A 144179-nucleotide genomic window follows, 5' to 3' on the forward strand; every position below is an offset into this window, starting at 1 on the left:
TGTTTTTTTCCACCCTCTGGATGAACCAGCCGATGCTGGTTCCTATTATTTCCTGATGCACATTTTCAAGTTCATCACCTTACTTAGATGCCTCCTGATTGATTCCTTATGGCTCGTGGAGAACTCGCTCTGTATTTTCTAGCTGAAACAGACCAACTTGGGGAGTTCAGAGAATCTTTATTCTGTGGGTTGTACTGCTGTTCTTTGCAGACATGACTTGAGGCTACTTGTTTGAGCGTCAGGTTATGTGGCGGTGGTTTTTTAATGGGTAGGCTTTATGAAAGAACTCAGAATGCTGTAAAACTGTCTGCCGTGAGCACGATCCCCTTAAGCAAAAAAAAAAAAAAGGGCTGCAATGAAAGGAAGCTAATTATACCATAGTGCAGGCGTTTTGCTCTTCATTAGAGATGAGGTGACATTCCCCTCCACACTTCAGATATCAACAGTGCTTGGCATTTTCTTTTTAAAAAGGATGACTTATCAAGCCTGAAAAAGCCTCAGCCCAACCTTCTCCCAGATGAACTTCTCCACTCAGAGCCAAACTACACGATACGCCCAACACGTGTTCCTCATGTGTTGGGTCCCAAAAGGTTCCCTGGGTAGTGTAGTCTTACAAAGAACAGCTGCTCCATGTGATTCTCTGCCGGGGGAAGAGAGATGGGGGGATTCTCTCTCTGTCTCTTACAAAAAGCCTCCGCTTAAGTTTTCCTCCGGGAGCTTGGGGGTGAACATAACAGGAGGCAGGAAATCCAGGATGGCATTTTGAGAGAAAGAGAGACAGACAGACAGACAGACTTCCCCTCCACAGCTCTTCTCCTTGGTAGAGAATTGCATCGCGGATTCTCTTCCTGTCTTGCAAAAAGTTGCCCTGGATTTCCTGCCTCCTGTTACATTCACCACCACCTCAAGCTCCCAGAGGAAAACCCAAGTGGAGGCTTTTTGCAAGAGACAGAGAATCCCCACCACACGCTGCTCTTCCCCTGGCGGACAATCGTATGGAATGGCTGTTCTTTGTAAGACTACTTTACCCAGGGAACCTTACAGGACCTGACATGTGCCCAGGCATCTCGTGTAGTTTCTCAGTGAACATCCAGCAAAGGCACCTCACAAGTGGTGGTGCCACTTCTTTGGAACTCCCAGGAAAACTCAACGAGCTGGCGGGCTCGTTGCCACCTACCAGGAGATCCAGAGGGATCCTATCAGGCTCTTCGGAATTGGCTGTTCTGAATATTTGCAGTTGTCTTTACAGTCGTTTTGAATCTGCCATCCTTTCGTCTTTGCTACACATACGGACCGTGTGGGCAGGATGAATACTAACTCCAGGAATTACTGTTCCTCCAGTGATCTATACAGGAAAGGATTTGGCTATACAAAGGAATTGCCATTGGCTGTTTGCAGCTATTTTGGGACATGTGTATATTTATATATATGTAATTGTATGAATTTGGTATTATTGAATGAATTTTGCATACTTTTTGTATTCACGCGGTGAGAATGATATCAATAACTAAATACTGTTTGATATAATTATTGAAGATTTATTGGGTTCCTGGGTGGTTCACCCCCAGTGCTTTTGTGTAAAGTGCTGCCAAGTTGCAGGTGACTTATGGCAATGCTGTAGAGTTTTCAAGGCAAGAGATGACCCATCAGTGAATCAGTCTCCTGCCCAAAGTTTCAGTCACTCGTTAGCATTGTCTGAGGAGAACCTTGGTCTCACCTTCTCCAAAGTATGGCATTGGTAGCTCCTAATATTATGGTCCAAACAAATTTAGCCAAGTTTTTTACCATTCTGCATGTTTTGAAGCTGACAAGCAGTTGGTGATTCTTCCTCAGCAACCCTTTTGAATATGTCAATTTTTTTTGAGAAATTGTGTTTGAAATTATTTTTGATTTTGGGCAGCATTCCACTTTTAACATACATATTGAATTTAATAGCATTAAGGTGTTGATTGATTTGACAACACTTGCATCTCATACCAATATCAGAGCATGAATCAGTATTGGGGGCGGGGTCACCTGTAGAAATATCTTTATCTGACAGCCAGTCTTTCATCATATCTAAAAATGTCAGAAAGAAGTTCAGAATCTGAATGTACATTTACCTGGCCAATGTAAGATTCAAGCCACCAATTATTACTATTCTTTGGTTTCTGCTGTGGTGTAGCTTCTAGAGGCATGCACCAAGAAAATTTTGGGTTCACTTTCAGTTCTGGGGGCTCCAGAGTAATTCCGTTCCATTACTAGTTTGTTTGGGGTGGGCCAGTGGCGGTTTGGAACTGATCCATTTGGATTTTTTTTCATTTTCATGCGTTTCAGTGCTTTGTGCTCCCATTGGCTACATGTGCGTAAACGCACACTGTTCTTTTCAAGGGGAGGGGAGGAAAAGATACTCTGGGGCAGCTGATTTTGTTCTTAACCAAAAAACACATCAACCATTTGTCCCCCTCCTAGTCTAAACCACTGATCCACTGAGTTTTTCCTCAAGCACAATCACACACATACACAATAATGGATCCATAGAAGGTGAGTGTCTTCGGGTGGGGCAGCAGCAGGGAGCTTCCAAGTAGGAGAGCACTTCAACCAGTGTAGCAAAGCAGCATTAAAAACAATTTCGCTTCATGTTCACTTTTTTCTTGTGCTGCAACACCAATAACTTATTACTTTTGCATTCTGCTGTTACCTGTTACTGCTATGTTTCCTTGTGCTTTGTAGTTTTGTTCCCACAATGAGCGGCAAACCCAAATTCTTTCTTTTAGTGCTCAGATTTCTTCTGCCAATCGTCTCCATCAACCAAGTGCAGGCAGGCAGGCAGAATGATTGGCTGAATTCCTTCCCCGCCCCCCTGCCCAAATGTTTTCCCCATAATTTTTCCTTTCGCTATGAGGGTAGCCAGGATTGTTTTTGAAAGGGCAAAGTGGGTACACATTTGCCATCTGACTAGAAAAAGAGTGAACCCTGAAAGACTATGGAAGCAATCGTAAACAGGTCTACCCAGTTGTAAGTCCCATGTGTATTTACTCCCAAGGAAGGGTCTTTCAAATTGCAACCTATGATGGAAGTCTCCCTTCCAACGGTTTCCAAAACTGATAGGAGGGGAGGGGGTTGCCCATTGTGAGGGCCTGATTGGTGGGGAGGAAGACAATGCCATTTCCTGGGTAGCACCAGGGTGGGGTGGGGGGAATGCACGTCGGTCTCATTTCCCTTCCCACCAACAGAGTTAAGTAATAACAAAAAGCCTCTCATTCCTTGGAATCTGATTGGTGAATGATGTTCAGGAAAACAAACTGCTGCTCTGCAAGGTGAGCCAGTGCCTGCCTGCTGCTGGAAGGTACAAAACAAACACACACAAACTTTTTGGTTGGAGGGACTCATTACAATATACTTCCAGGATTTGGTTCAACATTCCAGAAACTGCTTTAATGAGTTGAACCAATTATTTCTGTGTGTATTTTTGGCTCGTTTTTTTCCATTATGCATACCCCTAGAAACTTCTTCTCTTCTGGGGGGAATTTGAGTAAAACAGAAATTCTATAGGGAGAATTATTATTAACTTCTTATTAACTTCTAGGGGAGAGGTTGCTCCAGCTAAAAATGCGAAGACGTCTGAAACCAAGTGCAGGGTTTGCACCCACCTTCACACTGTTGCCTTCTCTTACATTCTCCTATGAAAACCAATGGAATTCATTCTATGGGAGAAAGTCAACAGAGTTCATCTTACTGGGGGAACACGCTGCTAGAGTCATCATTTCTTGACTTTATGAAGATCATTTCTTCCTTGCATTGAGCATTTATACCTTTTAGATGGTCAGCTCCTTGAGATAGAAACCTGTCTTTTTTTCTTATGTTACTGGGGAGTGTCACACATATAAAGCTTCCTTATACCAAGTCAGACCATTGGTCCATCTATGTCAATATTGTCTGTTCTGTCTGGCAGGGTTTCATGCAGAGAAGGGTCTTTCCCATATCCCAACTTCTTCACATAGAGACACCAGGGATCGAACCCAGGCTGTTATGCATGCCAAGCCATGCTCTGCCCCTCAAGTAATATTGATGATGCTACATAAGCAGCAACCATTCATCAACCCATCCAAATGACATTATGTGGGTGTGTGGCAGGTCTTAGAACTGAGCTATTGAAAAACACATCCTTGAATGTTGGGGAATCCTGATCAGCAGACAGAAACTATAGCTTTTCCCCGTTGTAGAATGTTCCACACTCCGCCCCCCCTTTCCCTGGGGAAAGTTTTCCTCTTCAAAAGAAACATTATTTTTTCTACAAGCTGCAATAAGAATTGTTTAATGACATAATCAAAGTAATATGGAGTGGCCCATATTTTCCAGAATATGGAGACCCTTCCCCCCTCAAAAGAAAATACCTTTTGCCAAAAAGCACCTTTTTTATTCCAGATGTTGGCTTTTTTCAAACACAAAAGTTGCCAATGCTAGCAAATCTATATTTTTTTACCCATGGATTAAGTATAGCTTCTTTAATTTCTGGCATATTTTAGCATGACGTACAGGTCCTTTACAATCTGCTATAACATTTGCTCTACACAGAGAGGGGACCAAATTCAATATTGGTAGAAATCCCATAGCAACAGGGGCAGGAGGAGGAGTAACAAACCAACTAATGGTGCAGTCCTAAGCAGAGTTACTCCAGTCTAAGCCTATTGACTTTGATGGGTCTCTGGAGTTTCTTCATACCTTCCATGCATCTGACGAAGAGAGTTGTGGTTCTCGAAAGCTTATGCTACAATAAAGTTGGTTAGTCTTAAAGGTGCCAATGGACTCTTTACTATTTTGCGACTACAGACTTACACAGCTGACTCCTCTGAGTCTTCTTAGGATTGCACTACAAGAAAAGGTCCAATGATGAAAATGTAAATTTCACACAAGTCTTAATGGCCTTTTCCAAGTAAAATTGCTTTTCTAACCTTCATCTCTTGAAGAGGGCTCTAGTTATAAAGAAATGTGTGTATCGATAAACATTAAACAGCACATTTAAAGACCCCATGGATAATGGGGGTAGCACCTGTATCCTCCAAACAGAACTGCCTGTTGGTCAAAGAATTTGCGATTTAATAACTGATTCATTAAAAAAATTACCACAAATAACTGCAGTGGCATAATAGGCGCCTTTTAAAGAAAACCTGGATAGCCCAGGTGAGCCTGATCTGGTCAGATCTTAGAAGCTAAGCAGGGTTGCCCTTGGTTAGTAATTGGATGGGAGACCTCCAAGGAAGACCAGGGTTGCAGAGGCAGGCAATGGCAAACCACCTCTGTTGGTCTCTTGCCAGGAAAACCCCACCAGGGGTTGCCATAAGTCAGCTATGACTTGAGAGCACTCTCCACCACCACCAAGGAATACATGTTAACGTACAAATTGAAATTCCTGCTCTGCTACAAGAGAAAGCCTTTATTTCCTGCCACACTAGCACACCAGAACCCTCAAAAAGTAAATAAGTGTGTCTTTCCCATTAAAACTGACTTCCACTGTTTAACCTATTTAAGTGTCAGTTAATATACAATTGAAAGATTGCAACCTTACATACACATTTTCAAAAACAGGAATCACAGGCATATGCTAATGAGTTATGCTAATGAGTTCCTCCAGCTCTTTTTCTACAAAATGACCCCTGCCTAGCATAACCACCTTTCGAATATACCAGTCTTCTATGTGAAGGATTTCCTCCCCAGAATAGAGTCTTTCAACTATTGATTCAACCTGTAGTATGAAATAGTATGGCCATTTCACATGCACGCATAACCTCACGGCATGAAGCGTCTTCCTAGTGCGATTTCCTGGCACAATGCCCTTTAATGGCGCAATGACGTCAGAAACCGTGCCATTAAATGGATCGTGTCAGGAAATTGTGCTAGGAAGATGCTTCATGCCGTGAGTTTTGCACGATTTTCCAGAGGGTTAGGGCGTGTGAAAACGGCCTATGTCCGTAAACAGGTTTACCCTACTTCATCCTAATTTATAGGCTTCTATAAATTAATTCTGTGTAGAAATGAATATGGAGAGGAGGGGACCACAATGGCTGGCTGTGCCCCAGCTTCTATGCATTCAAGGGGTCATTCACATGGTATACAGCCCTAAGCAATTATCCCCATCCTACACAAAAGTAGTTTATGGATCATTCTTGTGCAACCTCCTCCTTCACTGGCTCCAATTTAGTCTTCACTTATCATATCAAGCAGGGCTTTTTTTCAGTGGGAACGCAGTGGAACAGAGTTCCGGCACCTCTTAAAAATGGTCACATGGCCGATGGCCCTGCCCCCTGATCTCCAGACAGAGGGGAGTTTAGACTGCCCTCCGTGGGCAATCTAAACTCCCCTCTGTCTGGAGATCAGGGGGGCGGGGCCACCAGCCATGTGACCATTTTCGCTGAAAGTGATTTAAACTTTAAAAAACTCCCCCCTTGTTCCAGCTGACCCAACGTGATGTCATTGTGCAGTCTTGAGTTCCACCACCTCTTTCCCCGGAAAAAAAGCCCTGATATCGAGTAACATTAATCTCCAGATTTGTGAATGTAAGGACTACCACATTTTCCTGCTGCTCCCTGCTTTAAAAGGCACCTCTTTATTCCAAAAAGAGCCAGGGGGGGGATCTGATGAACTGCTGACTGTTGTTTTTGCAGACTCCATTTTTGCTTCATCCAAGGAGTAGGGATGTGCTCTCAGATATTTCTGGTCCGAATATACTATATCTGGAAAATACCTTATTGGTATTTTTTTGGGATATATTCAGTTATCTGGGTAGAATTTAGGATTTTTCAGAAAACTCGGTCCCAAAAAATTCCTGAAATATTCAGAATATCTGAGAATATTCGGGGCCAGCATTTTAAGGCTCCCAGGCCTTCATATTTTCAGTATGTTTGATGTACCATCACATAGCGCAATTAAGCCTGCAGCACCTTTGACTCTCCTTTTTAAGGAAGTTACAAACTGCTGCCTTTGGGTTCTGTTAATCTGCCCTAAAACTTCTTTTTAAGAGAGCCAGTTTGGTGTACTGGTTAAGAGTGGCGGGACTCTAATCTGGAGAACCAGGTTTGATTCCCCATTCCTCTGCCTGAAGCAAGCTGGGTGCCCTTGGGTCAGTCACTTAAGAGTGGTGGGACTCTAATCTGGAGAACCGGGATTGATTCCCTACTCCTTCATTTGAAGCCAGCTGGGTGCCCTTGGGTCAGTCACTTAAGAGTGGCAGGACTCTAATCTGGAGAACCAGGTTTGATTCCCCACTCCTCTGCCTGAAGACAGCTGGGTGCCATTGGGTCAGTCACAGTTCTCTCCGAGTTCTCTCAGCCCCACCCACCTCACAAGGTGATTGTTGTGGAAATAATGACAACATACTTTGTAAACCACTCTGAGAGGGTGTTAAATCATCCTGAACGATGGTATATAAATTGAATGTTGTTGCTGTTTAACTTCTGCCCCTTTTTTTGTGCTTATCATTCAGTCTGCTAAAGGATTTTAGGGAACTCAAATGCTTATGTGCATTCCTGTGTAGCACTGATCCAACACACACATTCAATAAATTACTGACATTTCCCACCTCGATTGTAGGACTATATGATCTCCCCCCTCAATTTCTCTCTGATTCCCCACATTTCTATACAAGAATTAATACTTGCACAAGATCAATGTCTGCAACAAGTGTTTAGCTTCTGCAATGTGATAAAAGAACTCACCAATCTTTATTTTTTAAAGCTCTCTTTCTCTGCTTGTCAACAATGGGAAGTCATGCAAGCAACACCCCCAGCTAATTATGCTAAGTTAGTGAAAGCCACCCAGAGACAGTTCATAGTAAGTATTTTTTTATGTTCTGATATGTAAAATAAAATTCCATACTATGGTAACAATGCTTTTTTAAAGGGGGGGGGAACAAATGGGAAAAAACCACGCCACACTGTCTTTCATCTAATGTGGATTCTAATAGAGATTTATCCATAGCATATACGTTTTATCTAATCAAATCTTAGTTTTTACATCATAAAAGGGAGTAAAAAAAACTTAAATAGCTGTCTTCTTTTTTTAAAAAAAAAGTCCTTGTAACTTTCATTTTTAATTATGTATTTCATTGTAAAAAAAAGCAAAGCTGAATGGAACGTGGGCCTGCATTTGTGAGATAGATATACTTTATATATAGACATAGATATATATATATATATAAATAACTATTCAGCATGCAACAGTTGTAATGTACCCCAGTTCTGATTATAAAATCCACACCAGCCATGCATACAGCCTAACTGAACCAAATGCACGAGTCACTCTAGAATAAAATAATCTTCTCTTTAGTGGCCTCTGCGTTACGGGAAAATGAAACCCTCTTTGTCTGTCTTGCTTATTAGCATGGAACCACTTCGTAATGAAAATTCTGGTCCGTTAGCATTGTAATAGCAGGCCAAACTGTCAAAAGGTGTGCAAATTCTGAGACAGCCCCCAGAAATAAAGGCATTGCTTTGGTTTGTTTGTGCTTTCCTTCTTGGTGTGCGTTCGTTTAGTTTTGTGGCAGAAGAAATAAGACTACCTTGGCAGTGGCCACCTGTGGTATTCATAACATTGGTATGTAAGTTCAATGGGACTTCGACAAGAGTGGACATTTCTGTCTTCCTCTCTCAGGCCTGCTCTACAGAAAACTGAGGGTATGAGATGCCATTTTTAAAATTCTCCTGCACCAAAAATTTTCGTATGTGCTAGTTCTTTACTTACAAAGTACAAAGTACTTTGTTCCGGAAGACAGAATTTGGAAATTTGACCCTCCCCATCTGTGGCCTGGAACCACAACATTCTTATCACCTTGTTTGGCTGCATTATCTGGCAATTGGGATTGCCAGACTCCAAGGGGGAGGCAAACCAACTAACACAAGGAGGCAGTACAATTAACTGAGGGCCAAACTACAAGTGAGGAATGACACTTGAACGGCAAGTGTATTCTTCCCTGTTCACTTGCCCTCCACTTGCTCTCCACTCAATCCACTTGCCGTTTAAGTGTCATTCGTCACTTGTAGCTTGGCCCTCAATTAAATATTTTAAAATATTTTTAAGTATCTTTTTGAGGTTTTAGAAATATTAAAGTGCAAAGTGCAACATGTGAGTCATACAAAATGCGTACAAAAGTCATGCATGCATTTTGTATGACTCACATATTGCACTTTGCACTTTAATATTTCTAAAACCTCAAAAAGATACTTAAAAATATTTTAAAATATTTAATTGAGGGCCAAGCTACAAGTGATGAATGACACTTAAACGGCAAGTGGATTGAGCGGAGAGCAAGTGGAGGGCAAGTGAACAGACTACTGTGGTCAGTTCCCCTGGAGGAAATGACGGCTTCACAAGGCAGACTCTGCAGCACCATATACCCGCTGAACTCTCTTCCCTTCCCAGGCACCACCATCAAATTTCTAGGAATTTCCTGAGCTGCCAATCCTGCTCACTGCAGTGAGAAGAACACAACATATATAAAAACTTGGCCGTTTCCACACGCTCTTTAAGGGACGGCCCACTCACCGAACACTAGTTAGTGGCTTTTCCTCAGGAATCCACATGGCTCTGTTTGCAAAATGGCTGCAGGCTGTTTGGCTACCATATTTTTGGTGCTTTTTCTGGGAATGCGCTTTCCCTGCTCCCAAACAAAACATGGAAGCCAAACGGCCCTCAGCTGTTTCGCAAATAGAGCTGTGTGGATTCCTGGAGGAAAGCCACCAGCATTCGGTGAGTGGGCTGTCCCTTTAAGAGCGTGCGGCAACAGCCCTTGTTACAAAGCACAAGAATCACAGGGCTGCCGCTGAAAACAGCAGCTCTGTATTAACTCTCCTCTCCCTCCTTAAAAGTTTAGTTCAGATTGTTTCATGTCTTAGTGCCATTTGTGGATTTTCTTGTCTCAGCCTACTCAACTGACTGCCGCTATTGGAGCTGGGGAAATAACAGGTAATAACCTCAGGACATAAGTAATTTGAAATACCTATTATGGTAGGTAAGCGAGAACTTGGCACGGCTTGCCATTTTCACCGGCAGCCCTGGATAACGTGTTCCACAGTGAATTCACTCTTCTGGTAGAATATCTTCCAATGTGAATTCTGAAACACACTGTGTCCATATTTAAAATTAGACAGGATGAAGCTACAGCGTGGTCCACTCGAAGGAATGAGCTGGTTGGAGGTAGCAGATAAGGCTCCATCAGAATTCCTGCTGAAATTATGCAACTCACAGAGAACTGTGTTCCTTCTTAACTCTGAAATTAATTCCTTCTTAACTCTGAAATTAAGTCAGCCCAATGATCCTATCAATTAATGATAGCAAAGAGTTAAAGGCTTAGATTTTTTAAAAATTATTCCATGAGTGCATCATGTAGGTATGATCTACAAGGCCCTTGAGTGTTGTGTACTGCTCGTTCCATTGGGGGATAAACTCACTTTATAGGTATTAATCTGCTGAAGTAGTATTTAGGGAATCGTGCGTTCCCTGCTTTTCTACAAACTGCCAGGAAATTTAAGGGGATATTTGACACATGTTCAACTTGGGGAATTCTGACATATGATTTTAAAAGGTGACATGCCAGGATTTCTATCAGAAAGGTGCTTCTTTGGGCAGCAAATTTTCACTGGCTAGTAAGACTGGCGGGTCCAAGCCATGGATCTGAGGTTCCCTTCCCCCACTGAGTTGCTTTTTTGGATAAAAGAAACAAGTTCTTTAGATGCACAAACACCAATGGAAATGCAGGTGCCTGTAGGTGTCACAAAAGTGCAAGTTACCCCACAGGTATTAACACTGAACGAACGTTGTCCAGGAGCAGTGAACCTGGCCATAACAATGTTCATTGCTCAGGTGAGGAGTCATCCATCTGTCCAGTTTTCCACAGTCCCCATGCCCGAGTGATACTGTAAAGAAGACTCCCTCGACAGCGAAAAGGTCTGCGAGTACAGAAATTCATTCGCCGTGCTTAAGTGGGGAGAGGGGGGCTTCCTCTCGCACACTGAGGGGTGCGCCCTTTCCCTTGGGAAGGATGCAGCGGGAACTCTCTCCCTCCCTTGAGACTGTGAGAGCTGATTGTAGACGGTGAAGGGGCTGTTGCCCGGCGGCTGGGAGCTTTGATTTGCGATGGCGGGGAGGCGTGGCATCATCGTGGTGGCGGTGAAGTGGGTAGGGAAAGGCTGGTAAGGCACCGTTTCCACGGTCTGAACACTGTAGCTGGTGTAAGGTGCAACTGATGTCCACATATTGCAGCTCAAAGGGGGAGGGGGCGGAGGCAGATCTTCTACCGAGGAGACGCCTGCGATTTCAGCCCCGGAACTAGAGTACATGCACGCCTCCCGTGGCGTCACCTCACTGCAATAGGAAGGGCTCAACATTTGCTGGTCATAGGGAGGTGGGGACCGGAAGTAGTGATCTTCCCCAACTGAAGAAGACGCCTCCAGGTAAGATCGTTTGCAGGGTAAATCCAAATGCCGGGCACCGTCTGTGTAACAAATAAACCAAGAAATGTTTAGAAAGAAGTGGGTAGCTTCTTTCTCTGATTGCTTGAACAACGGTCTCAATTCATTTGAGTTAAGTGGTTCAGCCGCAAATCAACACTCTGCTGGTTCGAATCCCACTCCTGCCATGAGCTCAGTAGGTGGCCTTGGGTAAGCCACTCCTCTCAACCCCAGCTCCCCAGCTGTACTGGGGGGGCAGTAATAACACTAACTTTTTCACTGCTCTGGGTTGGGCACTAATCTGTCTAGAAGAACGGTATATAAGTGCAGTTGTTATTATTTTTGAAATCATCACTACATCTGAGTAAAATGGCTGGCCCATTCTCATGATTACGAGGGGCATAGCTATGTAAGTCTGCTGTAGCAAAATAAAATAAAATCCCAGTAGCCCCTTAAAGACTAGCAATGATTATTTCTATATGAGCTTTCATGAAGCCAGTGGCAACTCATGAAAGCTCATATAGAAATAAATGTTGTTAGTCTCTGAGGTTCCACTGGACCTCTGTTTTATTTGGTCCCTCTCTCCACTCACAATAATGGCAAAACCAAGCCCTGACAGACAAGATAGTAAAAATATCTACATAGAGATCCCCCTCCCAGGTATGCAGGAAAAAGAAGGGGGGAAGATCAGGGCTGTTTCCACACGACTTACCTGAAGCCGGGCCATGGCACAACGTTGCGGATCATGCTGGGGAAAACGCAAAATATCGTTTTCTCGCACGAGTTTTGTGCGACATCGCACAAAACTCATGTGAGAAAACGCGATATTTCGCGTTTTCCCCAGCATGGTCCGCAACATTGCGCCATGGCCCGGCTTCAGGTAAGCCGTGTGGAAACGGCCCTGAAGGGGTCTGGATGTGCTCCAACAGGTAAGAGAGAGTCAGTTAAAGGGGAAAGAGGGAGGGTGAACGTACACTGCTTAGCCCCCAAGAGAGAAACTTGGATGGGGGGAGCTTAGCGGTGGGAGGCAGGGGCCCTCCAGATTGTCCCCTGCTTCTGCAGTTTCTCATGAGCCCTCCAGGTTGTTTGAGATATTTTACTTAAGAGATCCCCAACGTGGTGCCCATCAGCACAATTGTGCCTGCCAAGTGTTTTTAGAAAGTGGGTGGGGCTTTTTCCCAGTAGGGCTTCTGATTGGCCATTGGAGATTTGATTGGCTGTGCAGATTTTTAAAAACATTGCTTTGGCTGAAGCTGCTTCCACAGCACAAAGGATCTTCACTGTGTGGATGAAGATATGCTGTGGAGGGGTGGGGGGGCAGGCTCTTTGTGGGAGAGGATCTGGCTTGGAGGCTGGTTGCCTGCTTTGCTAGGTTCAAGCTCCAGCGTCTCCTGTCGAGCTGTAGCAGCCATTTTATGGCTGGCTCTGTCTCCTGAAGCAGCCATTTTGTGGCAGCCATTTTGTTGCTGCGCCCCCCACGCTGTGTCAGAATTCCAAATGTGCCCACAGGCGCAAACAGGTTGGGGACCCGTTTTTCTTATTCCCATCTGCCTAAAATGGACATCGCACTTTCCTCCAGCCTCCTTTCCTACAATTTGCTTTCCTTCTATAAGACTGACAAAGTTTGTGGTAGGGTATGAGCTTTCGTGAGCCACAGCTCACTTCTTCAGATACTGAACTGTGGCTCACGAAAGCTCATATCCTACCACAAATTTTGTCAGTCTTATAGGTGCTACTGGGCTCTTGCTCTTTTCTACTGCTATAGACAGACTTAACGTGGCTACCCATCTTGATCTACCTTCTTCCTATATTAGGGCTGCCAGTCTCAGAAAACCAGAAAGGTAAGTGCCAGTTCTCCACCCCTCCTGCCGGGAGGGTAAGGAGCCCTGGCAACTCTATATCTTGCAGCCTAGTTCCCAGAAGAGTTAAGCATGTATAAGCCTATTGATTTCAATAGATTTGTTAATGCCTAACTCTGCATAGTTGATCCATTCTGTGGCAAAGGCTTTGAGAATCTTCAGCACTGTCTCTACTAATTCTTTTTACACCACTTCTTTTTTTTAAGATACATTCTTTATTACAAAAGGCAGTACATTGCCAATGTCTGGCTAATCCAATCAATCTTAATTCTGGAGCTTTGTTTATCAGTTGAAAGTTAAAGGATCTGGGCTACTTAACTTTCTCACATCCAGCAACTGTTTTTCATTCATCTCAATAACAGACAGGCCACACTGCTTTTGCGGTGTTGCTCTTGACAAGTTCAAGAAGTCTCAAAATGCCTTATCATGGGCTCTTGCGTTCTCTCTCTCTCTCAAAAACATTGCTCTACATTTGCCAGGAATTTATGTGAAGGCTACAGGAATCTTTCAAGATAAAGGTTTGGGACTTGCTCTGGCAACTAGTAAAAGTTTTTTGTGACGTGCTCTGTGGTGTTCATTTTGCGTTGAAGCCACTTCCTGTTGAGAGTCAGCTTATACCAGGGCTTTTTTCTGGGAAAAGAGGTGGTGGAATTCAGTGGTGGAACTCAGGACCGCACAATGACGTCACTCTGGGTCAGCTGGAACAAGGGGGGAGTTTTTTAAAGTTTAAATTGCCCTCGGCGGAAACGGTCACATGGCTGGTGGCCCCACCCCCTGATCTCCAGACAGAGGGGAGTTTAGATTGCCCTCCGTGCTGCCGAGTGGCATGGAGGGCAATCTAAAGTCCCCTCTGTCTGGAGATCAGGGGGCGGGGCCACCGGCCATGTGACCATTTTTAAGAGGTGCCGGAACTCCGTTCCACCGCGTTCCCGCGGAAAAAAAGCCCTGGCTTGTACCATGGTTTAATTAACAGCTTGCTTTATTCTTCTGCTTATTAGCTGCACCTTAAGTAGGACTGAGAAGAAGGAGGGGGTGAGGGGAGAAACATTTTGCAGAAACCTGCAGTCAACTGCTTTGTTGAATGCCTCCAACAGTTGCCACACTCCAGCAACTGCAACTAGGGTTGCCATCTCCAAGTTGGGAAATTCCTGGAGATCTGGGGGGGTGAAAGCTGGAGAAACCTGGAGAAAGTGGGGTTTGGGGAGGGAAAGGACCTTGGCATGGCATAATTCCATAGAGTCCACCTCCCCCCCCCCCAAAGTAGCCATTTTCTCCAGGTGAACTGGTCTCGGTGGCCTGGAGACCAGTTGTAATTCTGGGAGATCTCCAGCCATTACCTGGAGGCTGGCAACCCCAACTGCAACTGTAATCCACATGCCCCCCCCTTGCAACCCTAATTGGCTGCTTCATTGGCAACGTGTTGATTACTCAATTCTTCTTTCTCCTCCTGCCAGCTACAGCAAGGTCAGCACCAACCTACTGTCTGCATAAGATTCATTTGCCCGCAACATCCACCATGCAGCTAAATTTCATTGGCTTTGAAACCATTCCATAGCTTCCGAAAAGAAGATGCAGATTTGAGAAAAAGACAGACTGATGCCAATAAGTGCTCTGAGTACAACCAAAAAAAGCACAAAAGGGAAAGGTAGTAAGTGGATATTTAGGGGACATTTCTTCATCCCCCAAAGCCTTCTTCATAACAGTAATACTTGCCCTTGAAAATTAAGTCCAGGCCAATTGCTAACTGGCATTGTTTATATTTTAGATAAAATGGTTGCAATCTCTTAGTGAAATTTTAGGGTTTTTTATTAATGGTACAAAAATGTTGCAAGAGATCCCTATAACAATGTAGATTAGAACACGAGTCCCCACCCATGGTCTTTGAATGCTAACTACACAACCCAGATAAGGAGGGATGCCATCCTCCAGGTGGGGCCTGAGATCTCCCAGAATTACAACTGATCTCCAGACTCCAGAGATCAGTTTCCCTGGAGAAAATGCTAGCTTTCGAGGGTAAACTCCACAGAATTACATCTTTGCTGAGTTCCTTCCCCTTCCCAACCTCCTCCCTCCCCATGCTCCCACTGCTGGCTCCATAGTTTCTGGAACCCGTGGCGATCCCCACCCCCCCGACTGTGTGCAGCAAAGCCGGGGCCATTGGCCGGCGGGTGGCTGGGGCAGTGCGCGGAGGCTGCCCGCACTCCGCACGCCACCCCAGCTGCCTGCCGTGCCTGGCCCACAGCTGCTGCACCCGGCCGGGGGTGTGTGGTGGCTGCGGCAGCAGCAGCACAGGGCTGGCTGGCTGTAGAAGCCACGGGCCAGGCACGCTCCGTGGTGCACACCTCCGCCCCCACCCAGGGCCGGCGCCTCCTCCAGCGCCCCAGCACCCACGGCGCCCACCTCACCACCTCAATGGTGGCGCCGGCCCTGAATGCTCCATCTCCAACATCTCCAGGAATTTCCCAGTCTGGAGCTGGCAACCCTACAAGTAAGCTATGCAGCCATTACTGCTGAAATTAGGGACACAATCAAAAACAGGTCCCTAAAAAGGAAAGGGAGCATAAAATTAATTTGAAATCAGGAAAGCTATTAGCAACAGATGCTGAGTCAGAAAACAACCAAAAGCATGAAAATCAATTCAAAACCCCCAGAATTGCATTGTTTAAGACCAGTTCTCCTTCAGTGAGCTAAAAGGAAACCCCCAGTTTCTTTGTTAAGCAAGACCCCCTGGCCTAAACTTCTGTTGCCTGCAAAGCTCGGTTACCTCGTCGTTTCAGGCAGTGATAGAAGAGCCCCGATTCTCTTTGTGCTGTGAAGCTATTGAGGGGTAGGTCTTGAGCGTCCGATGTTGTAAACTGCATGTGAGCTCCATTCTCATACTGGTAATGCTGGAGACCTTGGTGGCTCCCGTGGAGCGAGCTGACATCAGATTTAGCCGAAAGTTGACCGTGAGAGGACACCAGCCTTTGCCTCATGATGCTTTTGGAGATCACCGGATATTCTTTGCTGAAGAAATAGGAGAAGGAGGGAAGCGCTTATATAACCATTAAACTGCAGCCAACGCCTCTGCTATTATTGAGTGGTTCTATTAGACTGTGTTCTGAGGAATCCATGAGCAGATCGTGACAGACAAGTCCCCCTAAAAGACAGCGTGACTCGTGTCTGCCATTATCAGTCTTCTGCAACTTGAAGCCACACACAAAATGTGTGTTGGGAATGGTCTAGGACAGGGGTGGCCAAACTGCAGCTCAGGAGCCACATGTGGCTCTTCTAGACATATTGTGCGGCTCCCAGAGGCCTCTGAGTATTTTCGTGGCCATACATTTTATTTTAATTTAGTTTATTTCCCTCCTTTCTATGTCTTTCCCTCCCTTTTCCTTTTTTCTTTCCTTCCTTCTTTCTTTCCATGACTTTCATATTTTCAATACAAATGTTGGGGTTGCCAGGTCTGACTCAGAAAATACCTGGGGACTTTGGGGGTGAAGCCTAGCAAGGATGTGACATCATTTTTGTGATGTCACTTCCAGCATACTGCACCAAAACCCCACCCCTTCCTGTGATGTCATTTTCAGGACACTCGCCCAAACCCACCTCTTCATCTGAAGTGACTTCAATGCATCATGTCTTGCGGCTCTCAAACATCTGACGTTTATTCTATGTGGCTCTTACATTAAGCAAGTTTGGCCACCCCTGGTCTAGGAGGTGCACTCAGCTGTTCACAGAGGGCAATGCTGACTGGTCTAGAACATGCACTAGAATCCTCTACAGAGAAAGCGGTGTGGAAAGAGCAAGATTAGGGTCCAGCAGTACCTTGGAGACCAACTAGGTTTGCAGGATGTAAGCTTTCAAGAGCTTTCAAGAGTTCCATACTGGTAGAAAACCTGAAAGCCACCATACTAAAATATTAAGCTGGAAGATCTGGTTCAAAATGAGATCACCTTCAGCAAATTGACCTAATTATCTGTTTCCCCATTTATCGATACATCGTTTCTGCCAAGAACAGTTGGACATTTGCCATTAGTGACGACCAAGGGCAGCCATCTCTGGCAAAAAAACTCTTTGAAAACTACCTGGTATCATGAGAGCTAAAACAAGACACCGGCCGTTTCCACACTGCTTACCTTCCCTCAGAACGACCCGGAACATCGCGCAAAAACCATAGAAGATTGTGTTTTGTCACACAAATCTCACGCGAGAAAACGCAACCTTCTGTGGTTTTTGCGCGATGTTCCAGGTTGTTCCAAGGGAAGGTAAGCAGTGTGGAAACGGCCACCATTTTCCTTGATGAATCTGACTGCTGATGGCTAAGTCAATCAGATTCCATCATTTTTACTAAATCTGCTCTTGTCCTATAATTGTCCACTGACAATTACAGGTGCACGCCCAGAGTTATCTTTGCGTTCCACAGATTTTATAGTTGGAGAACCCATTTCATGGGGATCTAAGTATCTGAAAATCTCCCCAGTCCTCTGCTATTATAGTGGTTCTCAGTTGGCTCTCTATGTTTGATATCTTTATATAGCGAATCAACCAGCGGCTTTGATTCAGTTGACTTTGTCCTTCACTGAGCTACTGCAGAAGACTGAGCATTGGCATAGCAGTACGCAGCAGAGATAAGACTGATCTTGGTTGTTGTGGGTTTTCCGGGCTGTATTGCCGTGGTCTTGGCATTGTAGTTCCTGACGTTTCGCCAGCAGCTGTGGCTGGCATCTTCAGAGGTGTAGCACCAAAAGACATCTTCAGAGGTGTAGCACCAAAAGACAGAGATCTCTGTCTTTTGGTGCTACAGAGATCTCTGTCTTTTGGTGCTACACCTCTGAAGATGCCAGCCACAGCTGCTGGCAAAACGTCAGGAACTACAATGCCAAGACCACGGCAATACAGCCCGGAAAACCCACAACAACCATCGTTCTCCAGCCGTGAAAGCCTTTGACAAGACTGATCTTGTTCACTCCCACTGCCAAAAGCTTACTGTTCAGTATTGTTTACCTTTGATGGCCTTTTTGTTCTGTTTGGGAGAGAGCCAAATAAGAAGAAAAGCAATAATTATCCTGATCTGTAAAAAGGGAGACCACAAACGTTCTGCTAGCCATTGCCTAAGAAGTGTGCAGAAGTACTATTTAAAAATCTTAACAGTAGCAGAATATAGAAGAGCTTTTACATTAGCACACTGTAATCTTTTATCATTTATTACGAGCAATTTTTTAAAAGAGAATCTTCGTCCTTCTGGGATAGGAATGTTACCCCTTGTGGTGTTTTGTAAATACTATAAAAGAGTATGAAAAATAATAATTGCTACACTTTGGGCTGCCGTACCAGCATGTTCAGCACACAGAAGATCTAATTACCATTTTTCTTGCTGGGGAGAATCTATACATTACTGAAAGAGCAGCTAGTTCTTTTAATATAGCCATTGAGACTAGATCTTGGAAGGTGACTGAATTTTGTTAACCAAATATGTTCAAATAATTATATTTGTTTGAATGACTGAATTAATGAAAGAAGTCAGCTGACCAGTTAAAAAAGAGAGTGTGCAGTGAAGCTAAAACAAGCACATACCATTTCAGGCTGCGGATGGGGGCAGCATGTTTGAATGTGCAGAACATGTGCAGAACATGCAGAACTAGCAAGTCTGGGAGAAGGCTCCAGCCTCATGTTTTCTCTGTTTTGTATGTTGAGGACATGACATGGGGGAATGTGCAGATATTTGATGCCGCATCTGCAATCTAACAGATCTATCAACGGGGACATCTATTTTTTTTATTTCAGCTCATTCCATTTGGCCGGCTACATTTTGCTTGCTCATGCCTTCTGTGGGCAGCGGCTTCCTAGTCTGGACTAGAGATGAGCACGAACCACATTATGAACTTCAAAAACCCACGAAACCGGCGATCGCGTGATCGTGATCTGGCGGTTCGTGATTGTCCTCGTCCAACGAACCTGCGTTCGGAAGAAGCCTGGTTTGGTGCATTCGGCCGCGATTCGGGAAGCCAGACAGTCAGGCACCAGCAATCTATTCCCCTGGAAACGGAGCCAGGGGAATGCCTGGACTCTGTCTGCGCTCCTTCTGTCGCTCTAGAAACCTGAATGGAAGCCCAGCTACCTTGATCGGCAGGTCTTCCTTCCAACCACGGAGCTGCAAAGCGGTTACAAGTTGGGAGAAGACACCCAGGGGAGGGAGGGGGAAGGGGGTGTTCTGTAGCCATGGGCACTCCAATCTCATCCCTGCAAACCCTGATAGGCAGCTCTGACGGCCAAACACAGACCTCCTGTGTTGCTCAATGGGACCTGTGCTTATAAATAGCTGTGGGCTCCCAGGCTGGGTTTCACTTTCAGCGAGCAGTGGAGTGGGACAGAGCTCTTGCTTGCCACTTGCTAGCCTTTGGGGAGAGAGACTGAGAGTATAATTGAGTTTGGATTTTTGTGGGAGTTTCCTGGGGGCCTTGGATTGGAGAGGGTATAACTCCAAGATCCCTTCTGCAATCTTGCCCAAACTTGGGTGATGGTTGTAGGAGAGCTTGCAAAACACTCCCCGGGAATATGGGCTCTCTAAGTGCCACGGGGGCCATTCCGCACCCCATGAACCACAAACCACGAACCGGTTCAGCAACGGGAAATGTTCATTGTGGTTCATGACCTTGGGATCAGCGGCGGCACCGAACCATGAACCGCGGATTCATTAAATTTTTTTGGTTCGTGCCTATGTCTAGTCTGGACTAAGAGATGTACTCATGCCACACTGCACATGTAACAGTACACACTCTTTTAAAAACAAAACAAAAACTTGGCAATAGAAAAACAGCATGCATGAAGAGGCTTCAAATGAGGCTCTTGGATAGGTCAGTTATTCTAGCCACTTGCCAAATGGCTCATTCATTTTCCCCACCTTTGCAACCTGGCCACCCGAAGGTCGCTGTCGTCGCTTCCCCGGAAGCCCTTGGCAAATGGGTTGTTTTCTATCTTCAGCTGAGTTATCTTTGGAAAGAAAGAAAAAACGCCAGATAAGTGGGAATGCAGTGCAGATTTAAACTGGTTTCCAACAAAGAATTCCCAGGAGGCCTTAGATTTGAAGGTGGGTGATTTCCATGAAAGTCACAAGATGCTTGGAGTAGCATTTAGGTAAAGAACGTGTTAAGAACATGTAAAGAACATGTGTGGTGTTCCCAGGAGTTAAATGCCCTCTGTAACCCACCCCATATTGAATGCCCTGCTTGTCAGGTTTGCAGTTGCCAATCCCTCTTGAGGAGCAGGGCAAGCACCCTTCTCACAGCTAATGAAAATGAGTGGGGAGGGCTTTTTTCATCCTCTCTTGAGTGCAAGCTCTGTGGGCTTGAATCCCTCTTCCAGGGGAGTTCCCCTTTGCACACCAAACAACGTGTAACCCCCTCTCCAAAGAAAGACAACAGAAGACTCAATTGCCATGTTTGTAATCTGACAGCTTCCTCCTTTCTCTGGACTCAAAAGGAATTTGCCACTGCAACTGTAGGAGTGGCTCACAAGCATTCAGGTGACCAAAATCTCTCCTCCTGCTTGGCCAAATGATAAGCTGTAGAAGCAGTACAGCTAGGAGAGAACGGGTCCCCTTCCTTACCCCATACAAGGTAGAGACAGCTGTATTTATTATATATTTATTTAAATATTTATATGCCACCTTCCCACCCAATTCAGGGTCCCCAAGGCAGCAAACATTAAAGCATTTGAAACTTTAAAAAGCAGTTTCAAAATATAAATGAATATAAAATATTTAAAACAATTAAATAAAACATAATATTGATGCATAAAAATATAAGCACAAAAATGGGTTCAATATCTGTTTGTTTTGTTGTTTGCTTGCTTGCTTGCTTGTTTGTTTGTAAATGTACTGCTTCTGTAGCTGCTGCTGCTATAGCACAAAGGTTAAGTGGTTCAGTTGAGAACCAGCACTCTCCTGGTTCGAATCCCACTACTGCCACAAGCTCAGTAGGTGGCCTTGGGTAAGCCACTCCTCTCAGCCCCAGCTCCCCAGCTGTATTGTGGGGATAATAATAACACTAACTTACTTGTTCATCGCTCTGGGTGGGGCAGTAATCTGTCTAGAAGAGCAGTATATAAGTGCAGTTATTATTTATTATTATGTACCCTGACTGCTCAAGATTGCTCACTATGCAAAATCAAAACAGTAAAATTATGAAACTAACATCATGAAAACAAGCCATAAAAACAGAAGAAAATCGCACTCAGCAGCCAAAATATTCTCCACAACCATTCTCCACCTACTAGACATAATTGGCTATCCAAGAAGTCATCCAAAATATTTTCCATTTCCTTCACTTTTCCAACGAATAACAAAGGGAACTGTGCCATAAGCTGTTTCCTCAGAAAAAACATTCTTCATGGAAACCAAGTTGTATTCAATTGTGGCCAAAATTGGCCGGTAGAACTTCTTATTCTTCATTGAGCACACAGAGGCCTACCTGTATATTCCCATTCATCACAGCAACTCATTAGATTTTCTTACAACAGTGACTAATTTGACACAATGTTCTTCCGCAGCCAGACCTTCAGAGTCCTGGAAGATTCTCTGCTATGCCAGTACAATGGGGATACATCTCCCTTACCTAGAGGTCATTCTGGGACGCCACTCTTAGGCCACCATAGAATACTCTTAAAGTGTTGGATTCTTTGAGAAGTTTTTCACCAGTGGTGTGTGGCAAGAGGAATTTGGACTCCTTAATGGCAAATCTCATTCTTTCTTCCCTCACTCTTAATATGTATCGGACTTGCCGGGGAAACACTGTTCTTTCTTTGTATCTATCCCTTATACCCATTCTTCTGCTGTTTCCCCTTGAAGTATATGGAGTTCCTTCAGGATGGTCTAGACAAATACCAGAGCTGCAACACTCTCAAGAATCAAACGGCAGCCTTGGTCTCAGGGCCAAGCTACAAGTGATGAATGACACAGATTGTGCACTTGTCAGCTTCCCTCAAGTTTTGATGGGAAATGTAGGCATCCTGGTCTTGCAGCTTGGCTCTCCGACTGCTGTCCAATGGACTTTTCAACTGCCACTTGTCCAACATTCCGTCAAGCTGCCTACATTTCCCATCAAACCTTGAGGGAAGCTGACAAGTGTCCAACCTGGGTCATTTGTCACTTGTAGTTTGGCCCTCAGTAGCACCTTGGCCATTTTCACATGGCCAAGGCACCCGGAAGATTGCGCGAAACTCATGCCATAAAAGCGTCTTCCTAGCACAATTTCTCAGCATTATCCTGTTTAATGGCCCTTTTTCTGACATCATCGGGCCATTAAAGGGGATCCTGCCAGGAGATGGTGCTAGGAAGATGCTTCATGCTGTGAGTTTGTGCGATCTCCCGGGGTGCATGTGAAAAAGACCCTTAATATATTTTCAGTTGGAGCTGCCACCACAGCACTGGTTGTATTGTCTCTCACTCCTCTTTCCCAGTATATTTTAAAATCACCCCTCTTCTTCTCTACACTTGGGCTTCCTGTGTGTGTGTGTGTGTGTGTGGCTCCACTTCCTGCAGCAGCCATTTTGTAATAGTGCCCATCACCTTGTGTCAGAATTCCAAAGGTGCCCACAGGCTCAAGAAGGTTGGGGACTGTGATATGGGCCACTTTGTGTCCCCACTGGGAAGAAAGGCAGGGTATCAATGTAATAAATAAATAATATGAACAGCAATTGACAGGAACGGCTCACATGGTGACATGCTAGGGATCCCATCCCCCTGATGAGAGCAGGGATCCCTCGCTTTCACCCCCCGCCCCCTGCCTCCACTTACCTGGCCAGTGGAGGAGGAAGGCCTGGGAATCGACCTCGCAGGCGCGCTCCCAGGGTGGCGCAATGATGTCACTGACATCATCACACTGCCCCGGGAGCACTCCTGCGCTTCTCTTAGGGCTGATTTGGGCCCCAAATGGTATTGAACTGGGCCCATTTGAGGCCCAAACTGATGTCACCAGAAGTGATGTCACCGCGCAGCCGTTGGGCCTTGTGCAACAAATAAAGAACGCGAGATGGAGGTAATAGCCAGGTCTCCCCCCGCCCTCCTGCCGGGAACGTAAGGGGACCTGGCAACCCTATGGCATACTATGTTTGGGCGTCCTGGCAATCAAAGAATCACCTCCTGCCAATTCCTTGCCTGACACTTTAACTGCTACACCATACCGGCCAGAGGAAAGCCCTTTAAAGCTCTAAAATCTTTTGCTGTCCTTATTGAATACTATCTTGGTTTTCCTCTGATATCTTGCCTGTGGGCAAAACTACATATCCACTTTGTTTTTCATAAGCATAAGCACAACTTCAACAGGAAAGAAGAGACTTTAAGAATGAATAGAGCATGGTTTCCAGTCCTGAAAAACACCAGGCTAACAAAATACTCTACATCTTACAGTAGCCCTGCAGATAAGATTAGCATATCTAGCACCAATCCATATGCAAAAGAACCTCCTCAGGATACAGTGAAGCATTAGCATTCCACACCCTGAGAAACTCTTACAGGATGACTCAGACCAAACCCACCTTCCTGAGTAGATATAAATTACCTGCCAACATCTTCTCCACACTGTGACACTGAGAGATCTCTGTCTTTTGGTGCTACACCTCTGAAGATGCCAGTCACAGCTGCTGGCGAAACGTCAGGAACTACAATGCCAAGACCACGGCAATACAGCCCGGAAAATCCACAACAACCACTTTGTTTTTATTTATTTTATTCTTATTGACTTCATTTAAACTTTGTCTTTCTTCTCAGGGCAAGCCACCCAAAGTGGCTTGCATCACTCTCCTCTCCTTTATTTTAGCCTCACAACAACGACCCTGCGAGGGAAGTTAGTCTGTGACTGTGACTGTTAGACTGGGCCAAGGTCACCTAGCATGCTTCCTCAGCTCTGCGGGGATTCAAAGCAGAGTCTTCTGGATCTTCTCTGAGACTGTAACCACTACATATGCTGGCCCTAATACTGATTTTTTTTTTAAAAACAAAACCAGCCAAAAGCCTTTCAGCAGCATTAGGGAAGGGAACTGGCAGCACAAGCGGGTTCTCCCAGGGGTCATTGCGTCGAAAAAGAGCAGGAGGGACTCATTAGCATAACTCATTCGCATATGTCACACCTCTTGCCATCACCAGAAGTGTGTCATTAGTATAACTGATTTGCATATGCCTCACCCCCTGACATCACCTATTCTGGCTGTTTGGGACCCAATCCTAGCCATTCAGGGCCGAAATTGGGCCCAAATGGCAAAAGGGGGTTGAAAATGGCTGAAAAGTGGCCCAAAATGGTCAGGATCGGGCCGCTGCTGAGCACGAGAGAGATCCACCACCTACCAGAGGCCCGATCCGGGCCGTTTCAGACCCAATCCAGGCTGAAACGGACCCAAAACGGCCGAGAATCAGGTGAGCGGGGCCACCTGACATGTGACCTCTTTGGGGAACTGCCAGAACTGCATTCCTGTGTGTTCCCCCTCGAAATGAGCCCTGGATTCTCCACTTGCCACTGCAATGAACACACAACAGGAAATTGTGTCTGTATGGAAGCAGCCTATATGTGTCTCTGAGCCCCTCTGAGCCAGGATTCTGCTTTGGATGGATTCTGCAAATACCCAGGAATGTATACATAATGCCCTCTCCCATCCAGGCACACACAATTGTGGCCAACAGTTTTTCTTTCTTCATACCCCTTCCCAAAGTAGAATTCCCGTGAGTGTGTTGGAGAATCCATGACAGCTAGACATGGTGCCAAATGGATAGATGTTTGTCTTGTATTCCCCCTCCCGCCCTATGTTTTGGTTCAGATAAGCTTTTAGCTGGAGGAGCATTTTTTGTCAGGGGAAGAAAGGCAAGACTCCTAAAACGCTAGTTTGCAGCCAGTCAACATGAGCAAGAGCTTTTTCGTTCCCCTTGCAGCAGCGGGAGAAATAAGGCATGCAGGGCAGTGGGCAACGGGCATGTATCCTCCAGTCCCCACAAACCACACCCTGTTAGGCAGTGACATTTCAAAATGAGAACCGTTCAGGCTGGCTCTAGTTTCCTTGGCCTGCTCACATTGGCCCATTCTGTTAAAAAAAAATCGATTTCCAGGAATGTGGCTTTAAGTTGGCTTTTGTATTTTTAGCCTCTTTTTTTAAAAAAACACCACGTGTCCTACATCCCCAGCCTTCGTTGCTGGTTCTTGTTCCAAGGCAGATATGTTCCACTCCGGCGGGTGATGTCAGGATTCACTCCAGGCAGGCTGTAAACAAAGCCTGGAGGCAACTTCATTGGCTCTGTTATAGACGGAGTGCGTCTTTCTCCCCTAACACCCACCTGCCCACCACCTCTGGCTGGCTTTTCCCAGTGGATTTCTTAAGCTGTGGTGGGTTCTGTGGAAGCGCAGTAATCTCCCCCAAACCCACAGAACACTTGGACCCCGTCCTGGATGCCGCCCACAGAATGACATGCAAACCAAGCACTTCTTAATTCAGCTTCTTTTAGTGGCTCGGGGGAAGAGGGCATCTGGGCTGACATTAACTGCTGGCAGGGTACAGAATTTTCTGTTGACCGTATTCTATTCTCTTTCCCGCCTCTTTTGTTAAATAAAAGAACTCTCCAACAACCTCCCACGTTCCCAAATCTTTAACAATGGCTGTACCACTAGCTCTGGAGCTAGGCAGAGTTGCTTGTCCACATGCCCAAACCAAAACAAAGCGAGGGAGAACTCAGTCCTGTTGTTCTTAAGTGGTTAATACAGAAGTGCCAGGGTTCAAATAAGCTAAAAACTCTGTTTCCTAATTTCATGTGCAGATTTTTGCACATGCTCAAAGGCACAGTTTTTATTTATTTATTTGCTTCATATATACCTCACCTCTCTGCCCCCCTCAAAGCAGCTTACATTATTCTCATCTTTTCCATTTTATCCTCACAACAACCCTGTAAGGTAGGTTAGGTTGTGTATGACTGGCCCATGGGCCACTCAGCAAGCTTCTACAGGGATTTGAACCTTCCAGATCCTAGTCTGGCGCTCTAACCACTATGCTACACTGGCATGCTTATTTATTTAAAAACATTTATATGCTGCCTTTCTACCCAAATAGGGTCCTCAAGGCAGCAAATATTAAAACTTAAAAAAAATATTATTATTATTATCTCTGTTGTTAACCTCTCATGGTCCAGATCTGAGTCCTGGGACAGAAAATATCTGCAAGGGCTCCCATTCAGCCTTGGAGAACATGGCCTCCCTGTCAGGTCTGCCAAGAAATATCTGCCCCACAGCCATGACTCTTTTGTCCTTCATGCTACCAGCTGAGCAACCCTTATCTTCATTCTCCCTTTATTATGGTTTATCTTCTCTTCTCTGCTCTCTTAATTAATAGAAGTAAAATACAGCCTATTGCATTATGTATGACCCCCACCCCACCCCAGTCCCACCATCCTATTCGAAACAAGATTATTGTGTGATGGGGGTGTTGTTCCACCCTGAACCCCAAAACGGATTCTTTGCAACAATGAAAATGTTTTCATGTCCCTTTGGCAGGCAAGTATAATTGACGTGGTCAAATATTACAAGTAGCTGTTAAAAAAGGCTCTTGACAGATTGTTCGGTTAACCATGGTGGGGCTCTAAGGTTACATTTGCAACTATAACTTTGCTACCAAGATTCACACTGAACATTTCTGGCTGGAGCTCAGGGGAGCCTGTTTTCATTTCAACACATGGCTCGGTAACAAGCCGCTTGTTTGCGGCTCAGTAATGGCAGCTTTTTTAGATGTTGAAGCAGTGCATTCTCCTAGTCAGATGTCCCTTTTTTTGAGAAGACACACAAATAATTAAAACCCACAATGGACCCGTTAGCTCAAGAAGGACTATGGATTGTTTTGAAATAGGAATAAGCAACCATGAGGAGGGGAGGGGGCTAAGTACTTAAAGAAAGAGGGAATCGGGCCCCTGTGCATTGATTTATAAGAGATGTGGGGCTCGAGGCTGCATCAGACTGCAGAATGCTGCCTTCTAACTCCGCATGCAAGGGGAGAGCATCTATGTGGTTGTTGAGAAGTGAGGGCACTCGGTGCATGTTTAGAGGCATTATATCCTCTCCAGTCAACACGCACATATAACGACCTTCATCTGTAAGATTAAGGGGCTTAAATTTATTTATTTATTTAGACGACTTCTATTCTGACTCTCTATAGAGGCTGCTCGAGGGAGTTTACAAATTAAAACATCAGAACGTTAACGCGTTAAAAGTTGTAACAATTACTCAACTACTAAAAACCCAACAGTAGCTTAAAAACACAACTCTCATAAAACACTTCTCCGGGTAGAAGCAGGCTGTAAAAAGAGGTTAAAAATATCAAGCCCTTGCTTGATTTTGCCATGAAAGATAGTAGTAGGTGTAGGTGCCAGATGTGGGTCTCCTGGGAAAGGCATTCCACACGCAAGGTGCCGCTACTAAAAACCCTGTCTCTAGCCCTCAGGTGCCTCACCTCTCAAGACACAGAGAACAACTGGGCTTGTGAGGCTGTGTGGAGGCAGTCCTTCTACTGCATTTCTCAGGCCAGCCCTGGCATATTCACTGCACCACCACAAATGCCCTGCAGTGAAAAGCCAGCCAGTTCCTGCAGCTGAACTTATACATGTTTGGGGGACAACAGCCTGGTGCCATTTCTAGTCTATCAGTTCATCCCGTTGCACCTTAGAGACCAACTAGATTTCCAGGGTATGAGCATTCAAGAGTCAAAGCTCCCTTTGTCAGATGCAAGGAGTAAAACGAAAGGTAGGAGTCTTAACCAAGGCAGAAGGTGGGAGGGGTACTGCAAATTAGAGTGTCAGGAAGCTAGCTATAATACAAGTTGTGATTAGAGGAGTGCGAACAGCAGAAAATAAGCATATTATTATTACTACTATTTATTTATCTGTAGTCTGCCTTTCTCACTGAGATCCAAGGCGGATTGCACATTGCAAGTGAGATACCATATAAGCAATACCTAGGACATTCGCTAAGCATCTGCAGTGTGAGAAAAATCCTATGTCCTAATTCAACCCTGTGGGGGGAGGGGAGGTGTTCATTGTTCCAAACTTGAAAATCAACTCAATTTCAGCAGTCTGACATGGGTCAAATCCACATTCACCCATTACCAGCATGTTTATCGGATATCTTCCGTTTGCCTCCAATCCGTGATTTTTTCCTCTTTGTTCACATTCCTGCTTCCAATCCGTCTTTCTCGCGCATCCCTCCAGTCACACGGCCGCTCGAAAACCGCTTTTTTGGGCGGGACCTTTTTTTCCCCGCCCATTTTTTAAAAAAAAATTTTGAGCACACTTTTCCGTTATTTCGATCTTGCCTTATAAAGAAACATCATTGAAAATAATGATGCCTCTCTTTCCCCCACTGACAGCACTGATGGCTCTCTCCCGTTTCTTTTTGGAAATCTGGAAGCATGTGGGAAGCTTTCGTGGGCATTTCCTATGCAGGACAGTTCAGTGCCTGAATTTTACTGAAGTTTCACTTCCTTGGAGTGTCATTATTTCAATATTTCATAATTTCGATATTACAGTAATATAAAATTTAAAAAAAAACAGTTAAAAAGGAAGTTTCGCGAGTGCTACGGAGCACTTGCAAGTTGAATCAGCCAATAGGAACTCTCGGAATGGCCGGAGAGACAGGAAGGGGGGTGGTTTTTATAAAAACCACATAAATTGTGCATTGGCCCGTTCACGGCCACCGTGAAACTCCCGTTGAAAACCTGTGACCACATATTCGGGAGAAATGTGAATGAAATGCGTCTGTTTAATGAGGTAATGTGACCGGCACTCGGGATTGCGTGGGGAATGCGGGGAACATGCAACTTAGAATGAGTAATGTGGATTTGACCATGGTCATTTCTCTTCCATGTTTTTCTGTTTGAGAAGTGCCGATTTTCAGTCAGCAGTGGCATGTTCTGGAAGAATTAAAATGTTCACCTGCCGGTTTATGAATGTTGTAATTTTTGATATCAGATCTATGTTGGTTTATTCTTTTGCATAATGACTGACCTATTTGTCCAATGTAGAGAGTGGAAGGGCATTGCTGACACGTGATGGCATAGATAACATTGGAAGGTGAACAAACCTGCGATGGTATATTGTTAGGTCCAGTAACGGTGGTATATTGTTAGGTCCAGTAACAGTATTGTTAAGAGTAAATATGAGGAGAGAAAGAAGCTTTGACTCTCGAAATCTCATACCCTGGAAATCTAGTTGGTCTCTATGGTGCAACTGGACTCAAATCTTGTTCTTCTACTGCAGACCAACACGGCTACCCACCTGAAACTGTCTTCATCCTGTTCATGTCTCTTGTCCAGCAGGTGTTGCAACTGTTCACAGAAACCTGCAAAGCTTATCTGACCAGTCCCGAAAGAAAGAAGAATGTGAGCAAAAAGAGCTCTATGATAACACCTATAATTCTGACCAAAAATTCCTGCCCACTATCTTCAGTCCTGCTGATCCTTCAAGTCAGTTCTCATAGCCAACACAGTGTAGTTGTTAGAATATTCCATTAGGATTTGGGAGACCCAGATCTGAATCTCACTGAGAGCCAAGCTACAAGTGACGCCTTACACAGGTTGGACACTTGTCAGCTTCCCTCAAGTTTTGATGGGAAATGTAGGCGTCCTGGTTTTACAGCTTGGCTCTCCGTTACAGCTGCAAGACCGGGATGCCTACATTTCCCATCAAAACTTGAGGGAAGCTGACAAGTGTCCAACCTGTGTCAGGCGTCACTTGTAGCTTGGCTTTTGACCAATCACTCACTCTCTTAACCTAACCTACCTCACAGTGTTCTGAAAATAAAGTGGAGAAGGGGACAAGGCTGTTTTGGGTCCCCATTGAGAAGAAAAGCAGCGTATAAATAAACAACACACACACAAGGTAAACAAACATTGGAAATCGGGAGTCTGGCCCTGTTCCCTAAATAGTTGCCAGGATCTATCCAGTACTCTGTGTAATGCCTTGTTCTCCTTCTGCTTTACACAGTCAAAACACATGAGATGAAATACCTAGGTTCAACTCGTGTTCTCTTCCCTAAAGGTTTGTCGGGAAGTGTAGGCGTCCTTGCAGCTTAAAGTTTAGCATTTACAGAGCAGCAGAGAGGGATGTGCGGGGGTCCTTGCAGCTTAAATTCTCCCGGTGCAGCCAGGCGTCGCTCTGCAGGGCCAGGCTGGGAGAGGGGAAGGGAAAATGCCGTGATGCACCTTGAGAGTGGGAGGAAAGGCGCCCCACGCCTGCACTTCCCTCCTCGCTGCTCTGCAAATGCTAAACTTTAAGCTGCAAGGACGCCTGCACTGTAACTGCTAAACTTTAAGCTGCAAGGACGCCTGCACTGTAAATGCTAAACTTTAAGCTGCAAGGACACCTACACTTCCCGGCAAAACTTTAGGTAAGAGAGCACGAGTTGAATCTAGGTGTTTTGTCTCGTGTGTTCTGACTCACAGTGTCCGTCAGAGCAGCAACAGCACAGCCACCTCCATTCTGCTCATCTTATCTCCTATCATCTGCAATGGAATGTGTTGGTGTACAAAATATCAAAGCCAGAGTTTCTCAGAAAATGGTTTTAATTATGTTTTTGCGTGCTGGTTTTGATGGTTTTTAGGATGAGGTTTCTATCTGTATATTTTAATTTGGTAGCTACCTCAGTGGTCCTAAGAGGGCAGAAAGGCAGAGAAAATCTTGTAAATAAATAAACAATTAATAAAAAATTAAACTAGGTCTTCCTCAGCCATCCCAAAGCAAGAAACGCCACCATATTCACAGACGGGGAAGAAACTTTGAGCTGTGAGCTGAGAAGCAGCACATATCTGGGTCATTTGTGCAGAAATATGACTCCTGCTATAATTCTGACATTTTAAGTGAGTCCTTACGTTGATCTCTCTCCATAAAGCCACTCAGGGAAAAAAAGCCGCTTCTGGACAGCTTCACTTTTCAACTGACAACGTTGCCTTGGACTACGCAAATTAAGGACTGTGCGAGGATCAGCATTCCTCAATTCATTCCTTATCAAGCATTGCTGTCCCCACTCTTTTTAAAGCTATTTTTTTTCTGGCTTTCCCTTTTCTTCCCTTCCCCCCCCCCCCACCCCCAGTACCTGGCACAACTTTCATGCAATTTACTCAGTGCGGTAATTTTGGGTTTAATTCCACAAAGTGTAGTCCACGAGAAATCGCCATGCGCTTTTGTACATTTTCTGCCAGAAGTGAAATGTCTGCGTCCGAGCAGCTGCAGCTCTGTTGAAACCTCCTGCCCCAATACAAACTGGGTATCCATAGGCCAGTGCAAGCTGCAGTTCTGGGCGCTGTGGGTTGCAAATGGGCTCCTCTACATGCATGCCTACATGTCCACACACACGTGTGCGCGCAATTACCCACCGTGTAGTTGGGTGTAGAAATCCTTGATGTAGATCTTGTTTCAAAACTTGCATCCAATCACACCAAACCCCGCTCCCCCACAAAAACGGATGTAAATCCACTACAAGGACGAGAAGTGAACACTTTTTGTGTTTAGTTTTCTACAGTTCTCTCTTGCACGCCCACTGAACCAGAAAAAAGAAGAAAAAGAAACCCTTCTTTTCCTTCATGTTCTGACCACAAGGCATGCTCTTAACTCAGCTTTTATAGTAACATTCCTTGTATGTCTCCCTAAATACATATACCGTAATTACTTTTCACTGTAGATTTATGACTGGGCTTTACTAGTCATTATTAGGTTTGCTTGCTGTTTTGAATGACATCCGAGAGTTTATGGTCTCTGATTCATTAGTTACTGGGCTCACAGTTGACTGCCAAGATGCCTTTTAGAAAAAAATACTTTAAAGAAAAGGAGTACACTTTTCTTCTTCTCTTGAGCTCCATCCTCCGGGTTTTGGCAAAACTCTCTTGAGCTGGTATGCGCATGTGTGCTGCAATACATTGGCTACCCTATGATCTTTCCGAACATTTACACCGCAGTCCTAAAAAAAGAGTTATTCCAGTCTAAACCCACTGATTGCAATGGGCTTAGACTGGAAAAACTCTTTTTAGGATTGCGCTGTTAGACTACCTTTCAGATCAAAAGAACTGTTTTTCTGGATCAGACCAAAGTCCATTGAGGACAGCGTCCAGCGTCCTGTTTCCTCTGCCTGTAAGACAGATGCCTCTGGAAGCTCACCAACAGGCGTGAAGAAAAACTGATGCTGCCCCTCTCCCAGCATCTGGTAATCCGAAGCCGAAAGGCCTGTATTCTGGGAGGTTCTGCCGAGCCATCACAGCTAATAGCTGTTGAAAGACTTATTCTCCTCCCTAAACTTATCTATGCCTCTTCTGCAAGCCATGGAAGCTCGTGGTCATCACCGCGTTCCGCGGCAGAAAACATAGCCCATTAATCACGTTTTGGGCAAAGAAGTACAGCTTTTCATCTCCCCTCGTCCTACTGTCAATCACCTTCAGTGAGATGGATCCACATTCTAGGATCTTGAGGGAGTATGTGAAATGTTCAATCCAATGAAGTGGATTTGCAACCTTTAACTAGAAGCTGCTCGGTTTCTGAGCACCTTTACATTTTAAAAAAAATCTTTAAGAGAAGCCCCAATTTGCAAGGCTGCTACAGTACATCTTCCATTTTTTTATTGGGGGGGGGCAGGGGGGCGGCTCCATTTGTTTCCTGTGCCAGCCCCTTTGAGTCTATGCCATCTGCAGTTCTTACTGATCCTGTGTCCCCACAGTCTTCCCAGGGCTGCCACACATCATAGCATTAGTTTTTAATGAATAGTGAACTGCAATAGCTTTTTGGTTATATTGCTGCCTTTTTCTGGCTGAACAGCCTATTGGCTTTAAGACTTAGATGGAATGGAATAAGGTACACCATAGCGTCATTATCAACCTTGCGAACGGGGCTCAAAATTTCAATTTCTGAAAGATTGATTTTGCCTCTTCCACCCACATAATTATGATCTTTTGAGACCTAAAATTCAGATTTCATGAACATAAAAAACTCACAAGAGGGAAATATATAAATGCACCAGAATACATAAATACTCCAAAAGAACTGGTGCTGGAGATGGAGGGAGTTCATACTTAATTGTTTACTAATGGACTGTAATCCAGTCAAAGAGAACTACTTCCCATAAGAAAGAACTTGAGTGTCTGCTTGACTTTTCCATCTGACTCCAAAGGGGTCTAAAATTGCCAGCAATTTTTTCCCCAGAGTAAATTTTAAGCCAGTATGTGTAGTGGGTAGAGCGTCAGACTAAGATCTGGTTCAAATCCCTGCTCTGCCATGGAAGCTTGCTGGGTGGCACAATGGCAACTATCCTACCTCACAGGGTTGCTGTGAGGATAAAATGAAGGAGAGAAGAACACTGTAAGCCAGTGTGGGTCCCTGTTGAGGAGAAAGGTGGAATTTAAATGAAATAAATAAGAATAAAATAAATGCAAATAAAGAGGATATGTAGTTTTGCCATGCAGCAAGATATCAAAGGAAAGCCAAGAAATTATCAGTAAGGACAGCAAATTGTCTTAAAGCTGTAAAATGGACTTCCGCTGGTGCTACAATGCTCATATGGTGTAGCAGTTAGAGTCTGTTGGAAGAGGAAGATTCAGCCGTGTCCCTTTCCTCAGGTTTCAGAGGGGGACAAACCAAAGAGTTAGATTGAGAGGTCAGGGCATCCTGTTTACTGCTCTGACTGTCCCTTTGATATGTAGATTGCTATTCTCAAGATTTCCTCCTCCTGACTTCCTCCCTCTCACCTTCTTCTCTTCCTGGCTTTGTTCCAGGCAACACCTCTCACCTTCTCCTCTCTCCATCTTGGAAGCATGGATGCAGGACTTGTCCTAGCATCCATCCCCATTCTTAGACTAGATAGTTAGCCAGGATCTGTCTCTCCTCCTTTCCTATTAGATCATGGAGCTGCTACAATAAAGAACTCTTATTTCCTTTCTAAATCCTAGCAAGTGTATGCTTTGTTATTTTCTCTCCTGCACACACACCAGCCAGCAGAATAGCTCACACCCAGGGCTCATTTCGAGGGGGAACGCGCAGGAATGCAGTTCCGGCAGTTCCCCAAAGAGGTCACATGTCAGGTGGCCCCGCCCACCTGACTCTCGGCCATTTGGGTCCGTTTCGGCCTGGATTGGGGCTGAAATGGCCCAGATCAGGCCTCTGACGGGTGGTGGATCACTCTCCCACTCAGCAGCGGCCCGGTCCTGACCATTTTGGGCTCAATTTCGGCCCTGAATGGCCAGGATTGGGTCCGAAACAGCCAGGATAGGTGATGTCAGGGGGTGTGGCATATGCAAATCAGTTATACTAATGACACACTTCTGGTGATGTCTAGGTGCGTGGCATATGCTAATGAGCTATGCTAATGAGTTCCTCCAGCTCTTGTTCTATGAAATGACCCCTGCTCACACCTATAATCATGCTTCTTCTGCTAAACGACAGACTCAGCTAACGGCCCAAACATGGTATTCTTTAATTAGGTTTCTGGGGCCAACATATGATTTATTTATCAGAGTCAAGACTACAGTCTGGGACACCCAAGTTCGAATCCCCACTCTGCCATTGAAGCTTACTGGATGCCCTTGCGCCAATAATGTACTCTTAGTCTAATCTACCTCATAGGGTTGTTGTGAGAATAAAATAGAGAAGGGTAGAATGTTCTCCCCATTGAGGAGAAAAGTGGGGTATAAATAAAGCAAAATGCAATAAATAAAATTTAAAATATATTTGAACTCCTAAACTGCCTGGTTTTGTGCAGCGAGCTAGACAGGATGGTGGGAAAGCCATGAATAAAGCCGTGAAACCTGTAAGGTTTTTTCCCCTATGTGATAAACTGAGGGGGGGGGGGGGAAATCAGGAAAATGGTATGGCAGGGGTTGGGGGAGAAACCACCTTTCCCCCGCCTAGGGTGCCCAGATGCCCACCAGTGGTTGGCAATCTCCCAGGGATTCTTGCCTCCGTCTGCCAATTGCTGGCGATTGGCAGGAGGAGGCAGGCCACCCAGTGATTGCCATTGGCAGGCAGGCCAGGAAAATGGGCACAAATGGGCACAAACATGCCAGCACCCCTGGCTGATGATGTCACTTGTAGCACAACCCGAAAGCAAGAGCATTGTGCCAAGGCCTGTTCTTTAAGAATCAGCCAAAAATATAGCGATGCCATTGCTTCTGGGTCTTGCTGGAAGGGACGTCATCGATGGGTGCCACAGGAGTGTGCGCTGATGCACATGCGAAAACAGAAGAGAGGTGAGTGCCTGCTGCTCCCCCTACAATGCCTGCTAATCAGTAGGGGGCAACTGGCAATCCTACCCCTGCACCTCAACCTCCATTTAAATCCAGTCCACCCCCTATAGTTGCACAGAAAATCTAGTTTAATGGACTTTTGCTCCATGTAGCTCAATAGTGTCTGCTCTGCTCGCAATTCTCCAGCCTTCTCTTTTCAAACTAGATAAGCCAAGACTTTCTGCATGACTCTTTGACAGTTGGTGTTTCTCATGGAGTCTCATAATAGAAGTTACTGCCACCTCTCTACGTTTTTTAAAAAAATAAATAAGATTTACTTTTGAACTTCTGGGCAGCTTACCTTATGGTTCTGATAGGAGGTCACAGAGATAAAGGACGTTTCTGGAAACACGTGTGTGCAGAAGGCGGTATTCTTGGAGCCAAAGGCATTGTTTTCATCCGCTTTCACAATGTGCAGCCTTGGCTGGTATTTGTGCATCGAATTGAGAATGATCTAAAGAAGAGAGGAGAGGGGGAAAGATCATTAAGAATCTAACAAAGCCTGACCCACTGGTCTGAGCCACAGGAGACAGAAACGCCATTTAAGAATCGTTAAGTTCATCGGAGTTGTTGGCAAGGATTTGGTGGTTGTGTATGCAAGTAAATATTAGCGAGAAGTACTAGAAGCCCGCAGACGGATTTCGGGGCTTCTTTTGAACAATCAACAAATGGACTTCTTCAGTCTTCCCCTTTGCTGCCCCTTCCCATGAACATCTCTGTTCATTTTCTCACCCAGTTTTATGGACTCCATGGGGCCTGGAGATCTCCCAGAATTGCAATTGATCTCCAGACTACAGAGATCAGTTCCCCTGAAGAAAATGATTGCTTTGGAAGGTGGATTCTGTGGCATTATACCTGCTGAGGTCCCTGCCTTTCCCAAACCCCACTCCCTCCAGGAATTTACCAGCCTGGAGCTGGCAACCCTACCACACACACACCATAGCCACCATCCAAATCAGGGCACTCTGCCCCCCACTCCTATTTTCTTTTAGAAGATGCCTGCAAGTGCTGTTCAAAGATAGCTCCAGGGCTTTTTTTCAGCAGGAATGTGGTGGAACAGAGTTCCGAAACCTCTTGAAAATGGTCACATGGCTGGTGGCCCCGCCCCCTGATCTCCAGGCAGAGGGGAGTTGAGATTGTTCTCCGCGCTGCTCAACGGTGTGGAGGGCAATCTAAACTCCCCTCTGTCTGGAGATCAGGGGGCGGGGCCACCAGCCATGTGACCATTTTCTTCAAGGGCAACCCACTGAGTTCCACCACCTCTTTTCCCAGAAAAAAAGCCCTGGATAGCTCATTGGCTACCAAAGGCCTAACTTAGCTGTGAGCCTCTAGAAACAGTTTCAGAGTCTGGGGTAGCACCATGTGTGGAACTACAGGCCAATTCACACATGCGCATGTACACCACTTGATTGCTGAATAACAATCTAAACAGATCCCATTTAGAAAAGCATTTCGGATGACTAGGGTCGCCAGCTCTGGCTTGGGAGATTCCTGGAGCTTTGGAGGGTGGAGTCTGGAGAGGGTGGGGGTTGGGAAAAGGAGGGGCCTCATCTGGGTATAATGCCATAGAGTCCACCCTCTAAAGCAGCCATTTTCTCCAGGAGCACTGATCTCTGTCGACTGGAAATCAGCTGTAATTCCAGGAATCTCCAGCCATCACCTGGAGGTTGGCAACCCTATGGATGACATACAGAAGTTCTGTCCTTGGCAGCTGCTCTGCAGTACCTCAGATTGCACATGTCAGCCTTGACTTAAATGCTGTTTTGCAGGTGAAGCCTGCTTCTATATAGTTTTGTGGAAATTAAAGAGCAAATCCTTGAAAGTCAGGGCACCTCTGAAAAGGAGGGATTGTCTGGTGGTCCATTCTTCTCCCCTTCCACTCCTCTGCTTTAGCTATGCTTATATCTGATGCTGATGGATGGCAGTGGCTGGAGGGGCGGGGGGGGGGAGGAATAGAGAAAAAACCAAAAACAGAAGCCTCTTCTCTTCTAGATGGATAAGCCTGAACCATAACGGTGCACTTTAAAGCGCCTTCTCATCTGATTGCATATAACTCCACCCACGGTAGCGGGCTGCATCCCATACCATTTAAATGTAGTTTTTATTGATGACATTTTCCAGATCACACACACGCACACCCCCTCCCTCCCGAAGAAGGAACGAGAAACTTGGCGGCATTTTCTCAGCCTTCCTTGGGGTTCTCTTTAACTCTTTGGCTTCTGTGGGATTTCAAGGCTTTGACCACAAAAGGGGAAAGGCCTAGGTTTTAAGGTTAGCTTTTTTCTTTTCTGGGTAGTTGATGGAAATAAAGTGCTGGAAACTGTTCCAAAGTTAGGTAGAGCCATGGATTTGGCCACTGAAAGCATCGGTCGATGCATTTAATTTGGTCTTTGCTTAATTATGGGTTTTTTAAAAGCCAGATTTTTCAAGGTGAAACTCATTAAAGCATGCCATCCAAATAAGTGATGCTTTGCAGAATAATTTATATAGAGAGAGACAGGTCCCCACCTGCCCCCAAGGAATTGGCACAAGGGTGATTTTAAGAGCAGAGGAGATAAAAGGAAGAGGAAGGGGGAAGAAAGAGAAGCGCTATAAGGAATAAATGCAAGGGGTTTAAGAGTCCAACTCTTCTCTCAGATCAACAATGCCGTCCTAAACAGAACAGAGTCCAGTGGCAACTTTAAGACTAACCAACTTATTTGTAGCATAAGCTTTCGAGAACCACAGCTCTCTTTGTCAGATGCACTCTTTACTGTTTTGCAACTACAGACTAACACAGCTAACTCCTCTGGTCGTAAACAGAGTTACACCCTTCTAATCCCATCGGCTCCAGTAGACTTAGAAGGGTGTTTAGGATTGCTCCATCATTCTATGGAATGGGCTTAAGAGGACAATGTAACTCTGTTTAGTATTCAACTCTTTGAGAGCTGGTGTAGCACATGCGAAAGAGAACGAGCTGTGATCCAGGCTACTGCCAGGTCAACCCTCATTTCAGCCACAAACTCAACAGAATGCTTTAGAGATGTCATTCTCTCTTCAGCCTCACCTCTTACTTACACTCACATGCAGCAGGTGAGTATGTGTGTACTTTGCACATGTATTCAGGGGTGCTCCCCAATTCCCAGTGCCTTCCCCCCTACTGGTCAGATAAGCAGTGGTACGGGGCAGCACCTGGGGGGGGGGGATGACCTGCCATAGCAGGGGACCTCAGAATAATAACTGAACGCTCTAACATCCAACTGGTGGGAAAATTACTGCTACAAAAGTTATAACTTTTCCAATACAGAGACGAAGAACAATAATTCATCCATTCATTCATTCAAAGTGCACATCCAGTATTCAAGTCAGTTTCTATAATGTAAGAAGATAATTCAATACAAAAACAGTTCATTAGTCTGTAGTGCACAATGGAAGTCAATTCATATACAAAAGTCCATCATTCATTGCTAAATGCTAATTAGCTGCCTGTAGATGTTTATGAAGCCATGAAGCTTCCAAGTGCCACGCCTATGGGTTTTGCCAGCATATGTTGTCCAGTCCCGTTTTGTATATTCACTTCTTCATAGTCATTTCTTCAATTTACTGCAACTGCTTCAATCAAAAACACACCACCATACTGGCATTCCCAGGACGGTCTGACGCCATCTGTGTAGGGCTGCCTTTGAAAATAGTTCAGAAACTTCAATTGGACCAAAACACAAGAGCCAGTCTGCTGTCTACTATCGCCATAAGTCGGAAGCAACTTGACAGCACATAACACATGCACGCAGTCTACTGTCAAGGTTGGTTACAGGGACCGTATCACCTCTGTGCTGAAAGATCTGTACTGGTTACCCATCTGTTTCCAGGCATAATTCAAAGTGCTGACTCTTATCTTAAAGACTCTAAATGGCTTGGGGCCAGGGTGTCTCCCCCATAGTGTCCAGCCTGCCAGTTAAGATCAGCCTATCAAGCCCTGCTGTCTGTGCCCCTGCCTTCAGAGTTAAGGTAGGCAGCGACTAGAGACAGGGCATTTTCTGTGGTAGCACCTCGCCTTTGGAAGCTCTTCCCCTTGAGGCTTGCCTGGCATCTACGTTACTTTGTTTAAGGCGCCAGTCTAAAACACATCTTTTTACCCAGGTTTTGAATTACGGATTTTATCAGCTTGTTAATGGTCAGCTTCTATTTCATGGATAGTTTTTATGCAGCTTGGGTTTTAATATTGTGGTTTTTAATTTGTAAGCCATCTCAAGCAGAACTCTGAAGAGGCAGCATAGAAATATTCTAAATAAGAAAATATGATTGTGGCACTTCAAATGCTAAAAGCACTAGATGCATCTTATATATTAATAGCGACGTGGTCCCGATCTGTGGATACTTAAATCTGAAGACTGGAGCCATGAATGAACAAGACAGATCTTCCTACACACCTGAAAAATGTCCTAGGTTTGCTGAAAAAAATACTTTGTGGGTTAAGAAAAACCCCAAAATAATAAAAGGAGTGCATGTAACCTTAACCATATGCCCTCAGTGGCTGTTGCTAGGCAACTATATGCCCTCAGTGGCTGTTGCTAGGCAACTATAATAGTAGAGCCAGCATTCCAGGCTTGATTTCTATCAGGAAAAGGCAGGGGGAGGGGGAGGGCCCTTTCCAGGGCTGTTTCGGGCTGGCTGATTGGAGCCAGGCTCAGACACAACTACCACATGACTTAATATCACATGATTTGCATGACTCATCCAGGCCTTGCTGCTTGGTATTGTTCAACAGCATCCTCCCCAAGCCAGTGTAGTCTGGTGTTTAGAGTTTCAGGGTAGGATGTAGGAGACCCAGGTTCGAATTACCACTCTGCTGTGGAAACTCACTGGAGGTGACTTTGATCCAGTCATACACTACCAGCCTAATCTACTCCTCAGGGTTGTTTTTAAGATTATATGGAGGCAATATGTATGATGCAAGCCAGGGGTGTCAAACATATAAATTGTAGGGGTGTGTGCTTCGGGGTTCCGATTCAGGAAAAATGCCCAAATCGGACCTAATCCATAAAGATTCGACTTTCTCAAATTCAATTTGGAAACCCTAAATCAAAGCTTCCCAAAGTGATTTGGGTCGCTTTGGAAAGCTTCAAGGCCTTTTTAAAGGGCTCCCTCCCACAACTCCACTTACCTGGGCATTTCCGGTGGTGGCGGAGGTGATAGTGTGGGTGGCAGAGGCAGCAGCTGTGGCCTTCACCACCGCCCAGTTGGCCGCTGCAGCAGCGGCACAGGCAGCAGACACATGGGCTCTGGCCTTCCCCGCCACCCAGCTGGCTGCTGCAGTGGCGGAGGTGGCAGCTGTGGCCTTCCACGGACAGGTAAGTGGGATTGGAAGATGGGGGTGGGAGACGGGGGGGGGGGCTAAATGGAGTGGGGTGGGTGGGGGCTGGGAGACAGCTTCCCCCTTCATTTTGGTATGCTCTAAAACTTTACAGAGCATACCAAAGTGATTTAAATACCCAAATCCGAAGCGGCTTGCTGCTTCAGCTTTCGGGTTATTAGAATTCATTTTCTCACTTCGGGTAAACCCGAAGTGGGAAACCCAAATTTTGGGGGGTTGCATACCCCTAACGTCCTGTGGGTTGGATCCAGACCTTCTGTGGCTCTTATTATATAGCATCAGCCCATTTGGGGCCCAAATCGACCTGGCGTGAAGAGCAGGAGCACTCCCACAGCCTGCGCGATGATGTCACTCCTGGAAGAGACATTATTGCGCTGCACCAGGAGAGCATCCCACAAGACCCATTCCCCCCCTTTTCCTCCCACCAGCCAGGTGAGGGGTGTCAGAGGGCGGGAGGGGGGGACCTAGCAATATAGTTAGGATTAGGAAAACTGTGTTGGGGAAACAGCCTGATGTTAGGTCCTTTTTAAACCGGCAGTTTAATATTATTAGTCGTAATGTTGCTGTTGCACATGTTTTCTCTTCTACCCCTGGTATTGCAAATAGTATTCTCACCTAAAGCCTGTTTGATTCAGTGCAATCCCGAGAACACTTTCCAGCAACTGAACAGACTTCAGTAACATTCTGAATAGAATTTGTTTAGGATTGTTCTCCTGACTCCTATAATAACCATCATTACTCGGGAATAAGGTACTAGTAAAGTTAACAAGTCTTCCTTCATAAGAAAGCTGCAATTTGGAGTGTGCTCACTGGGGAGTAAATCTCATTGGTGAAGTGGGAGTGATAACCGGTCCTGTGCATGTTTAGTTTGAAATAAGCTTGTTTAGGATTGTGAATTTTCACGGTTCCTGAATCTTGTGGGGCACGATGCAAGTTGCTTACGATGACAACTGCTGCTAGTTTAGGGTTCCCAAGTGCCTGTCTGTGGCAGGCAAACTCCTGGAGATTTGCCCCATTGCCCGCCGATCCACCAGCAATTGGGGGCAGCTGGCAAGCCCCCCTGAACTCACCCTCCACCGGCAGACACTCCACAAACACGCATGGCATGCATGCTCCTAGGGAGCGCAACGACATCACTTCCTGAAGTGACATTGTTGCACCAGCCACGGGCATGCTCCCACACTTTGCTTGGGATGATTTTGACCCCATGCAAAGCGTGGGAGCAAGCCCACGACCAGTGTGATGACATCACTTCCTGGAACAGCTTACAACAATAACAGCTGGAAGAGGGTTACGGGAACAGCTTATGATAAGTGCTGGGAGGTTGAGGGGATCCGGGAACCCTATCCTAGTTGTCTCTGATCTGGGTTTCAAGAAGGCTGCTGAAGCAATGGGGGCACAGGTGACCACAGTTCAGTAACGTATTTGTGAGAATTTAAATGAATTGGCATATTTGTAAATGTTGTAGGAAGGGTGGCATTTATAGGTGAAACTTAAACCTTAACTTCCTGTAATGGAAATATATAATAGCTTTAACTCCAGATGTCGATGCAATAGTTCACAGCAAGGGGCATCAGTTATCAAAGTGTGTATTCATGTTTTAAGCATGTTTGTATTTCGAGTTAAAAATATCATTAATTGATGGTTGTTGCGGATTTTCCGGGCTGTATAGCTGTGGTCTTGGCATTGTAGTTCCTGACATTTCGCCAGCAGCTGTGACACTGAGAGATCTCTGTCTTTTGGTGCTACACCTCTAAAGATGCCAGCCACAGCTACTGGCGAAACGTCAGGAACTACAATGCCAAGACCACGGCTATACAGCCCGGAAAATCTGCAACAACCATCGTTCTCCGGCCGTGAAAGCCTTCGACAATATATCATTAATTGAGTTTGCCTGTGTCCTTTATCAATTTTGTATCTCTGATACCTGGCATTACGTGTTATGGTACACCTGGCCTGGCCCAATAAAGTGATGTTTATGTTAGATCTGGCCCTCATAACAAATGCATTTGACACCCCATTGTGGAGAAAGGCAGTATATAAATGAAGTAAATTAGGAAATATGGATGAAGATGAGGGACAGAGAAAAGGTAACTTATTTAATAGGTTTAAAGGAGAGAAAGATGTAGGGAAAGGTGAGCTTATGGAGGATGTCAGGAAGAGAGAAATAGGAAATAATGTGGAGAAGGGGATACAGGAAGAAGTTAAGTACCCTCCACAAGTTCTTGCAAGTTCCCCACCATGCAACTGGGCCATAGGGAAGAGGCTGCCTGGGGTGGAAGGGAGAAAGGTGAAAACAGGGGACAGACAAAGGCAGTTGAGAAGGAGAAAAGGAAGCAGGAAAACAGGGAGAGGGAAGGGAAAGAGGACATGGTGCGGGAGGGGAACAGAGATGACCCCTGCAAGTCCTTGCGGGCCCCCCACTTGTTATTAACTAATTCTCTGAGAGTGGGTGAGCCTAGGACTAGAAATGCCCAACAGAAAATTTTCAGACCTTCAACAAACCAGTTACCTGAAGTTGAGCCCAGCCAAGCTGTGATTGTTAAACTGATATAAAACCATATAAAAGACGGTAGAGTAGATCTGTCCCTGGGTTTGGGTGTAGGGATGATGGAATTGTTGTACATCGCTGGAGGTGCAGCCATCAACACAACCCTGCAAATAATTTAGTGCTCCAGGATCTAGCACGTGTATGCTGAAGTATTAGTGCAAGCAGAGAATTCACTAGGGTTGGTTCCACACATTGTTCTTGCTCTGCCTTGCCTCCCCAAGTGTTCTTCTGGGGGTTCTTCTGGGGGTTTCTAGATGACACTATCATCTGGTCTTTAAGAAAGATCATACCAAAGCTGGGCTGTTTTCACGCCGGCCACGGAAATCTCACAAAACTCCCGGAATGACAGCGTCTTCCCGGCACGATTTCCCGTCATGACTCCGGTTTGTGGCCATTGTTCTGGGAGTTTTGCACGACCAGTAAGATGTGTGAAAATAGCTCAGGTTTGGGGAAACCTGCAGCACAGCCAGTGAAGAACTGGAAAAGAGAAAGACCATTACATCCATCCCAGGCTGGTTTGTGGAAAGTGGAGACCAAGATGCAGACTCCTGTATCTCCCTGCCAATAGCCAGGATAATTTTTCTCCTTCCATTTCCCTTCACTGGTGAGCATGCTGCCAGCTTTTTTAGAATTATTGGTAGTAAATATACCAACTACAATAAAATATACTAATTACAATTGGTAGATATACAAACTACATTTTTAAAAATCCAGCAAAGTGCCTGTTGGAGATGGAGAGGGGAGTAGCTGGTGGGAAAGGAAAGAATGGAGAATTGCCCCATCCAGGGGCTACGTTCTGCTGCAATTGTCTTTGCATTCACAGTAGCAATGTGATGAAGGCTGTTTCCACATGGCTTACCTTGTTCCGGAAAACAACAAAATCTCACACGAAATCTCGCAAGAAGACGCTGTTATTGCGCGAAATCGCGTGAGAAGATGCTGTTATTGCGCGAGAATACGCAATAACAGCATCTTCTAGCGAGATTTTGCGCGAGATTTCGCTATTTTCCAGAACAAGGTAAGCCGTGTGGAAATGGCCGAAGTTGGGAAAGAAACAGCCCCTTGTGTGGACTTGACCTGGGTGGTCCTGGGAAAAATCACCTCGTGTTCTACATCACCAGAACACAAAAGAGGTTGCTTCTGGAAGCTGCCAAGTATGTTTATCCCTAGCAGTCTTAAAACGCGGAGGTTCTAACTTCTCAGGCTGAATTCAGATTCCTCATCTTAAAAGCAGGAATTCTTTTCTTTTTTTTTAATTGTGAAAAGGTTGCAAAACATTTTCCTCACTAAAAACTCTATAAAACTTGCATTACACATTTGCACCTCTGCTTCTTGCTTGTTCTCCTGCCTGCCCTTGCTTCTTGTAACACGTGAACGGTTTGAAGCAGGGAGTTCCAAAGCAGTCCTGGGAGAGTTAGGCGCCCAAATCCCATTTGGGTTTTATGCCTTAGCCACTTTGAAGATCGCCGAACTGAAGTATCCAGCTCCATCCACGGCTTGTGCTACTTTTAGCACAGAAAGTAACCCTGAGAAAGCGAGTAAAATTAAAACAAAACAAAAAACAGCCATCCAGGTTGCCCGCCGACAGTCAGTATAACTGAAAAAAGGGAGGTGTTCCAGCCCCAAAGGATATTTTACAGAGACTCCAAAAGGTACAACTGTGACCCATAAAGAAGTCTAAGGTTTTGGGTTAGAGCCACTTGGCGAGAGATGCAGAGGGGGAAGGGAAATAGAGGCGAACCCTATTTAAGCTGGCCCAGTGTGCCTATGGAGTCCTCTACTGTAGCTGCCAATTACAAATTTCACAGCTACCGAGGGGTGGGAGCCTCCGTACTAGGGGGCTAATGCCAAACAACCTTGTGGGGAAAAAATGGTGTATTTTTGCAGCTCAGCAACCATGAAAGGAAAGTGGTCTGGGAGTTTCTGGAGTAAAATACGATTAGTGTAGTTTTAAATGACAGAGCCGGCGGAGATTGCTCCAGAGGGGACGGGTTCTCTCACAGCTCTCCGCCCCCTCTTGTGTGCTGGACTGTCTCCCCTTCTGGAGACTTTGCCCTGCTGAGGCTAATTCAAAGTTTTAAGCAGCAAGGGTGGCAAGGCAAAAGCTCTGGAAGGGAAGGCAGTCTGGCGCGCTAGAGGCGGCGGAGGGCTGTGAGAGAATCCATCCCCTCCAGAGCGATCTCCGCTGGCTCTGTCATTTAAAACTATGCTTCCCTGCTAACTTTGCGTCTCCCAGCACTAAACGAACATGTGCCCATGTAGAGAGACTCTGAGAGCCAAGCTATAAGTGACGCCTGACACAGGTTGGACACTTGTCAGCTTCCCTCAAGTTTTGATGGGAAATGTAGGCATCCTGGTCTTGCAGCTTGGCTCTCCATTTAATTGAAGTTTACAGAGCAGCAGTCTATGGGAGGGAGAACATGCGGTCGGGAGGGGAGTGCAGGCGTCAGGCTCTCGCCGGGTGCCCCCCTTCCCCTCCGCTGAGTGCGTGTGAGGGGGTTTCTGTAAACTTCAATTAAATGGAGAGCCAAGCTCTAAAACCAGGACGCCTACATTTCCCATCAAAACTTGAGGGAAGCTGACAAGTGTCCAACCTGTGTCAGGCGTCACTTGTAGCTTGGCTCTCAGGGGCAAGAGGAGGGCATGACCAGATCCCTCTACGCTTGCCAACTTCCGGTTGGGGTGTGGAGAGCTCCTGGAATCTCCAAACTAGGGTTGCCAGATGGCCTCCCACCAAAAAATGGATGGGGGCCCTGGCACTCACCTATCTTGTCTCCTCCGTGTGTGCGCAAGAGCCCAGCTCCAGCACAATGACATCACTTCCCAAGTGATGTCATTGCTGGTGCACAGGCAGCCGGGCTAGTGGGCCATCTGGCTGCTTCCCTGGCATGCAGAGAGCCAGGCAGGCTGGAAGCAGGGAGGAGGAGGCGAAGGTGGTGCAGGAGGCTGGATGGGCCGGCCAGCCACTCCCCCAGGAGTGCTTCAAGCAGCGGGGAGGCAGAGGCAGCAGCACAGGAAAACCTTTGGCGCTGCCGCCAGCTCCGGCATGCCAGTGGCCAGCCACTTCTCTCCCATGCACAAAAATACCAGACATTTATATGTCCGGTCAGGGCTTTTTTTCTGGGAAAAGAGGTGGTGGAACTCAGTGGGTTGCCAGCACAGGACCACACTTTGGGTCATCTGGAACGAAGGGGGAGTTTTTTAAAGTTTAAATCGCCCTTGGTGAAAATGGTCACATGGCTGGTGGCCCCGCCCCCTGATCTCCAGGCAGAGGGGAGTTTAGATTGCCCTCTGCGCCGCTGGAGAGGTGTGGAGGGCAATTTAAACTCCCCTCTGTCTGGAGATCAGGGGGCGGGGCCACGGGCCATGTGACCATTTTCAAGAGGTGCCAGAACTCCGTTCCACTGCGTTCCAGCTGAAAAAAAGCCCTGTGTCCGGTATTTTAACTGTTTCCCCTGGACAGTCCAATTAAAAAAAACAGACTGTCCAGGGGAAAACTGGATACCTGGCAACCCTACTCCAGACTACAGGGAACAGTTCCTCCACAGGAAATGGCTGCTTTGGAAGGTGGACTCTGTGACATCAGCACCATAGGTGATATTCTGAAATTTCACAGTACTGAGGGTGGTTTCTTTATTGATCCAGCTCTGAAAATGTATCAGAGTGAGGCTGTCCTAGGATTTTTGTGTGGAGCAGAGGTTTGGGGCTGGAATGAACACTTGTCATGAAACTGGAATCTATTCAAAATCTCTTTTTAAAGAGAATTGAGAGTCTTGCCTTCAGTCGGGGCATGTGTAGATGTAACCATGCTCAGCTACTGGGAAAAAGACCCTTAGGAATGACACCTGCCAATCTACTTTGCAGACAATGTCTTATGACGATGCAGAAAGATGCTTGCCTGGGTAATTTGTTATAACGATATTTTCTACTGCAATTCCATCTCAGATGATTCCTACGATCTCCCTATGGCCAGCACCAATACTCGTGACTGTGCGTTCAAACACAATGCTGCCTCAGATAGACAACTGATCTCTAACTCCAAATTTTCACCCTGGTATGAATTATTTAAAGGGGACCATGCCAGACCCTCCTATCTGACCAGCATTACCCTTCATAAATTCAGAGTACCATAGCAGAATAACATTGATATCTTCTCAGTTTCAGACCATTTCAACAGCTTTGATTGATGGTCGCTATTCCTGTAAACTGTGGCCATTTCCACACGGCTTACCTTGTTCCGGAAAACAGCGAAATCTCGCACGAAATCATACGAGAAGATGCTGTTATCATGCAAAATCGCACGAGAAGACGCTGTTATTGCACGAGAAGACGCTGTTATCGTGCGAGAAGGCGCGATAACAGCGTCTTTGCACGAGATTTCACTGTTTTCCGGAACAAAGTAAGCTGTGTGGAAACGGCCTGTGTAATAATAAATATTAATAACAACAGCATATGATTTATATACCGTCCTTCAGGACAACTTAACCCCCACTCAGAGTGGTTTACAAAGTGTGTTATTATTATCCTCATGACAGTCCCCCTGTGTGGTGAGTGGACTGAGAGAACTCTGAGAGAGCTGTGACTGACCCAAGGTCCCCCAGCGGAGGAGTGAGGAATCAAACCCGGTTCCAACCATGCGTAACATACACCAAACTGGCTTTGTATATAAGGTTCTGTAGAATCTACCCCATTACATTCTGTCCTGTCCTCTCGGCTCTAGTAGCATCCTCTATAAGTGGACCTCTGGAGGAGAGGTGCAATTGCTATCAGGAAATCAATATAGAAGGGCAAATTAAGTCTCCTTTCCAGAACGAAGTGGCCCACAATCCAAATCCTCCTCCATAATAGCTCATAATTTTTCTAAAACATGCAGAAGATCTGACCATAAATCTCCTACCCTCTTGTCTAGTTGCATCCTTAGATTTCAGTTTTGCACATGTACTTTTGTGGAATCAGAAAAGAAAGAACTGAAGATAGTTTGAAAGAGATTATTGCTATTCCTGGTGTCCTTCTCATTTTTACCCTGCCATTTCTCCAACGAGCTCAGAGGAGAATGCATGACTCCCATCCTCTGCAGTGGGAACACTGTCTATAGTTCCATCTTGGAGAAATATGTTTAACCAACCCCAAAATGTAAAGAATAGCCCAGTTGTTAAAGGAATTAGAAGAGCCTGCATAGTGCAAACAGGTTACAAGAAGGGATTGTGTGTGTGTGTGTACCCAAACTTTATACACAGAGAGAGAGAGGATTTTTTTAAATAGCCACAAGAACAAGACTAGTTTCAATACAAAAAAGGCCAGGAAAACAGCAAAGCCTACCTCAAGGAAAACAGCTATAGCCACAACAACAAAATGGAACCTCCCTATGCAGATGCAATCTATCTGTAAACAACTAGTGCTGGGTACAACAGGAGAGGACATCATGTGCTGCCTGTGGGCTTCTTGCCCATACCCAGCTGACCACCATGGGAAATTGAAGGGCCTTTGAATGGATTCGCCAAAGAATCCTTATGTTTTTTCCTTATAAATGAGTAGACTCAGGGCCAAGCTACAAGTGATGAATGACAGGTTGGACACTTGTCAGCTTCCCTCAAGTTTTGATGGGAAATGTAGGCATCTTGGTCTTGCAGCTTGGCTCTCCGACTGCTGTCCAATGGACTTTTCAACTGTCACTTGTCCAACATTCTGCCAAGCTGCCTACATTTCCCATCAAAACTTGAGGGAAGCTGACAAGTGTCCAACCTGTGTCATTCGTCACTTGTAGTTTGGCCCTCAATGGACTTTGCTCAGAGAAAACAAAACACCATCTTTCTCTCTATAAATGCTTCCTAGTTTTTATTCCAAAATAGAGAAACACAAAAGTTTCCACTGGACCTTTTCCTGCAAAGGGCTGTTAAGTCGCCTGTGAATAGGATTGTTACCATAAATCACATTCGGTAATTTTTAATAACCAAATGTTACAGCTTGATTCCAAGTTAGTATTATACAGAACAACCAGCATGTGGAAGGTGAAGTTTGTCAGTGCAAGCCGAGGTAATTAAAGAAGCCAGTGATTGTCTTAACCACAACAACATCATGGGAAAATAGCAAACGGTTCTGGAAGCTTGGCTTGCCAGCACTTTCCAGTAAGAGAGAAGATGCCAGAGTCGAGTGGCTTCCTTGTCATTAGCAAGTGAAGGTGGCTGTATGGAGGGATTGGGAATTATGCCACTTGATTTTGCAAGAAATCTCAGTCCAATCTCACTCTCTAGGAGAAGCAGGTCTTACTATTATGGGCTCAGAGTATGAGCAATCTCAGAACAGATAAAAACAATGGTTAGAGAACATGCCACTGTGTTGTGCCAAGCTGAGGCAACCTAGTTCTGGTACTTCTACTTTGTGGGTTGTGTTTTAGCAGAAAGGTGGAGTAAACATGGCTTTACATTGGGTGTGGCTAGTAAGAAGAGCCTCCAACGGAGTGGCTTTGTGGAGCACCAGTGCAGTTAGGGCAAAGCCCCTGCTTGTTTCCCACTTGCTCAACCTGTGTATATACCTATTTTGTAAAGAAGTTGCAATGCCCAAACCACCACAAACTTCCAGTATTTTGCCTTCTTATGAGCAAAGTAACCCTATAAAGCTACCCTGGAGTGTCCTACCATTTGTGGAAATTTGGAGAACAAAACAAGATTCCCTCATTAAGCCAGTTTTTTTCTGTACGCAGTCTTTTGAGTTACACAGAACTTTTCATCCAGCAAAACAAAAAGGTGGCCACAATGCATGTTACAGGCATGTTCACCTCTCCCTCCCTCTCATATTTCCTCATAAATAGATTTCTAATTTCTAATAATCTAATAGATTGGTGGTGGTGGTGACTACCCTCAAGTCATAGCTGACTTATGGCACCCCCTGCTGGGGTTTTCATGGCAAGAGACTAACACAGTTGGTTTGTGATTGCCTGCCTCTGCAACCCTGGTCTTCCTTGGAAGTCTCCCATCCAATTACTAACCAAGGCCAACCCTGCTTAGCTTCTGAGATCTGATGAGATCAGGCTCACCTGGGCTATCCAGGTCAGGGTACTGATAGATTACAAAGTCAAATTTTCTGGCCACACCCTTTGAAGCATTCAGTATCCTCAAAGGAGCCCAGTCTTGACCGGGGGCCACTTTGTTCCCCATAACACAAACTATCCCTGAAGCTGCCATAAAACGTATTGACTTGCGAGTAAAAATTTGGGAGCTGCTTTAAGAGAACTCCTGGGTTCTCCAATGGAATCAGGTGTCACGCGATGCAAAGGTTGCCATGGCAATTCCCCTTTTTATACAAACAAACAGATAGCAGCATGGAATTTGCGAACGCCAAAAGTTTATAGCTTCTCCCAGGGAATCATATAACTGAACTATAATCCCCTTTTTCAACATGACTCTCTTTTCTTAAACATTGGCGCTAACAAGTAAGCCAAGTCCTTTTACCTTTCACTGTGGGCGCTTGAATGGAAATATGATCAGCCCATTCATTTTGCATATCCAATAAATGAACTCAGAGAATAACTGACTCTTCACGCAGCAATAAATAATGGCCGTAAGACCTAACTGGCTTGGTGTTGACCATCCTTGAAAGGGATGGACTAGAAGAATCATTCCTTCCCGGAGAGTAAGATGTTCTTAGCCTATTCTGGGAGAAAATACAGCCCAAGCCAAACAGCCAAGTCATTCTTATCTCTTATGCAATGGCAAAGCTAGATCAAAACGCCAGCAACTGGCATCCAGATACCAGCAAGTCCCAAAACGGGGAATCTTCCAGGAGCAGCACAGAACCCTCATTAGCAAATCGCCACACCTTCCCCCAAACCAGTAGACCGTGTAGGCAACTCCACCACCACTCTTTCTTGTTCCACTTCTTCCTTTAATGATCTTTACCTGCTCTTATATAAATTTCTTCTTCCTGCCAACAGGTCCGGCAATGGAAAACCTCCTCTAAGAAGCGCACAGACTTGGAGACCACACTTATTCCTGCAAGACTTCTTTGTGGTCCCCAGGCAGGGCTTGCCCAAGGGTTTGGGGTGCCCCAGGCAAACTATGTTAGTGTCCCTCCTGTACATTCATCACAGCAAAATACAATATTAGATATTTTTGTTGTATGAAAATTTTTAATAGAGAAAAAGAAATTCACTTCTGTCTCATTTGGCATCCCTTATATTCTGACACCTTAACTTGCCTATATGGGCCATTTCCACACTACTTACCTTCATCTGGAATGCTGCGGAATGTCGTGAAAAAAATGTGGAAGATAGCATCTTCTCACGTGAGTTTTGCGCAATGTCGCACAAAACTCACGCAAGAAGACGCTATCTTCCGTGTTTTTTTTACGATGTTCCGTGGCGTTCCGGATGAAGGTAAGTAGTGTGGAAACGGCCATTGTCAGGCCGGTCCTGTACCCAACTCCAACAGACCTGCTACCTTCTGTTCCTTGCCATACTTTCTGCTCAGACTTCTTTCCAGATATCTGACTTGGTTTGCTTCTCAACTAGGGATGTATCTCACTTTCTCAAATTAAATGCCTCTAGGTTGCATGACTGCAAAGAAGACCTGCCTGATTCAGAGGTCCTTCCAAGGCATGGCACCATATGATTTTGAAGTTCCCTCTTCCACAGGAAAATCAGGAACTGGCTTGACCAGGTACAGGATGTTAGATGACATGCAGCTGAATAGAACATCCGAGGCACAAAGGGATGTTCTTCATTGTAGATTATGGGTTGGTATCTTGCTTGAGTTATTCAAAATAGTATGGCTTGGAACTGCCTTTCTGCATTGCAGTTGGCACATTATGGCGAGGATTGCACAGGTTGGTGAATTAATTGCTGGTGGGTACTCAGTCCAACCTTTTAATTGGGCCAGATGGGCTCTAGATCCCTCCTGCCCTCTCAAATTCCAGATGCATCCTTTGATTCTTTCTGACATGGGAATTCTTTTCACAAACAGCTTATCATCGCAAACCTAACCACACTTCTGACAATTCCGTATTGCCATTCCTTAACCCGCAACAAGCACCAACTTATTATGCAAGCTATTAAGATTTTATATTTATAGGTGACTTTTGTTACATATGTCTTTGTGGAAACAGATTAATCTAATGTTTTTGTTGAGTGGCATTTTGAAGAACTGGGTCATTTTTCAGTGGTAGTTCAATTTCGAGCATTAAATAAATCTGGCAGTATTAATAGATGCATTTACATCATGTCAGCATTTTTGACTTGTGCGTATTTCACAAGAGTTTTCCCTTTTTCCTCATCCAGGCAGCAGGGGATGGGGGGGGGGGGGGAGATACAGCTTCCAATGATTTGAAGCCCAAAAATCTGTCAAAATAGTTAAGCTTGTTTTATCCCCCACCACCCTCAGGACATTCTCATAAATCAGGGGGGGTTGTCATACTGATTATCTTTGTGCATGTAAAGATTTTGAAATACATAAATTAACGTCTTGCCCTAAGAGGGGAGATTTTGCTTTTAAGCAGAGACGGCTTTAAACGGATGTTTGAAATTTAAGGGGTGATAAAATTCTCTTCAGCCATCTGCAGTTGAAGAGCGGCTGGCTTCTCCAACCAAGCTGGACACAAAAGAACTAAAACGTTAAACTTTTTGGATTCCAAATTGCTCCAGGAGGCAAATACAGCTGAACATGAATGACAATCATGCGATCCGGACCTGCAAGTAAAAGCCATGTCCTTCTTACCAAATGGAGAGGATGCGATGGTAGAGATGACAGTTTTCCCTTGAACAAAAAAGAACGCACATCATCTTGTTAGGTGGAAGTAGAGATCAGCCTCTTAGTGAGGTCATTTGAGATGAACTCCAAACAGCTTCCTACTCCCACAGATGAACAGAATGTCCCGAGTGCTGATTTAATGGGGAGGTGGGGGGGTTTGCCCCCCCAAAAAAAGTCATTTCATTTCTGTTTTCATACACTGTGGAATTGCATGCTCGATGCTCTTATCCAAAGAGCAAATATGTAATTTTTGCAATGTGGATCTGGACTGCTACAAGCATTTCACCAACTACTTCCCAGTTTGGTGTAGTGGTTAAGAGTGGCAGGACTCTAATCTGGAGAGCCAGGTTTTATTCCCCACTCCTCCTCTTGAAGCTAGCTGGGTGATCTTGGGTCAATCATAGCTCTCTCAGAGTCCTCTCAGCCCCACCCACATCACAAGGTGATTGTTGTCAGGATAATAATAACATACTTGGTAAACCGCTCTGAGTGGATGTTAAGTTGTCCTGAAGGGCAGTATATAAATTGAATGTTATTATTCTGCACATAGCATTCTCCATGCAATATAATGCTCTAAATTGACTTAATTGTGTGTTTTTGTGTGCATCCGCTCACATATTTTTCCTGCAACTCACACAATGACATTCCCAATCCTGTGGCCTATAGGCAGTGAAAACCCCTTTGTTTAGGATTTCACTGTTAGGATATTTACACACAGCAGCTAATATACAGAGGTTTTGCACAGCAGCATCCCAGCCTATAATGCAATTTGCCCTGTGTCTACAAGAACTGCATAAAATTATTCACATGTGCATGGTGCAGGATCAAAGTCTAGGTTTAAGAATGGTGGGAACGTCACTTTGTGTTGGGGGCCAATCTGTACATTTATCATTAGATGTTCTTAGCCTTTGTTTCCCTGCAATAGCTACAGGCAAGACCAGCCCAGGAAAAAAACAATTCAAACCACATGCTGATCACAGTTTTGGGGAGTGAATAGTGAAAGATCAGCTCTCAAAATGTAATTCTAATACAACTTTAAATGCAAATCCTGGGGAGAGGGGAACCTCTGCTCTGTACATTGTGTTAAAACTACAGTCACACGGGTCCCTTTATAGTATTCACACCACACATGAATTAAGAGATTCCAAATAAAAATACTATCTATATTTTATAGGGCTTCATAAAGCAATTGCAGGGGTCATATAATTTGCTTATGCAACCAGGGCTGCATCCACACATTGCTGAATGTTGCATCCTCATGGCACTTTAGCAATAATTTGCAACTGAATTTTCTTGTGTGGGTAAGACAATCTTGTTGCAAATTATCACTGTAACAGAAAGAGGGCGCAATATTCAACATGTGTGGATACAGCCCTGACTTTGAACATACTGGAAGATGCAGTACTTCAGAGACTCCAACTGGCAGGAAACGGGGCAAAAACACTTGCAAATACTGTTGCACAGACTGAATAAAAGCCTCTGAGAAATATGCACGTATAAACGGACAACACAATGTGGGCAACAAATGAAAAATGCTGAAAGAGCATTGATGTTCTCCTCTGAGCAAGCTTGGATCCAGCACTAGAACAAAGATTCACATGGCTTCCAGGGAAGTCTAAACAAATTTTGGGTACCATGTGCAGAGAGTTGCCAAAAAAAAAAAAAGTTAGAACTACGCAGGAGAGGAAATATGGTGGCAGATCCTGCATGAACGCCACTGAATGCAGACATTGTATACAAACCAGAAACAAGGTGAAACTCAAGACCGGCTCCTTTGCTAGACAGCTGGCCCGCCTGACCCAAACTCTGATTTTATCAGGTCTCTCCTGCCAGTATCGCTTCCATAATGAAAGCAGCATCTTAGACAGGACAAAAGCAACAAGGATAAACTTCCAGTCAGTTTTGCTTACATGTCCAAATGGATCCAGATGGTTGTTGGTGAGCTTCAGCTTCTGGAAGGACACCAGCTGACGCATCCAGTGGGTTCCAGTGGCGGGCGAGTCAGGGTGAACGTACAAGCGTCCGGGCATCGCAGGCTCTGCCTTTCCAGCCACCATCCTGTCCCCAAAGCAAAAGAAAGATATTCCATGAGGAGTTTGCCTTCTCAGTTTATTATCTAAGACAAACACATTTTATCAGTCTTTTGCATTTTTATTCTGCCCTTTCTCCAAGGAGATGGGAGATCCATGGCTCTTCCACCTCCCCTTTATCTTTACAACAACCCTGTGAGGTAGCACAGGCTGAAATAATGAAAGAAAGCCAGCTTCATGGCTGAGCAGGTATTTGAATCTAGGTCTCCCTCTCTGAGCACTCTAAATGCTACACAACACTGGCTCACATTCAGCCTCTCCCACACCCTTCACAGCAGTTTACAAGACCATGAACACAAACCAGTTTTTAAAACCAATAAATAACATAGCAGAGGCACATATTTTAAAAGAACAGCGGGAAAAAAGCCAAGCATTTTCAGTATTTCTTTTTTAAATACCAAATGTCCACCCAAAAGGCTTGTATTTAAAGGCAGGTGGGGGGGGTGGACTAGCACAGGGCATTGGTAAACTTCATTAAGAGGTTTGAGACTACAGTTGAAAAGTCCCTGCCCCTTCTGGTAACATTCTTATCATCATTTGGAAAGCCCTTCTATTCTATCAAAGTTCCTATCCTGTTTACAGCCCCAAGGCAACGTACAAATAAATGTTTAAACCATTGTTTTTTAAAACACTTTGACAAACTATTTTATTAAAAAATCATCATCGGAACATTTTCATGGTAAAATGCAAGGGAGGCCGCTATATCACAGATTTTAGAGCTCAGACTGAAAATTGTATTATAGGACTGACTCCTAGCTTAAGATCCTGTTACAACATTATGGGAGAGCCAGTGCGGTTTTGAGTCTAGATTGCTGGAGGGCAATCTAAGCTCCCCTCTGTCTGGAGATCAGGGGGCGGGGCCACCAGCCATGTGACCATTTTCACTGAGGGCAATTTAAACTTTTAAAAACTCCCCCTCTGTTCCAGCTCACCCAAAGTGACGTCATTGTGCAGTCCTGAGTTCCACCACTGAGTTCCACCACCTCTTTTCCCAGAAAAAAAGCTCTAATAATAATATTGCGTCCAAAATAAGCCCCTGGAAGCTGTTGGTGCTTGGCTTGCCCCCAGTGTGTCTAGCCTTGCTCCCACCCTTTTTTTGTTTGCCAGCACACCAGCATCTTGAAAAGTAGGCATTGTGTTTTTCTAATACTAGCCCTGCCCAAGGCTGGATGGCCCAGGGTAGCCTGCTCTCATCAGATCTCAGAAGCTAAGCAAGGATCAGCCCTGGTAGTACTTGAATAGGAGACCACCAAGGAAGTCCAGGGCCACTACATAGAGACAGGCAATGGTAAAACAACCCTCTTGGTTTGCCTTGAAAACCCCAGAAGAGGACACTGTATGTTGGCTGTGGAGTGACAGCATTTTACATTCCCAGCCCTAGTTCCTGTCCAGTCTTCCTCAGACTTTCTCAAGCATCATAACCCACATCCACATTCATTACCATCGGGCTCTAATTTAGGAAATCAGGAGTACCATTTTAATGCTTCCAGTACCCATACCATACTTGTAAACAGGGGTCATTTCGCAGAAAATAGTTGGAGGAACTCATTAGCATAATTCATTAGCATAATTCATTAGCATATACCACGCCTCTTGCCATCACTGGAAGTGTGTTATTAGTATAACTAATTTGCATATGCCACACCCCCTGACATCACCTATTCTGGCTGTTTTGGACCCAATCCTGGCCATTCAGGGCCAAAATTGGGCCCAAAATGGCAAAAAAGGGCTGAAAATGGCTGAAAAGGGGCACAAAATGGTCAGGATCGGGCTGCTGCTGCGTGGGAGAGTGATCCACCACCTGTCAGAGGCTCGATCCAGGCTGTTTCAGCCCCAATCCAGGCCAAAACGGGCCCAAAATGGCCCGTGACCTCTTTGGGGAACTGCTGGAACTGCGTTCCTGTGCATTCCCCCTCGAAATGAGCCCTGCATGTAAAGCTGACTCCAGATTTTGAAGGCAAGATGGACTCCTCCAGCCAGCCTGCTAAGCATGGTGTTCCCTTCTTCATGTGTACACACACAGTGTCCTGGAGGTAGGAGCCGAGGGTGACTCTTCCATGTTGTTTAAGTCACATCAGTACCAAGAAGTCTACAAACAGCTTGGACGACTCATTTCGTTGTCCCTTTGGGTGCCTCTCCTACCACAGAAGCGGAGTCTGTCCCCAAGGCTCCTGAAGCAAGCAGGGTCTCTGGGTAGGGTTGCCAAATGCCAACCTCAACTTGGAAAATTCCTGGAGATTTAGAGGTGGAGCCTGGGGAAGGCAGAGTTTGGGGAGGGAGCTCAGCATCAATACAATGCCACAGAGAGTCTGTCTACACAAGACCTCTTACACAAGAATGCTCACGTGAAGGGAGATGCAATGTTAGCCGGGAAGTGTAGTTTAAAAAGACAGAGGCAAAGTCTCAGTCAACTTTCCCCTCTCTATAGAGCCCACAAAGATGGCTGCTCAGAGGGTTTGTTAATTTCCTCTTCGCCTCCCCAAAGGCTCTGTCAGTTTCACCTCCCCTTGGGGAGGTGAAGAGGAAATTAACAAACCCTCTGAGCAGCCATCTTTGCGGGCTGAGTAGAAAGGGGAAATTGACAGTGCCTTTGTCTCTGTCTTTTTAAATCGAGAGGAGTTAGCTGTGTTAGTCTGTAGTAGCAAAATAGAAAAGAGTCCAGTAGCACCTTTAAGACTAACCAACTTTACTGTAGCATAAGCTTTCGAGAACCACAGTTCTCTTCGTCAGATGGTTAGTAAAGTTGGTTAGTCTTAAAGGTGCTACTGGACTCTTTTCTATTTTGTCTTTTTAAACTACACTTCCCAGCTAAAATTGCATCTCCCTTCACTTGAGCGTCCTCGTGTAAGCGGTCTCGTGTGGGCAGAGTCTGAAGCTGTCATTTCCTCTAGGAGAGATCTCTGTAGTTTGGAGATCAGTTGTAATTCCAGGAGAAATCCAGTCCCTGCCCAGAGGTTGGAAACGCTACTTTCTGGGCTGCTCTGCCGTCTCTGGTGGCAGCAGAGAGACCGAGGATCCCTGGTCAGTGGCGGGCACTCAGCCAGGCCGAGGGTCTCAGCAAATGCCCCACCGTGAGTGTCCTTGATGGTAGCGGTGCATGGCACAGGCAGTTTGCTTCAAGCCCATCAGACCTTCCTTCATGGCTGCATCGCCTATGCCTGGCTTTGCGATCTACAACGTTCCCAAATGAGTATGGAGTTTGGGGGAAGATGCATTTCCCACTCTTCCAGGAACCTAACTGGGATTGCTCTAAATAGATGTGGCGCCAGTCAGTGAAGAAAAATGTAACTTTGTCACTCATTCTTACCAGCAGCAAACATTCTCTTACCATTTGTTGTCACAAAATTTGTACCGATGGTCATCCGCAGGGACAATATCGATCAACAAAATGTATTTGGTCTTTGGGTTCATTCCTGTGACTTTAACTTTGTAACTTGGAAACATCCTCCTTATGGAAAAGAGGGGGAAAGAGATTAAGGCGTTAGTTGAAAGTCAAAGGTAGTGCTTTCAAGCCTCAAGGCACATATTCTTAATCAAACATGACGAGGAAACACCTTTTTGTCTGGATATACTTAATTCACACGCTATTTATTTATTTGCTTCATTTATACCCTGCCTTTCTCCTTAATGAGGACCCACTGCAGCTAACAGCATTCTCCTCGCCTCCATTTTATCCTCACAACAACCCTTTGAGGTAGGTTAGGCTGAGCGAGTGTGACTGGCCCAAGGTCATCTCGCAAGATTCCATGGCAGAGAACCTGAAAAAGCCAAGCAAGCATGAGGTTTAGGACTGGCAAAAGGAAGTGCTTCTTCACACAATGGAAGTCGTCACAAGGGGCATTGCTGGCTTACATGGGTTTTTTTTAAGGTTTAGAAACTTCATGGAGAAGAGGTCCCTCATTGGCTGTCATATATGCCTCCTGCATATCTGCCATGAATGTATGTTATATCTGACTCTGGTCTCTGAGAGTATGGGAAGTTCTTTATTGCTGTAATGCCAGTAGGTTATCTTTCAAGTGTTTACTTTTTCTTTCTCGCTCCACTGAGCCAGTGTCCTTGAATGCCAGTTGAAACTGGCTCGGGATGTAGCCTTCTTGAGAACTGAAGATAAGTTCATCTTTCTCACTGTCTAGTCTAAAACAATGTCTCACACTGTCTCACCCCCCCAACCCCCCCAATCCCGGCTAACGGTCCTTTTCCCCAAAGGTGGGAATATCCCTATAACTAACACTGCTGGCCCTATCTACGCCACTTCTGCCAATTTCACTGTCTGAGCACCTTGTTCTGAGTGGATCTCTAATAAAGTTACTTCAACTGGAACACCTGTGTGCTAACTGTGGAGAACTGGGGGATCTAACTGCCAGGGACTGACAATGGCTACCAGTTATGACAGCTAAACAAAATGGCACTTTGTATCTAAAGGCAACAGACGACCAAACTGCAGATGCTGGGGAAATCCAACCAGTGAAACGAATTCCAATATGGGAATGAATGATGGGAAAGCTCAGCCTCTCACCCCCCCCCCCCACACACACACATCGTGCAGCTTTCAAAGGCACACAAGTCCTGCCAGACCAAAAGATGCCAACCCTATCAATAGATAACGCAGTTTATGAGTGAGAGGGAAGAAGGAGATCTCTGCAGGAGACTGGATCAATGGAAGGACTGATCTCTCCAGACTTGAAGCCTCAAGTTGAGAGATGCCATGGAGCAAGCTCCCAGCCAAGGTAGGATTTGAATTGGCATCTTTTTGTGTCGCAGCTGACTCTTTCCATTGTCAAGTGGCCTTATCTTCTTTCTCTTCTTTCTTGCTTCCATTTGCCTCTAGCAAATTCCCAGTTCCTTCTGGTCATAATAAAAATAATTTCAAATGGGTAGCCAAGTTGGTCTGCAGCAGAACATCAGGATTTGAGTCCAGTGGCACCTTAGAGACCAACGAGATTTTCAAGATATAAGTTTTGGAGAGTCAAGCTTATAACCTGAAAATCTCAGTAGTCTCTAAGGTGCCACTGGATTTAAATCCTGCTGCTCTGAGCATAGATTTGATATCTATGTCTTAAGGTTTTAACCGCATTACTGAGTTGTTTTAACCATTATTCTGAGTTATAATTTGAAGTCTCTTTCGGCATCTTTAAAAAAATAGGATTATCAATTCCCCGGTGGAAGTGAGGGATCCCCTGCTACCATCCCGTGCCCTCTGTCACCACTAACCTGGCCGGTGGGTGGAGTGGATGGGAACGGGTCTCCCAGGCTCACTCCTAGGGTGGTGCAACGATGTCACTTCCCAGGAGTGATGTCATTGCACTGTCCCAAGAGCACTCCCGCAGGCCAAAATCGGCCTGTTTGAGGCCTAAATCGCCCCACTGCAAAGCTCCTGTTATCGCCTGGAAGTGACGTCAGTGGAGGAACACAGAGAAGGTGAGTACCGGGTACCTGTCCTCCTGTCAGGAGGGTAAGGGGACCTGGCAACCCTTTAAAAAAGTTGAAAGGCAGCATCAGAATCCACTAAAAATAAATTCTTCTCAGTCATATTGTGTCAGCCATTTTGGATACCTTTGAATGTGTTCCTTCAAAAGTTACATAGGCCGTTTCCACACTACTCACCTTCAATCGGAACGCGACATCACGCAAAACTCGCGTGAGAAAATGCTATCTTCCGGGTTTTGTTCGCAACATTCCACGGCATTCTGATTGAAGGTGAGTAGTGTGGAAACAGCCATGGTTACCACAGAAACCATATTAACTTCTCTCCCTGCAGTTCACTCTTCCCAGTTCTCTTCCTTGAAAACACGCAAACACCACACCCAACAGTTCTTCACAAATTTCTCTCAAAAAACAATGCTAAGGTTGTCCATAATAACCAATTTGGGCCTAACGTTCTCACTTTCAACACAAAAAAATATCAATATTTGTAGACTAATAAGAGAACAGGACCCAGAGACAGAAGAAGAACTTCTGACTGAGGGGGCCAAACGATGATTGTTGTCTAAGCCGCCATTTTGTAACCACTCGGGCAGAAGTCTACAAAATGGGTTCCTTTTAGAAGCTCTTTGAATCAAGCCTTTCTACCACCCTGTATAAATTCCAGGTGTTTACCATGTAATTAGTTTGGGCTTGAAAAGGGGGCTGGTTTACAAACATCCATCTTTGATTTCCATTCATAAGCCTTGCACTCCGCTTAACCCTGGACACAGGTAAGCACCTGTATAAATACAGTAGGATATTTCAGTTTGCAAATACACAGACTAATTCACACTTTCAGACTGGGGGAAGGGCGACGCTACAGAAGGAATTCAATTTTAATGCCAAATGTTTCTTTTATTTTTGTTTTGTTATTTTAAGTTAGACTTTAAAAAAAAATCTTGCCCCATAGTGAAAGCTAAAAAAAGTACAACTGAAGTTTGTTAGGCATAATTTTTAACACAGCTGGAAGATTCTGCAAGGATATTTATGATCCCAACTTCTGAACAGTTTCTTTCGTCTTTCCCCTTGAACACTCCCCCCTCACACACACACACACATGCTCACACACACACCACAACTGCTTTCCAAACCATAGCCTATCCAGGCTGCTAAGGGAGCCGGGATCTGATATACTGCAAATGTTAAGTGCTTTTTAATGGCATTTAAAATTAAGCTTTAGCATATGGGATTCATATTGAGTAGACAAGTCTGAGTTTATAATGTTTTTTAGAATAGCCCTCTAAAATAAATAGAGGGAGATGAAGCACTTCCATAATATATACAGCTGAAATTCTTCAAGGATAACAAATTAGGCCTTGCATCTGATCTTAGGTGTTGCTTTGCCTGCGAGTGGCTCCCTAACTGTCTTTGGTAGCATTCATTGTAACAAAATCTGCAAGGTCAAGAACCCCTGGATCCTGCCAATTTTCTGCACCCTTTCCCAAGAAAAACGCTGGGCAGGAGGTTAAAGAATTCTGGCTGCGCATCGGCATTTCATCATTATTATTAGCTGCTGTGTTTTTGGCATCCACAAGCGATGTGCCAGGGACCGGTCCGTTTAATTTCCTTAATGAAAACATATTTCCCAACCTCTTGGCAAAAGCTGGCTTCTCAATAAAATGTTTGGGGCAACAAGATGAGAGCAGGGGAAGGGGGAGGGAGGATGGGGTCATGAATTTCTCCCAAAAAAGCAGGGCTGTGTCCAAAGTGAATGTTGTCATAAGAGGTGGATTGAAGTGGAATTTGTGGGATTTGGTATAGCCGGTTTGAGACAGAGCAAAGAAAACACGCCCAGCTGGAACGCAATACCTGGGGAACCAGAAAGTTCTAGCAGGCAACAGCAGAGACCCTGTGAGTGCCCAGCCAAATCTTTGTCCCCTCTTTAGAAGGGCAGATTGTAATAAGGGGTCTTTCTCCAGTTGTGGTTTCCGTGCTTATTGAAAAGAACGGGCTTCAGGGAGAGTGCACAAAGCATGCCTGGGCTACTTGAGAGCCATAGGGCGCACCTGTTTTTTTTCTGGGAATGCAAACATGGGTTTGTGGAGCTCCTGGCAAGCCACAGAGGTGGCTGGCATGAAGTGCACACAGGCCTTGGAATTCACTCTTTCTCAGTATCTCTGCTTAAACTAGTCTAAAAACAGTTTAAGTATTATGGGCCATGCCCCACAGGAATTGTTACTCTGCGAGACTAGTAAGAATTCTTTGTGGTCTCCTGGCTCCACTACCCACAAGCTACAAATTCCAAAGCTTTCCTTTGGAAAAGCCATGACAGTTAAACAGATTTTTTTAAAAAACTAGATTTGATTTGTGCTATAGATATGCCAATGAAAATGTTTGGCAGTAAGTTCAAAACAAAAAACGAGAACTTTTTCAACTTCTGGAAGTCATAGCCATAAGATGTGGTTATAGCTTTTTTTAAAAAAATGGAGGATAAGTCTATTGATGGCCCTGATAGCAAAGTGCAGAACCTCCATGCTTAGAGGCTGCCTGCCAGATGTCAGGGAACCTTGTACATGGAAATCTCACGCTAGACTGCTGAACTGTGGCCCTTGCTTTTTACTATTTGCTTTAACAGTCAGAAATCCACAGTGAGGTTTCCCTCACGAGTGTAAGGATTCACCTGTCAGCTGGAGCCACTAAGACGTCAATACCAGTTCCCAGGAGACTTTTATGAAGTCAAGGTCTAGCATTCCTTGAAGGATCCTCTGATCAGCTCCAAAACATGCAATGCCTAACATTGTAGCTAATTAATGGAAGTAACGAGATCCCCTCCCACCCACACCCGGAAAAGCTGCATGATCCACAACCATCCCACCAACCCCCCCCCCCCCACACACACACACTCAACTTTCTTGCATCCCACCTATAAGCAGGGCTTTTTTTCAGCAGGAACGCGGTGGAATGGAGTTCTGGCACCTCTTGAAAATGGTCACGTGGCCCCGCCCCTGATCTCTAGACAGAAGGGAGTATAGATTGCCCTCCGCGCCACAGCGCGGAGGGCAATCTAAACTCCCCTCTGTCTAGAGATCAGGGGACGGGGCCACCGGCCATATAACCATTTTCTCCAAGGTTGATATAAACTTTTAAAAACTCCCCCCTTGTTCCAGCTGACCCAAAGTGATGTCGTTGTGCGGTCCTGGGAGCATGCACACTCTTTGCATGAACGCATGTGGTACCAGGGGCACCACCTCTCGCCAAGAGTTGCCCCCTGTGCTGGGAACCCACTGAGTTCCACCACCTCTTTTCCTAGAAAAAAAGCCCTGCCTATAAGGCTTTAATGCCACAAAACCTGCACCTTCTGGAACTCCAAATCTTTCTTTATCAGTGTGGGAGGAAGATTGCCGTTTCGCGCCACCCCCTGGAATTGTCAGTAAGAGAGCTGTCAGATCCAAAACTTTCCAGCTGGCCGTGGGGGAGCTGGGACTAGGCCTCTGAACTCTCTATTGTTCTCTTCCACTGGTAGGAGATTCGTAATTGAAGAACGGAACAAGATGCTGAATGGTGTATTGCAGTAGTTTTCCAACTTCATACCCTCTGGGGAAACCTTTTCCACATTGATTTATCTGCTAAAGAACCCTGCTGTGAACATCAGGGTAATAACATAACATCAACCAATCCAGGGACCTGTTTCCTAGAGTCACTAGCCAGAATGCAGCTGAGAAACCCACCATCCTCCATGAATTTCTCTCATTCCTCTTTTAAAAGCCCACAAGGCTAACAGCCATCGCTACATACTGAGGCAGTGAGTTCCAGAGGTTAAGTATGTGTTTTATGACAAGGCACTGTTTTTGACCAGTCTGATATCTATCGCCCATCAGTTCTAGTATATAAGAAGAGGGACGGGGAAATTTTCTCTTTGCACCTCCTGCATAATTTTATAAATTTCTACCTCCCCCCAACCCCAGCTGCCTTTCTTCTAAATTGAAAAGCTCCAAACATTCTTAGGAAAGCTGCTCCAAACCACTTGATCATTGGGGTTGACCTTTTCTGCCCTTTTACAGCTCTGCAGAACCCCTTTCATTTAAAATCTCTTTATCCCACTTACTACCCCAGACAATTCTCAAGGCAGTTGAAATGGTTGAATGGAACCATACACTATATTCCAAGAGCAGGATTTTGGTCCAGTAGCCCCTTAAAGACCAGCTAGATTTCCAGCGTGTAAGTTTTTGGGAGCGTTGACTCTCCAAAGCTCATGTCCTGTAAATCTAGTTGGTCTTTAAGCTGCTCCTGGTGGGCTCGAGTCTTGCTCTTTTGCTACAGACCAACACGGCTACCCACCTGAAACAATATTCCAAGAGTGGCTGTACGAGAGTTTATCTAAACATAATACAATGTTAATATTCAGCTCCTTTCCTAATAATTCCTAACATGGACTTGGTCTTTTTCATTACTGCTGTACACCGAATCAACATTTTAATGAGCTCAGCTCAGCAACCCAAGCTCCCATCCTAGTCAGTCAATGGTAGCTCAGATCCTCTTCGCCAGCTTTGGAGAGATACTTCTGGGTGGTGTCCTAGTGCTCTGGTGGAATGACTTCAGTCTTGCATGTTCTACTCTTTTTTTAAACAACAGCAGCACTAGAATCTCTAAGGAATCTACCAAAAAAGCTGTGATAAACTAACTAGAAAGAAATTTGTAATGCAATTAAGGTTTACTAAATACTATTCAGCAATACTTAGTGGTAAGAAAGTGAATACATACATATGAATTGGTTACATATACATAAGGCAAAGCATATTCCAGGAGCAGCAATAATATCACAAATTTCCTATATAAGTATAAAGTGCTTGTGCCTGTAATTGACAACAAATTGTCTAAGGAGTAACCAAAGATAAATCCAAAATCATATTCTTGACGGTGCAGGTAAATATGGTCTTCTGCATATCAATCTAACATCACAATATTAGACAACAACGATGGTATTTCAATAACAACTGCGATTGGAAGCCAGCAAATCCACACGTTTCATCTCTTCATCCTGGCAGTTATTATATTGAGATTTTCAACCTCGTTGAGCGGAGCCATGAGGACGGTCTCTCTTTATCCTCTTCTCTGCTCCTATTTCAGAGTGCACTAAGTATTGTTGAATAGTATTTAGTAAACCTTAATTGTATTACAAATTTCTTTCTTGTTAGTTTATCAGGGCTTTTTTGGCAGATTCCTTGGTATTTAACGTGATACTCTCCTGTCTTTGGGATTTGGCACTAGAATCTCTTGCAGTGGACGTGTTATAATACAATTGATAGTCCATTTAACATTTTACAGGGACATATTCCTGACCAGTCAACTTCTTTGATTTATCCATGGAAAAGCCGTATGGGTATCAACAGGCGAGTGAATTATTTGCATGTGAACCATGATCCTGGGGTTCGATATCATAACAGACTCTGATCTTTGTCTATGTTAAAATTATGAGATATTAAATTATCTTTCTGACCAATGTTGCTTTGCAAAGCTATTTTGGCGGACCCAAAATGCAAGCTGTTTCCTGAACCTGGTACAGAGCCTGCCCAACATTTTGTGGGCTGCCAGGAGCTATATAATCTCATAACGCTGCCTTATACTCAGTCAGACCACCTTGCTATGGATAATCTAGCCCTGAGTGGCTCTCTAGAATCTCAGGCAGTACATTGACCCTATAAGTGGAAATGCCAGGAATTGAACTCAGGACCTTCAGCATGCAAAACAAATGCTGTTCCACTGAGTCACACCCTAATCCCCTAAAGGGACAGCACAATAATAATAACAACATTCAATTTATATATTGCCCTTCAGGACAATTTAATACCCACTCAGAGCGGTTTACAAAGTATGTTATTATTATCCTCACAAAAGAACGGGGGGAGGTGGCGTTGAGCCTTTGATGGACTGCATCCAGTTTGCTAGCCCACAAGTTGTGTAGGTTTGGTGTAAGAGAGGAATGTCTCATTTAAGCCTTTGTCCTTCTTCAAGTAATCAGCCTGACCTCCTCTAAGATTCATCTTTCTTCCCTAGGGCTGCTAGCCAGTGGCTGGCAACCAATGGGAATCTGGAAAGTGGGGGTTTGGGAGTGTGGCATTTACCATAGAGCTTACAGCGGTTCCTAGAGCAGTATGATGTCATTTCCATGTTTTCCCTGGAAGTGATGTAATGCTGTCACACCAACAGTGATTTTTTAAATCTGTTCTTCTCCTGCTGGCTGCCAGAGTAGCAGCAGGCAACAGGAGCTGGGGGTGGGAGATTTCCCACCCCGAGGGGGAAACTGGCATCCCTACTCCTTCCCTATTCAACCTATTGAATTATTATTATTGATTTATTCCCCAATGCAATGTCACACACCCATTCATAAATAACATGAACCGCTTGCATGAGACACATAAAACCACTATTAAAGACTCCCCCTCCCCCAAACATCAAAATATATTTTTAAAATACAAGCTAAAAAAGTAACACTTCAGAGCCAACAAATAATGTCACAAGTCAATTAACACCAAAGGGCCCTGCAGTGCTTGATTAGAGCCACGCTGTATGAAACTGATTGCAACAGATGTTTAGCAGGACTCCTTTCTAAACCCATTGACTTCAGTGGGCTTAGAAGGATGTAATTCTGGACTAGATTGCCTGGTTCTCCTTTCAGTTCCAAAGACACTGCTGATGGCTGAAACAGTTCCCATTCTATAATCCCATAAATCTTGTACATGAAACACAGGCTAGATAGACAGAATCATCCTGGTAACTTAGACAAATTCTCCGCTCAGGAGGGATTTAGATACAATGAATAAGGTTGTACTTAGTATAGTTAATGTCAGTAGAATTTAAGGTAGTCTTTAGAGATGGGCACGAACCAGGGAAAAACCAAACCATGTGGTTCGTGGTTTGTCAAATTTCACGAACCACAAACTTCCACGAACCTGCCCCTGGTTCGTGAACCGGTTCGTTTGGTTCATGAAAATCCGGGTCAGAAAATCATCAATTCCGGGTCAGCAGAAGGCCACTTCTGGGCCAGAAGAAGGTCTGCAGGAAGCCCATCCTCTGTTGCCTAGGAAACGGATTGATTGGCACCAGGCTGTCTGCAGTCACGAACCAAAAAACGAACCAGATGAACCAGCCTAAAGTTCATGGCGGTTCGTCAGAAATGGGATCTGACGAACCGTGGTTCGCGAACCACAAACCAGCCTGGTTCATGCTTGATTTTGGTTCATATTTCGGTTCGTGCCCATCTCTAGTAGTCTTCATTCTGCTGTTTTTCATTTACCCTTTCCTTCTAATTTTGTAATCTAGTCTTATTGCTCTGTTCGTTCTATGCAATATGATGCTTCACTGCACTGTTCTTCAGTCTCGTGTGCTGTTCTCTAACTTTGTTAGTATGGATTATCCTGTTCTTACTGCATTGTTTTTAGTTATATTCCACTTGGAGTCTCCATGAGAAAGATGGACTATAAATGAAGCAAACAAACAAATAAAACCGCTCCTCAATGGAGCTGGCTCATACATTCAGCAGCAGTAAGCAAGGAACAAGACCCCAAAATAAACAAATAGGCACATGGGAATCTCTTGCATACAGTACCTAGCACATGGCCATCACTAAAGAAATGGCAAGCAAAATAGCAGTTTAAGTCATGACATCTGTACAGCGCAGTAGGTATTCCCATCAATTGTTGCACTAGCCCTGTAAGGCAGGACAGAGTAGGCCAGTAGTACTGAAGATGGAGCAAGAGGAGTGGAGGCACAGAGAAACATCGCTTACATAAGGCTACCTGACTGAGTGCATATGAACCAGCAACTTGTTCCTGGTTCACAATTCAAGTCTGGCACTAGCTGATGTCACATTGGTCCAAGAGAATGAAGGATGCAAAATTAACCATATTGTTCAAAATGGCTGTTTCTGTACTTATTGAGACAAATTAATTTCAGGCTCCTGGAAAAGGAAAGTTATGGCAGTCGGCGCAGTTATCCATGCTTTGAAAGCTGGGTTGCCAACTCCATCTTGGGAAATCTGGGAGGTGGTGCCTAGGAAGGATGGGGTTTGGGGAGAGGTGGGAGCCCAGCAGGTATGTGATCCTTTAGAGACTACTCTCTAAAGCAGTTCCTCCAGAGGAACTGATCTTTGAAATCTGGAGATCAGTTGTAATCCCAGGAGAACTCCAGTCTCTCCTTGGAGGATGCCACCCTGTTTGGAAGAGTCCAGAAGTCCAGTGGCTCCTTAAAAACGAATGCTTATTCTAGCCTGACCTTTTGTGAGTCAGGCCTCCCTTCCATAGATGCTCTGATGAAAGCTCGAGGTGGAATAGGTGCAATGGGTCTTTAAAATGCCACTGGACTTCTGCTTTATCTTGCTAGAACAGACGGACTGAGAGCCAAGCTACAAGTGACGCCTGACACAGATTGAAAAGAGTCCAGTAGCACCTTTAAGACTAACCAATTTTATTTTAGCATAAGCTTTCGAGAATCAAGTTCTCTTCTTCAGATGCATCTGAAGAAGAGAACTTGATTCTCGAAAGCTTATGCTAAAATAAAATTGGTTAGTCTTAAAGGTGCTACTGGACTCTTTTTGATTTTGCTACCACAGACTAACACGGCTAACTTCTCTGCATCTATGACACAGATTGGACACTGGTCAGCTTCCCTCAAGTTTTGATGGGAAATGTAGGCATCCTGGTCTTGCAGCTGTAATGGAGAGCCAAGCTGTAAAACCAGGATGCCTACATTTCCCATCAAAACTTGAGGGAAGCTGACAAGTGTCCAACCTGTGTAAAGTGTCACTTGTAGTTTGGCTCACAGCTGCTCCTCGGGAATTATCTTGGGAATGCCCAGCCAAGACGACGGTCACAAGGCCTCCAGACGGCACAACTCCAGCATGCTGTAGGAGGGGCTGCTCATGACGACCATCTGTAAAGAGCGACTGATACAAAACAGCATGGCCAGATTTATATCAGAGAGACCCAGAAAGGTATAGTGATTAAAAGGCGGAATGAAGACCCAAGTTCAAATTTCTACTCATCAATGAAGTGCACTGGGGCTAGGGTTGCCAACCTCCTGATGGGGCCTGGAGAACTCACAGAATTACACCTGATCTATAGACTACAGAGATCAGTTCCCCTGGAGAAAATGGCTGCTTTGAAGCAAAATTATGGTAAAGTATAATACTCTAAGGTATTATACTTTCCTGAGGTCCCTAAACTCCCCTCAACTTTGCCCTCCCCAGGCTCCACCCTCAAACCTCCAGGAGTTCCCCAACCCAGAGTTGGCAACCCTACTAGGAAACCTTGGGGCAATCATTGTCTCGGTCTAATCTATTTTACAAGGCTATCGAGAGGATGCAGTACAGGAGGCAGAGCCCAGTATGTTCTCCAGAACTCCTTGGAAGGAAGGAAGGATAAAAATGAGAGAGATCACGTATCAATCAGCAACAGCACATTGTGCCCCGGCTCCTGTAGTTTCTGGGCCAAAGGCAAGGTTGCTGGGCTTAAAAGGGCCCCTGTGCCTCCAGTATCACACCAAGAGAGTGCGCTGTGATTGCACATCATTTATGGAACATCCTCTGGAGGGATGTTTGCCTGGGCCCATCCTGGCCATCTTTTCAATATTTTTGATGTAAGGAAAGGAAAAGCCTTCTGTTCCAGTTTCTGGAAGCCAATTCCCAACCATGCCCCTCCTGCTGCCTTGTCCCTTCTTTGGTTATCTAGTTTTCTGTTTGTGGCAAACTGTCTTAAAAGCTGCAGCCACTGCCAGTAAGTTCATGATGCTATTGGTTTACTGTTTTTTACTCTTCATTAGCAAAAAGCAATGAAAAGTACTTTTATTCAAAATAGCCAAACCTGTTTAACCCAAGAAGCATCATGCTCACCAAGCTTTAAGTCCCATGTGGTCATTTTGGAGAGACATATGCGGGGGGGGGGGCGGGTTCATTATTGTGAAACCAGTTTCAACGGGCAGTGCCTATAGAGGATGGGGCCAAATTGATGCCTCACAGTTCCCAAGCTTCAGGCTGCTTCTCTCAGTCTTGGACACGATGCCGCTGTTTGTGGACCGACCTTCCCCTGCCATAATCAGACCTAATCTGGCAGCCCTGCCCCGAAAATCTCCACTGGTGGCCAAGTACAAAGAAAATACGAGGGAGGGAACAGAGGGCTGGGGTTAAAATAGCTAAGCGATGATGTGTGACTGACTTATTTGCTCCACTAATGAAGTGATCCCTCCCTGGTTCAGTTTGTCCCAGGCACATTTGGATTTTCACAAATGGCTTTTAAATGAACTGTTAGAGGAGAAACCACTTAGGGGGATTTCTCCTTTATTTATCAGTTTTTATTTCTTGCAGAAGTCCCCATTCTTGGCTGTGCTTGGATGTTACTGAGGCAAAGCCAGGAACTGTCCAGTGTCCACCCAGAGATAGAGTGAATTTTAATTACCGTGCTCTGCTGGGAAGGAGCACTTTTTAAAAAAAAATAGCCCGTTGTAGTTTACTAGCAACTAAAGCAGCGGTGGTGATAAGCAGCAGAATCCAACTTTACCAAGAAACATGCTTGGATTGGCAGAAAGAGTTTGATGGAATATACAGCAGACATGCTGGGATGGGAACTGGGTGAAGGCAGCATTTTAGAGGTGTTAGGGGCTCCCAAAACAAATATGGCACAGAGGAGGAGACAAAGATTGATCTCAACGCCTGACCTACTGCAAGTCAGAGAAGCTCCATTTATTTATTTCCTTCATTTATATCCACTTTTCTCCCTGTGCAGCTTATGTTGTCCTCTCCTCCATTTTATCCCCAAATCAGCCCTGTGAGGTATGTTAGACTGACAGCATGTGGCTGGTCCAAGGTCACTCAACAAGCTTCCATGGCAGAGTGGGGACTTGAAGCTGGAGTATTCCTGACCCCAGTACAACACTCTAAACACTATACAACACATTTGGGCAGTCATGTGCATTGAGAAGATACATCTAAGCTTGAGAAAGAGTCTGAAAAATCTGAAGATGACTGTTTGATTCCTAGGGCCATTCCAGAGAAGGAGCCACTCCCCCCGAAGGATGAAATAGCACTATACTAGTCCAGAACTAGCAGCACTGGTTCTCACCCCGAAATATCTTGGAGGCTGTTGCATGACAGAAGGGATAGCTTTGCCTTTTTTTAAAAAAAAGCGTGGCTGCAATTTGCTCTCACTCTGGGGGAGGAAGCACAGCCTTCCGCCCCCCTTTTTTTAAAGCATGAAATTGCAGCACATTGTTTTGGGAGAATGGAAAGCCTGACTTGTACCGCTTCTCTTTACTCCGAAGAAAGCCCACTCCTGAAGAAGTGCAGGAGTAAAAAGGCCTCATCAGTAAACTCTACACATCAGCAGAGAGGAATCAGCTTTTACTCAAAAGTATTTTTGAAATGTCTTACCTCTCTAACAGCACACTCAAGAAGATTTAAGTATTTTTTTAAAAAAAGAACTTTTCACAGGCATTAATCTTTTCTTTCACAAAAGTGGCAGAGATATAGTAGGAGCTGGAGCGGGGTTGTATTGCTTATCACCAGTGATGTCGTGGACATTGTCCAATGGGTGTCTATGGCACTTGCGTAATACACCTTGCTGCACTCTGATGGCCACTGCATCAGAGGATAGGCTGATGGCCACAAAAAGCAGGGCCTTCTTAGTGGTAGTGCCCTCCTTATGGGACACCTGGGAAGGCTCAGTGGACACATTTTGGCCATTTTCACACTGCTTACCGGCCACGGAACATCGCGCCAAGCTCCCGGAACAACAGCGTCTTCCTGGCACAATTTCATGCGAGAACTGCGTGAAATTGCACCAGGAAGATGCTGTTGTGCCAGGAGCTTGGCGCAATGATCTGTGGCCAGTAAGCAGTGTGAAAACAGCCTTTGTCTCTTGACATTTCAAAAACTTTTAAAGGCTGTTTATTTTGAAGGCTATTCAAGGAGGTTAGCTCCAACACATTGGCCGAATCCACATTACCTTCGCGCGTCCCGGTGTTGCGCTAAATGTCCGCGAAACACCCGGAAGTATAGAGTCTTTCAAGCGCGATTTCAGAAATCGCGCTTGAAAGACGCTATACTTCCGGGTGTTTCGCGGACATTTAGCGCCGCGCGGAGGTAATGTGGATTCGGCCATTGTTGCGGCTATTTTTTTAGTCGTTTAATCCTGACTTATTTCTGTTAATGTTAGAAAAGAGCAAGAGTCCAGTAGCACCTATAAGACTAACAAAATTTGTGGTAGGGTATGAGCTTTTGTGAGTCACAGCTCACTTCTTCAGATACATGCATTCTAGCTATATCTGAAGAAGTGAGTTGTGACTCATGAAAGCTCATACCCTACCACAAATTTTGTTAGTCTTATTGCTCTTTTCTACTGCTACAGACAGACTAACACAGCTACCCATCTTGATCTACTGTTAATGCTGACTGACTGAATAAGATACAGAAAGACAGAAAGAAACCACCACCATTTTTTAAGAATGTAGGTGGCCTTGAAGGCCCTTTGTGGGGCATAAATGCAAGATATAAAATGTAAACCAGCAGTTATTGGATTCAGAACTTTAATCCAGCCCGCTCCCCATGTAGGATTGTACTTCATTATATTTCTTGAATGCACAGCTTGGCTCCAACAGACCTCCCTTGTGAAAAAATCACCTTCCCCTGAACTTTGTGCCACATTTGAGTTTTCCCCATGGATGGAGGGAGAGCAGAAGCATTTCACACCAAAATGGCATACTAAATTCTCTGCACAAGAAGTTTAGAACAGCAATACCCACTCTGCATCCAGGGATAGATAGATTATACAAATATAATCTGTTTCACAATGTGTTACAAAGATGGAAAAAAATCCATACTGGGTGCAGAACTCAACATCCTAAGGACGATACTTAGGGGGTTTTTTTTAATGTTAAAAAGGGGGAAAATCCAAGTTTCTAGCCTTCAAGACTGAAAAAAGTAGGTCTGAAGTGGTCTGGACAATAGAAATCACAGAAGCCAAAAGGAAATTGTGCAGGATAGTTAACAGGTTCATGATCTTTTATCGATTCTTCCTGGCCACCTCGTTCATATGCCTATGTTTCTTCTAATCATTTTGTAAATATCTATATGTGTTTTGAACTTGTTTTAAAGTTTTTATTGTTCACCATGATGGGGACCCTGAGCAGGTGGAAAGGGGGCCTAGAAATGCTTAAAACAGAAATATAGTAAAATTATGGCCCTCAGAAGCAACACAGAGAGCACAGTATTATAAGATGTGCACAAACAGGCGCAATTCAGCACAGAATCCACCTTTATGACAGACAATTTAAATTGCCTTGGTGCAAAAAAAACCCCACCACCCTTCTTTTAAAAGCGTAGATTCTACATGGCCTTCTACAAAGCAGCGAATCAAGAGATACCAACTTAGCCCTTTTAAAATAACTAAAAAATAAGAAAAGGGTCCGGACTTCAGAAAAATGAGAGAGATCAAAGCGTTTCCCATCACCAGCCGGTTTTCCCAGGGCATCCAAATGCTCCTGTCCCAATTTCTCTTATCACCACCACCACTCGGCCATGACGTTCTATATACAAAGCCAGGGTCCTCTGCTTTGAAGTGGTGGATTAGTCCAGGCCGGATCCTCACTCCAGAAAAACAAACAAGGCAGGTTCAGCAGGAGTTCTCTCTACTCGTTCATTTTTCAGACCCCCAAATTCACTTTCACTAAACTCAAGCAGCCTTGAACTCATGGCCTTGTGGACAGATCAAGAGATTTGTCTGGTGGCAGCTTTGTGGACTTTTTCGTGACGAGGTGAGGGGGCCAGAGGACTTTTTATATCGGGGTGGGTAGATTATATACATATTTATCTGGCTCGCTCATCTAAGTTTTATTTAAAATGTTCTGACAGACACGAGCAAGACCGTTAACCCTAGTTCTGCACAGAAGATTTAAACAAAGATTTCCCAAAGAAAGTCACACGGGCTTTTCATTCCCAATTCTCTCCCGTGCACCGACAAAATTCCTTTTTCCAAGGAGCCCAAGCCATAACAGAGCTAAAATTAGATCACATTTATTCAAAATGTAAATATCGAGAAGGGCCCTGTAAATAATCGCAGAAGTGGAATCACAGTTTAACGACACCGCTCCGTTTCATAATGCATTTAATTGCTCCTATAAAGACAGGACCAGCGTTATCCTTGATGCAGCGGGATTGCCTCTTTTAAAGGCAAAGGGGCTGTCTTATGAGAGAATCCTCCAGCCATATGGGGCAAGTATCCTGGCTGATTTCAGCCCACCAACATTGCAGGACACCAGACGATGGTTTCCTAGTGCGATTTTTACATGCCCCTTCTGTGTTGCACAGAGTGTATTCCTGCAGCCTCACCACTCTAAATTGAACAAGCAAAGAGATTTACAGTGCTGTCCTCCTGACCTGAGTTACATCCTTCAAAGTCCACTGAAATCAGGGGGCTTAGAAGGGTGTAACTCGGCTTAGGACGGCATCGTAAGTGACTAAGCCAGAAAATTCTGACCTCACCTATGCTGCTGGCTCTTTGGGGGAACCTGATATTCTGTCATCAGCCCCTTGCCTGCAATATAGAAATAGTAAAACTGGCCTTCTGCACAGGGTTGTTGTAAAGGAACATCAAAATAATAGAAAATGCTTTGGAAGCCCCCACTGCCTTGATGCTCACCAACTGGACCCAGACACATTCTCTTAGAGCCAAGCTACAAGTGATGAATGACAGTTGAATGGCAAGTGAACAGACTCGCGTGTATTCCTCCCTGTTCACTTACGCTCCACTTGCCCTCGTAGCGGATCAAGTGGAGCACAAGTGGAGCGCACGTGAACAGGGAGGAATACACATGAGTCTGTTCACTTGCCGTTCAAGTGCCATTTGTCACTTGTAAGCTTGACCCTTAGCCTGACCTACTTCATAGGGTATAAAGTTAAAAGGAGGAAGAGGAAAGCAATTTGAAGTTCTGTTGTTTCACATAGAAGATCTTTAAGCCAATGCTTAAGACTTCCATGAAATCAAGAGGATTTTAAAGTGATGATCTTGGGCTGGATCATATCCTTTGTACTTATCCATCACTTCCCTCAAGTGCTTCAGTTACCACTTTGAAGTCATGCTCCTCTTCACTTATGTCTGTTGCAAGCTGCCTGGAGCACCCCAAGACAGAAAGGAAGCTAACAAATGTTTTAAGCAAGCAAGCAAACAAACCCCTCTCCCCTTGAAATCAACATGACTTAAAAGGGCATAACTTAAAAGTGCTAACTGCCACTCATGCTTTTTCAAGCACTTTCCCTGGAAAAGTGTTTTTAAAGTACTCGTACTGAAAATGTATTTTTTCATTATTTAAAGACCAATTTTAAAAATGGAAAAAGATTAATTTAACCAATTAATAGACACCAAGTATTGTAGCCCTATCCGGAAGCCATGATATAAAATGGCCGTTTGGAACCTTCAGTCTGTTCTGCACTTAAAGGGTTTGAGTCAGCATAGCTAGTCTAATATGGAGAACAACCTCCGCCCAGCGACTACCTGCCAGAGCAATAATGTGAAGAGGAAGGATGTGGGGCCACGGGAAAGGGCCGTGGCTCACTGGTAGAGCCCCTGCTTGGCATGCAGAAGGTCCCAGGTTCAATCCCCAGCATTACCAGTTTAAAAAATATGATATGAAAATAGGTGATATGAAAGACTTCTACTTGAGACCCTGGAGAGCTGCCGCCAGTCCAAGCAGACAATACTGACCTTGATGGACCGATGGTCTGATTCAGTATAAGGCAGCTTCATGTGAGCTCCTCTGGCAAAAAGTGGCTAGCAGTACAAAAACTCTTAGCACCAAGCACCAGAGTGATTGGCATGGCACAGTTAGATGGATAAGAAACTGAGCACCCCTGCTGGATCAAACCAAGGCTCCATGTAAACCTGCATCTTCTTTCATACACTGGCCAACCAGATGTCCCTAGAAGGCCTATCCACAAGCCTTCCCTCTGCTGCTGCCTCCCACCTCTGACATTTAGAGTGTCATTGCCTCCATATAGTCCACCATCTCAGCTAATAGCCTGTTCTCTCTGAATCTTCTGAACAATCATTGCAACCTGGAGCAGTGAGTTCCTCAGGTTCATTACTCATTGTCTGAAGAACTTCCTTTTGCCTTCTGAGCCTATTGCCTGTCACCTCTGTTAAGTGGCCCTGAGTTCTAGTACTGGGGAGGAGAGAGAGAAACAGTTCTCTCTATCCACTTCCTCCAGATGTTTAAAAACATCTGGCAGACTTCTGGGTCACCATTAGGAGGCTGTTTCCAGCCAACTCAGCTGTATAATCAGGGCTTTTTTTCTGGGAAAAGAGGTGGTGGAACTCAGTGGGTTGTCAGCACCGGGGGCAACTCCTGGTGGGAGGTGATGCCCCTGGTACCACATGCGCGCGTGCAAAGTGCACGCATGCTCCCAGGACCACACAATGATGTCACTTTGGGTCAGCTAGAACAAGGGGGGAGTTTTTTTAAGTTTATATCACCTTTGGCGAAAATGGTCACATGGCTGGTGGCCCCACCCCTGATCTCCAGACAGAGGGGAGTTTAGATTGCCTGCCACATCGCGGCACAGAGGGCAATCTAAACTCTCTGTCTGGAGATCTGGGGGCGGGGCCACCGGCCATGTGACCATTTCTAAGAGGTGCCGGAACTCCATTCCACCGTGTTCCAGCTGAAAAAAAGCTCTGAACCAAATAGTGTCAACATAATGAAGATATGGGACACAATCAGTAAGAAGGCGGATCATCAGACCAAAAGGTCCATTGAATCCAACATAATCTTTCCAACAGTGGTCAAGACCAACAATTATAAGAAGACCACAGGCAAGGAATGAAGGCCTTCAATGTCCCTGGCATCTGATATTCAGAAGTAGACTGCCACTGAATATGGAAACTCTATATCATTAGTAAGAACACATTAGAGGAGCCCTCCTGGATCAGATTGAAAGTCTGTCACTCTAGTCCAGCGTCTTATGCCCAACAATGGCCCAACAGCTGTCTCTAAAAAGGAAGGGGAATCCACTGGAAAATATTCTATTAAAATACACATTACACTTCGATGGGATTTGCACAAGAACAATAGCTGCAGATCCCACTTGTTAATGTACGTTTTGCAAACAATTAGAAGATATTCTGAATGCCAAGATCAAGTCATTAAAAAAACCTGGAACCAGAAAAATACACAGATTTATGCACTGCAACGTTAGAAGTCTTGTATACTTCCACATGCCATATTTCATCCATGAAGGAGTCAAACCATTTTATGCAAAGTTCAGGGGACTTGGTTAACATAAACTTTTAAAAAATCTTTTGATGATTCTCTTAATATGAAATAATCTCTCCATTTTTTCCCTTCTCATAACCAAAACAGTTAAACATGAGAAAGATAGCAAGCACATTTTAAAGAAGTTTCCACTTTATAAATCATGCGCTCTTGGCAACAACAGCATTCTTGTTTCAGCACTGAGTCCGTGCGGCTTTTTTCAACATCTCCAACAGATCGAGTCTATGAGGGAGTCAGGAGCCTCGTAAGTAAATGCTCACAATAAATTCTAGGAAATTTATAGAGCTGGACTTCAGCTGTGTCTTATAGACCTAGAAAGGGAAGAATAACATGGGGGTTTTTAGCCATTACTATTTGGCCAATGGCTACTGGGGAAAGTAATTCAAGCCATCACAAACCCTCTCTTCTATCACAAGGTTTAGAATCAAACAAGAAATTGCCCATGACGTTATTTTGCCAAGCTCAAAACAAGAAGAGCCACTGTAAAACATACACCTACAGAGACACATTTAGAGAGAACTTTGGACTTCCTCCCCAAGTGAATTTCAGAAGAAGCCAAAAAAAAAAATTCTGGGTAAGGCTTGCAAAAAAATTTTTAACTAGGGGGTGTGTGGGGGGAGGAAAGAGAGAAAGAGACAGAGAGACAGAGAGCAACTGTTCAAAGAAATACAGCTGGACAGCTATCTCCATCTTCTGTCACCTACAGACATTTCAAAGGATGAACAGGTATGAACAAGGTAGGATACCAAATTTCACAAGCTTGCTGGTTCCAAACAAGAAAAAAGAGCCCATTAATATTCTTTATGTTCGCCCCAGCTTGTTTCTTAAAACTGAATCGCCCCTAAAAATCAGTGCATTTCTCAATATTATACATAAGCAAAAATGTCATGAAAGAATCAAGAGACAGAAAATGTGGTTGGCCAAATTGTAAGACAATGATTACCCATGGAATCAAAACCAAACGTTCTCTGCCTTTACAGGTTGCACTCGTTGCCCATCGTTCCCCAATTTAAAAGCGAAGAGGTCTTTCATTATTAATATCTAGTAGAAAAATACAATTGTCTCACAGTATAGCCCTCTGCAGACCTTATATTCACACAAACTGGGAGCCTGCCAGCTGCTCATATGAAGACAGCAGAGTGTCCGCAATTCACTCAAAATGTGTGATTGCTGTGTTGTGAGAACGGGACAATTCATGGATGTTCCATGCATGTTCTGCCTCTTTTTCTATGTACAGAGGCGATATGGTCACAGAAAACCCACACATTCACATAATACAGAGATCATGCGTATTGGCACTCCCTATATATGCAGTAGAAAAGAGCAAGAGTCCTATAAGAGCAGCACCTATAAGACTAACGAAATTTGTGGTAGGGTATGAGCTTTTGTGAATCACAGCTCACTTCTACAGATACCAATCAACCAATCAATCAATCAATCAATACCTTTATTGGCATAAAAACAGTGATAATCTACAATCAAAGATAAACACAAAAAAACCTAATAATGAATAAAAACAAGAGCATAAAACAGTCAAATAAAATAATGGCCAATGATAAAAATGAATGACTGACCAACAGTTAAGACACAATAGTGTGCTTGGACTTAATTTTGTAAGTTTCTGCTAAAACTTTTGCAACATGTGTAGTAATTTGGGGATTAACATCTTCCAGAAGATAAATTAAGGGTTTCCCTTTGGTAAGAGCACTGTGCTGAAGAAATTCAATCAAGAATTGTTTCTGTTGTGAGCAGGGCTTTTCTTCTGGGAAAAGAGGTGGTGGAACTCAGTGGGTTGCCAGCACAGGGGGCAACTCTTGGCGAGAGGTGGTGCCCCTGGTACCACATGTGCGCGCGCAAAGTGCTCACATGCTCCCAAGGTCAATGATGTCACTTTGGGTCAGCTGGAACAAGGGGGGAGTTTTTAAAAGTTTAAATCGCCCTCGGCAAAAATGGTCACATGGCCGGTGGCCCCGCCCTCTGATCTCCAGACAGAGGGGAGTTTAGATTGCCCTCTGTCTGGAGATCAGGGGGCGGGGACACCAGCCATGTGACCATTTTCAAGAGGTTCTGGAACTCCGTTCCACTGCGTTCCAGCTGAAAAAAAACCCTGGTTGTGAAGCAAGGAGAGGACACTCTAGAATAATATGAGACAACGAATCAAGAACTCCTAATTCACATGAGTCTTCAGATACCAAGAAGTGAGCTCTGTGACTCATGAATGCTCATACCCTACCACAAATTTCGTTAGTCTTCTAGGTGCTGCTGGACTCTTGCTCTTTTCTACTGCTACAGACAAACTAACACATCTTGATCTTCCTATAAGTGCAGTTTGTGAGCTTCCAGTTCACGTGAACATAACTTCTGTAGAGGGCCTTATGTTATTAACAGCACAAAATATACCTCAACAGCTGTGGGCCATGCACTGCAGGGGGCCTTACAGCCAGTGTGAGTTAATTCTATTGACAAGGAAAAACTCTGCATCAGAATCTCGCTCCCTTAAAAAGCTAACTCTCAGAAGGAAGAGGAACCCATAGAATGACCACTACAGCAATCCACTCTAAGCAATTGAAAAACACACACACATAGGGCTTTTTTTCAGCTGGAACGCGGTGGAACGGAGTTCCAGAACCTCTTGAAAATGGACACATGGCTGGTGGCCCCGCCCCCTGATCTCCAGACAGAGGGGAGTTTAGATTGCCCTCCATGCCACTCGGCAGCACGGAGGGCAATCTAAACTCCCCTCTGTCTGGAGATCAGGGGGTGGGGCCACCAGCCATGTGACCATTTTCGCCAAGGGCGATTTAAACTTTTAAAAACTCCCCCCATGTTCCAGCTGTCCCAAAGTGATGTCATTGGCCCTGGGAGCATGCGTGCACTTTGCGCGCGCACATGTGGTACCAGGGGCACCACCTCCCGTCAAGAGTTGCCCCCTGTGCTGGCAACCCACTGAGTTCCACCACCTCTTTTCCCAGAAAAAAGCCCCGCACACACATATATGCCCAACAAAGACAAAAATACGGAGAACGGGTTTATTAGAGACAAATACCAGAACGCAGGATCTAGCAACATGTATCTGCTCAAGGCCCACTTGTCTTTTTTTGTTAGTTCTCACTCAGACAATACACAAAACATACTGAATCATTCAAAAGGGCTTTTTACTCAGATAGGAGGGATGTATTGTAGGGAGGGGGTCTCAAAGAGATGCTTCACTAATGAGTCAGGGACCATAGACTTCACCACTATGTTGCCTTATATTGCTTTAAGCATGTGCTCCTTTGTACTACCTGTTGCTTTAAGTATGACCCTACTGGATAGTTCTGCGTTGGTTAATGTCAGTCCTACAATTGCTTGTCCTCTGTGTCAACATTTCTTCAACTCTGCATTAGGTTTTTGCTAATGTGATATCTTTGTAAAGTTGCATTTATTTTCCCTATGGCATTGTTTATGGAATATCCTTGATATAACTAATAAAATAATAAAAATAATAAAAAACAACCAGCCACTGTTTCTTCCAGTGGAGAAAGGACCTGGTGGGGCCTTGAATTATCACAGAATTACAACTGATCTGCAGACTAAAGAGATTCGTTCCCATTGAGATAAATGGTTGTTCTAGAGGATGGACTCTATGGCATCCTAGGGTTACCAGCTCTGGGTTGGGAAATTCCTGGAGATTTGGAGGTGGAGCTTGGAGAGGGTGGAGCTTTGGAAAGGGAGGGGCCTTATCTGGGAGTCCACCCTCCAAAGCAGCCATTTTCTCCAGGAGAACTGATCTCTATCAACTGGAGATCAGTTGTAATTCCGGGAGATCTCCAGCCACCACCTGGAGGCTGGCAACCCTAGGCATCACATACCTGCTGAGCTTTCACCATCTGCCAAACTCTGCCTTCCCCAGCCTCCACCTGTCAGTCCTTGGCAGACAGATCCCCAAGTCCCTCACAGCAAGCACTCAGGTGCATTGGTTGAAGTAACTTTTATTAGAGATCTATGCAGTCCAAGTGATCTATACGAATACATTGGTAGAAGTGACTATGCAAACAGGGATAGTGTTAGTCATAGGTAAACTTCCCGCCCTTTGGGTCTGTTAACATTCTGGTGCGAAAACCCCAAAGAGTTACATGGGAACTGATTAGTTTAGGCTAGACAGAGTACAGAATGAAATCATCTCAGTCTCTGAGAAAAGATACATTCCTCGCTGCCCGCAGCTTGCATCCAAGGACACTTGCTACAGAAGTGAGATAACAGATAACAGACAACCTTCAACAGATAACAGACAACCCCCGCTGGCCCAGTACATTTCATGTTAGCAGTTTACACACCCTCAGATGACCAACACCGTGTACAGAATACAACCTCAGCAAACATTTATGATCAGCACAAAATGCAAAACACGTTAATGGCAGGTATGCAGGCAGGCATACATGACGCTACCTCCAAATCTCCAGGAATTTCTCAACCCAAAGTTAGCAATCCTACCAGCAACCATTTTGTACCTTATTGCTAGCAGTCCAAAACGGACACTTTGTGGCTCTTCTGCCCCCTCTTATTTGGAAAACTACCTGACCGGGGCAGCGTATGGACCTCTCCCCTCCTCCATTTCACCTTCCCAAGTACAACCTTATGAGGTCGTTTCAGCCAGGAGAGACCACAGTGCGAAGGATGGAAGCGAAGGAATTTGAACACAAGTCTTCCCAACTGCAGTATCTAACAGCTGCATCCCACTAATTGTGTGGGCACAGAAGTGGCAGTCTTTACTTTAGCTAACTAGAGATTTACAAAGTGAAGTCCATTACCCAGGCAGGAGGGGGCAACTCTAGAATAGCATGTTTTAACCAGAAGTTAGTAGCCTGACTTGGGACCCAGCTAAAAATACAGAAGAGTCAGTCACTACTAGAGCAGGTAAAAATTTACACATCCTACAATGACAACGGCATAAAACTGGAACCAAAGTGTTCTAGGAACTGTTGTACAGGGGAAGCACATCTAAGGGACACTACGTAAGAAAAAAAAATCCATATTTATGATGCAGGAATTACACCGAGGTAAAAGATTTTTGTTTCATCCTCTAATCTCTGTAGATACCATTTCACAAAAGCCTGAAGGAGCAGGTGTTAACAGAAACCCTGGAGAAAGGATGGGGAACAAACGGATTTTAAACTCACCTTCCAGCTTTCGTGATGATCATCTCTGTACCAGCTTCGTGAAATTTCTTCCATAGTTCTTTCTCGTGCAGGTACACTTTGATATTCTCAATAGTCTTTGAGAAAAGAATTTTTTAAAATAAATAAAATTAGAAAGCCACGTAAGCATGGTTTGAAAAAACTCATGGTAACAGGCTAGAGTGAACTTTCCACTCTGCATTGCCAACAGTAAAGAGAAGTAGCCAGGTTGGTTTTAAATGAAGACCAAAAGCCTGAATTATTGGCCAGTTAATTTCCATTAATATGAGATGTCCTTGCCTTCCTTTTCTGCTCTCTCTCTAGCTCTCCCCTTGACTCACTGCCTCTTCTTCTGTAGCATGGGAGCAGCTCACCCAGTAGCAGACAAAAACTATCTGCCCTCCCTCCCTTTCTGTGACATCAGGGCAGTTCAGCCAATCATCGCCAGAGGCTTTGCCAGTACAAAAAACCGCACTACTTTACAACCTAACTTCCAAAAGTGTGTCACATGTACAGTTTTAGCAGGAAGGATTTTGCTGAGAGTATTTCAGATTTGTGTTGATCCAGCTTGCCTGTGCAATAAAGTTGGAATGTGTGCATGCTTTTTACATTATATCGTACTGAATGGCAACATTCTTTTCCCCCAAGAGAGCCGGGAGTGGCCTCAGCACCTGGTAATCCTAGTGCGTGCACACCTACAAGGCAGTAGGTGTTTTACTGCCGTTCTGTTCCTCCTACTTGGTATTTTTAAGGGTAGGACACTGTACGTGCACTGCATATCTTACAATGCCAGGAATTCATCACACTGTATGTAGCACACCAACCATAGTCAGTCTGTATCTGGGCTAGCTCACCAGGAACACTAGGAGGGAATAATCAGGGCCAGCGCGCCCATTGAGGCCAGGTAGGCAGTGGCCTCAGACGCGGGGTGCCGGAGGGAGTGCCGGAGGAGGCGCAGGGGGCAGGAGCGTGCGTCACAGAGCAGCAGCCTCCTATCCCTCCTGCGCCGCCGCCACTGCCAGCACACGTCCCCGGCCGGGCACAGCCGCCGCGGGCAGGCATCTGCGGTGGCCCAGGCAACCGCGCACCGTCACAGCTGCCCGCCGCAGTGATCGGGCTGGCAGCGGGGCGTGCGCTCCCGTGATGACATCACGCATGACGTCATCATGCAGGCCAGTGCGTGCGCGCTTGTGCGCACGTGCAGGGGGTGCCCAGCCGGCCGGCCACAAGCACCGAAGACCATTGTGCCGCACCTGGGAATAATCAAGTGCTACCTTAAGCCAAATGAGATCCGTGGTCTATCTAGCACACCTGAGGGTTAACGGCTCTCCACCAGAGATCTTTCCTAACCCTGCTATCTAAGGTCCCAGAGCTTTGGATTTCCTACATGCAAGGCATTGTGGAGAAGGGAGAGGTTTTGTGGACATTCCTTCTGTGATGAAAAACTAGACTGGTTGCTTTCTTCTCTCTCTTTCTCTCCTCCAGCCACATTTCTAAAACCTATTTTTTTGAAAAAGTCCTCAGTGCAACCTGACTGTTTAAGACATCAAAATATCTTACAACCATTTTTCTTTAAATGGAGACAAAGAATCTTATGCTATCTGGCTTTAATGTGGGTAATCTGATCCAATTAGTACAGGAGTGGGCAGAGTGAAACAACCAAGGCACAGAACTGTACTGGCTGCACTGATGAATACAAATCCCGTGGGCCGGATGGTGTGCACCAAAGAGTGCTCAAAGAACTTTCTAGAGAACTTGCAGAGCCTCTGTCCATCATCTTCAAGGCCTCCTGGAGGTCTGGGGATGTGCCACAAGATTGGAGAAGAGCGAATGTTATCCCAATCTTTAAAAAAGGGAAGAAGGATGACCCGGGAAATTACAGGCCAGCAGTCTGACTTCTGTTGCTGGGAAGATATTAGAGCAGATTTTAAAGGGATTAATCTGTAAGCATCTAAAAGACCACTTAGTGATCCGGGGAAGTCAACATGGTTTTGTCCCCAACAGATCTTGTCAGACCAACCTGGTTTCCTTCTTTGATCGAGTGACGAGCTTACTAGATCGTGGGAACTCTATCGACGAGAGTTGTAAGATAGAGTTAAAATTCAACAAGACCTGAATACTCTGGAGAAGTGGGTGGCTGTGAACAGGATGCCATTCAACATAGATAAGTGCACAGTATTACATCTGGGCCACAAAAATGTGAAGCACAAATACAGGATGGGGGAAACACTTCTGGGTAGTAGTGTATGCAAAAGAGATCTTGGGGTAAGAGTGGACTGTAAACTAAATATGAGCAGTCATTGTGATGCGGCGGCAAGAAAGGCAAACTCAGTCTTGGGTTGTATCAAAAGGGCCATTGTATCAAAATCACAGAAGGTCATAGTCCCTCCCTATACTGCCTTGGTCTGGCCGCACCTGGAGTACTGTGTGCAGTTCTGGAGGCCTCACTTCAAAAAGGATGTGGACAAAATTGAGAGGGTGCAGAAGAGAGCGATGAGAATGATCAGGGGTCTGGAGACAGAGCCCTACGAGGAAAGGCTGAGGGCTTTGGGAATGTTCAGTTTGGAGAAGAGGAAATTGAAGGGGGACGTGATTGCGCTCTTTAAATATTTGAAAGGCTGTCATTTGGAGGAGGGCAGGGAGCTGTTCTAGTTGGCAGCAGAGGATAGGACCCAAAGCAACGGGCTAAAACTACATGCACAAAGGTACCTGCTGGATATTAGGAAAAACTTTTTCCCGGTCAGAGTAGTTCAAAGGTGGAATCAGCTGCCTAGGGAGGTGGTGAGCTCCCCTTCACTGGCAGTTTTCAAGAAGAGGCTAGACAAATATTTGTCATGGATGCTTTAGGCTCATCCTGCATTGGGCAGGGAGTTGGACTAGAAGGTCTGTATGGCCCCTTCCAACTCTGTGATTCTTTGATTCTGTAAATCCTGTTATAAACCAGCATTTACATGGCATTCACACATACATCTAGCTAAGCTTGAGCACATGCATTTGGTAGCTAGGAGCTCCTCATGACTTGCATAGGGTGATCCTCACACAGAGTCAGTTCATGCAACAAAATACATTTCTAGCACGTGGACTATTGTTTTAAGAACAGAATGCAGTGTTTGAATGTTACAGTGCTCTGATGTTTTTTAAATTACATTTGCATATTTAGAAGAACCACTTCAGTGGGGAGGAAAAAGCACATTTAAATGAAGTATCGCAAGAAATAAACATGCATTCAACGTTGTTAACAAGGACACTTAGCATGTGTAAAACAAATGTCCACACGTTATCTCCGCATTCTTGACAACTGCCGAATGAGCTAGACTGGTGTGGTTACAGTGGGGTCTCCAACTCACTGCTAACCAGCTGGTTCAAGCAGATTTAAGTTAGCTGATTAAATTGGTTGAAGGAAAGACAAATTCCTCCTTAGTTAGCTGCCTCTTTAAAAAAAAAAACCTGTGTTCCTGTTTAATGGCCAATGTATTTAATTTTGAGATCAATTTGCTTAGACTTGCCTGATATCCACCCCGCCCCCCCTTCCTACTAGCAATCTATCTTTGCTTTCCCCCTTCCCTGCTCTGCTATTGTTGCAAACAGAAGTCAATTGAGCTTCAAGCCCTGGGGCATAATTGCTAGTCCTTAATGCATGTTGAGTTTATATAAGTTTTTTTTAAAAATGGTTTTAACTGCGAGCACACTCAACTTCACATCTCAGCTTCCTTATTATACAACAAGTTATAATTCTGATATGGTAAAAGTTGTCAGCACTTTTTTTTTAAAAAAAGCACACTAAATAAAGTTAGTCACTCAGGAAACATAGCAGAATGGCAAAGTAAATTACATTCTTCTCTTTTTTTGGCCTAAGTGTGTCTAATTGTGTTTAATTATTGTATAAAAATCACAGTGTGTGTGTCTTTTTAAAACAAATCACATTGCAATTAAATAAGACGGCATATAAAACTACAATAATTAGGTTCCTCTAGCAGTGAGTGAACAAACCACATGATTATTTTTTTTAAAAAAAAGGAAAGGAGGTACAGGATTTAAGTCAATAATTGCCAGATTTGTAACAGCCAGTCTTCCAAATTAAAATTAAAGACCAAAAGTTTTGTTAAAAGACAATACAAGAGCCCACACCTGTGTTTGCGTGCTAGTCACTAGTCTGGATGTATTTGCTGATTGGACTCATGCAGAGATACACTATGAAGTGTCCTCATTTAAAAAGCTGCAGGCTCCCAGAATGCCAGAATTGGTATTTCAGTATCTCTTCACTGAATTGCCCAATCAAACCCAGTCCTAAGAGACGGCGGAATTACCTGTCCCCAGTGAAAGATGATTGGAATGTGGCAGTAGAGAGTGCCATCAAGTCATAGCTGACTCGTGGCAACCCCTTGCAGGGTTTTCATGGCAACAGACTAACAGAGGTTGTTTGTCATTGCCTGCCTGTGCAGTAGTGACTGAGGCAGAGACACAGAGGACAGCCTCACCTGAAAATTATGAGGCACACCTTCCGTGAGAATGATTGAGTAATTGAAAAACACTCCTGAGCAGAAATGGGACAAAGTTAGCCATCCCTCCTTGAAGGCCGTTGTAAGGGGGGCACTGCCAAAGTAACAAATCATGCAGAGAAATATTGGTCAGCCTCTTCTGAGGAAGTGTACTTTGGGCTCATATGAACATTCAGTTTATTTCCTTAGGCAAACAAGTTTTAGGAATTGCTGTTTTCAGGAGGAAAAACTAAAGATGTTTGCAATCAAAGATGAGGAGTTTTTTTAATTAAGTCTCCAGGGATTTCTTTGTTGAAAAGAGTTACTTGTTATTTATTTAGCAAAGCAGTCTGATCAGAAGAACAAACTTTAAAACAGAGGACTGTAAAACAAGAAATCTTTTCTAATCCAAACTGGGCGTGGGGGTAACAAAAGAGGCTGGGGGGGGCGGGGAATCCCCAGAACTCTCAGTGTGAAGATTGCAAGCAGTAACAGGGGGGGTAGGGGCTCAAACTAAGTAGATCCTCAATCTAAACCTTGCCATTTGAAGAAAGGATGGTAACTTCTTTATTTCTTTTTTCAGACAGTGGTTTATGGATTGCTCGGACTTCCTAGTTAGGTACAAGAAAATTTCACTTTAAAAGATCCATAGGAATTTGCAATAGACCAAAAGTTCACCAGACTCTGACTGATGCCTCAAGGAAGTTTTATAAGCAGGGTCCCACCATTTGGCACTTGGGGTATACTGCCTTCGTACATGGAGGTTCCATTTACTTATCATTGGTGATAGCCATTGGTAATCAAATCCTTTTTTTAAAGGCCATCTGAGCTAAGATACTCCAGTGCCCACTTGCAAAACCTCCCCCCTCGTTAAAAATGATTAACTCAACATGGTTTTCATTTCTTGAAGTTTCTAATGACCTTTTATCTTGATAGAAAGCCTTCCTTTTTGTGGCCAGGCTTAAGTCTTCTTTGAGTACAAGACAGCTGACTATTGAAGCATTGTGTAAAGGTAAAGGTAGTCCCCTGTGCAAGCACCGAGTCATTACTGACCCATGAGGGGACATCACATCACAACGTTTTCTTGGCAGATTTTTGTTACGGGGTGGTTTGCCATTGCCTTCCCCAGTCATCTGCACTTTACCCCCAGGAAACTGGGTACTCATTTTACCAACCTCAGAACCCGGCTTCCGCCAGGATCGAACTCAGGTGATGAGCAGAGCTTGGGCTGCAGTACTGCAGCTTACCACTCTGCGCCATGGGGCTATTGAAGCATTGTGTAGCATAGGGAAAATTAAAATCACAAACCATTTTAAATCAGCTGGAAAAAGGGTGGGGGGAAGCAATGCTTTTCACACTGATCTTAAGCATGCTTACTGAGAAAAATGCCCTTACTACCTAATATCTGTGCTTAAGACCCAATTTAACTTTTTATTCAGCATACCTGGTGTGGATGCTGCTGGATTTGGGGAGTTTTGTGGTGATGTAGTGATTCTTTTCAGGTATATAGTTACTAAATTCTGGCACGTCAGTAAGTCTTGCATATGAATTCTTAATATCTAAAAAGTACCTTGCTGGGAATTCTTTTAAGAAGTGAAATTCGAAAAGATTCGGAACTTAAAAGAAGCCTGATTTTGGAAACGGAAATTGAATTGTAGCCAGACTCCAGACTTTGGGATTTGTGCAGAAATGGGCTCTGCTTAGAAGCAAGATGAGTCATGGAATAAGAGAACAACATTAAGCAAGAGAAGGCCAAAATCCTGGCATTTCAAGGAGCCTGAGGGAGATACTGCCCTTAGGAAATGGATTTTAAGGTGCTGCCATTCTGTAATCCTGTGAGCCTTGCTCTGAGCACCAAATCAAACATGAGTACAAAAGATCCATGAACAGATCTCCTGCTCTCTGTTTCAATTGCTACGTAACAACTGCTCCCTCCCTAATCTGGATCAAGAGACTACGGCATGGAAGAAGGGTTCACCCTTTCCCACATTCTATTTTCCCAGCTTCCAATGGCCCTTCAGAGTTTCTGCATGCAAGCTGTAGAAAGCCTGCTGTTGGGCTGCACCTGCCTGTTCACACACTGTGGAGTTCTCAGGTTCATCTGGGGTCCCCTCCCTGTGTAACAGTCAAGCATGAGTTGTGGTTTCTCCTCTATTCCTATGTTTGGATCAGTACCAAATTACAGGTGGAAACAGGGCTTCAGCCTTCTGCCCCATGCCATATTCTCAATCTCAACTTGTTTGGCCTGTTGGGGAAAAATATTCCTATACCTGAGGAAGTCAGGAGAGCCCCCACTCTCCTGGCTTTCCACAAACGATGCAAAACCAAATTATTCAAAAAGGTTTTTTACTCAGATAGGTGGGCTGTATTGTAGGGTTTGTCAATTCGCTAATGAGTTAGGGACCATACACTTCACTGCTATGTAGCCTTACATACTAACCATTTACTTAAAATATGTGCCCCTGTGTACTATCTGCACTTCGTGTTGTCTAACGTCAGTCCCAGAATTGCTTATGTTCTGTTTCAGCATTTCTTCAACTCTGCATTGGATTCTTGCTAATGCTGTGTATTTGTAAACTTGTGTTTATGGCATTGTTTATGGAAATGTCCTTGATACTGGCTGTACTAATCTCACACTATGTAATCCACCTTGAGTCTCAGCGAGAAAGATGGGCTCTAAATTACATAAAATAAATAATACATAGAGGGGTAGTGAATCGGGGGGGGGGCGGGAAACTAAACTACAACCAATCACCCTGGCACCCTTGCTTTCTTGTACTGAGGGACAGTCATTTATGTAATCCCCCCCCTCCATTTGAAACTGTACAATCTGGAACAAAGTTTACCACCCTAAGGAAAACTAGGTCTCTGTGAAACCCAAGGGCAAAATTTCTTCCCAGCTGCACAGTTCAGCATCCAGAGAACCTCAGCTCTCATTTTTAAAAACCTGCTCAAATCCAAATTTCTGTCAGGAATGACAGACTTTCAGCTGTGTATATCATGGGCTGTGAAATCTCACAAATCAGACTGGGAGGGAGGGTCTCCAAGTAGCTTAGTCAGGGATTGGGGAAGGCTGCCCTGAATTTGGAAACTGACCCCTCCCCATAACGGGCACATGCAGACTGAGAGCCAAGCTACAAGTGACGCCTGACACAGGTTGAACACTTGTCAGCTTACCTCAAGTTTTGATGGGAAATGTAGGCGTCCTGCTCTTGCAGCTTGGCTCTCCATTTAATTGAAGTTTACAGAAACCCCACACACACACACCCAGCGGAGGGGAAGGGGGGCGCCTGGCAAGAGCCCGATGCCTGCACTCCCCTCCTGACTGCATGTTCTCCCTCCCATAGACTGCTGCTCTGTAAACTTCAATTAAATGGAGAGCCAAGCTGCAAAACCAGGACGCCTACATTTCCCATCAAAACTTGAGGGAAGCTGACAAGTGTCCAACCTGTGTCAAGCGTCACTTGTAGCTTGGCTCTAAATTATGACAGTGCTATGACAATCGAACCAATTTGCACCACACATTTGCAATTGAAGGTGCCCTCCCTTAAGACTGTTCATATGGCTCCAGTGAGATCATTTTCCAGGGTGGACCCAGTTGTTTGCTATGGCCGACCAGAATGGCACTTTACCTTGCTACATTTAGGAAAGCATGTGAGACAGTTTTATTTCAGAAAGTGTTCGGTGGACTATAATTTATTCCAGCAGATTTGGCTGTGTTTGTTCTAATTCTGTGTATTTTTTTTAAACATCTGTGTACTTTTTTTACATTTTGAGTGCTTTTGGGTTTATAATTTGTACATTGCATTTATAATATGTGCATTTATAGTTTGTGCATTGTACATAATTTGTACTTTTGCATTTACAATTGTACATTTGTGCCTTTTATAATTTGTACATATAATTTGTACAACATGCTTGTTCCATCATTAGTCACTTTGAACCTGAGGAAATAAGGCAGGATAAAAATGTTTTAAATAAATTAATAAATAAATAAATATTATTTAACGTGTACATACCTGCTCTGGATCTGGACCCTGCGGACTGTTCAGAGGTGTGTTGCTGACTCCTGCTACGCCAAGAACTGGGGAACCTGCTGCCGTTTCCACATGGCCAGGGGCCTGAGGTGCCACAAACCCGTCCTCTGCTTCGGACAAGCTTTTCTCCTGGAGCATTTCCTGAAACGGAGGGGCAGAGAGCTTTAACCGAATCATTCCTTCCCAAACCGAATCATTCCTTCCCAAACTGTGTAAGCAGATCAAAACCTATGCAACCCCACAACCTGACCAAAGGAAAGGGGCCTCCGGAACCAGTTTGGATCTTTGCTGTCGCCCAGAACTTTTAAAATGAACATTCTGATTCTACTGTGGAACGGCAAGATTCGAGTCCAGTCGCACCTTAAAAACCAACAAGATTTTCAGGTATAAGCTTTTGAGTCTCAAAGCTCCCTTCAACACATACCCTGGTACTGCTGGACTCTACTCTTGCTCTTCAACTGCAGACCAACATGGCTACCCACTTGAGACTGCTGTGGAACAGGAGCTCTGTTCTTGTGCTGTAGCAAAGGCAAGCCAAGAGTGCTGTGGAACCCTGAAGGCTATTCGCTTTATTGCAGCAAGAACTTCTGTGGACCAGATCCCACTGAACCTTTATGCATCTGATGAAGAGTGCTCTCTAACCCATGAAAACTTAGGCCACAAGACATTCGTTAGTCTTGAAGGGGCCACAAGTCACTTCATGGCTGATTTCTGAGACACTCTTATTGGTTCCACAGAAGCCAATATAGTCTGTGACTAACAGTGCAATCTTAAGCAGAGTTACTCCAGTTTAAGCCCATTGATTTCAAAGGGCTTAGAATGGAGTAACTCTGCTTAGGATTACACTGTAAGACCTGTAAGCAGGGCGCTGCCAATTTAAGCATCACCTCTGCCACAGACTGACCAGAAATCCTTAGGCAAACCACCGCCTCTCAGATCACCATCTGTAATGGGCATGAGCCAAGGAAGGAGAATTCTTGAGAGCATCTTGTACATCATTATCAGATCTAAGCTGAGCTTTTGTTTCCCTTTCCATTTGCAGGTAATAATACTTGGGTGTGGCCAGAGGCCTGAGCATTTTGACGAGAGCTGACAGTCAAGAGGCAAAGGGCTCTCGGCTCATGGTCTGTGGCCGTGGCTGTGTGAATCCAGAATCCACCCAAGATATAGTCCGCTATAATTTATTATAGTCTTTAGTACTTCTTATTGCAATTTATTTTATTTTGCTATTTCTGCTTGTTTTATATAAATTGTATTTTGCAATCCACTTTGGGTGGCCATTGGGAAGCAAAACTAGGTTTGAGAGGCCTGAATAAGTCAACAACACTTTTCTACCTTACAGAACTGTTGCAAGGATTAAACTGAGAAAATACGGGAAGTGCTTTCAGCAACGAAAACCCTGTACAAATAATGGGTGATATTATTATTATTATTCATTTATTATTATTATTATTCATTTATGCAGTATCACTAATTAAGACAATCCTTATTTTCAAATAACCACACACATGTGGGCAGAGTAAAGGACACAGGAATAAGAGCCCCTCCCCCGTCAGAACTCTACCTAGATATATAAGCCACATTTGAATATCTGCTAAAAATTGTATGCAAAAACATCCCAGGTCAGTGTCCCTGGAGCACTACACTATAAACCAATTTCAAATCTGTTTGTAGGGCCAGCATCAGTGGTTGGCATTGTTGGGTAGCTGGTGAGGCCCAAGGGACCGTCTCTCATCCTGTGTTCCTATCTGCTGAATGGATGCTCTGTTCACCCTATCTGCTGAATGGATGCTCCATTCTGCAGATAAACATCTTCTGGTGGTCCCCAGCCTCAAAGAGGCTTGCCTTGCCTCAACCAGGGCCTTCTTGGTCCTGGCCCCCACCTGGTGGAACTCTCCATCTATGGAGACCCTGGCCCAACAGGAATTGTTTTCCTTCTGCCGGGCCTGTAAGACAGACAAGTTCCACCAGGCATATGGTAGTTGAGGCTGATGAGCCGTGGAACTGGCCTCCTGACATGGGGGGGGGGCAGGTTACCACCACCCCCTGTTTTGCTAACATCTAGCAGTTAGCCACCTGGCCCCATGGACTGTTGTTATTGCTGGATTGTGCAATACGTGTGCTGCTGCTCCTATCTCTTAGAAATTGCTGTTTTTATTGATGTTTTTAGTTGGTTTTAAACTAAATTGTTATGCTGTTTTATATTTGTTGGACTCTGCTCTTAGTCCGCTTGTGGGGAAAGCAGACCAGAAATAATAATAATAATAATAATAATAATAATAATAATAATAATAATAATAATAATAATAATAATGGTACTGAAAAGTTCAAGAAGAAGAAAGACAAATTTGAATATGGCATGGATTGACTACAAAAATGCATTTGATTCACTGCCACACAGTGGGATTAATACCTGCCTGGAAATTTTTGGATTTAGTGAAAACATCAAGCTGTTCCTTAAGGAAAATACACAAAAATGGAAAACCATGTTAATGGCCTATGGTGAAGAAACTGGAGAAGTTTGTATCAAAAGAGGTATATTTCAAGGGGACTCCTTGTCACCTTTATAATTAAACATCTCATTAATCCCCTTGACAATGGTCCAAGAGAAAACAAAAATGGGTTATTATATTTCTGATCAGGCTGGGAAAATAAACCATCTCCTGTACATGGATGATTTGAAATTGTATGCAAAGAGTCCCACTAACTTGAATCATTGCTTAATACAGTGAAAATACATAGTGATGGTATTCTAATGAAATTTGGCTTAGACAAATGTTCCGTATTCTCCATGCAGCGGGGAAAAGTAAAAAAATATTGACGGAATAGAACTTGAAAATGGCGACATTATGAAATCATGATCAAATAATGAAAAATATAAATATCTTGGAATATTAGAATTAGATAGCATCCTGCATGTGAAAGCAAAAGAACTGACTCAGAAAGAATATATCAAGAGAGTACGAAAAATTCTGAAGTCAATTGGTGGAAATACAATCAAGGCCATAAACATGTGGGCAATTCCTGTGATCAGATATCCAGCTGGAATAATAGATTGTATACAAAGCAATTTAGAAAAATTAGATCGAAAATGCGAAAACTAATGAACATGCATCACTCTTTACACCCAAAAAGTGATGTTGACAGGCTATATCTACCACGAAAAATTGGTGGAAGAGGACTGTTACAAGTACATCAGGTAGTGGAAGAAGAAAAGAGACTCCTGAATGATTACATCAGTAGAAGTACAGAAAAATTACTTAAGGCTGTGAAAACAGAGAGCATATTAAAAACAACCGAAACAAAGGCTGAATACAAGAAGTAACAGTTTGAGAATAGATTAAATGGCTGGAAGAACAAACCCTTACATGGGCAATATCTAAAAAATAGTGAAGGAAAAAGTGACAACAGCCTAACTTGGGCATGGTTGAAGATGGGTACAATCAAGAAAGAAACTGAAGGTCTGATCTTCGCAGCACAAGAACAAGCATTGCAAACAAATGTTATGAAAGCCAACATTCAGAAAATCAGTGAAAATCCCAAATGTCGACTTTGCCAGGAAAAAGATGAAACTGTGTCCCACCTTACCTCTGAATGCAGCAGAATAGCAGAGACGGACTACAAAGCTAAACATGACAGGGTCGCAAAGCTGATTCATTGGTCATTGTGTAAAAAGTATAACTTGCCAGTATCAAAGAATTCATGGGAACATCAGGTGGAAAAGGTGCTAGAAAATGAACAAGTCAAAATCTTGTGGGATTTCAGAATTCAAACTGATCGGTACCTTAAACATAATACATAATACACCAGACATAACAGTTGTGGAAAATCGAAAAGTCTGGATAATCGACATTGCAATTCCTGGGGATGCCAGAGTCGAAGAAAAAGAACAACAACAAAAAAGGTTAAATATAGAGATCTGGCAATAGAAACCACCCAACTATGGAAGAAGAATGCAACAGTAGTACCCGTTGTCATCGGGGCACTTGGAACCATCTCGAAAATCTTTGCAATTCATATGGAAAAACTGCAGCTTTCTGACATAACACCTACAGAACTGCAAAAGATGGCGCTATTTGGAACAGCGTGCATATTACGCCGGTATCTGGTTGCTACTTAGGTCTCTGGCGGAAATCTGTATTAGCTTAGCAAGGCCAAGCAATAATAATGTGTGACCTCTGCTTATTGTTGATTGTGTTTTGGATAATTTGAATAAACAAACAAACAAACAACAATATCATCCCTGGGATGATATTATTAGGCCATTGTGCCTCTTCCAAGCCCATTGCGAGGGTATCATTTGCATCGTCCTCCTCTCTGAACAATATCGGCAGTCTGCCACTCCAATGCAAGTGAACAACGATGGCTCTACACAGCCTGCTTGCTGCCTGGGCCCCCAGGGCTAGAGGAAGAGGTGGCAGCATCGACAGTAGCAATTCGTTTATTGTTGTGTGCCACTGCAAGGCATCTTGTCCAGCTCTTCCAACCTGGATCTAGACTTTAATCCTCCACCCAAAAGCAGTGCGTAGTTCTTTGAAGGAATGGTGGTTCTCCAAAAGAGAAATCTCAACATCCCTGCAGACTAATTCCCAGGATTCTTAGGTCCATCATGACGGTTGGATCCCACCTCCCATTTTTAGCCCACTGTTCATCCAGGGACCACATAGTGGCATACAGGGGCAGGGCGATCTAATTTTTTTCTCACATAATGAGTAGGCAATGCGAACTAGTCCAAGGTCACCTAGTTAGCTTCGGGATTTAGAAGCAGAATTAGTTAATATGAGGGGCTTCCCGGATTCCTTAAAGGTCTTTCACCTTCTGAATGACTCCCTACCTAAAACCACTGAGAATGTAGCAATATTTCTCTATATGGCTATAAAATTCCATCAGGAAGGGTTCCAGAAGTAACTTTGTTTTTCTATGTTTCTTGTATCGTGACTATTGTGCCACCACCTGATGCCAATAAAGGTTAACTGAACTGAACTGAACTAGTTAGCTTCTTGGCCCAAGGAAGGATTTAAAACCACTGTTCAAACCTTCAAACCCATGGCCGTCGTCACACGGGCATCTCTTCCGTTAAATTTACAGCATATAGCGTCCTACCTGTTTTCGGCACAGTAACGTTTCTTTGGGTCACCTAACGGCTCTTCGCGCCACCAGCTGTCCACACCGAAGCACTCTGTTCTGTTCTCTCTAACCGCGCAGAAGCAGCTCCTCCCCCCCTTTTTTTATTATTCTGGCGTTTAATTCCGCTATAACGGAATAACAGCATATAAACATTCCATTAGAGCAAAACATTACGACCCTTTTGTTTTTCCAACTTTGAAATTATATAAATAGCTCTTTGCCCACAGAAAACTCCCTGTCTGACGTGATCCCCATCGCTGAAGACTCTGCCATGGCGATTGAATCATTTTTACTTCAGCGGAAAGTTTGCATTGTGTTATGTCGTTATGGCATTATAAGGACATAATAAAATTAAAAAAGGGGGAGTCGCAGGAAGAAATGGATTCTGGGATTGAAGGGAGGGCATAGGACGTTGCGAGGCGAAATACATCGATGTGAGGCATTCACACTGAGGCACAAAATAGCGCGACTATCAAGCACAAAGCAGAAGAGAGAAAATCGCTACAGTGTTGGAATAAGGTGGGTGTTTGCCGGGAAATAGCGCCATTTTAGCGCTAAATAAAAGCCCGTGTGACGACGGCCCATGTCACATTTTTAATCTCACCCTTCCTTGGAGTACTCTGGGTGGCATAGTTCTTGTCACTTTCACTTTACTCTCACAGCAATCCTGTGAGATGGGTTCAGTTGAGGGACGCTGACCTTAAGACACCCAACTACCTTCAAGGGAGAATGGGGTTTGGAACCCGGGTCTCGGACACTGGCCATTTTCAACGTCGTATCTGCCTGCAGAACATCACACGGAAGACACCGCCTTCTTACGCGAAATCGCACCAGGAAGACGCTGTTATCCAGGAGTTTTGCATAAAATCACACAAACCTCCTGGATTACGACATCTTCCTGGTGCGATTTCGCGCGAGAAGGTGGTGTCTTCCGGGTCCTTCACGCAATGTTCCACAGGCAGGTAAGATGTGTGGAAACGGCCACTAACACATTAACATATTCAGCGTCACATTCTTTCCCCATTCAGTTGGTCCAGTTGATTTGAAACTGGTTTTCATTTATCCTGTTGCCATCTCCATCATCTCTGTCTTTCCCCTTAAAATCTTCTGCCACATCATTTATTTTCATTTCCTTATTTTATAACTCGCCTTTCTCGAGACACAAGATGTGTTACGTGATGTAACGAGGTAATCAAATAGCGTGAAAGATCTTATGAGCAATGTAATGGGGCCAGGACAATGCAAACATTACAAACAGTGCAAAAAAAGTATTAGACATGATATGCCAAGCGATGCAAAAAATGGAATTACAAAGTGGAAAATAAATATATCATATATGGGAATTTGAATCCACCGTCCATATACTGGACAGGCTAGGTTTGCTACGGTTGCCGGCCAGCTAGAAAACAAGGGCCCCCTTTCTACCATTTCATAAAGTAGGACCAATCCCTCTGCCTTGGGCTGTGTGGAGAAAATCTAGCTGAAGGAGACTCTGTGGTCTCTTTTCATCTGGGATAGCCAAAACCACAGAACTGGCTGCCTTTCAGCCAGCGCCCTACTCTCTTGAGTGTTTTAGAATCATAACCAGGGGTTTTTTTTCAGGGGGAACGCGGGGGAATGGAGTTCCGGAACCTCTTGAAAATGGTCACATGGCTGGTGGCCCCGCCCCCTGATCTCCAGACAGAGGGGAGTTGAGATTGCCCTCCACACTGCTCCAGTGGCGCGGAGGGCAATCTCAACTCCCCTCTGTCTGGAGATCAGGGGGCGGGGCCACCAGCCATGTGACCATTTTCTCCGAGGGCAACCCACTGAGTTCCACCACCTCTTTTCCCAGAAAAAAAGCCCTGATCATAACTAATCCAGTTCTATTTCTGAGTTAGGTACCATTTTAAGTAACAATAAAGCAGGGAAAGAAAGGAGAAATAACAGAAGCAAATAGGGCATGGGGGGTGTGATTGTTATGGTTTGGGGGAAATATTCCTACCCCACCCCTGGCTATTGTACTTTCAGCCTGAAAAATCAAAACAGGTGAACAATAAGAGCAGACAATGGAGGGGAAGGTGCCTTGGAGTTTTTTTCAAAAGGCACCATCCCCTCGAGAGTCATGGTGGGCAACCCCCATCCTGCACAACACGCTGCAAGGACAGGCCGCAGCAATACTGTGCTCTGCTGAAGAGCCCAGGCAAACCACAAAACTAAGAGATCAAGTCCGTGGTGAACCTCTAAACACAGCTATGCTAAGTTTGGTATATCCTCCAACTGTCCGTACCGACCAGGGGAAGTTCTTGTCCATCCCGGTAAAACACAAAACCTTTTCCTTTGGCTTGTTGCAGGAGCTTTGTTAATTATGTTAATGTCAAGTGCCAGGTTCCGCTCCCTCCCTGAGCCAGCGTGGTGTGGTGGTTACAGTGACGGACTAGGATCTGGGAGACTCCAGGTTCAAATAGATTTAGATCCTTTCCAATCTGGTTTTAGGCCTAATTATGGGACTGAAACTACCTGGGGATGACCTGCGCTGGGAGATGAAGTGCAACACAGTTGATTTTCTGGGACATCTCGGTGACTTTTGAGATCATCAGTCATGGTTTCCTCCTGGACTGCCTTCCCAGGCTGAGATTGGGAGGCACCTTTTGCAGCGGTTCTGGTCCTACCTGGCAGGTACGTTTCAGAAGGCGGTGCTGGAGGACTTCTGCTCAGCCCCATGGGCTTTAGTCTGTGGAGTCCTGCGAAGTTCTATCTTGTCCCCTGTGCTCTGCAACATTTACATAAGACCTCAAGGTGATGCAGTCCAGAGATTTGTGCTGGGATGTCACCAATATGCAGTTGAGATTCAGCTCTATCTTGCATTTCTGACTGATCCCAGGGAGGCTGTCGAATTTCTGCCAGGGAGGGTCTACAGTGGATGCTCACTAATCAATTGAAGTTGAATCCTGAGAAGACAGAAGGCCTGACCTTGGATTTAAGGTGTCACCTGGTCTGGATGGCGTTGCACTCATCGTGACAGGACAGATCTGTGGTCTGGGAGTGTTCTTGGATCTACTGCTGAACAAATAGGTGGCAGCCGTAGATTTCCTTGGCAGAAAAGATCTGTCCACTGCCTTGGTTACATTGAGGTTAGATTGCTGCAATGTGCTGTTCATGGGGCTGCCCTTGAAAAGTGTTTGGAAGCTTCCATTGTTACAGAATGCTGCAACCAGGATGTTGACTAGCATGGGTCATAGGGACCATGTCACCCTAGTCTTGGTCCATTGACACTGACTCCCAATCTATTTCCAGAGACCATTCAAGGTGCGGCTGCTGACATTTAAAGCCCTCTGTGGTTTGGGACAAACATACCTGAAGGACTGCCTACTCCCTCTTGAACATACCCAACCACTGCAGTCATCTCCAGAGGCCCAGCCTCCAAAGGCTGGGAGGTACGGCCAAGGTTAGACAGGTGGCAGTCCTGGAGCAGGCCTTCTCGGTACTGGCACCAAAACTCTGGAATTCTCTCCCGAGGGATATTTTCCTGTCCCTTCTATTGCCATCTTCTGCCAGTGGGTGAAGACACTTTTGTTTCATTCGCTTTCCCTCCGTTACCTCTCCTACCTGCCCAATGCTTTAATTGTTGTTTTTAATATTTGGAGGTGTATTTTAGCTCCAGATTAAATTGTTTTAATGATATGTTTTTGTTAATTTTAATGGTTTTTAAGATGTGGTTTTATTACGTATGTTTTAATTTGCTAACTACCTTGGTCACTCTCATAGCCAGTTTGGTGTAGTGGTTAAGAGCGTGGGACTCTAATCTGGAGAACTGGGTTTGATTCCTCACTCCCCCATTTGAAGCCAGCTGGGTGACCTTGGGTCAGTCACAGCTCTCTCAGAGCTCTCTCAGCCCCACCCACCTCACAGGGTGATTGTTGTGAGGATAATAACAACATACTTTGTAAACAGCTCTGAGTGGGTGTTAAGTTGCCCTGAATAGCAGTATGTAAATCTATTATTATTATTATTATTATTATTATTATTATTATTATTATTATTATTACAGAAAAGCTGCATATAAGCTTTATAAAATAAATATAATCCCCACTAGGCCATGGAAACACTCTGGGTAACCTTGGGCCAGTCACACCCCCTCAGCCTAACCTACCTCACAGGATTGATACGAGGATAAAATGGAGGAAAGGCAGGGTGTAAATGAAGTCAGTAAGTTAAATCTCCAGGTGAGTAACAGGTGCCTATTGTCTCTGCATATGGCTACATGAATATATGTGGCAACTCATGGCCTAGACAGTCTGCCATTCCATACAGCAAAATGACAGAGATATTCTGAATCACGGTTAACCGATTTGATGATAATTGTGTTTGTATCTTTAACCACATGCCTGACTTGCCACATAGAGAATCGAATAGAGGTCTGTGAGTGTGTGAGTGGGGGGGGGGCAGGCTGTGATCCTTGGCATCAGAAGTAATGGTTTTTCCAATCTTTTAATCACACTTTAATCTCAACTTTCCTCTGAGCAGCTGCAGGCGACACAGTGGGTATCCCCATGCCTCCATTTTATCCTCACAACAAGCTTGTGAGGTAGAGAGGGGGCAGGCCCAAGGTCACCCCGGGAGCTTCCATGGCAGAGGGGAGAATCGAACCTGACTCATCCAGATACTAGTCCATGTTAGAAGAAGGGACTGGCGATGTCTCTTGCTTTGGCCTTTAGGACGGCCAGCGGAGAAGAAGGAAGGCAACAACCATAGAGCCCGTCAGATAGACAGGCTGCTATCAGTCTCCTTCCTGCCAGGGGAACTTCCTTCCTTCCCTTCTCTCCCCCTCCTCTCCCTCTTCTTCCCTTCATGCACCAGGAGAGGCAGCATGGTGTCTCCTCCTGAGAGAGATGGCCTACTTTCAATCTGAAGCCATCCTAGCTAGTTAGATCAGTTACAAGTTCTTTCTCTCCACTAAACTTACGTAAATGTATTTCTTTAGATAAATAAACAGTTATTGGTTCTCTAACTTGGATGAGAGCTTTCTGTGTGCAGTTTGTTTAGTTAACATGCCTTAACTAAAACCCAATAGTCCCATCACTCTAGCTACTGCACCACACTGACTCTCACTATATTGGCAACGCAAGCGTGTCCTGTTTTCAGCCATGAAGCGCCAGCAGCAGGTACGTGAGTTAGGGAGCCACTATGGGTGAAAAATTAATTTTAAAATGAAAGGAAAGAACCAGAATGACTTTCCCTGTAGTCTGAAGCCTGGTGCTTCTTACTAGTCGTTATTTTGAGGCCCTGTTCTAATTCCCAGAGAGCTGATTGACACACGCGCTGACCCACACTTGCTGATTCACAGCCAACAGTATTAACTATTAGAATGGTTGATCAGGTGTTGGGTAAGCAAGGAGGGATTGAGATATTACTCGACCACAAATCCAAACACTATTTCAGTTTCATTATAGATCTCAGCAGGGCTCATTTCGAGGGGGAACGCACACGAACGCAGTTCCGGCAGTTCCCCAAAGAGGTCACGTGGCAGGTGGCCACGCCCACCTGACTCTCGGCCTGGATCAGGCCTCTGACGGGTGGTGGATCAATCTTCCGCTCATCAGCGACCCAATCCTAACCATTTTGGGCCCCTTTTCAGCCCCTTTTTGCCATTTTGGGCCCAATTTCGGCCCTGAATGGCCAGGATTGGGTCCAAAACAGCCAGAATAGGTGATGTCGAGGGTGTGTGGCATATGCAAATCAGTTATACTAATGATACACTTCCAGTGATGGCAAGAGGCGTGGCATATGCTAATAAGATATACTAATGAGTTATGCTAATGAGTTCCTTCAGCTCTTTTTCTACAAAATGACCCCTGGATCTTAGTATTATAAAAAACAACCTTTCAGTCTGGAAAATTGCTCTCTAAGGTAGAACCGGTTCAAGATCTTTTGTATCCCCAAGCAAGGTACACCCATTAATTACTCAGTCTGTGGGCCCACCAGCTAGCCCACAGCCAGGAAGTATCAGCTCCTGGGTAGCATGAGCTGATGCCGTCACACACACCCCGCCCATGCCCCTGATGTCTGGCAGTAAGCCAGGCCCCTACAGTCCATCAGCACCCTCTTTGTGCCTCCTCTAGCAGTTTCCCTGGTGTCTTGGTCCATGAACCAGCCCTGCTTTAGGATTCCAGTGGCCATTCTAGTACAATTGGTGGCAAGTTCACCTCTTTCCTATTTTTGTCCTAGTAGGATCACCAACTGGCCAGGAAAGAACCAACCTGTTCTGCTCCTGTGCCTTCCTCAGTATCTTTCTTGATCTCAATGTGATGTTTCAGGATAGTAGCGATGGCTGTAAGCTTATCTGCCACTTGTGCTACTGTTGAAAGTGCAGGAGACGGTAATTTGACCAAGACCAAGGACATGCTCTTTTCCTCTTTTCTCCGCACTGCTGCATGGAGGGCAATCTAAACTTCCCTCTGTCTGGAGATCAGGGGGCAGGGCCACTGGCCATGTGACCATTTTCAAGAGGTGCCAGAACTCCGTTCCACCATGTCCCAGCTGGAAAAAAAAAGCCCTGCAAACATGCATAGGATTTGCTTGTAAATCCCATTAAAAACTACCAGCCTTAAATTATCCTGATGGGTTGAGTGGGACTCGAATTGCAATCCAAAACACTAAAAGGCAAGCCCCTTTAAACTCAGTGGATTTATTTTGGAGCAACTCATTGTGCCCAAGTATTATTTTTTCTATAACTATTTGTAGATTTTCTATTCCTTGGCCCAATCATCAACCGAAAGGGAGACTGCAATGAAGAAAGCAGAAGAAGATTGAGACTTGGGAGAGCAGCTGTGAGGGAGCTAGAGAAGATCCTTAAAGATAAAGATGTCTTTCTGGGAACCAAGATCAAGATAATCCAAACTATGGTATTTCCCATTGCCATGTATGGATGTGAAAGTTGGACAGTGAAGAAAGCTGACAGGAAGAAAACTGATTCATTTGAAATGTGGTGCTGGAGGAGAGTTTTGTGGATACCATGGACAGCCAAAAAGACCAATAAGTGGGTACAAGATCAAATCAAGCCTGAATTCTCCCTAGAAGCTAAAATGACAAAACTGAGGCTATCGTACTTTGGTCATATCACGAAAAGACAAGATTCTCTGGAAAAGTCAATAATGCTAGGAAAAGTGGAAGGCAGTAGGAAAAGAGGAAGACCTAAAATGAGATGGCTTGACTCAAAAAAAGAAGCCACGTCCTCCAGTTTGCAGGATCTGAGCAAGTCTGTTAATGATAGGAAACTTTGGAGATCTTGCATTCATAGGGTTGCCATAGGTCAGAGGCAACTTGATGGCACATAACACACACAACTATTTGTAGCAGGATGGGGACAAGTACTTACAGTCAAAAGTGGCTTGCAGAGAAAATCTTCAGTGCCTGTGGGTGACCTTTCAGTTCCCTTTCTCTGATCAAGCAAGTTTGGAAAGGTATGGAAAAACTATACAAAAAAGGCCAAAGCAGGCGCAAGTACATGTCAGGATTCAAGCTGCAAACCACATTTGGCTCTCTGAAAAACTGTCACCGTTCCCCACCCAAAGGGGTCAGGCTTCCCACCCAAACCAAGAGGCAGTTGCACAGGGTCCCTTAACATCTGCTAACTGTTTGAAAACTTCCAACGTGGATTTCAGGTTGATACGTGGAACCCCTCTCCCCACACCCCATAGGGCCCACTTGTGAGGGTCCCTTTTCTCCCAACTGAAGAAAAGAGCAAGAGTCCAGTAGCACCTATAAAACTAACACAATTTGAAGTGAGCTGTGACTCATGAAAGCTCCTACCCTACCACAGATTCTGTTAGTCTTAGAGGTGCTACTGGACTCTTGCTCTTTTCTACTGCTACAGGTGCTACCCATCTTGATCTTTCTCCCAAGTGTGATCCTATTCTCCCCCGCCCTTCATCACAGCCCCCTCATTTATGGTTATGCTAAAGGGGAGCAGAAGGCATCTTTCTTACAGACCTTTAGGCCCCTGGGTGCCAAAGACCAAAACAAGGAAGGTTGACTGACATGCCACAGGGCCATGTTGAGAAGGGTGCTCAAAGCAAGTAACAGAACCCAATTCTCTTCCTCCAGGCTTACCTCCAGACAGGTCCCCTGCCATGATGCAGGCCTAAGTTTGGTTGTGTGTTTATTTGCTTGTAGTCCACCTTTCTCACTGAGAGCCAAGCTACAAGCTACAGGTTGGACACTTGTCAGCTTCCCTCAAGTTTTGATGGGAAATGTAGGCATCCTGGTTTTACAGCTTGGCTCCCCATTACAGCTGCAAGACCAGGATGCCTACATTTCCCATCAAAACTTGAGGGAAGCTGACAAGTGTCCAACCTGTGTCAGGCGTCACTTGTAGCTTGGCTCTGAGACTCAAGGTGGATTACATAGTGTGAGATTAGTACAATAATTATTAAAGACATTTCCATAAACAATGCCATACGGTAAATAAATGCAAGTTTACAAAGACACGGCATTAGCAAGGATCCAATACAGAGTTGAAGAAGTGCTGAAACAGAATATATTCAATTCTAGGACTGACATTAGACGACAGGTAGTACATAGGAGTACATATTTAAAGCAATAGATAACATGTAAGGCAACCTGGTGGTGAAGTCTATGGTCCCTAACTTATTAGCGAAGCATCTGAGACCCCCTCCCTACAATACCACCCTCCTATCTGAGTAAAAAGCCTTTTTGAATAATTCAGTTTTTCATCCTTTTCGGAAAGCCAGGAGAGTGGGGGCTCTCCTGACCTCCTCAGGCAGGCCGTTCCACAGGGTAGGAGCCGCCACAGAGAAATTCCATGGTACCTCCCCCCCAGCCCTGTCCCCATTTTGTCCAGTGTTAAACGCAGCAATTGTGAAGCACCCCACAGCTCCTGATCTCTAAGGAATACCCAAACTGTTCTCTGTTTTGAAGGATATTTTCAAAGTTGTCTCTCTCTCTCCCAACCAGATCCTGAACTGGGTTTCAGGGCTGCCAACCTAATAAATGACTCAGAAAGTATCTCTCCTGAATGAATTTTATTTCTCTGGGGTCAGGGAATAACAGAACACAGAAAGCATTCAGAGAGGCCGGCTATGAATTAAACATACTAGGGGCAATATTCAAGTTAGGTGCGTGGAAAAGAGGAAGGAAGAAGGCTGGTTTGTTAACCACAGCAAGCCAAAGATTATTTAAATCCAACTATAGCAAGATTTCAGGCTCATGGAGGAAAAAGTATCTGAGTCTTATAAATTCTGGTTTAAAATGTGTCAACGAATGCAGCCGGTGCACCTATACTCTTTTTATTTATTTTTTAATTTATTTTATTTGGCTTATACCCTGCCCCTTCAGCCCCTCCCCAAAGGGATTTTCGCACTCCGGATTCACAGCCTCTGAAGACATTTGCATGTTTACTCAAAAGCAAGTCCCACTGAAGCTGCAATCCTATGTGGATTTGGGTGTATGACCTATTGAAGTCAAGGATATTTACTTCAAGAGTAACCACACCCAGGCTTGGGGTGTATGGTTGCACTCATAGAAAGTGTTAGTTGCTGCATCCATTGAAGTCAGGGACATTTGTTTCTGAGTAAACAGAACTAGCTCCTGGCTGTGTATTTAGTGTGGCCAGGGCTTTTTTTCAGCTGGAACACAGTGGAACGGAGTTCCGGCACCTCTTGAAAATAGTCACATGGCTGGTGGCCCCACCCCCTGATCTCCAGACAGAGGGGAGTTTAGATTGCCTTCTGGGGGAGGGCAATCTCAATTCCCCTCTGTCTGGAGATCAGGGGGCGGGGCCACCAGCCATGTGACCATTTTCACCAAGGACAATTTAAACTTTTAAAAACTCCCCCCTTGTTCCAGCTGTCCCAAAATGACATCATTGTGTGGTCCTGGGAGTGGGTGCACTTTGATTTCAAAGTAAACACTTTGAAATCAACATGTGTTGCTCCCAGGTAAAATACCTTTGGATTCCAACCTTTTTTAAAAATAGGAGCAATCCTAGGCAGGTCTACTCAGAAGTAAATATCATGTTACTCAGTGGGCCTTATTCCCAGGAAAGCATCCTTAGGATGGCAGCCAGAACATCCTCCCAAGCAGAAGCCCTTCTTTGCCGCCTCGAGGGGATACACTTTTCTGAACTGTGCCAGCAGAGGTTTAGTTTCTCTGCTGCGTGGAGATTCAATTTGTAAAACCAACAACATGATTTTTAACAAAATAAAATGTCATTATTCCCATAAAGATATTTCCCCCAGTTCATAACCGTGACAAGAAAGTAGTGTGGTTAAAAAGACAGGTAATAAAAAACTATTTATTTAAGAACTGCAACTAAAAACAACACGGTTTAATGGTTCGGCCTCGTTATGTGTATGATATTTTCAGGGTTCAGTTACCAGATGCGGCTCCTTCCCATTTTGTTCTTGGGGAGGAATTGCTGTTCTCCGAAGAAAGCGTTTTCTCCTTCTCTTGCCCAGCCCAAGAACTTTTCTCCCTGCCCCTCATCCTAAACTCTTATTCACCTGGGAGTGAAACCAACTATGCACATTTACTTAGGAGTCCCATTCAGTTCCTTTGCTCTCCCCTGTAACCATGCGCAGGATCGGGTCGCAGGTCTTGCGGAAAGAAAGGAACTCTTTTGAGCAATTCAGTTCTGGGCGAGGTGCGACAGAGGCTGAGATCGCCTCCGGATTTTAACGAATCCCAGAGTAAAAAAACAATAGACATTTAAATCCACATTGGAAGTCACTTGGCTTCCTAACCTAGTGGATGTAGGTTTGGAGTATTTTGTGCCCGTTTGACAAACCGTTCGAGGGTTTTCTCCTTGGCCCCTTTCATGCAAACTAATTTCTCAAATTATTTGTTGAGACGCTCAAGCCCCCTTTTGTATTAATGCCACGTGCAGCCTAGGCACGTTTACCGCAGAACAAGTGCTTCGGCCCGAATGGGACTCATTTCCCACATTCGTTTTATTGCTGCTTCATAACTTCTGGGAGAGGTTGTGGCCTCGTTGGCTATGGAAACTGGAGGCAATTTTCCTTGCTTTTTAAAAGCACAGCATGCAAATGTTCCCCTTTATGGCTGCGATCCTACGACATTTTCCTGGAAATCTGCAGCGAGTATTTCTGGGTATACACAGCACTGCGCTGTATATTTACTTACCTGCCTATTTTCCATTATAATTATTTACTTATCTAATACGCTGCGCGCCAGGTGACAAAAGACTCCCGTTGATTTCTGATGCAATCGTACACACACTTTGTCTGAGACTTCAGCGGGGCTCCTCCCCAGAAAACCTGAAAAGGCGCGAACCGCAGACCTTTGCGGTTGTTAGATTCGCCTTTGTCCTGAAAAGGGGGGGGGGTTGAAACCCCTCCCTCCGTCTCCTTATCTCAAGTCCATTTTAAAATTGGTAATAATAGTAAAAAACTGGGGAAAGTTGCGTTGTATAAACATCCTAAGGGTGCGCTTTCAGTTAAGATAAAAGGATCTCCCTTCTCCCAGCTCGGACAGACACTGGGAAAAAAGCCATAAAGATAAGGAGGGCACGCAGACCCCGCCGCAGCCGGCCCTGGTCAAGTTTTACTGCACATTAAAAAGAAAAAAAAGTAACCGCTGGATTTCTTTTACAGTAACGCCTCTGAGCGTGGAGGAACCGTCAGCCCCGAAGACCCGGGGAGCTGGGCGGATTTCCCTCGCGGCTTTGCAACGGGACGTGGCTCTGCTCCCGGCCGCCCTAAGCCACATCAGCTCTGCGGCCCGGATCCTGGCCAAGGCATGCTTGGAAGTCGGCCTCCCCGAGCTCGCTGGAGACTGGCTTTCCAAGTGAGCCTCCCCACAATCCCGATCCTAAGGGCGTTTTACGCAGAAGTAAAGCCCAGCGGAGCGCGCCCCTAAAGCGTCCAGCCCCAGCCGCCCTGCCTTCGCTCAGAAGCCAGGCCAAGAGGTTCTGGGCCAGAGCAGCGCGCCGTGCACGCCCTGAAGGAGCCTCGCTTAGGCTTGCAAGCGCAGCCTTGGCCCGGGGTTTTTCCAGCGTTAAGTCCCTTGGAAGGACCCCGCAGGCCCTTCCAGACCCGCTTCCAGCACGATTCGACCGAACGGACGACCCAACTGTTTCAGGCTTACTCGGAAATGAGGCGCCCCAGAATGGAAACGGGACTTCCATCCAAACGGAGGCCTGGACCGGTCCAGTGTGCCCGGCTCCCAAGCGCGGCGGCTTTGGGCGGCCCATTTACTCGGAAGTAAGTCCAGCAGCTGAACTCTTGGGGGCCGTCCAATAAGCCAACTTGAAGCCATTGCAAATGGGGGTTGTTTTCTCACTCAGGATTCGACCCAAAGGCTCCAGTTCCGCTTCTTACCACAGCTCGCTCCCTACCTCCGCCCAGGAAAAAAGACACGGCCTTCCTTAGTTCCCAGAGTTCCAGATTGCTCCGGATTAAATGGCTCCCGGATCAGTTTAGCACACCTGTCCTAAACCTGAGCGTACTTAGTAGGGAATAAGTCTCCGTGAACTCAGTAGAATTTACTTCAGAGTAAGTATGCCTGGGGCAGCCTCCATTGGCGGCGGTCACAATTACATTCATCTTTGGGAGGCGCCCCTGCCCGAAGGACTCTTCATTCATTTGGAATGGCTACAGTTCGCTTCCCAGATCTCCCCTTCAGGCCTCCGCCCTGCTCGTGAGAAGCTGGGCTCCTTCCTGGTTGTTCCTATCAGGAACGCTTACTTGGAAGCAAGTGCCATTGAAAGCAAAGAGGCTCTTACTTCCAAGTATACCTGGCCTCCATCCAACGGCCGGTTGGCCCCTGTAAAAAGTCACTCCTTGGGGGCAATCAAGAAACTCTGGGATTCCACCGGTTCCAAATGGAAAACGGGAGTCCCCGCTCTCGTACACGGTCCGTCCACACGGCGCTCCAAGTCCTGCTGATTCCAGAACAACTGGATATAAATAGCCTTTAAAAGAAAACGTTGGGAACGTCTCTCTGCCACGTGTGAATGTCGTTCAGAGAGTCGCACAGTCATGGAAATTTAGACTTTGAAATTTACCCCGTTACAACACTTAAACCGGGCTAAGAATAAAGGACAAACATCTCATATTCCAATAAACATTTTGGGGGCGTGTGACATGTTTTGTTAATAAATGAAATTACAAATAACCCTGGAGATATTGGTGAGAGAGTCCTCTCCTAGACTCCTGTGGCACTTCAGAGTAAACAAGATCGTCTGAAAGGGTTATATTGGTCTCATGTTTGATGCCCATAACTGACGTAGCTGTGCGATAACTGAATGCCATTCAAAGTCAACCGATCTTGGGCAAGATCCGGCCATAACTGCACATTTTAAAGACCTACTGAATTTAAGATGAGGCCTGCTTGACTTCCCCACCGAAATAAAATTGGCTTTTAAAAATGCTTAACGACACCTAGATCGTCTGCAATCTCTGTCCGGATGGTTAAGTTCTAGTATGAAAAAAAGACCCTTGTTTTTAACGTGCATGAAAAGCCACAAACCAATGAAAAACGCTAGCCCGCAATCCACCCAAGCCAACCCCCGTTTACTCGCAAGTTTTCCTTTATTTCCTGGCTTTTAAGAGAGCATCTTTTAGAGATGTGCACATTCCACACGCATCCCGCATTCTTAGGAGAGCAGACTGACGACAGTACACTTATGAGAGTAACGACGCCCGGGTAAGTAAGAAGTTAGTAGATCCGAGCTTCCTAGTGGGGGGAGGGGGGAATCCATTGACGCCAAGAGAGCCCACAGACTGTAGATCCTCCGCTGCCCCCTTAAAACCCACCAACGCGACTGTTTGGCCTTACAAACCCGTTTCCTAATCTCATCTGAAAGCCCGTCTAATTTCCTTGCATTTTGCTGAAGCTAAATACCTTTGGTGAAGCTCATAAATAATAATTAATAAATTGCCGGGGGGGGGGGAGAGAAGCAGGAATAAAAAGAGGGGCGGGAGACAGGAAACCCCGCAGCTGGCAAACAAACAAAGCACGGCGTGTGTGTGGTGGGGGCTTTTTAAAGGGGCTGGGTTTGACTACATTCCGCGCCATGGGAGACAGAGAGAGCTGGCATTCGCAGATTCGGTAAGCCCCCTTGAACCCGGGGGCAGAAGAGAGCTAAAAAATTCCCCAGAATGACTGTAATAAAAGAGAACGAGGAATAGTGGGCAGGGATATTCCCAATTTAATCCCACAAATATATTTTAGGTTGCAAGATGCCATTTGGTAGTAGAGCCAGTTTGAAACTGACTCAAGTTCAGTGAAACCAGATTTCGGTTTCAGGCCCAGGTAAATCGGAGCGTTAAATCAATCGGATGAAAGTGAGGCGACTTGGAGGGGAATCCGAGGACCTGCTGCCTCTCCCCCACCCACCCCCATCTGAAGGCCCACATCTCTTTCTGAATTTTGGATCTTTCTTTTTATCCCTCCCCGTCTCCAAATTTGCAAACGTCTAATCGAGGCTATCTGATCCTTCCAATCCTACCTTTAAAAAAAATCAGTGCAAGACTTTAAAAAAATCAGGATGTTGCTTGAATTCTCATTTAAAGCGACACGTCTGCAGGCTTATTGGGGAAACTTTTTCATTAGAAGCCCAGCAGGATAAAACACCCGATCGACCCTCCTGTATCTGCGTGTTCCTGCAGCGTCTAAGGGAGATCAGGTTTTAAGACCTACAAGACTCTTCTTTGAACTTATACCCTGGAAATCTAGTGGGTCTCTAAGGAGCTACTGGACTCGAATCTTGCTCTTCTACGGTAGACCCAACTGGGCTACCCGCCTGAAACTAAGGGAGATCGCATAATAACAATAACATTCGTTTTATATCCTGCCCTTCAGAAAAAAATACCCACTCAGAGCGGCTTACAAAGTATGTCATTATTATCCCCACAACAACAATCACCCTGTGAGGTGGGTGGGGCTGAGAGAGCTCCGAGAAGCTGTGACTGACCCCAGGTCCCCCAGCTGAAGTGGTGGAGTGGGGAGTCAAACCCGGCTCTCCAGATTGGAGTTCACCTGGCATGGCTGTTTAGGGGTATCAGTTGAACCTGGTAGCAAAATCTCCGGAGAGCATAAAATTCTTGTACTCAATGAGGACTAAAAACTTTTATTTCGCTCCCGTCTGACAATGCAAGCGGAACTTCTCGCTCAAGCACCGCCTTACCGTCTTCCTCTCCTCCCACTCCCAATGTCCCCCAAAAGGCAAACATGCAAGGTCGATTGTTCAATCAAATACACAAAACCGTGTATTATAGGCACGATCCAGCGACCGCAAGAAGCGCTCTTCTGTCCCGCTGCGATTCAGCGACGGACATTTCAGACACGTGCCTAATAGTTCCATTGCAATGAAAAGAGCAACAACAGTCCAGTAGCACTTAAGTGGCTAGCACAAATTTTGTAGTCCTACTGAACTGTTGCTCTTTTCTACTGCTACAGGCAGTCTAACACGGCTACCCATCTTGCTCTATTGCAATGAAAAATAGTAAAGAGTCCAGTAGCACCTTTAAGTCTAACCAACTTAATTGTCGCATAAGCTTTCGAGAACGACAGCTCTCTTGGTCAGATGCATCTGAGGAAGACGAGGAGAGCTGTGGTTTCCGAAAGCTTATGCGACAATAAAGTTAGTCTGTCTTAAGAGTGCTACTGGACTCCTTACTATTTTGCAACTACAGACTAACACGGCTAACCCTTCTGGATCTATTGCAAAGAAAGATGGCTTCGCTAAGCTTCGATCCTGCCTATACATAGTAATATAATTTCTAATCCTAACCGCACTAACTACGGAGCGAACGCGCAGAAAACCAGGCCCACTTCTGTGGAAGTAAATCCTGTTGAACACAATGGGGTTTACTTCCGAGCAAGCAAATTTTGGTGCGTGCTTTTTGCTAAAGGACAGGAGGAGGTAGCAGTCGCCTCCCTCTCGGCGGCCGGGCCTGCAGGCAAGGTTCGCCGGCCCTCCTTTCTAACTGATGCCCCGCCCGGCCCTTCCAGCATCCTTGCGTGCAGAAGTCGTGAGCACGCTACGACGCGATCCACCCTGCCCTGAAGCCGGCCTGCAGCTGCCGAGGAAGTAGAGGGATTTCACTTCCGCGGAAAGAGAGGAAGCGGATGTTTACTCCTAAGTAAACAGGCCTCGGATCGGGGCGCCAGCGCCTGTAACTTCAGCAGGCTCGATCCGGTTCAAATGTAAGGGCTTCGGTTTAGGGTAGTTGAACAGGGACTAGCCGTCTACACGGGACTGGAAATCCACTTTTTCGTTTTTGGAAAAAGCTTTCCCGCTCGCCTTTTCTTTTTGCAGAAAAAGGCATGGGCCTACGCCCCTCCACTCAACCGCACCCCAGTGCTGGAAGGCTCTCCTAAGAAAAAACTGACATGGGGAAGGCAGAAGGCAAACGGGGTTCCCCTCCCTTTAAAAACTTGATAAACTCTACCAGTTTCGTAAGCAAGAGTCTGCATTTTTTAAAAAAATCGGATCAATGGCGGATTTTTCTGAACTTCTCCAACACATTTTCCCCAGGTGGAAACGCCTGCATCTGCCTAAATGCAATCTCGGTTTCTCCCGGATCCCATCACTGTGGGTCGATCCCATTTACCCAATAGCACGTTCCCCGGCGCCCAATGGCGCTTTACCAGACCGAGGGGTATGCAGCCCTGTGCATTCTAACTTGCAAGCAAGTCCCGTTGAATCAGCCGGCCTTACTTCAGCGCAAACATGGAGAGGGCCGGGCTGCAACGCTGAAAGCAGCACGCCCCGTTGAGCCCAATTGAAGTAAAAATGTACAAAATCGAACCGTGACATTCTTAAACCGGCTGCTTGAAAGCTTTGAGGTTTAGCAAAGATCTTTTGTTGGGGGAACAGATGGGACTCCCGCCCAAGGAAACGCTCGATTTCTACGGTGTCGGTAACACACTTTACTTGGTAGAAAGCCCCATCTCTTCTACAGGACGAAGTGAAAGGACAACTGTAAACAGGCTTACTCGGAACTAAGTCGCACCTATTTCAATAGGGCTTTCCTGCAAGTTATGTGCGCTCCGAGGCCTAAGGTTTTAAGCCCTCTTATTTGGAGGAATCCCCGTTGAAATCGGGAGCAAAGCTGCACCCCTACACGAACTTACTTGGGAGTAAGTCCAATGGCGTTCATTTACACATCTGTTGCAGCCAGCTGTAAATTCAGAAAGTCGTAGTCATCAGAAAGTTTTCGGGTAAACTTTTAACCGGGGGGAGGTTTGCAGTTAAACACCAGGCGTTAACTCTCGAGAAGAATCTAGTTTGGCAACAACAACAAAAAACCTCCAGAGAAAAAATTATATGTATCTGGAAAAGGTAGTATGGGGGGGCACCTTATTCCCTGTTGAGGGTAGGCAGGAAAATGGAGCCATTCCATTTACTCTCCAGTTACTCTTTGTGAGAGAGAAATCCGTAGAAGGATGGAACAGAAGAAGGCTCCACGCGTCAAGTCCTTTACAGGAGAACCGAGAGTTACGCTGTTCTAAGACCGTCACCTTCCAGGGATTTAGAAAGGTGTAACTCTGTTTAGGGCAGCAGCAATTTAATCCCCCCTTCCTCCTTCTAGGGGGACACTGGACGAGTTGCTGGCCTCGGCTTCCCAATCCCTAAAAGAGTAACCCTCTTTTAGGAGCTCCCAGAGCTTCTGCCAAAGCAAACGTTCCAAAAGTTATCAAGGATATCCAACAAGAGTGAGGCAAGTTAATCTTTGGTAATAGTGATCTAATGTCTAGAATCAATATTAAGTCAGAACTTCCCCAACTGAACTCAAAATGCTTTAGGATCTGGACTCCCTCAGTTCGAACTTGAATGGGAGACTCTAATTTTTCTGTCATAGTAAGTATCTCTCCCCCGCCAAAATTGTACTACCGACATGCTTTGTGACTTGCAGAGTGTTGTGTGTGCGTGTGAGTGTCCTAAGCACACTTCATTTGTTGAGGAACCCCATTTCAGTCTCTCCGTTTTTGTTTTTAAAAAAGCCCATTCGGACGGGATTCTTTCCCCGCTACTTTTCAATTCCCTGCGATTTCTACCTGCCTCTCTAATCTCCTCCTCCTGTAGGTACTTGATCAGATTGGCTTAAACCCACAAACCCCTCCCGAGCGCGGCCTTTTTCTTCGCCACCAGCTTTCCCCCAAGGTAGCTCCGGTTGAAAGGACTTGTCTGAACTTCAAAGGCGACGAGGTGTGTGAAGGTGTGGATCCCGATTTACGCACGCGCCGGTTTCCTGGTTCCTTTCCCCACCCCCGAAGAAACCTGCTTTACGGTACTGCTCGATTGTGTATCTGCACCAGCCGGGGAAACAGGCAGTGATATTGACAAATCTACTTGTTAATTTCACCTCTCGTGCTTGGAGGCGGTCTCCAGTATGGAATCACAACAAAATCGACAATTGTTTGTTTTTCAAAGAGTTAAACCCCATTTTCAAAATAGTCATGTTGGGTTATTTTTGCTTTGTTCGGGATTATAGATTTTTAATTCATTTCTCCCAAGATCTCTGCACCGGAAAGTTTCCCATCTGAATGCCTGTGAAGGCCTTCTAGAATAATTTTTTGAAAAACAAAACCGCTATTGGCTCTTTCATTGCTTTCCTGTTGCAAAAAGAGGCAACTAACTGATATTAGTTTACAAACGCTTTAAAAAAACAAGAACATCTTACTAGGTAGTACGTTCTACTGAACTCGGCGGGCCTTATTCATGGATAAACACGCTTAAGGCTTCCTCTCCATTTCATTGCGAGAATCCCAAGCCATTAAAAAAAAATCCCTAAAGAGTAGTGGAAAAGCTTTCAGGAAAGACTTTCCTTGCGAGTCCTGCAACTTTGTCGCGGTGAGGAATTAAATTTATGTTTACTGGAGAGGGGCGGTCACTCTGAAATTAGGAGGGGTGTGTGATTTCCCATTAGAAATTCAGGATAAGTGCAGGTTGGGGAGAGAGAGGATTAGAAAGAACGGAGACTGGGTGCTTCAAGGAAACATTCAGCCCTTTCTCGCCAGAAAGGTACTCGGGTAACCTTTCTTGAACCCCCAAGACTTCCTCCTTCCCCAGCGTCAGCGGCTTCGGAACCAAGTTGGGAAATTCAGTCCTTTTCCGAAGCAACACAGACACAGCCGACCCAACTGACACACTCTGGCAGGCCCCTTTGTAGTCTGGGATGCATGGACGGGGCATTAAAACAAAACCAGGGGGGGTAAGTCTCCATCAAGGGGTTGGCTAAGTGCAACGCAACAGTTGCATAGCCCCAGACCCCCTCCCACTAGTGCCTGGGGGGCACACGTTCCTATATAACTCCCCCCCCCCAAGCAGGCACCAGCTGGTACGTAGCGCTTGCTTAGATCTGCCCCCCCTTCCACCCGCCGCTTTCAGCCTAGCTGGGGGCCCTTGCAGTGGCGGGGTGTTGGGGGGGGGGGCGAGAGGGAAAAGTGTCGGAAGGGCTATTGACTCACAGTAATCGCCCGAGGCTCCAGAGGAGGCGAGAGAAGTCTGGGGAGCGCTGGCTGCTCTTCCTGCCGAATCAAAAGCATCCAACGGGGCTTTGCATCCTTGGGAAGGCGCCCCTTCCTGTCCCAAATCCCTCGTGCAAAAAAATAAAGTAAAAAAATAAAAGATGACAGGGATCCGGTTCTGGGTTCCGGATCCTCCCAGAGATCCACTCGGACAGGGATCGCCTGCGGAGACCTCCAGCCCCTCGGCGCCTCTGCTTTGCGGGGCTATCCCTCCATTCCCGGAGATTCCGCCTTTGCACCTTTCAGATCCTCTCTTAAAAATGTTCCATTAAATAAAAAGAGAGAGAGAGAGAAGAGCAGAGATCCAGTTTGGAGTCTCGACTTCCCACTTCCCTCCCGCCCTCCCCCTCGCCTTGCCTCCCCCCCTGCGCTGACGTTGCCGCTGTCAATCTCGAAGAGACCCGGCTCGTTCTGCGCCATAGGAGCTTCCAGACAGCAGGCCCCCTGCTCCCCCCCTCTCCCTCAACCTGAGGTCCCCTTCCCCCCAAGTGCCCCCGACCCCTTTGAGAGGGCCCTAGAACCAAGCAAGGACATTGCAAGCCAGCCCCCCACCCCAGCCCAGCGCTGTTTGGATCCTGCTTGCAGACGAGAGGGGGCTAGAGAGGCCCGTTGTGGTTTAAATTAGAGTACATCTGGAGAGCAAAAGCCAGGAAGGGGGAAAGAGAGAGAGAAACCACACGCCCCGGGCACCGGCGAAGAGGCTGCGGAGATAGCAGGCCTTGGCCGGGAGCAGGGGCCTGCAGGCCGGCCCTCCAACGCTGAGGAGCGGTGGACCTGCCCAGGGAAGGCAGGAGCCCCAGACCCAAGAGGGAGAGACCCTGTGGTCATCCTGGGTGAGCCAGTGGGGGTGGAGAGCTGAGCTGCTCAACAGCGGGGCAGCGGGCAGCTATTTGACAGGTGTGGCTTCCCCTCCCTCTGCAGTGATACAAAGATTTGCCTGTTGAATGGTAGGCTGTGGCCTGCAACTAATAAAAGGCACAAGGGACCAGGGACCAACTGGTTCGGCCTCCCTGGCTTCTTAGGGGTGTGCTGCCTCCTCACCTCAAAAATGAAGAGACAGGCAGGCTTGGTCTGCTCAGGGAATTTGTCTAGGCCTTGTTTTCAAAGCCATCTCCCCTAGCAAGGGAGCCAGTGTGATGGAGCTGCTAGTGTGATGGCCTACAATACAGGCCACCCAGCTTGGATTCCTTGCCCTGCGATGGGAGCACACTGGGTGACCTTGGGCCAGTCACACCCTCTCAGCCTATCCTGCCTCACAAGGATGTTGTGAGCTAAAAATGGAGGAGGGGAGAATGATGCAAGATGCTTTGGGTCCCCGCTAAGGAGAAAGGTGGGGTATAAATGAAGTAAAACAACAACAAAAAAATTGCAAGCATCCCCATACCTTGTTGCAATGAGTTCCATAGGCTAATGAAACCTTGCCTGGGGAGGTACCACTTCAGGCCCATCAAGAGCCTGCCTGATTTTCATTGGATGAGCCCAACTCTTAGCATTATAGGAAAGAAGGAAAAGTCTCTCCTTTCTCTGCACCCTTCTTTATTTTACAACCCTCAAGCCCCCTTCAGAGCAATTCTTTTTCTTGGTGAGCTCAAAAGGCCCAGCTGCTAGATTTCTGGACCTCTTTCGGTTCCAGGTTCATCATGAATAAAAGGATGAAATCTATTTTCCATCATTGGATCAAAGAGCAAAGATGCAGATTATGGCCTGTTTAGCACAGGCCATAAAACCTGACAAGTCTCAGGAAAGCAATTCTCAGCCTCAGTTGCTCCATCTGTAAAATGGTAATAATTGGGGCGGGCCAGGCTGAATTTTTTGCAGTCTTCATAGTGTTGCTTCTCACAAAACCTACTAATTTGCACTTGTGAAGATGAACACACACACACACCAAGATTCTGAAACAATTGTACATGCTGGGCAAATCGATGTATCCATTTGTAGAAGTTTTGCAGCGCTTTAACTCAAGAATTGTCCTGCAGGATCATGCCAAGAGGTCCCCCCCCAGCGTTTTTGGCTTCAGCCATGAAAAAGCAAATGCCCCCAGGGAAGCTGGAGAGAGAGACAGTATGGTAGAGTGGCTAGAGTGTTGGACTTGGATTGGGAGATTCAGGTTGGATTCCTGCTGTGTCAGGGAAACTTGCCAAGGCCAATCACAAACACTCAACCTTGCCTACCTCACAGGCTTGTTGTGAATATGAAATGAAGGCAAGGAGAATGATGTAAGCTGCTTTGGGTCTTCACAGAGAGAAAGGCAGGGTATAAATAAAGTAAAATTTTTAAAATAAAATAAAAATAAACCACAAGCACCGTATGAACTAGATGACCTTTCTCGTCCACAGTGTCCTTGCATCTGGTATTCAGAGATCAGGGCTTTTTTTCAGCTGGAATGTGGTGGAACTAAGTTCCGGAACCTCTTGAAAATGGTCACAGGGCTGGTGGCCCCGCCCCTGATCTCCAGACAGAGGGGAGTTTAGATCGCCCTCCCTGCAGAGGGCGATCTAAACTCCCCTCTGTCTGGAGATCAGGGGGCAGGGCCACCACCCCTGTGACCATTTTCACCAGGGCGATTTAAACTTTTAAAAACTCCCTCTTTGTTCCAGCTGAGTGATATCATTGGCCCTGGGAGCAAGCCTGCACTTTGCAGGCGCACATGGGGTACCAGGGGCACCACCTCCAGCCAAGAGTTGCCCCCTGTGCTGGCTACCCGCTGAGTTCCACCACCTCTTTTCCCAGAAAAAAAGCCCTGTTAGAGATATACTACCTTTGAACATGCAGGCCCCGTTCAGCTAGTGTGGCCACCCTCCCTCCCACTCTATCTAGTCTTCACGAAATAGCCTTGTCTTTTTAAAAGTCATCTCAGCTAGCAGCTGTCACAGCTTCATGAGGTGGGGAATTCCATATGCCACTTAGGCGTTTTAAGGAAACAGGCATTGGGCAATCCTGAGAGTATAGAACCACGTCTATTTTTAAAAAAAAAACACTCCCAGTATCCTCAAGAAAATCATGAGTTCCTATAGCAATGGGCCAGGGCAGAAGCCACTAGCATTAGCTCATACCAGGGCCTACAGTTCTACGTCACTGGTACCAAAGATCTGGTACAACTAAACACATACAAATCATCAGTTCTGTTGTCATCGCCTTTATCCAGTTTTTCCAAACAGGGAGCGCCATAGAGGACTCACCCCGCCCCCTCCAGCTCCTAAGAGAATCCAGGATAAGAAGTTTTCTCCTGATCTACAGAGCAGCTAAGGCAGTACACAGCAGTGGCCAGAGGCCTTTTAGATTGTAAGCTCCTTGGGGCTGGAGACTATCTTCTTGTTGAGACACCACCGAACTCACCAATATTTATGTACTGTTCTACAAACATCTGTTTCTGAATCCCTCAAGCCTGTCTCTCCAGCCATACCCAAAAGGCACTGAATGAAATCAAAACTCACTCCTTGGTGCATCTGCAGAGGAGGAGCTTTCCCCCAAAACCCTGACCAAGAGCTCTGTGAGACCCCGAACTTTGCATTCCTTTAGCAACTGTGTAAGAAATGGCTTTTTAAAATAAAGAAACCGACGCGTCACCAGCTTCGTGGCTCTTTTCCCTCTTCAAAGGCTCTTTGGCTGGTGCATCGGAAGAAAGAAGATAGATCCAAGAGGCCCCAACGATTTCCAAAAGCTCAGAGGCTCTAGTGCCCCTCCTGCCCCTCCGGCCAGGGCAACATCGGTAAGCAGGGCCAGGCCGAGAGGGATGCAGACAGCCCAGCCTGTCTCTCCGAACTGATCTGCTTCTTTGGCAAACCCTAAATCTCGCCGGAGGTTCACAGCGCCGGGAGCGCCTAGGAAAGGTCAGGCTCTTTCCCCCTCTCCCGAGACAGCCAAATCTCCCATCTCGACCTCTTCAGAAATATTGCAATTTTAACGCGCTGGAGAGAGCCAGGTACCCCCGCCGCCCCTTCAAAAACTAATTGATTAACTTGGGGGCAATTTATTCTTACCGAAGGTGGTGGGGAAATCTCACTTCGGCCAACTGCCAGCCCCACAGAACGGGCCCATTTAAAACCACGTCTCTGCGGCTTTTCAAACGAGACAGGTCTTGATCCGAGCCCCCCAAACGCAGCTCGTTTCCAGCTGATTGGGAATTGCCTTTGTGGGCCTCCGCTGAGTTTTGTTTCTTGCGGGGAGAAAATTTAGTGGCGTTGATCATTGCTTTTTAACACACTCTTGCGCGCTCTTTCTCGCAGACAGTCAGACCCTTCCTAAGAGCCAGCTCTGCCCAAACCCCCTGGCATTGCTGTCCGAGCAAGAATTGACCGCAGTGACATTTCCGCAAATGTCCTTGACGTCTAGGAGGGCCAACGTTGCTCAGCGCTGTACAAAGCCGTTCCTTTACCTTTATTGTGGGAGGGGGCGCTTCGAGGGGCTGGATGCGCCCCTACTCGAGCAAAGCATGTAGGACTGGTTAAGGGCTGGCTGTGGGGGGAAGGGGGGCCCTGCGAAAGTCGCACGCTTTGGAGAGAGGGTGGGTGGGTAGAGCTAGGGTAGGTGGAAGCCCCCTTCCAGGCCAACTTCCCAACTCAAGCCCTGCATTTCCCCGCCCCCTGCCTCTCGCCTGCAGAGAGCCGTCTGGATTGCCCAAGCGCTGCGATCCCGAACCCCCTTAAGCCAGAGCGTCCCTTTACTTTGATTTGGGATTGAGGCTGGAGCGAGTAGGGCGACCCCTCCCCCCCTGCTTCTCTTTAATGGGGCACGAAGAAGGGGGGAGTGCTCTACTCTCGAGTAAGGGAATCCATTTTCAAACTAGTGTATTTCTTCCTCCCCCCTTCCCCTCCCGCCCCCGACGAAGAGAGCAATCTTCAGCAGTTCTACTCCGAATCCTAATCAGGTCTGTTAAATGGGATTTACTCCGAGGGAAGTGTTCTTAGCATTGCACTAACTGGCGCGTTTTGGCTACAAATGCGCACCGAGGAAGCAAAGGCGCGTGGGAGGGGGCAGAGAAGCCACCGAAGCCATTGAAAGCAGGAAAACGCGCACGCTTGTGTCACAGGCACAAAAGCTGGGCAAAGCGAGCCCCGGCCTCGATCTCGCGCTGCCAGCCCAGCTACCCTCCGAGGGCGCCTTTCTTGGGGCTCAGAAGCGCAGAACCGACCGACGCCTCTCGATTCCACGGTGCAATCCTATACATGCTTGCTCAGAAGTAAGCCAATGGGGCTCACTCCCAGGTATGCACAGGCTTGCAGCTGGCTTAAGTGTACTGGGATTGCAGCCGTGGCGTGCGAGTTTAGGGCCCCCGCCTAAATGCGAATTTTTTAAAAATGGCTCTCAACATAAAAACGTGGATTTCTCCACTCCTTCTGTAAGATAAAATTAACTTTCAAATGTGGCCCTTTGGCTGGTCTTGCCACCGTAATAAACCTTTGATTGATTGATGCAAATGTGGCCCTTTTAAAGGAAAACGCTTTTGTGTGGAATGTCTGGGAAATAACCTGGCCGTGCCTGAACGGGCCGCGATTCTGGCTTAACCAAATTTCAGATCTCTGGCCCGGAGTTTTCAAACCCGTCTTCAGAACGCAGGAGATTCTCCAAGCCTTGCGGATCGGGTGATATATCTTTTAAGGGGCAACTATTCGGATTCACTCCGAATTATGTCGGGGACCGGCATAGTCCTCACAGGCGCGCAGCCTCACCCGAAGTACTTTTACTCAGAAGTAAACGGTCTCTTGGAGCTTGGTTTCTAGTAAAACACGTTTAGAACTGCATCTTCGGGAATCATTTGCTGACATCAACGCGACTTACAGGATATAATAAACTTCTTTACTTAGAAGCAAAAGCGATGGGTCTTTCTCCCAGGGAAGTGCACGTGGGATTTTGTAGCCTAACAGCTTGTTCCTTACCTTTGGTTTTACTCTAGAGTAAATGGATCGGATAGGACCACACTTTCATAAGCGTATGCCAGTTTAAGAAACAGAGTCTACTAGGCCCCTACGGTGAAGAACTATATTTCTGGGTTTTAATACAAGCTTGTTTACTCGGAATCAAGTTCCGCTGCGTTCCAAGGGGCTAACTCCAATTTAACCGTGCAAAGGATCCCGTTCCGAGCAGGTCCCACAACGCCCTAAACTTCACCCAGTTTGGAAACTCTCCTAGATTTACTTCGAGCTCGTGCTTCGCGATTCTTAGTTGTGCCTCCCGGTGCCCCACGCCCGCCTTTCCTGATTTGAATCTCTGACTGCTGAGAATCTGGCAAAGACAAGGCCAAGTTAGAAAACTCCCACACATTTGTGACCGTCATTAAGGTTGATTTATTCATTTAATTGTGATTTATACGTTTAATTCAATTTTGCTTTATTACAAAAAAATAATTCCAGAAGGTTGCTGGTTTTTTTACCCTCTTCCCGGATTTCTTACAGAAAAGGAAGCGAAATTAGGGGGAAAGAAGTATTACCGCAGGCTCTCTTCCTGGGATCCTAAACATTTTAAGACCGCCGTCCTGAAATATCCTTTCCACCCATTCTGTTCACTTAATAACAGTTCACAACGCGATCCTTTGGAAACCAACTCAAGGGGTCTTACTCCCCGGTAAGCGTGCAAAGGTTTGCAGCCTTAAAATGCAACTTTCAAAAGCAGAGAATTTTCCCCTGCCCAAAAAGAAAAGAAAGGATAATGTTTTTCTCTCTCTCTCCCCCCTCCAAAAAATAGTTTTTATATTTCACCAGTTGGATGAAAACTGCATTTAAATCTTTTTTAAAAATAGATCAAGGGCCGTGAAATTCAGATTCAACGCTCGAGTTGTACAAAGAAGGACCCCGAGCCGCCTACCAAAGGGAAGTTCACCCAAGGCTGCCTGGCCAGCTCCATTGAAAAGACCTGACTTCCGAATAAGCATGTTTCTGGATCGCATCGCGCCTTTCTTCAGGGAAAAACTCCCCCCCCACACACACACATACACTCCTATGCAATCAACCTGTCCCTTACCTTTAGTTGGATCGGGGCCTAAATGTATTTATTAGCAAGCCCATGGCACAACAACACAAAATAAGTAGGGAGGGTTCCTGTTTTTAAAGTCTAGAAAGGGGAAGGAAAAAAGAAATGGGGGGGGTGTTCAAAGTGGGAAAGGGTAACAGGAATATATAAAGAAACGGGTGACTTGGGGGGACAGAAAGAGGGAAAATCTGTGGAGTTTTTTTGTCCAGTTGGAGACACTTGGAATTTTTTTTAAAAAAAAATCCGTCTCCAAGGACATTCAAAGAAGGAGAAAACACATCCAGAGACAATAAATTGTCTTCATAATATACAAGGTATTTTTAAAAAGAAAATTGCAATTAGCGGTTTTAAATCACTCTCCAGCGAAACGCACAAGACTTAGTTCCATCCACGCGTGTTTTGTGTTCTTCTGCAAAAGGGGAGCAGAACAGAAGACACTGGCACGTGTGCCAAAGAACGTCGAGATCGCTGCCATGCGGATAGATGGATAAGAAGACGTTGTAGGGGTACAAAAAGAAAAGAAAAATCGCGGCCCCGAATGAGATGCGGATTGCCCGCAATGTTTGTTCCATATCGTGAGATAAGAATCGTCTCTGCACAGAAAAAATAGCACCCCACTCCAAATTGATTTATCAACCTCTCTCTAGTAGGCTGTATAATATAACCCATTCTTAATTCTTCCAAAAAGAAATATAAGGGATTATAAGTATTCAAGGCGATTCAAACAGTTCTAAATCTACTCCTTCTCCTATGGACTTTTTGAAATCACAAAAGATACCTTTTAAAAACCTCGCTTTGTGCTTTTAAAAAAACCTTTGCTGCCTCGCCTAGAAACAGAAAATTTTTTCTTACCAGTCGAGATGGCTTGTCCCAAGACCACGGACTCCAGAGAGAACTGCTTATCCTTCCTTCTCACCCCCACCCCAAAGCTTAAATTTACAAGGTTTGTTTTTTTGTTTGTTTGTTTTTTAAAAAACACCCTAATGGTTCTTTATGGGACAATTTTTTGTTTCCAAAAAAAATCAAGAGTTCCTCTCCCCCACCCTTGAAAGTGAATTTAAACCCCTCCACTTACTCCCACCGTCACGTGGTACAGAAATTGGGAACAGAAGCAGACCTGAGAAAGCAAACTGCGCTCAAACCTCTTAATGAAGCATTTTCCCCCAGACTTTAAATATATATATATATTATACACACACCCAAACCAGCTGCCTAGAATTTTATCCTTAAGGAGGAGGAGGAAGAGGAGCGGATTTCTTGGGCTGGTAAGACAAAAAAAAAATCATCCCTAAAAGGAATTTGGGTCATTTAACCTGTGCAGGGAGGAACCGAGCTGAGAGGAAGGCGAAGAAAGGTGGTAGATAAGTAATGTGTGGATGGTTACTTCGGTCTAACGCTTCTCATCCAGGCATGGTGAGGCCAAAGCAAACACGTGTTGGCTCCCTCGCCTGTAAAAGAGACGATTCTATCCATCCTCCCTCCCTCCCCAGTCGTGTGTCATAGCCAGGAAGAACCCCCTTGAAAAACCTCGTCCAGACGTTAGCCGTTTATTTCAGCAAGGTCAGAGGAGACTAGAAGGGATGGAGGGTGTGGCGTCATTTATGCGAAAAGGAGTCCCGTGGCACCTTCCCCCGGCAAATGTATTGTGGCGGCGGCTTGAACGTAGCCGCCGAGCGCAGTCGCCCAGAGGTGGACCCAGAAGAAATCAGAGGGGCTTGTTCGCTCTCCCTACTCCCGAGCAAACACGCCTGGGCTGGCTGTGGAGGGCCGCGACCTCTCGAACCCGCCGAAGGGGCTTCCGGAGCGCGGAGGCCTGCAGAATAAGGCCACATTGGAGAATCAGGCTTTGGGGTCAGGATCAGGGAATCGCCTCGGTCTTTTTTTGGGGGGGTATTTCATCTCACCATATCAAAAACGTTTGGAGGATCCGTCTGGTTGTTTCAGTGTTTGTTTGTTTTTTAAGAAGCCTTTCATGGTCTTTTTTTTAAAAAAATCACCTTTTGGGGAAAAGTTGCATTTAAATTTGTAAAAAGCCATAGACTGTCCACTTCTGGGGGGAAACTGCTTTTGAAGAGAGGAAACTAAGGTACCCCCCCTCCCCGCCCCGCCCCAATCCATCCCTTGGCGGGCCGGGGCCGGCGGGTCTCTCGGACTCCTCGCAGGGATGCTGTTCAACCCGGCGCTGCTTTGGTTTTCTCGTCGGTGTTTCCCCTGAAAGCCAGGAATCCTTTGAGGAGTGGGGCGCTGATTGTTGTAAGGAAGGCTGGAGGGGTCCTTGGGCTTCGGCCCGGCCTCTTCGGGCTGTTCCCTGGCCATTCAGACGCAGGCCCTGCCGGTCCCGGGGCCAGGGCTTCGGGCGAGTTTTTCAACCTATAGGCTCATCTCCAGGCGGGTCAAGAACGCAGCCCGAAGCTGGCTCCTGCCCCGCCGCTCTTCCACTCGCCCATCCCCCAAACCGACGGCCGCTTCCCGCCTGCAGCGCTGGGGCGACGCGCGGGTTGCGTTCACACGGGGCCGACCCAGGCGCAGCCATCGCGCGTCTTTGGAACAGCCCCGCGCGGCTCCAAAGCGCTTCGGGGGTTGCGGCCCCTTTTGGCAGTTGAAACAGAAGACAAGTCAGGGAGCTTAGCATGGACGGGGCGGGCGGAGACGCCTCCAAGCCGAACCTTTGCCGGCTCCCTCGCCGAGCTGCAGGGGACTTACTCCCAGGGCAGGGGCCCCGATCCCCGCCTAGCCCTGCTCTCTTGGCTTTCGAGAGCTTCCCCCCGCCCTCAACTGGTCCAAGTCAACGTTTTGTTCCACAGCACCGACATTCAGGAAGGCAGGCTGAGGCGAAGCCATGAGCCAATGTAGCAGACTTCCCAGTCGCACAGCAACCTTCCGCCAGGCTTTCGGGGTCATTGGGGAGTCTTCCCCCCGCCTTCCACATGAACAAAGCGCACTGGAGACTGCAGGGGTGGAAGACCTGCCTGCCCACGAAGGCGGCTCAGTTCGTGCCGAAAGACAGTCTCTATGGCTCCCCCCGCCTTAGAAAATAATCCCCCCCAAGGATCTTCTTGCAGTTTTTGGAGGAATCGGCTTTTCCCTCCTATAGATCCAAATTTCTCTCGGTAGCAACTGGTAAAGTCCGGAAAAATGGGACCACCGGGCAAAGTTAAGGGGCCAGGACTGGTTGCCATGGATTTATTCTCAACAGCTGGAAAGGATGCGTGTGGGTATCATTATTACTGTTAACTATTAATAACGTTGTGTTGGCTGCGGGGCCATCGAGAGCAGGAGAGGGGCGCCTGCAGATTCGAGCGGATCTCCGTTTTAAACGGGAATCCTAATTTTTAAAGCCCCTCCCCCCACACCCATCAGTTATCAAAAAGGCCTCCGAGGGAACGGAAAGGGGATATGGTCCACCTTTCCTCTGAACATCAAAGTTTAAAACTTCTTTTTTTTTTTACAAAAATTGTGCTAGTAGCTCCGAATGGGAAACGAAGACATTAGAGTTGCAGACTGCTGTGTCTGAATAAATAATAAACGGAGGTTTGTTTTTAAAAAATTAAAAAGAGCATGATATAGGGGTTTATTTAAAAACTAAAGGTGAAGTGGGGGGGCTGAGAAAGCGAGGGCACGATCCAGGCACAGCAAAATCTGCCTGTCCATCCGCTTAACCCCCCCCCCCCCCAAACGTTCTCTTTCACAGGACAAGGGGTTGGGCTTTTTATTATTATTATTTTAAATTTTCTGGGTCGCTTAATCGATTTTATCGCTTAATCCCGGACTCGGTTTGTTTATTTAATAGAGCACCCTCGATTTCCTTTTATCTACTTCATCCATTGCACATTTACCAAAAAAGAGATGGGAGCAGAGGGCAGGAATTCCGAAAAGACGTGATCCTCGCTGCCCTCTTTGATGACTCTTTACCCGGAAGTAAATTCCACTGAGTTCAATGGGACTCCCCTCCCAAGTAAGTGTGCAATGAGTAGTACTCCAGCAATACGATGCTAGGCACCTTTACTCCTATGTGAGTCCTACTATATTCACTGGGGCTTTCTTCCAAGACAGCGGTGAGATTCGATTGACACCTGCGTCTTTGCAATAAACTTAACTGCATTTACCTTCTGAAATATTACATCAACACCCAAGACCATCCCAAAGGCAACCTCCAGTCCTTGAACTCTGTTCCTAAGAGGTTTCATTTGATTTTGTCTCCTCCAGCCCCACAAGCAAAGAGCATGGTCCCTTGAGCCTCTGGTTCTTTGTTTTCAACAGGGGAAATGTACAAATATAACATTTTATTAATCAGATTTCTAACCCCCCCTTTCCAAGAGGACAGCCCCAGAAGATATACAATCATCTTGGAGCAATTAACGTTGCTTAGCATTAGGAGAGAATTACCAGTCCTTTGAACTTGGCCTTCTGTACACAGATTTTGAGGGCAGTATAAATTCAAACTTTATATAATAAACCTCCAACAAGAGAGAGCTTGGGGCACCTGTGTGTGTGTGTGTGTGTGTGTTTCCTTTCTTGCAAACTCCACAAAGCAACTTCCCCCTCTCCCCTGCCAAACACCCCCCCTCATTAATTCTATTTTAGTTACCCAATCAAAATACACCTGAGTAGCAAACTTTTAATTTTTATACCAGCTTCCACCAACTGTTTTCCAGATTTCCATTTTGGGGAGACGGAGAGAAAAGTTATTTAAGAGCAAAAGAGACATTTTTATCTTAAGAACATAAGAACATAAGAACATAAGCAAAGCCATGTTGGATCAGGCCAGTGGCCCATCCAGTCCAACATTCTGTCACACACAGTGGCTAGAAATCCAGTGCCATCTAAAGGACTGTCAGTGAGGCCAGGACACCAGAAGCCCTCCCACTGCCTTCCTTCCAGCACCAAGACACAGAGCACCACCTCCCCACAAAGAGAATACCATCTATCTCCTGTGGCTAATAGCCACTGATGGACCTCTGCTCCATATATTTGTCCAGTCCCCTCTTGAAGCTGGCAATGCTTGTAGCTGCCACCACCTCCTGTGGCAACGAATTCCATGTGTTTATCACCCTTTGTGTTTATCACATCTTATGATTTCATCGGTGGCAACCCACCAGATGGATTTCTTCTTGAACTTTTAAGGTGCATAGGAGTAAACTGAGGAGAGTAATCCTCTAGAAAAAAGGTCTCCCCCCTCCAGATATTATTAAATATTAAGGCTGCATTGCAACCAAAATTAAGTAGTTTTAAAGTCTCATTGTTTTCAAGGGGAGTTGACTATGAGCTTGAACGTCCTTCTTTAGCGGGAAAAAGTCAGCAGAGCCCAACTGTACCACGTTTACTCAGATGCAAGTTCTACTTTGTTCAGTGGGTGCCACTGGACTTGTCCTCCCAGATCCATGTGCATAGGGTTGCATCCTTTACTGTGTAATCCTAAGAAGAGTTACTCCAGTCTAAACCCACTGAAACCAATGGCTTTAGACTGGAGTAACTCTTTTTATGATTGCACCGTTAAAGTGCTAAACTTGTGTTGGATCCTGCCACTAACTTTTCAAAAAGACAGATCCCTCTAAGCAGATCCCAGTGTGCCAGTAAAGACCCCCCCTCACTTGTCTAATCCATATGCCATCCCATATCTTGTGGCAGTGAGTCCCATAAGTGACCTTAAGTGACAAACAATGCAATCCTATGCAGAATTGCTCCACTTTAAGCAATTGGTTTAAACTGGAGTAACTCTGCCCAGGATTGCATCAAAAGTCTAGATCCTATTACCACTTAGTTGCATTAGGTGATCCCTGCAGATGGTAATAGCCCCTTGCCCAATATTTTCTTCCTCTGCACCCTTCATAACTTTCTTAAACTACTGTGATGTCCCCTCTAACTAAACACTGGAGTCATTTTTTTTTTTGCATGGAGTCCATTCCCCCCCCCCTTTGAACAAGGTTCTTGAATAGTTAAAAAAATCTAGCCAGTTAAAGGATTTTTTTTCTTTTTCAAGTATTTTTTAAAAAGTGAAACCATGCCTGCTATGTAAACAGAGAAAGTGAGTGTTTGTACAAAAAACTGTCAGAACGCACTACTTTGAACTTTTCTCTTCAGATGCTTTGGGAAAGATGGAGGGAGGAGGGATGGTGAAAGAGAGAAATAAATTACACCCATGCTCACATAGCTCTGTGATGCATACAAAACTATAACAGTCAGCATGATAAAACCTGGACCAGACCAGAAAGTACCTATTCCCCCCTCCCCTTCTCCTTTCCTTCTAGAGTTGCAGAAATAAGAACCTTGGGGACAAGATTCTGAAGGATTACTAAGGATAAGTAAGCAATGATAATGAAATGGGGGGGGGATACAAACCATGCCATCACCCCACTTTATTAATCCTGTTGAAATTGCTGGCAAAATTTCTGTGCATGTTTATGTAAGATATTTTGAAAGAGCCCCGTGGTGCAGAGTGGTAAGCGGCAGTACTGCAGCCCAAGCTCTGCTCCTGACCTGAGTTCGATCCTGGCGGAAGCCGGGTTCAGGTAGCCTGCTCAAGGCTGACTCAGCCTTCCATCCTTCTGAGGTCGGTAAAATGAGTACCCAGTTTCCTGGGGGTAAAGTGCAGATGACTAGGGAAGGCAATGGCAAATCACCCTGTAACAAAAAGTCTGCCAAGAAAATGTTGTGATGCGATGTCCCCCCATGGGTCAGTAACGTCTCAGTGCTTGCACAGGGGACTACCTTTACCCTTATGTAAGATATTTACCACTTACATTTAGTTGCACCTTAGGTGGAATTTAACAGCATGCTGGAAGTGTGTGAACTATAAAGCAGCTCCACTTACTGTCCTATATGGCCATTTTCAATGTTTTATGTTTTCAGCTTATCTTTTGTTCAATCAGTGCTGGATTTTCAAAGCATGCAAGCTTTGGAACTACATAGAACTCTTCCATTGGGGGGAAAACAGGAGAGGGTATACAGTACACTAGATTAAGGAATCATTTGGTTTTGACCACCAGAATTGCACACAGTGGGTATTCTGAAAACATTTATCTATCCTTTGAAAGTGCTTTCATCTACAGGTCTACTGCAATCACATTGCTAAGAGACTCTTGCCTACTCACCTAGGGTACCCGTTGGTGACAATGTCAGGAAAGGGTTTTTTTAATTAATTGAAAATTGACTCCTTCCCCCACTTCTGGCTGTTGATGTATATCATACATCAACACCAGTGATTAAACAGACGGGCTAGTAAAAGACATTTCAAGCTACTTATTTTTGTGGATTAATTTGCAAGGCTAGCTAAATGAAGTCAGTGCTTAAAAGTGGTCTAAGGCCATCCATTTCCCAAAGACGGCTATATAACAAAGAAAAAGCCTGTGTTTTATGATGAAGTCTCACCTCAGCCCCCAAATCATATAGTGGCCTAAAACATGTCCCTATTTTCGCAGCATAATCCCCATGAGATTATGTTCAGTATGAGAACAATTAAGACTGGCCTACTGTACAGGGTTATTGTTCAACTGCTGAGAAAACCTAGATGAGGTCTTGTAGAAAGTTATATTTGAGCCAAGATTCAACAGCAGAATCATTTTTTAAAAAACCTTTTTAATGCTGGAAGATTACTTTCAAAACTTTTTTTAGAGCAAAGACTCCATATACAAACACTGACACCCCATGCATAGGATTTAAAATCTGCTCCCCTGTAACTACACACTCTCACAGAGTTAAAGAGATTGTTTAAAAAATTATTGGGTGAAAATCTAGCCCTCTGTGTTGTTAAAAGAATGATGCAAAAAACAGAAGTGGCGACCAGCCTTCCCCTGTGGAATTTAAACCTAGAATGACCACAGATTTCAGAAGATGCCACCCCATAATATTCCACTTGGTAGAAATAGGAGTGGGTTTGTTTGTTTTTTGCATGTATGTTGAATAGCTGAGATTGTGCTTTTTTGGGCATATAAACCTACTCTGGAAGACAGGCATTCCTTTGTCAAAATGTCACTGTATCTTATTCAAGGTATTTTTGTGTTTGCGTGCAGTGTGGAATGTATTACATTTATTGTGATTTTTTTACTTTATAAAGAGTCAAGTGATGTCCACTAGGACCCCTGAAACAAAAACTGTGTCGTGCCTTCTAGGGACCAACCAAAATATCACAAAACTGTGCACCACGTGTTTCCCACATGGTTTTATGATATTTCAGTTGGTCCAAAAAGTAATTACATTTTACGGATTTGTCTGGTTTCCTTAAGTAGGCATATTTACGCTGATTCATATTCACCTCTGATCTCTTTTCCTCTTTCTTCCCTCCCTGTCATCTCCCCCACTGTAGACTCCTTGAGGCAAAGACCCCGCTCTTCTTTATGCTTCTCCACAAACCACCTTGCTTGTAGTTCTCACTATAGCTATTATACCATGGTCTCTTTGACAGTCTAAATAGGCCAGCCATAAAGGAAATATATTTCTATATTATTCATTCTATATTATCCATCTAGAAATACATTTCTATATTATCCATTTCATCTTCATCCAAGTTGCTGAGGAGAACTTGTGGGGAACCTGCTAAAAATACGTGCAAATGAGATATAATGAATAGGAAATAGTGGGGTATGTATGTACAACAAAGAGTTAACTGTGTGAATAATATTCTGCCCAAAATATCTCACTGCTAAGTACCAGGGGTAAAATTATTGAAGCAGAGCTGTGTAGCTTTGGTCAAATATATCAAAAGTTCTTTTCAGGAGCTGATGAGGTGTCAGAGCAGTAGTTAGTGTGTGGAAGTCAAGAGATTCAAGTTCAAATCTCACCCAGCCATGAAGCTGGGTGAGTTACCTCAGGGCAGTCTCTCTCACAGCCTAAAATACCTCATAGGACTGTTGTGAGGGTTATGTATTGTTGTGAGGGGGAATGTATACTGCCATCTTCTCCACCTCCCCTCCCTTTTGACATGTTTATTCTGTGAGGTGTCACACAGATGTGTGGGACTATATAAATAAAATAATAACTACCTAGACAACTGGCCACCTCTGGGTCGACTCTGAGGCCCAAAATTGTGCCCTTTAGCTCCCTCTACCAATCCCAGAAGAAGATAGGTAGGGATGAATAACATTAATGTGTGTAGAACATGTCTAGGGATCTCCATGCGCCGAGTTTCCTTGTCAAAGCGGCTCACCACGGAAATATGTTGCATTTACATTATGTTTTAGTGTGTGTAAAGTATTTCCAATACATTTTCTTGCTGCAATCTTGACAACAACCCTGTAAGGTAGCACCAATATTTTCATATTGGATGGTGAGGACCGAGGCTAATGAGGCAAGATTCAGTCTGGGAACTTTCTGACGCACAATCTTTGGGTTCCACTAGTTGTAGGCCAGTAACTGAGATCCCAATCCTGTTCTAGGAGCCAACTTGTGCAGGAAGAGTTTATCTGAGGTAACGCAATTCTGACCAGGAGGTTGTAGGCCAGTACTGTTCCGATGCCTAGGAAATAAATGAGGATAAGCCAGGTTCAAATTCCCACTGCTGTGGAGGCTTGCTGGGAGATATTGGGCCTAATCTACCTCACAGGGCTGTTGTTGTGAGGACAAAATGGAGGGGAGAGACTGATATAAGCTGCTCCCATTGGGGAGGGAAATGGTGGTACAAATAAACAAAGATAAACCCAAAGGCCAGGTCTCTGTTCCCAAGGAGCTTTTATTGTCCATTCACCCTGTCATGCTTATTCTTATCTCTGGTTCAGCCATTAGAACAAAGAGTTAAAATTGTTTTTTCCTACTTTTTTTAAAAAAACACTCTTTTTAGGGAGAAAAGAAAAAGAAGTTCCATTGCAGAAACAACACAAAATCTCTTTGACGTCTCAGCAGAACCACTGTATGTTTTGAGAAGTCTTTGGTCATTTATTCCTAGTTTTAGAAACACCCTAGAGGAGCCAACCGCCCTGCATAAATGCTGACTGAGCTGGTGTTCTTTCACACCAATTCCTCATCATCAGAGAGCGAAGGAGAACCGAAGGCTGGGGCACGGAACACCCTGGCAGAAGTAACCTTTCAAAAATCACTCATCACTGTCACACTCCTTGGCTTATAAACGCTGGTATTTAATACTGATTTCAAAAGTAACACTGCCTTTTCTTTAATAGCTATATATGCCGCTCAGTCCTGGAGAACTGGTGGCAGTAGAAATTGATGGGAGCAGACGTTCTATGACCATTTAATCGATCATTTTGTTTCCTCTAAAAGAGCCGAAGCATTCTAAAAACAGCTTTGCTTTCGATCCCCCCCTAAAACGCTATAAAAATACCTTCCAGATTATGAAATTGACTGCATCAAGGGCCAACAGACTTTCACCGCTCAAAGATTTCAACCCCCCCCCAATCTTTTAAGTGAGGAAAATAATTTTCTAATGCAGCCTGGTGACCTGGTTTTGGAGCCACAAGTTTTCTTCCCATCCAGTTCAACATCTGCTTTGCGCTAAGCATCAACTGAGACACAACCACTTTGGCTTGGCACAGCGAGGCAACTTTTGTAAGGTAGGTTACACATTGTAGACACATATCATGGCTTGGCTTCTGTGGCAAAGCAAGCCCTTCCCCCCTTTCCATCTACACTGGGAAGCCTAACGAATGGAATCTCATAGAGACAGTCCCAAGACAGAAAAATCCAAACGGTCCACTAAGCTTATTTTAGGGTGTCATTTGTTGTTCTTTAAGGGCATCCCAAAACCTGCTGTCTGAGGTAGATCGGCGCACCTTGCCAAAGATTCTTGAATCTTGCCCATTATCCTAGAAGGCACCTTGGTAACTCTCAATATAGCATGCATGATAATGCCCAGAACGGAAAGTCTAGGCAATGGACTCTCTGGACCAGGAAAGCTTGCCCATGTTATTATTCAAGATGTCGCGCTGAAGCCTTATGTTACCAAACTGGCGCATGCATAATCTGTGTTACGTGAATACTAGTCTCTTGAAGAAACAGCCAACATTTGCTGATTATGAAGTGCTTTTTACAGAGGGAATATGAATGCTTCTAGACACTTGCCATCAAAGGAGCCCTCTCGTTGTGGTTCTGTATGCATCACTGTTCTAAGCACCTTTCATGGCTACAAGGAGGTGTCTAGAACAGCGAACAGTTCAGCTAACTGAGCGCACCTGGTGCTTGTGCTCAGATTAGGCAGCTCCTCCTCCTGGCTCAGAAAGGGCTGGCGTAGACTGTGAGTAGCAGCACCTGAACCACCGGAGCACACAGGTTAGTTAATCACTCGTCTAGTTAGTTAGTTTTTTAGCTAGATTAGACTAAAGCTTTTTTTTTGTTTTATTTGCCATCGCTTCAGCTTCAAGAAGAGTGGCCACTGCTGTTTTCTAAGCACTCTCTTGATTTAATAAATAATGATCTTCGTTTCATGCCTGTGTCTCAAGTGTCTGACTACTGTGTGCAGGGTCCTCCAGCCTAAGAACCCAGAGACCAGGGAGTCTCATATGAAACAGGTGAGGTATATCCCTCTAAGAGGGCTTCTGGAACCCTGTGTGGCTGTTAGCAGCACCCCGGATGGGGGCCAGAGGGTTTATCTACTCTTGCCAGGAGGCTAGAACAGAGAAGTGACTCATGCAGAGACACAAAGGGTATCCTCGCCTGAAAGCTGGCAGTCACACTGCATCTCTGCATGAGATTGTACCCAATGCAGAGAGCCTGAAAAATGACCCAATCCCAGCAAAAACTGGCTGGAGGCAGGCAAGGATAGAGCAGTGATTCATGCTGAGAGTGGGTGGGACACTGGTCTCTATGGATGGGACACTGGCAACACACTAAGGGCCAAATTACATGGGGTCCTGGAAAGCCATATATTTTAGCTGCCAAAGGCAGCTGCAGCACAAAGATATTGTAAAGGAAATGGCAGGCAGGAGGGCCCGGACTTCTCTTCCCCCCACTGCTACGGCCCTGGTCCCACTTCCGTTTGCAGATAAAATACTCATCTGGGGATCCCTAGCATCACGTGTGGTTTGGCCGTGGTAATGCTTTGGAACGCAATTTGGAAACGGCTTGCTTAATTAAAAGTTGCACATCTGAGACATTATTTACTAGGAAGTTCTCCTTCACACACCTTCCTGAAACTAGGTTTGCTCCGTGCAAGAGAAATTCCTGGTGGATTGGGCCCATTGTTCCTTAGGACGCTGCTGTTTAGCTCTAAAGGAGAATGCCAAGGCAGAGTTAAATCTTCTGTGATCACAGCCACATCATCCAAGCTTGACTTGGGCTTGTCAACAGAATTTTGCTGCCAAGCCGCTAATAAGCCTGTGCAATATACTTATTTTTAATACCGTAGAAAGACTGCCAGACTTCATTGTGTTCAGCCATTGGATTGGGTTATTTTGCTCTTTCATTCCTCAGCTATTTCAACCAAGAGTCTACATGGATTCCCCCATCATTCCCAAAGCTGGGACTGAAGTCAACTAAAGAGAGTGATAACAATCGTAAAGAGACAAACTGTACATAAAATTCAGATTCCCTCTCTCTCCTGCCCCCCCCAAGCATGTATTAGCCAAACTAAGCCTAATCCTTTTTTAAAAAAGCCATCTCTGCACATGATCCGGACACTACAGCAATTACAATGGCTACTAATCAGCTCCCGAGCCTAATTCAAAGTGTTGTTTTTGTCCTTTAAAGCCCTACATGGCTTGGGGCTGGGTATCTGAAGGACTGTCTTCTACCATATGTTCCTGCCCAGGCAGGAAGAGGCCATCTTGACTGTCTTATTGACCCAACAAGCTCATCTGGTGAGTACACAAGAAGGGGCCTTTTTGGTGGCAGCCCCCCAGTTATGAAATAACCTCCTCAGGGAATAGTAAAGAGTCCAGTAGCACCTTTAAGACTAACCACTTTATTGTAGCATAAGCTTTCGAGAACCACAGCTCTCTTCGTCAGATGCATCATCAGCTTTCGAGAACCACAGCTCTCTTCGTCAGTTGCATCATCAGCTTTCGAGAACCACAGCTCTCTTCGTCAGTTGCATCATCAGCTTTCGAGAACCACAGCTCTCTTCGTCAGATGCATCATCAGCTTTCGAGAACCACAGCTCTCTTCGTCAGTTGCATCATCAGCTTTCGAGAACCACAGCTCTCTTCGTCAGTTGCATCATCAGCTTTCGAGAACCACAGCTCTCTTCGTCAGATGCATCATCAGCTTTCGAGAACCACAGCTCTCTTCGTCAGATGCATCATCAGCTTTCGAGAACCACAGCTCTCTTCGTCAGTTGCATCATCAGCTTTCGAGAACCACAGCTCTCTTCATCAGATGCATCTGACAGTGCATTTGACGATGCATCTGATGATGCATCTGATGAAGAGAGCTATGGCGTTCAAAAGCTTATGCTACAAGGTGCTACTGGACTTAAAGGTGCTACTGGACTCTTAAAGGTGCTACTGGACTCTTTACTATTTTGCGACTACAGACTAACACGGCTAACTCAATCTGGCCCCCTCAATCTTTATCTCCAGAAGGCAGCTGAAGAATTTAAAATTTAGGATGGCATTTGACTAATTTATTTATTAGAAGTCATAAAATGTGATGTTTAAATTGTGGTCTTTTATATATTGTTATGGTTTATATCATAAGCTGCTTTGAGTGCTGTAACATAATAAGGTAGCTACTAAAGGTTAAATAAATAGATAAATGTAAAATGACTTGCCCCTGTGCAGATGCAAAAAGTGGTACCCTTGAGCTACCAAGGGGTGAGGTTGGGGTCTCCACGTGCTTCTGCATATCCCAGGTATGCCAAAAAAATATGACCTTGTAAACTGGGTTGGGGGGAGATTGAAAAAACTGTTATGATTAAAACTGAACAAACTCCAGAAGGGACAGCATGTTGAAAGTCAGTTAAAAGGAATAGTGGGAAGTCCCTCCACTCTTCTTTCAAATAATTTGTAGCTACAGATCTGAATTACTGCAAAGTTCAAAAATATTCACACTTCTTTCGCTGCTATTATCATTATCATTATCATTATCATTATCATTATCATTATCATTATCATTATCATTATCATTATATTTCAATTTACAAACCACCCATCCTCAGGGGCTCTGGGCGGTGAACAAGTTAAAATCAATAAAAACAAGAAAACAACAATTCTAAAATCAACAAATCATTACTTGAGCAAAATTAAGAGTTCCCCTCTTGCTGAGTGTGGAGTTCAGCAGTAGGGATGGAGAAAAAGATCAAAGAAAAACGGATTTATTTAGAAATGTAAGCAAGTAGGAGATGTATTTTATGGGCCTTGGAATAAACCTTCAGATGTAATTTTTGTAACATTTTATGCAGTGGAGCCTGCAGCAGGTTCGTTCCCTCCCCCCCCCCCCCGCCCTGCCATTTCATTACATTGCCCAAATGACATTAAAACCGAACCAGATGCAAACTGTCATCAAGAACCAACCTTATTCTCTTAGAATAACATGACAGATACCAGAGAGCATTTCTATTTTACACTGTCACAGCCGGAACAACAAAGAGCCTTGTGGCAACTCAAAGATTAACAAATTTATTGTGGCCGATGGCCTTCATAAACCGCAGCCCACTTCTCTGGATGCGTGAAATGTTAGTTCAGTGATCAGCCACATAAATGGACATACACACACTCACATAGGGCAAAGGAGGTGGAGAAAGATGTAGTTACAAAATCAGAAGGTTAAGAGATCCAAGAGGTACGTGTGCTACAATGCTCTGTACAGCAGAAATTAAAACAAGATCCAGTAAAAAGGTCCCATCGGGTTATGTGATGTCTACTCCCAATTGGTGGTGAATTGGCTAAGCAAGATTAGTTGTACAGAGCTTATTTCAAATTTCTCATCCGTGCTCTTTTGATCTGAAGATATCCATTCCGATCCCCTCCTCTTCTCTGCAAATGGAGTTAGTGATTTTTTAAAAAATGTTGCAAATCCGCAATATACATTATTTATATAAATGACCTTCAAGGGATATGTGCTTTAAAACTGTAGAAAGTGCATACTCAATAAATGCATACTAAAACTGTAGAAAGTGCAAAAAGTACATACTCAACACCTCTACAAAACCAAGTATGGAGAACAGAGAACTGAAATGGTTAACATAACAAAAATATAAATGATTATAGAAACAAAGCAGGGAATGTTTATTCATCTGACATAAACCTCTGAAGAAGGGCAATTACTTTGCACTGATCAATGGATGGGCAATTACCGGGCAATATGCTACTGGCAGAAAAATATTAATAGCATATAAATGGAAATCTGCTTGTACGCTCTCAGGAAAACTCAATAAAACTGGCTAGTAAAACTCAGTATTTAGCTAAAATGATGAAAGCAACCATGTTTGTATAATTAAGGCAAGATCCAGTGGGAGAGACTTTTCACAGAGTTGTTACGTTTTTTGGATCACCCATCATTTCAGTGTGCTTGATACGATTTCTGTTTTCTTTTCTGCTTGCTATTCCATCTATAACTTGATTTAATTGTAATTATGTTTTATGGAAGAGGACAGGCCTGAACGTGAACAGTTGTTTTGTCTAAAAATCCTTAATAGAGTGTCTTTTTAAAAATATGGATCTGCTGTGCAGAAATGTCACCGGAGCACTTGAAATTGCTTCTGCCCAAAGCAGCTTCCTTCCTCCCGGGCTTAAGGAAGGTCAACAGGTCAGCTCGGAGAGAGCTGCCTCCTTCAGGAAGAGGAAGGATGCGGCTTCTGCAAAGGTTACTCAGCCACAGGACTTCTGAATGGTGTTAGGGATAAGTGTGGGGGCAGAAGCGTCAATAGCACCATTAAAGGGGATGGCCTACTCAAGGCAAAATTGGACAGCTGCCCATAAACACAGAAAGGGGGGGGGGCTTCGGCAATGAAATCACTCAGTGTCAATGTGGACCTTCTTTAAAAGGACATCAGAAGACAGGAGGAAGATGCAGGAAGACTTGAGGTTAAGTCCTTTTCAGTCACAGGAGGCTCTGTTTAAAATGATATGCAGGCCCGCAAATAAGCAAGCACTGAGTCTTTGGACAGATCTTAATTGGAGCCAGGAATCACGGGGCCTCGGTCCTAGGACTATGTTTTTTACTTCGAGGGTTCAATGCCCTGAGTGATCAGATCAGATTCGTTTTATTGTATATGGCCATTGGCCTTCGCAATATCAAAACACTCTCAAATATCAGTATAATACATTATCAAAATAATCCGGTAATCAAACACTTCAAAACCACATAAACGCCCTACTAAAAAAACTTTTAAATTAATGAAACCTTCTAAAAGCAATCACAGCGAATCAATGGCTGATTCCTTTGCTCTGATCTTCCTAGTAGCTAAAGCGAAAAGCGCCAGTCTTAGTGAAATAAAGGGATCCTTGTCGGAGAGCATCGTAACAATCTTGTCAGAGATAGACAAGGGATATAGAGCAAACAAGATCTTAGCCAGGAATTTATTCCTAGGTTCTGCGTATAGAGGGCAAGCCAGGATATAATGAGGGAGGTCCTGAATGCATAGGACATAGAAATAAAGGCGACAGTGCCCCTTAGTACGGGCAGAGTGCCTTCCCATTCATATCACTTCAAGTAGCTCCATACATACAGGATCGCCATTTGAAAGGGTCTTGGGAATTTTTTCACTTAAGCATGTGGCATAAAAATAAAGTACGTTAAAAAAAGAGCCTCTCTACGCAAGACATCTTACAAGGGGATGCTCAAGTGTAGGGAGATGCAATGTTAGCCAGGAAGCATAGTTTTAAAAGACAGAGCTGGTGAAGATCACTCCTCCCCAGAGGGTTTGTTAATGTCATCTTCACCTCCCCAAAGAAGAGGTGAAATCGACAGAGACTTAGGGGAGATGAAAATGAAATTAACAAACCCTCTGAGGAGCGATATCTACCGGCTCTGTCTTTTAAACTACACTTCCTGGCTAACATTGCGTCTCCCTACACTTAAGTGTCCCCATGTAAGATGCGTAGAGAGACTCAACGCCAACATAGTACAGTGACTAAATTTTGCATTAGCATCAGGTTCGAATCCCCGTTCTTTCATGGAACCTTAGCCCATCCTACATCACAGGGTTGTTGTGAGGACAAAATGGAGGCAGGAGCAGTTCAAAAGCAGCCAGCAAAGGAGAGAGAGTCCAAGTTGTGCAGCTGGTTGGGAAGAATCAGCCCTGGGCGGCTCAAAGTAGTTATGCTACTTTGATGCCGTGTTGAAAACTACCACTGTCAGTCGGTTGGGGCTTGTTTGATTTCCCCAAGTGTATTTGTAAATAAAGAGGTAGTGCATACATCCCATCGGGTAAAAATGTTGGTTGGAAAGTGTTCCCAACAAGCAGAGCTCCAGAGAACTATATGTCTCCCTCCCCCATATACCACCCCCCAAAAGTACATATGGCAGAAAAATCTAAAAGCCAGAAAACTTGGCTGTATCTCCCCTTAATTGTAAAAGATGTTCTGGCAGCCCTCGATGGAGAGGCTTCCTTTCTCACACCTCTGCTCCCTTCAGGTGGCAGAACAGAGTGTGAGAGATGTTCAAAAGACAAGAGACGGTCCAGAAGAGCCCCCACCCAGAGGGGCCAAGTGGGCAGAAGGCCATGTCAAGCACACGGCTTATGAGCATGGGGGGGAGGTGTCCAAACAGGCAGCAGGGCCAAGATGCTGTTTTTTTGTGCGGAGCATAACCTAACTCAGCTTAGATGGGGGGGGGTGCTTCAAATGACAACTTTACTCTTTAAAAAAACCAGCGAACTTGGTAATGGAAAAAGCAAGGACACAGAGTTAGGACTAGGAGACAATGCTTGCTACATATGTTCCAAACATCCCTAGCCTGGCACTTCACCCCCTCCCCTTCTTTGCCTTTCAGGGATGGCTTGTTAGGCACAGAGGAGTTAGCTGTATTAGTCTGTAGTCGCAAAATAGTAAAAAATCCAGTAGCTCCTTTAAGACTAACCAAGTTTATTGTAGCATAAGCTTTCGAGAACCACAGCTCTCTTCGTCAGATGCAAGCTGTGGTTCTCGAAAGCTTATGTTACAATAAACTTGGTTAGTCTTAAAGGTGCTACTGGATTCTTTACTATCTTGTTAGGCATGACATTCATCTTCTTTAAGCCCCAGCAAGGAAAAGCAACAGGCAGAATGTGGGTATCCTTTTTCCCCCTACCAAGGGGGACCAGGGGGACCCATGATTGATCAGATGAATGGGACATGGCATATGGGAGGGGAAAGCTAACCTCCTTCCCCTGCACCATGGCCCCCCTTTGTCTCATGTGTCCCCCCCCCCCGTTGTTTCCTAGAGTTAAGCAATACAGCGAGAGTTCCAGCCATGGAACTCCAAGTCTGGCATCTTGTGTCGTTTTGCTCAGAGTTGCTTGATTTGTCATTCTTCAAGATACTGCTCTTCTCTCTATCTCCAAAAATTAAACTGTGGAGAGTCCTGATCCACCATCTCTCACGCATGACCACTAAGGCATGATGCACACTGCACAGTCAGCTGGCCATTCCGTGCGCAGTGCTTGCAGAAGTTGATACGAAAGTCAGATACGACACATACCATTCTAATGCAACCAAGAAAACAAAAGGATACCATGACTTTTAAGTCATGCAATTGCACAGGGAACAGAATCCAGCATAGTGTGGGGGGAGGAAGGGCTTTCAGCCATCCATCAGTTGGAGAGGCACAGGCAGAGATCTCTGCTTCAAGAACAGGGGTACGACCAAATTTCACAAGCAAGCTGGATCAACTTAAATATCCATCTTTTGATCTCGCTCTCCGTTTTGAGAAATGAACCCTTATGGGCTTTTCTTTCTTTCTTTCCTTTTTTTGGGGGGAGGGGGGGAATACAATTTTCTATTTACTCATGCCATTACTCCCCCTATAAAACATGCATTTTTCAACATTATTTGAACGTCAGTTGTATATTAATTGTGAATAATGGTACAAAGAAAAAAGAAAAGTATGAACAGTAGCAATTAAAATAAGATGGGACGATGAGAACATCTGGAATCAGGGTTGCCAGCTCCAGCTTGGGAGATTCCTGGAGATTTGGGGGTGGGCCCTGGGGAGGATGGATTTGGTGGGGCAGCTCAGCAAGGATGTAACACAATAGTTTCACCCTCCAAAGCTGCCGTTTCCACCAAGGGAACTGATTTCTGTAATCGGCATCAGTTGTAATTTTGGAATATCTCCAGACCCCGTTTAGATGTCGACTACCCTATTTGGAATTTAAAAAGCAACGGGGAGGGCCCCTGCCCTGTGTCATCACTAAACAAACAAGCAAGCAAATGAAGAGGAGAATATCTTCAAGGCATTAATCTATGGGATGGAGGTTCACAGATGTGTCCAATGTTGGGAAAAAGGTTAAAAATAGTTTAAATTCAGAGTTGCAATGGATCTTAAATCAATAGTCAGACACTTTGTTTGCTTTTAAGAAAAGTTTACTTCTAAAGGAAAAAGGTGCATGGAGTTGCTACAAAACAAGGAAATTGTTGGATAAGTATTGTTGCAGAGTAGAAAATTTGCACAGCAGATAAAGAATCACAGACATGTGTGTTCAGCTTCTAAAATAAATGTTTACTACATATAGGGAAAATAATAAAGGGTACATTGGAGATAAAATAAAGAAGAGCTAACTTAGATCCTACATCCTTACCTCCTGGAGATAACAGTCTAACTAACTGGAGAGCAATGGTGTCCTGAGTAAAGGAAAGAATGGCAATTGCCCCCTCCCCAATAAACCTGGTCAGCCAATAATCAATCCTAGATCTGTTCATTAAGCATGCAACTCCCTTTTACCCTGGCGGGAAGAACAACTGAACATCTAACTGGTCTTATGCTAACTAGTTGTCTCTAACTAGACACAAACAAATTAACTCTTTCATGACTGAAGAGAATGACACTTGTAAAAATCCCAACAGAAATCTACCACCTACATCTTGACACTACAAAGTATAAACTTAGCCTGAGAGACCATGCCTGTTATGGTGATTTTCTTCTGGACCTTAGAAAAGAAATCACTTGATCAATCGACCAATAGCAGTTCACAAACACATCTCAGGGCCAAGCTACACATGACGAATGACACTTGAACAGCAAGTGGATTGAGTGAAGCGCAAGTGAACAGGGAGAAATACACTTGCCATTCAAGTGACATTCGTCACTTGTAGCTTCGCCCTCAGTTTCCTGGGCTTTGAGGTAGATAAGGCTATTGGCTCTCTGGTTTCCCTTCCAGGTCAATACAAACAATAGCACTCTGGGTAAACACATTAACCACATAATGCATGAATGTCAGGCCGTGCAGCCTATATTCCAACATCCAAGACCACCTTTGTTTTAACAATGGCCACATTCACATATTCCCTCTTAAATTGCCATAACATTGCAGTGAAATAGGTTCAGTACAGAGGACTGGGTGCACTGCCTCAGCAGTATGAAAGCATTTAGAGCTTATTGTTGCTGTTTGAGAGAGGGGCTGGTGTAATATAGTGGTTACAGTATTGGACTAGGACCTGGGTTCAAAACTCCATTCTGCCACAGAAGGAAATTGGGTGACCCTGAGCCAGTCACTGTTTCTCATCCTGATCCACCTCACAAGGTTGCTGTGAGGCTAAAATGGGGAGGCAGAGCTTTCTACACCATCCTGCATTCCTTGGCGGAAGGGGAGAATAAAAATGCATGTCTTCGTTATGCATAAAAATGCATAACTCAGGAAGTTAGTGGCATAGCTATGGTTTGGGGGGCACAATTATTAGGTTCCCCCATGCACCCCCACAGCTTCCTCCTTTTCATGTATATAAAGCAAATCCATTATTTCATCAAGTTGTGCATGATTCTATGAGCGACATTGGAAATAATACTTTTGCTTTAGCACCTTGAAGACATTCTAGTTTTCCAGGGGCTGCAGCTTGGTATAGAAGATATGCCTAATGTTCTTCTGAGCTCCCAGGGTTGGGGGCCCCATGGAGTTAGGCAGGTCATA

At 45.1% G+C, this 144179-nt stretch overlaps 1 protein-coding gene across 1 annotated transcript; it reads right to left on the reverse strand.

Moving 5' to 3' along the window:
- Positions 1-10793: 10793 nt before the first annotated feature.
- Positions 10794-116304, reverse strand: TBX4 (T-box transcription factor 4). The gene is made up of 9 exons (XM_055001633.1): positions 116228-116304; positions 91646-91804; positions 83152-83246; positions 58605-58724; positions 55097-55244; positions 35844-35996; positions 20169-20257; positions 16047-16288; positions 10794-11467 (listed from the first exon to the last, which is right to left on the reverse strand). The coding sequence occupies exons 2-9, from the start codon at positions 91799-91801 to the stop codon at positions 10845-10847; spliced, it is 1626 nt and encodes a 541-aa protein (XP_054857608.1). The 5' UTR covers positions 91802-91804; positions 116228-116304; the 3' UTR covers positions 10794-10844.
- Positions 116305-144179: the final 27875 nt, after the last annotated feature.

This window comes from Eublepharis macularius, chromosome 17 (genome assembly GCF_028583425.1).
Source record: "Eublepharis macularius isolate TG4126 chromosome 17, MPM_Emac_v1.0, whole genome shotgun sequence".
Taxonomy (NCBI): Eukaryota; Metazoa; Chordata; class Lepidosauria; order Squamata; family Eublepharidae; genus Eublepharis; species Eublepharis macularius.

Coding starts and splice junctions, on each gene's coding strand:
- TBX4 (XM_055001633.1), bottom strand. CDS start 91,801: ATGCTCCAGGAGAAAAGCTTGTCCGAAGCAGAGGACGGGTTTGTGGCA. Junction 20,258..35,843: donor CCTCCTATCAGAACCATAAG/GTAAGCTGCCCA, acceptor TTCTTTCCAAAG/ATAACTCAGCTGAAGATAGA. Junction 16,289..20,168: donor CGGGTGGCCAGGTTGCAAAG/GTGGGGAAAATG, acceptor CTATTTCTTCAG/CAAAGAATATCCGGTGATCT.